Source organism: Geotrypetes seraphini, chromosome 3 (genome assembly GCF_902459505.1).
Source record: "Geotrypetes seraphini chromosome 3, aGeoSer1.1, whole genome shotgun sequence".
Lineage (NCBI taxonomy): Eukaryota > Metazoa > Chordata > Amphibia > Gymnophiona > Dermophiidae > Geotrypetes > Geotrypetes seraphini.
The window spans coordinates 152,412,840-152,516,530 of record NC_047086.1 but is presented as its reverse complement, the minus strand read 5'-3'; the positions used below and the strand labels follow the sequence as shown (position 1 = coordinate 152,516,530).

General features: G+C 42.9%; 2 protein-coding genes and 1 non-coding gene across 3 annotated transcripts; 2 read left to right on the top strand and 1 right to left on the bottom strand.

Moving 5' to 3' along the window:
* The first annotated feature begins 21,313 nt into the window (after positions 1 to 21,313).
* LOC117357202 (nephrocan-like) lies at positions 21,314 to 60,670 on the top strand. Its single transcript, XM_033937574.1, has 5 exons — positions 21,314 to 21,325; positions 22,081 to 22,148; positions 30,599 to 30,737; positions 50,198 to 51,099; positions 59,673 to 60,670. The coding sequence occupies exons 1-5, from the start codon at positions 21,314 to 21,316 to the stop codon at positions 60,118 to 60,120; spliced, it is 1,569 nt and encodes a 522-aa protein (XP_033793465.1). The 3' UTR covers positions 60,121 to 60,670.
* TRNAC-GCA lies at positions 28,373 to 28,444 on the bottom strand. The gene has a single exon. It is a non-coding gene; the product is annotated as a tRNA-Cys (tRNA).
* A 10,031-nt stretch (positions 60,671 to 70,701) lies between the features above and the next one.
* NUS1 (NUS1 dehydrodolichyl diphosphate synthase subunit) lies at positions 70,702 to 101,261 on the top strand. Its single transcript, XM_033937670.1, has 5 exons — positions 70,702 to 71,316; positions 77,239 to 77,355; positions 85,725 to 85,877; positions 93,035 to 93,134; positions 100,677 to 101,261. The coding sequence occupies exons 1-5, from the start codon at positions 70,911 to 70,913 to the stop codon at positions 100,765 to 100,767; spliced, it is 867 nt and encodes a 288-aa protein (XP_033793561.1). The 5' UTR covers positions 70,702 to 70,910; the 3' UTR covers positions 100,768 to 101,261.
* Positions 101,262 to 103,691: the final 2,430 nt, after the last annotated feature.

Sequence of the window (103,691 nt, the reverse complement as noted above, 5' to 3'; positions counted from 1 at the left end):
GTGGATGATGTTGAGAGCATTTCAGCTTTCTGAACCACGGGATGATTTTCCAAGGGCTCCTGAGCAGGGATGGTGTGCATTGTGACCAGGCGCAGCCAAGCTGGGCTCAGCAAGTGCACACAAACCTCGGATGAGCTGTTTGTGAGGTTGTTTTGGTAGCTTGGTGAGGCTCAAAATAAAAAGAGTACAATTTTCTTGGGTACTGTTTATTGTTTCACCAGCATAAACAAATGTCAAATAAACTCAGGTTTGTATCACTTTGTGCTTGAGTCCAGCATTCACAAAACAAAACAATTGCTGTCCAAAAATATGCCAAAATATAAAAGCCTTATTCCAACAAAATAAAAGCTTTTCTTCTGCCAGGCAAAACTCCCTTGGGGTTAGGCTTAAAGCCCCAAGGGTTGGATCCTCTCCAAATAATTTTTCCTCAATAGATCAGCTTGGAACGGTCTCCTCCCCAGATCCCAACAAAATGGCTGCCTGTGGCTTGTATTTAAAGTTCAAACTTCAACATTTTCAATGAACCAAGTCTCCAACCTATTGACAACAACCCCAGACTAGCCAGCTACTATAGCTGGGTCACGGTGTATATGAAGAAACTCCATCTTAGATCAGTGGGTAGTAAAACTAAAAACAGCAACCCAGTGGCGTACCTAGGGTATGTGGCACCCGGGGCCCATCATTTTTTGACACCCCCCCCCCCCCCCCCCCCCCCATGTAAAAAATTTTTTTTTTTTTTTTTTGCAATAACCATGAAATGGAATAAATGGTCAGAATAGAAACAGGCAGTGAAAATTTTCTTTTATTGAACCTCATATATGTAACCATTATTCCAAACATAACAAAACATAAATTATGTCTAAATTGTCATGACATTAGAAGTACATATGGAGTAGTTGCAGGCAGTGGCGTACTTAGGGTATGTGGCACCCAGGGCCCATCATTTTTTGACACCCCCCCCATCTATATGAAAAATATGATTTTTAGTACCAATCTACATATCGCACCACAAGAGTGTACCTAGGAAAAGGCTGCATCTTAAACACTGCAGTGAGCACTAGAACACCAACACATACATTGTAAAACTAAACAAGCCAGATCCCGCACAGTCAATTGGTCCTGTAGTCAATGCCAACTGAAAACTATGTCTTTTTCATACACACAGAACAGAGATACACCCTCGCCCAAAATGGAATAATCACAAACTAAAAATAGAAATATGTAGACAAAAGTTAAACTGATCCGCCAAGAAACCAGACCCTGGATACAATGCAACACCACAAAAAACAGTAACACATGTCCTCTAATACAGTGCAAAATATAAAGACAGTAGATGTAAATTTGAAAAAACTGATACATAACAATCACCACTTTATAAATTAACAAATAAAAATAAAACAAATAATGAGATATAAAAAAATACAATTTTATTGGACTAATCCCCGTAAGCTCGGTCCCCATCCCCGCAAACCACCTGATTCCATCCACACAAGCCTTGAATTGTTTATATTAAAGTATAAAAAGAAACAATATTCTGTACAATTGTCAATTTATAAATCAGCGTCTTCTCCCCACTCTCTTCCCCATTTCCCTTCAGCATCCTCAGCCCACTCTCTCTCCACTTTCCTTCAGCGCACGCACATAAAAACAAGCAAGTAATTTTATATCATTTTCATTCTATTCATTCATAGAAATTAAAGTCTAGATAATGCCAGTCACATAACAAAACATGATTTTACAAAAATAATTCCCTGCAGTCAAGCCTGCAAGGATTATTAGATGTCTTTCAGCAGTTCCCCTCCCTCCCTCCCCCTTACCTTTGTGGCCAAGTCAAAATGATCTACCAACAATAAAATTTTAAAAACACAAAGCACGCTGTACGCAGAGAAAATGTTAATTATCATTTATATTCCGCGGGTTTTCAAAGAGGTCAAGGCAGATGACTTTATGCAATGTCACCTCAGTAACAACTATACAAAAATAGACAAATATTCCCCCTCCCTTTTTACTAAACTGCGATAGCGGTTTTTAGCGTAGGGAGCTGCGCTGAATGCCCCACGCTGCTCTCGACGCTCATAGGCTCCCTGCGCTAAAAAACTCTATTGCGGTTTAGTAAAAGGGGGCCATAGTGCAAAATATAGACAGCAGATATAAATTTTCAAAACGGACACATTTTGATCACTAAGTTGAAAATAAAATCATTTTTCCTACTTTTTTGTCTGGTGATTTCATGAGTCTCTGGTCCTTCTTCTGATCCTTCTTCTTTCTCTCTCCCCCTGGCTCCCCTCTTTATTTCTGCCTTTCTTTCTCTCTCCTCCTGGCCCCCCTCTTTCTTTCTGCCTTTCTTTCTCTCCCCCTTGACCCCCCTCTTTATTTCTGCCTTTCTTTCTCTCCCCTTGGTCCCCCTCTTTCATTCTGCCTTTCTTTCTCTCTCCCCCTGGCCCTCCTCTTTCTTTCTGCCTTTCTTTCTCTCCCCCTTGACCCCCTCTTTATTTCTGCCTTTCTTTCTCTCCCCCTTGACCCCCTCTTTATTTCTGCCTTTCTTTCTCTCCCCTTGGTCCCCCTCTTTATTTCTGCCTTTCTTTCTCTCCCCTTGGTCCCCCTCTTTCTTTCTGCCTTTCTTTCTCTCTCCCCCTGGCCCCCCCTCTTTATTTTTTCCTTTCTTTCTCTCTCCCCCTAGCCTGCACAAAGCCATCGTGCCGATTTCTCCACTTCCACGATTCTTTCCCTACCCTCACCCCCAAGCCAGCAGCCGATTTCTCCCTGCTCCTTCCCCGATGTCCTGAACTTCATCGGGCAGCAGCAGCATTCACAATTCACTGATGTTGCCCGCTTCAGGCCTTCCTCTCTGTCGGGTCCTGTCTTCATGAAAACTGGAAGTAGGCAGGACCCGGCAGAGAACAAGGCCTGAAGCCGGCAACAGCAGCGAATTGTAAACGCTGCTGCTGCCCGAAGAAGGTAATGGAGCACCGAGGCAGTCCGCTTCTCCCCCCTCCCAGCCGAACCCCCGCTGACCCTCCTATCTCCCCCCCCCGTGAACCTTTCCGACCTTCCCAGCGAGAGCAGCAAACCTCCTTCGCGGCTTTCTCCTCCCTCTGCCGCGTTACTGATGACGTCATCAGTGATGCGGCAGAGGGAGGATAAAGCCGACGCTACTGGAGGGAGGTTTGCTGCTTTCGCTGGGAGGGTCAGAAAGGTTCACTTGGGGGGGGGGAGAGAGATAGGATGGTCAGCGGGGTTTCGGCTGGGAGGGGGGAGAAGCGGTCTGCCTTGGTGCTCCAAGGCCTGGCGCCATTACCTTTTTCGATAATGGCGCCGATGCTGCTTTCGCTGGGAGGGTAGGAGCGCGATAGGGACCGGGCCAGCTGTGCACCCCCCCCCTAAGGCGGCACCCGGGATGGACCTCCCCCTCGCCCCCCTTGGTACGCTACTGCCCTGGGGAAACAGCCTGCAACAAGATCGCGCGATGCCAGAGATTTTTGCCTGCTTCGGCTGTTTCCTCCGCCGCGGTCCCGCCCCTCCTCTGACATCAGAGGAGGGGCAGGACCGTGGCGGAGGAAACAGTCGAAGCAGGCAAAGATCTCTGGCATCGCGATCTTGCTGCAGGCTGTTTCCAGACGCGACACCCGGCGCAGGGGGGGGGAACTGGACCGGACCGGGAGCACCCCCTCAGGGCTTGGTACCCGGGGCGGACCGCCCCCCCCGCCCCCCCTTAGTACGCCACTGCAGCAACCTGAGACTCTATATTATTGCTCTGAGATATCACAGTACTGTATGCAGGCCTGTTCTTTGTATCTGTCTTGTACCAGTCACGGCCAGGGGGCAACAGGATGCTGCTGTTAGCTAGCTTTGATGTATAGACTATAGGATGGATTTATGGCTTTGTTTTTCTCTCTGCTCTTACCTTTTTGGCCAGAGCTGGTTATACTAGTTTGGACTGGATAGGACCCTATATAACCTTTGTGTCCGAGACTCTCGGGGTCCTCTGTTTTATACAGCTAGTTCTGTTCAGAGGTCCAGCATATATGCTTATAATAAAAGCCTTTTTTTTTTTTACATCTCCTCAGTCTCTGGCTCAAGTCTCTGTACTACTGACGAAGGGCCTTATCCTAAAAGGCACCTTCATTTGGCGCCCGAACAGGGACTTGATCTACAGACTTGAGCCTGTTTGGCACGATCGTCTCCCTCGGAGGATTTCAAACCTTGCCTCCTACGAGACCCATAATAGCCGGCATTAGCCTGATGGTTGATCAGGAATGGTTTCTCGTCGAAGACAACGGATTGCACCTTGAGAAGGAATGAATCGGTGGAGATTTCTGGCTCCTGGTTTTGTTGTGCCGGTACCGGACCTGTCTTGGTAAGTGAGAAGTTGATTCCTTCTCTATCCTGTCTCTACCTCTTCTGTCTAGTAACTTCTTAATCCGTTGTAAAGCGCAGAGAGGTATATAGGATTCTGGTTTCTGGAAATTGGAACTTTTGTTGGGTGCATATATAGATTGTATAATATGGGTCAGAGCACCACCGAGCCCCTTCAGATCATGCTTAAACTACTAGTCCCACTGAGGGACATCCTGATCAGTTCCCTTATATAGATAGTTGGTTGGATATGGTCCGACTAAAACCTTCCTGGCTTAAACCCCAATTGGACAAAGCTACCCTAGTGCATGTAATGGCCCTCAAGCGGAAGGTCCAGGAAAACTGCCCTGTTTTATCCGAGCCTATAGATAATGGACCAGATCCATTGGAACCCTCAGCGCCCCCACCTTCGTACACCCCTCGACCCGATTTGAACGTTCCTGTCGGTCTTGATGACCATGATATTCAGGATAAAACAGTGGTATACATTATTTTAAACAGAATGGGTCTAGAGATAATAAGGAAAGTGTTTTCTTTCTTTTATTTTATTTTTTTTGTTGTTGTTGTTGACTGACCCTCTTTTTCTTCTTACAAGAGAGGGGAATACATAGCGTACATAGTCCTGCTTTTCATCATGAGATGTAACATCTCAACCCTGCCAGTTATGGCAGGCTTGCAGAAGATGATATAATACAATGCAATTTTTATTTGGGTAATTATGGAGAATCAATGTTAACTGAGTTTGATTACTAATAAAACAAAACACTTAGTTAGCTAGACCTAGTCATGCTTGGACTGGATTAACTCTCCTAATCTTATGGTTTAGCACCACTTAGATAAATTCAAAGCAACAAAACAAACACCCAAACATTTTCCCTTTGCCCTATTGCTTTTCTTCCATCTATGTCCTCTTTCCTTTCCTCCTTGAAGTTCTTTTTTTTTTTTCCTTGTTTCTTATATGTTTAATTCTGGATTTGTAGAGGTTTTTTTGTAATTTTTATTGTTTTCTTCACCCTTATTTTTATTGTTATCAGAGGCTTAGTATTTGGAATTTAATCAACTTTTTGCCATACTTGTCAAATTGATAAAACAAAATCTCTGGGGACACCTGACAAGACACAGAGAACGAGAAATTGGTGATGTTGAGAAATTACCCGGGGAGATGGAAATAGCATTTAGGTTGGAAACCTGGGAAAGGTTAGTAAAGCAAGCCAGCATGATTGTTTTGCCGAAAGTTGCAGACAGGATAGTGTAAGTTGCTTAACAGGGTAAAATGCATGTGGCTAAGAATGTGAGTTCGCACTGATGAACGAGAATAAGGACTGTGATTTTAGATATATGTTGCGTGCAGTGGATTTGTTACAGACAGTGAGTAATTTAAAGAAAGTTGAGCCAGATAGTTTACGTGTTCTCGCAGTTGTCAAAGTGTGTCTGCTGGTAATAAAAAAGAAAAAAAAAGCGACCGTTTGTCAGACATGTGGGGTTTGTGTTGGGCACATCCCTGCCTTTGTATCCCAGTGTTGGGGGATTTAAAGTACAAGACTAACAATGATAGAGGTTAAGTATCCATATTTTTCTGAAAATTGAAATATTTGCTAAACATGGGCTTGATAATTCAAGTTCAAGTTTTATTATTATTTGATGAATCGCCTATACACACATTCTAAGCGCTGAACAATTTAAAAAAACAAAAAACACATTTTAGAGGACAAACAATTTTAAGACACAAGTACAAAGTTAAATAACAAAGTTTTTAAGAGTTTTTTAAAAGAGATAAGATCTTTTTCTTTTCTGATGTAAAGTGGCAGTGCATTCCACGTTTGTGGCGCTGTAACAGAAAACATGTCATTTCTTCTTGTACCCACAATTTTTAAGGAAGGGACAGTTAATAAGTCTTGTGATGATGATCGTAGAGAACGAGGGGCATAATAAGGAATGAGCATTCTAGACATGACTTGAGGCTCATTGAAAGCTAGAACTTTAAAAACCAAGAATAATATCTTAAAAGTAATTCGGTAGCTAATAGGTAGCCAATGGGACTTAATCAATAGCGGTGTAACGTGGTCAACTTTTTTTTTTTCCTTTATGAATGAGTTTTATTGATAACGGATGGATTGAGATTACTTCTTTTGTGCTAACAGTCTCCCTTGCTTTCCCGTATTGTGTCTTTATCCTGGTGTTCTTTATGAATTCTTTCTTCCCATGCACGTTTGTATAAAGTGTTATTATCAATCAGATTCTAAATACAATTGGAAACAGAAATACCTTTAAAATAAACTTGGTAGTTCAAACTCCAGAGGAAGGGGGTCCTTATTATGTACGGACAGTGCAGACTAAAGTAGCTACATCTACTCTGCAGCAGTGCCCACTTCTCAGAGTGTAGAGGGTCCCAGATGGCAGACAAGAGTTCCAGGTCTGCCTGCAGGGAACATGGCTAAGTGACCTCAGGGGTGGTGTCAAGTTAAAATGTCTCTTCTTTGTCTTCGCAGTCATACATACAGAGCTGTTCTGGACCTGTTACAATGAGCCTTTTTCTACCCAGAGAAGGAGGACAATATTCTGCTTTCAGTAACCTTGAAATGACCTTGCACTTAACATTTAACATGTTTCTTTTTTTTCCCTTTGAATTGACATTGCCATACTTCAGAATACCTCTATATTTAACATTGTACACTGTATCTTACTTTACCTAGTAAGTTTTGCTTATTTTTCAAGATTGAAGCACACCCTAGCAGTTGCGTCCCTGTCTGCCTTATGAATGTAATTGGCAGGGCACCAAGCCAGAGTGATCACATTCTTACGTTTTCTCTTTCGGACGTTCCAGTAACCATTTAGATGCCTTTTATGATTATGTGATTATTATGCCATGTGTTATATTGCACTTTACTTTGCCACTGTGTGCACCCAATTATGATTCGTGCTATGATGGACGTTTGTTTTTGTATAACTGTGCATTTCTCTGTAGATCTAAGTTCAGCTCTGAATCCTTGCCAGCTGGAAGAAAAGTTCCACGCCTTTTGTGTTTTCTATGTTTGTTTATGCCCTGTAATCTCTGTGTTGTCTATCTGTTTGGTTTGTGGGGTACCCCAGGGAAACCAACTATACCATTGGCCATTTTTGGAGATTTTTCTCTCCCTTTTTGCATTTTTGTTTTTTTCCTATCTAAATTGTCTTTCTAGCTGTTCACGCCCACGCTGCCCTCTGGCGCCAGCGCTCCTTCCTCACCTCCTCTGGATCCCCTATCCAACACCACCAACTCATCCTGGACCTTTTGGATGCTATCCTGCTACCCTCCAAAGTTTCTATCATGCACTGCCGGGCCCACCGTCGCCTCCGTGATTTCATCAGCCGCGGTAATGCCTTGGCTGACCGCTTGGCTCGCCAGGCGGCCCTCCAAGGTCCGCCCACACCCCCTCTTCTGTTATCCCTTTCCTCCCCCCAACCTTTCCTTCATTCCCTTTCCCCCCCAGTACACTGACCCCGAGCGCAAGTGGGCCGCACAGCAACCTGGCCATTGCACCCTCCCATCCGGATGGATTACTATACCTTCCTCCCACACATCCACCCCCCTCCTGTACGTCCCTCAACTCCTGGCCCTCCCTGTTGTCCAACACGCACACGATTTTTCTCATGCCGGTAACCCAGCCCTCCGAACTCTTCTCCGACATAATTTCTATATCCCGAATCTCTCTCAACTCATTTCTCATGTTCTGCACCGCTGTGTCATTTGCCTCCACCACAACCCCTCTTCTGTCAGACCTCCCATCCCTGGCCACCAGCCTATCGGTTCACACCCCCTGCAAGTCCTCTCTACAGATTTTACCCACTTGCCCCCCTCCCATGGGTTCCGTTACCTCCTGGTTTTCATTGATTCCCACACTGGGTGGCCAGAGGCCTACCCAGTGCGCACAGAGAAAAGTAGGGAAATAGTAAAGGCTTTACTCCATGACATCATCCCTCGCTATGGCCTGCCCCTAGTGATTGGCAGCGATAATGGCCCCGCATACATATCACAAGTCACATAAGCAGTCTCTCGGGCCCTGCAAATCACCTGGAAATTACATGCGGCCTATCACCCCCAGAGCTCTGGCCAAGTTGAACGCATCAATAGAACTATTAAAACCCTCCTCAGCAAAGCGGCAGAGGAAAGCCGCCTGCCATGGCCCAAACTGATCCCTTCTGTTCTATTTCGCATCCGCTGTACCCCAGGTAAATGCAATCACTTGTCCCCATTTGAGCTCATGTATGGCCGACCCCCGCCGATAGTCAGTCTAGACCCCGAGTCTCTTGAACAGATAGGGAACGCTATCACAGACGCAGAGATAAAGCAGATAGGAAAGACAATTATGAAATTACAGAACTGGGTCATTTCTAGAGCCCCGCTACCAATTGCAACCCCTGTTCACCTCTACAAACCTGGGGATCAAGTGTGGCTAAAAGTATGGAAGAAAGAACCGCTGAAACCCCTTTGGACAGGGCCTTTCACTGTCTTACTTGCTTCCCCCACAGCTGTCAAATTGTCCCGCCACGAGTCTTGGATTCACTATAGCCGTGTGAAGCCCGCTGCTGAGTATATTTGTGAAAAAGGGCCCACTGACCTTCAACTGAAAATCACGCGGCTGCCCCACACTCTGGAAGAGTAATCACGCACGTCTGATCAGGAGATCTGACAAGATATTTAACATGAACTCTGTTGTATATTTACTGCTTGTGATTTACGTCTTGCCAACATTGTCCATGTCCCCTACCCCTCCCACGTCTGGGTGTGCCCCTTGTGTGGCACTAGTAGACAATGGGGGCAAAACAGAAAATGTTATTAGATTTCAAACTAATTATGAGTGTAAGGGTCAACTAGTGACCCCTGTATGTATATATAACAAGGTTGAATATTCTATATGTAATAATGGAGATTCACAGATCTGTTTCGACCCCAGAGCAACTAATAGGGATACTTGGATAGAGGTCAGGTCAGTCTGGGATCAGGGCCCCCTGATTCAACAAATCCTGGTCACTAATCCCCATGTCCCGGCCTCAGTCCTCTTTGATGCTTGCCCTGCCATGGACCAGAACCCCACCTTCCTTGGACGTTGTGGTACCCTAGCATGGAGGAGGGAATATATGCACAACGATAAATACATGTGCCTGGCGGGACAGAAGCCGTCCCACTGTGAAGGGTCTTCCGAGCACTACTACTGTAACTATTGAAAATGTGTATCCTGGGCTACTTGGGGTATGACCCGACTGCCCACCACCCGAGCCATATTATCCAAAGGGGTGACTACCTCTGACTGTGGCCTCCAGAACTGTAACCCACTTAACTTCACTATTCTACAGCCGTTTACATGGAACCTCGATGATAGCCTCCGGAAAGCTCGCTATCTTGTGGGCCTACAGATATATGGTAAAGGCACGGACCCTGGTACTGTCTTGCACATCAAACTCGTTGAGAGACACCGAATCCCTGAACAACACAGCATTGTGTTCCCAGACTTTTATGAACATATGAAACTTGACCAACAAGACTTTGTGCCCTCTGCCACCACCCGCAACCTTTTCATACAGTTCGCTGAAGCCATAGGAGCCACCTTAAATATGACAAACTGTTATGTCTGCAGGGGCACCCAGCTGGTCTCTGAAAAACTCCATTCTTGCAAAACACTGCATACAGCGCCTCGGACCATCCTTTACCACTCGTGTTGGACACCTGCAGTGCCAATCCTTATGGACTAAAAACAGCACCTCTCAGCCCGATTGGACTTATTGGACCGGGGATCCTAAGTTAAATCTACCCAGACGATGGAATACTACTAGCAATGCTACCACATTAAATGTCTACCTCAACCTGCCTGCTTCTGCCCCTTGGGCTGCACCGGAAGGATACTACTGGATCTGTGGGAAAACGGCGTACCCCACTCTACCCTCAAATTGGACTGGCACTTGTGTTCTGGGCACTATCAAACCAGCCTTCTTCCTCCTCCCGTTATCCGAAGGAGAACATCTGGCTGTCCCAGTATTCGATCAATGGGCCCGTTCTGAAAGAAGCCTGGAGATTGGTAAATGGGGAGACACTTGGCCCCCGGAGCGCATCATTGCTGTCTACGGTCCTGCTACTTGGGCTGATGATGGTATGTTTGGGTACCGGACCCCAATCTACATGCTTAACCGCCTCATACGACTGCAGGCGGTCTTAGAAGTTATCACCAATGAAACAGCTAGGGCCCTGGGAGCCCTGGCCAAAGCGAACATTATGAAGCGTACTGCCATCTATCAGAACCGACTGGCCTTAGACTAGAGAGTTGCGCGGGGACAGAAATCCCACCCGTCCCCACCCGTCCCCGCCAAAGTCCCACCCGTCCCCACCCGTCCCCGTGAGGAATCCCACCCGTCCCCACCCGTCCCCGTGAAGAATCCCTCCGTCCCCACCCGTCCCCGTGAGGAATCCCCTCCGTCCCCACCCGTCCCCGCGAGGCATCCCCTCCGTCCCCGCCCGTCCCTATAAACTTCAGAAATAGTTATTTCATTTAATTATGCTACTGAATTAAAGGCTCTGGAAGAAACCCATTTACAAATAAGCAAAAAGACTTTATTAATTTGAAAATATTAATTGGGAAGAATACATACTTTGCAAATGGGTTTCTACCAGAGCCTCTAATGTTTATAAATTTTTATCAACACAACTAATATACTACTTTATCCTGAAGCAAAAAAAAAAAAAGAAATATAATTCTTTTCCTACCTTTGTTGCCTGGTTTCTGCTTTCCTCATGTTCTCATTCAATTCCTTCCATCCACTGTCTCTCTTCCTTCTGCATCTTCCATTTGCTCTGTTACTGTGCCTCTCCCTTTCTTCCCCCTTCCAAATTGGTCTGGCACCCATCTTCTTCTCTCCGCTCCCCCCATAGTCTGGCATCTGTCTTCTTCCCTGCCAGCGTCTTCTCCCTACTCTCTCTTCCCCATTTCCTTTCAGCGTCCTTCTCCCCCCATCTTCCCCATGTCCTGTCAGCGTCCTTCTCCCCCCTCTGCTTCCCCATGTCCTTTCAGCGTCCTTCTCCCTCTCTGTCTTCCCCATGGCCTTTCAGCGTCCTTCTCCACCCCCCCCCGTCTTCCCCATGTCCTTTCAGCGTCCTTCTCCACCTCTTTGTCTTCCCCATGTGCTTTCAGCATCCTTCTCCCCCTTCTGCCTTCCACAAGCTTTCAGAGTCCTTCCCCCCCCCGCCCTTCCCATGGCCTTTCAGCGTCCTTCTCCACCCCTTTGTATTCCCCATGTGCTTTCAGCGTCCTTCTCCCTCCTCTGTCTTCAAGTGCTTTCAGAGTCCTTCCTCCCCCCTCCCGTCTTCCCCATGGCCTTTCAGCGTCCTTCTCCCCACTCCTTCTCTACCGCCCCGGGTGCAGCACAGCCGGCCAGGTCCCCTTACTTTTGTGGCACTTCCCCGACCGACTGACAACAGCCCCGGTCCGACAAACCTCCCTGCCCTTAACTGCGAATCTAAATTACCTTATTACAGCTGCTGTAAGAAGATAATTTAGATTCACGGCTACAGGGCAGGGAGGATTGTCGGACCGGGGCTGTTGTCGGTCGGTCGGGGAAGTGCCACAAAAGTAAGGGGACCTGGCCGGCTGTGCTGCAACCGGGGCGGGGTGTGGCGGGGCGGACCGCCCCCTCCCTTGGTAGCCACTCGAACCGCGAGGCTACTCTCCTCCTTACCTGCACTGCCTGCAGCACAGAGCCAAACGGAAGTCTTCCCGACGTCAGCGCTGACGTCGGAAGGAGGGAGGGCTTTGTTTAAGCCCTCCCTCCCCTCCGACGTCAGCGCTGACGTCGGGAAGACTTCCGTTCGGCTCTGTGCTGCAAGCAGAGAAGGTAGGGAGAAGAGCCGCGCGACTGAGTACATCCAGCCCCGCAGGAACCCCGCGACCCTCGGAGGCGTCCCCACGGGATCCCCGCGACCCTAGGGGGCGTCCCCACGGGATCCCCGCGACCCTAGGGGCGTCCCCACGGGATCCCCGTGACCCAAAGGGGGAACCCGCGGGATGCCCGCGGGTCCCGCGGGATTCCCGTCGTCCCCGTTCCCGTGCAGCTCTCTACCTTAGACTATCTATTGGCCGCTGAAGGAGGGGTATGTGGAAAATTTAATCTCTCCAACTGCTATCTACAACTGGATGATGAAGGGTTTGTGGTTGAAGAGGTCATAGACAAGATTACCAGATTAGCTCACGTTCCTGCCCAGACCTGGAAGGGTTTTTCTGCTGATATGTTTGGACTCAACTCGCTGACTGATTGGGCCTCCAAACCGGGACTCTTTAAAGCCCTCACCATAATTTTCCTGGTATCCTCTGTCATATTTTGTGTCCTTCCTTGCCTGTTACCTTGTTTATTGAAAATCCTTAACCGTACTATTAGGACTATGATTTATAAAAGTACCACCGCCCTAGTCCTGGCCCTCTCCTCCTATCACCCTGTCCCTACCTCTGATACAGATGGCCCTGACCTCCCGTGACCCAGCTAGTCAGCTGGCCTACAGAAGAAAAGTTGGGAATGAAGGATCCCTAGCCAGCTACTATAGCTGGGTCACGGTGTATATGAAGAAACTCCATCTTAGATCAGTGGGTAGTAAAACTAAAAACAGCAACCTGAGACTCCATATTATTGCTCTGAGATATCACAGTACTGTATGCAGGCATGTTCTTTGTATCTGTCTTGTACCAGTCACAGCCAGGGGGCAACAGGATGCTGCTGTTAGCTAGCTTTGATGTATAGACTAAAGGATGGATTTATGGCTTTGTTTTTCTCTCTGCTCTTACCTTTTTGGCCAGAGCTGGTTATACTAGTTTGGACTGGATAGGACCCTATATAACCTTTGTGTCCGAGACTCTTGGGGTCCTCTGTTTTATACAGCTAGTTCTGTTCAGAGGTCCAGCATATATGCTTATAATAAAAGCCTTTTTTTTTTTACATCTCCTCAGTCTCTGGCTCAAGTCTCTGTACTACTGACGGAGGGCCTTATCCTAAAAGGCACCTTCACAGACTACAAGATGTTCAGAAAGGAAATAAAAACTATACTCTTCAAGAAATCCCTTAATAAAGCTTAATACCATGATAAAGTTTAACCCCCCTCTTACCATCCCCTCCCTAACCCCAGATCCTACTTTTCCCTCTCTTGGAAACCTTCTCTGATCTAACGTTGTAACCCTTCTTCCATAACTCTTTTTGTAATCCGCTTTGAACCGAAAGGTAATGGTGGAATAGAAATATGTAATGTAACTTGGATAGACTTTACTTTTCCTTCCAGCTCCCTTATTAGCAATGGCTCTCAGCCTATGACCATACCTTCAGAGCTGGGAAAATCAGAACATTCTATTTCCATATCATAGGTAATGTCATTATCCGCCATTTCACTATCCTGCACAAACCCAGAGTCAACCTTATCATTAGCCTCTTCATCACCAACCTCTGCCTGAGTTTGTTGCCATGAGATGGACAGTTGCTTTCTGGTTCTCTGTGGCTGTAGTCTGCTGCATTCTCTTTTCAGTGTGGCTCTGGCTTGCTGGTTCTGGAGCAGGTGTGCACTCTGAGAGTGGCCCTCGAACTGTCTCCTCTCCTGTGGGAAAGCTACTCCCTTTTCTTTCACTACAGGGAGCTGATTAGTCCTCCCAGCAGGTGTGTTAGGGTAGCTTGCGCTCAGATAACTTCGCATCTGGCCTAAACCAGTTTGAGCCTGTTTGGGTGTGGCCAGCATTCCATTCCCGCCCTTTCCTTTCCCTGGCCCTATGGCTGCTGGGAGCTGTAGTCTTTCTATCTGTTTTCTCCCAACTGGCTTAGAGAAAGCTAAACCAGATTTGCCTGCTTTAAGCAGGGCTTGAGGAGGTTTCCGTGTTAGAAGACTTGGCTTGTGAGCATTCCTAGGGGCTGCTTTGGGACTCTCCTTAGCAGGCCTAGGAATTCTTTCAAGGATTTTAACCTCATTTCCTTCTTCCAGCAAGGCTTCTTCGCAAGGAACAGGGTCTGCCCTGTGACAGTATCTATCAAAGATGGGAAGAAGTGTTTTCAGCAGCAGACTGATCAAAGCCCCCAGTTGAGTATAAGCCCTGAGGTAAGTGGATCACTAATTACCTCTTCACAAATAGGAAAAGGGGCAATGTCTGGAGTGCAGTATATACTAATACTTGAAGTACAGGAAACAAGATTCTGGATCTAGAAGCAGTAATGGAAGAGGCTGAGTTGTATTTAGTGGTGATCATGGAGACATAGTTCATTCATGGAGAACCATGATTGGGATATAGTTATACCAGGCTATAATCTGTTTAGAAAAAATAGCAAAGAAGAACAGGAGAAGTGGCATTATATGTTAAAGATCATATTAAATAAACACACCAAAGTTCATAAGGATAATCAAAATCTAAATATACAACTCCCTTATGTCAAGATAACACACTCCTTAGACAACAAAATTAATTAGAGCACCATTATCAAATGTTACTTACTCATGTAACAAATCATTGTACCAGTCTGGCAGTGCAAATGCTTAAAGATATGTTAGAGGCCCAGGAGGAAGGAAAAAGCCTCAGAACCCCTCCCACACTTAGTTGAGAGAAGTGTGAGAATTTCCTGGTTTGAAATGCTCACACTTTTCTCAACTAAGGTTAGTGTGGGAGGGGTTCTGAGGCTTTTTCCTTCCTCCAGGGCCTTTAACACATCTTTAAGCATTTGCACTGCCAGAGACCGGTACAATGATTTGTTACATGAGTAACATTTGATAATGGTGCTCTAGTTAATTTCATTCTCTAAGAAGTGTGTTATCTTGACATAAGGGAGTTGTATATAAAGATCATATTAAAGCCACAAATTGCAGGTTCTGCAGGGTAAGAAAGAAACACTGTGGGACAATCTGGAAAGAGGGAATGGAAAATGTATTTACATTGGTGTAATGTACAGGCCTTCACAGACAGAACTGGCAGAGATTTAATAGACATTCAGAATATAGCTGTAAAAAGAGAAGTATTATTAATAGTGATTTTAACTTGCCAGATGTTGATTGGGGTTTTCTAGAAGTAGGGAGATCTTGAATTCTCTACAAGGAGAACTGTTCCAGCAGTTGGTAATGAAACCCTTGTGGGATGGGGCCATACTGGACTTAGTACTTACAAATGGGGATATTTTCTGATATTAAAATGAGTGATCTTCTGGTATCAAGTGATCACCACATGGTGTGATTTAATATCAAGACAGGTATAGACAGGGCTCATTCAAATGTAAAGGTTCTAGACTTTAAAAAAAAAAGCTAACTTTGTTCATATGGAGGATTACATCAAGGAATTGTTTTCTGGATGGGAACATCTGGAAGAAGTAGGAAGGCAGTGGGCAAAACTGAAAGGAGTTATTGTAAGGGCAACAAACCATTTTGTAAGGAAAGTAAGAAAAAGAAGGCCACTTTGGTTCTCAAAAGTAGTAGCTGAAATGCTAAGGGAAAAGAGGTTAGCGTTCATAACTACAAAAGATCGCAGAAAGAGGAAGACAGGCTAAAATACTGTATCTGGAAAAGTTAAGAGAGGCTGGTTGAGTAGTCAGAAAAGCAAAGATGCAAATGGAAGAAAAATAGCAGGCATGGTAAAACGGGCAAGCAAGACATTTTTAGGTATATTAGTGATAGGAAGCAGTGCAAAAGTGGCCTTGTGAGACTCAAAAGTAAAGGGGAGAAGCTGATAAAGATAAGACTGAATTGCTTAACAAATATTTCTGTTCTGTGTTCACAGCTGAAGGCCAGAAGCGAACCCACAGAAAATAAATGCAAGTAGGGATGGAGGTGTAGTAGACCCTGATTAATTTTCAGAGAATTGTGTTCATGAGGAGCTAGCTAAATTAAAGGTGGACAAAGTGATGGGACCAGATGGTGTACATTCGAGGGTACTGAAAGAACTTAGGCTTAGAATATTTTTAAAAATGCATTAAAAACTGACGGGTTGCTATCGCAGCCATTCTGGTAGCGAATTTAAAAACGAGTCATTCTCCAAAAAATGCTCATGTAAATGAGGTTGGCAGAGAGTAGCGACGATTCGCTAAATTTGCATGTGCCCATTGCTGGTGATAGTGATGGGCACATGTGCTGGTTATGCCTTTTTCTATACAGCCCAGCATCGTTCTGGCTACAGCCACCACCTTGTCACACTGTTTTGTTGCCTTCAGATCCAAACATTGTCTGCACCATTCCTGCATTCTCCACAGCTGCTTCTGCCTTTTGCCCCTGCTGACCACCAGGTCCCAGTGTCCTGCCATACTAAGGAGCCAGGCTTAGCCAATCAGATGGCAGGGAATTGAACAAAGCTGGGTTGCTGTGCATTTGATCCAGATTGACATCCAGAGCCTGAGAAGGGAAAGTGAAAGCCTGTCCCAGGCCACAGAGATTGAGATTTGCAGTTCTATTGCTGCAACCGACTTGGTCTGGCTGGCACATGTGGTCTTCCACCAGTACCAGGGAGTTGCCCCAATGAGGTGTGGGAGAGTCTCATTGGGCCTCCTGGCAAGGGCTCCCAATGAGGCTTCTGTATGCCTGTCCCCTTGCTGCCACCCAGGTGTTTATGCAACCATGGGAGTAGGCAGTCTTGGGCAATTGCTAGATTGGGGCAGAGCAGGGCCTGTTAGAGGGAATGCCTTTCACAGCTTGAAACACTCCTACTGGTGAGCTTGCAAAGGAGCTCTCAGGCATGAGGATGAGAGTAAAGTGGAGGAGGATTAGATAGGGAGAGGATGGGTGAAGAAGAGATTGGGTGTTCCCACTGGGGACAGGAGGGGACCCTGAACCTGAGATAGCACATGGAACTAGGGAAACTGACCAGATCTGCCTAATTCCATTGTGACTAAAATAATCTATAATTGGCTCACTATTTTAATCCTTGGGGATAGTGTTAAGCCTTGTGGGAATAAAACCCTATTCCAAATGCTGTAAATAAATGGACATCAGTATGAGCTCTCAGAATGTAAATGTGGGATTTATGAGCTCAGGTAGCAACTCATAGGTGACCTGCACCAGAAAAGTCTAAATGAGCGCTGCCTCATACCTGATTTAGTCCTAAATGCGCAAACCGTGCAAGTTAAATACTAATAAGATCAAGGTTATACAATTGCTCCGGTGAGAAAAAAATATTTAAATTATGTTCTATAGACTCCCTGGAATCTACCCTGTCTATTCTCTATAACTGTTACCAATCTAAAGTGCAAGTGCTAAGAATAAAATTATTATTATTATTGTTATAAACTAATACAGTTGATTAAAAATACACAATAATATGAAAGAACCCCTCAAAATGCCCTTAAGGTTATATAATATCGCAAAAAACTGACTATGAGGTGCCTAAAAAAGATTACAAGTTCATAAAGATCATAGGCTAATAAATATCAATATTAACATGGACAAGCATGGAAAAGTGCATAATGCATGAAGGAAGCATTCATGAAAAGGACCCCCAGATATTCAATTTATCAAAAGTTCATGAAAGCACCTATAGATAAATAAATAATTCATGAAAACACATATAAATAGATATTCAAAAAACACACATTACATCAAGCTGAAAATAGTGCCAATAATTAATAAATAAATGAATAGAGAGAAAATAAAAGGCCTATAGAGAATTCATATTTCTTCCAAACAAGTTCATGTAGCTTCCTAACAGTTCATGTAATAATCATAACAATTCATCACATTACGTTTAACTACAAACAATTTATAATGCCACTTTATTCGTGAGACATTTGTGTTGAGATTATACTGCACCGAGGAGTACTTCGCTTGATATTTTAGAAAAAAGTACTACCCCTCAAAACTGTGCTATACTGAGGAGTACTTAGTTCGGTAAAGTTAGAAAGAAGTACAGGCACTCAAAGAGATGCCACTCAACAGAGCTCCGTTTCATCGTCTTTGTCAGGAGCGGGAAATACTTGGATTTAATTGACTCGGCGACAGAAAACTTTTCAAATCTGTCGGCTCTCTTCCTAAGCGTGAAAAAATCAAGCAATTGCTGTGACTATACAGTAAGAAGGAACAGAATGGAGGTGAGCCACCTGGTTTCTCCCCTTTTTAACCCCTACCTGAACCCTCATATCCTGGCCAACCAAGATCTGCCTTTGACCAGCACCAGCCAATTGTCTGCATAAAATGGTTGCCATTCTCACCCTCACAAGTCAAAAGGGGGAAGAAAGTAGGATAGATACACCTTTTCCCCCTCTCAAGGGAGGGGCAACAGCACCAGATTACCCTTGCTTACCTGTGCACTCCAGTTTAAGGGCTACTAGTACCTCCAGCTTCATCTGTCTTAAATCAAGTTTATTCAGGCTTGATATACCGCTTGAAAATATCCTAAGCGGTTTACATAATACAAAGCTAAAAACAATTTAAAACAGGGAGGTTAGACAAAAACAATTACAATATGATACATAAAATGAGGGAGACTGCTTAGGATACAAAAGGAAGATGGTCAGGGTTTACATTGTTTCATAAAATAAAAAATTGAAGGACTATACCCCATAGGCATCTTTAAAAAAGAAATGTTTTAAGGTTTGATTTGAATTTAGCAGTGTTAGATTCTTGTCTCATAATAAATGGGAGTGAGTTCCACAATGTTGGGGCTACAACTGAAAAGATTGCTCTATGGGTTGTATCGTAGAACAACTGATGAATATTGGGAATTGTGAGGAGATTTTGTTGTGATGATCAGAGCGCTCTGAAAGTTGTGTACAGAACTATTAGTCTATCAATGAATGCAGGTGCATGAACAGTTTTTATCTTAAAGGTAAGAAAAAATAATTTGAAGGTAATCCAGTGGGAAATAGGTAACCAGTGTGCGTTTTTTTTAGGAGAGGAGTGATGTGTTCATATTTTTTTGCACTGCATTGCAATGTTTTTTTTTAAATTCTTTATTTATAATTTTGACAATTATTATCAAACTAGTCTTATAGCCCGTTACATTAACGGGTGCTAGAATATATGTGTGTCTGTCTTTATTTCTTTCTCTCTCTCTCTCCTTAGCTGCTTTCTGTATTTCTGTCTGTCTTTCTTTTTCCTTAGCTGTCCACCACCACCCCTTGGCTGCTTCCCCTGTCCATTCTCCCTTCCTTTTACCTCCCCTGTGTCCACCACCACCCCTTCACTGCTCTCCTTATCCAGCAGCAGCCCTTCTCCCTTTGTTTTACTTACCCCCTGTCCAGCAGCACCTCTTTCCTTCTTCCCCTGTCCAGCAGTAGGCCTCCCTTCCTTTTTCTTCCCCCTCCCTGTCCATCAGCACCTTTTTCCTGCTCCCCCTCGGGTGCTAGAATATGTCTGTCTGTCTTTCTTTCTTTGTTTCTGTGTCTCGCCCTGCCCCTGTCTCTTTCTTCCATTTCACATATTATACAGTCCAAAATAAAGTCAGAGCACCTCTTGGCCACCTCTGCCCATCTTAATTATTTATTTAATTTCACTACCAAAATATTTAAACTGCTTAAAATCTGTCTCCCCCCCAAAGCAAACTCCCCTGCCCCCCAGCACACCCCTCCCCCCCAAGCAAAGCAAGTTCACTCCCTGACCCCCTATCCCTCTCCCCCCCTTCCCTGTGCAGCAGCAGCATTCCCTCCCCCTCCACTTCCCTGTGCAGTACGCGGGGCCAGTTCTGAACGTCGGGTGCCATGGGCGGTGCTTGGGGCTTTCCTCTTTGTTGGCTTGCTGGTCCTCGGAGTGGCATGCAGGGCTACTGGCGTAGCGGGGGATCCCCCGTTTTTGCAGCGTCAGATCCGGTGCTTCAGACAGCCGTCTAAGCCCTGTGTGCATCATCGGCCTGGAGGAGCCGATCGGGGTGGTGCTCCCGTGCGCGATTCCAAGGTCAGCTGCATGGGAGTTTAGAGGTATGTGTGAGCAGCGGGCGTAGGGCTTCGGGTGGAGAAGGTCTGGTCTCTGATCCAGCAGTAGTCGGGTCGCTGATGCTGGCCTCCTTTCCGCCGTCTATGCGTGCCGTGCGTTAGGCCGCCAGTCCCACCTCCTTTTTCTGCAGTTTGTATCTCCCTCTTCCGCTTCTCCAACCCCCTGCCAGTCCAGTGCGTCTCTCCCTGTCTCCTCCCTGTGCGCGCACGGTCGCTCTCAGGCCTCCCCACCCCACCATCCTAATATGAAACTCATACCTGAGGCTGGCCACCACCACCACTTCCGCAGCTCGCTCGCGCTTCGATACCCCATCCCCTCTGACGCGCCAGGGGCGCACATGCGCACTCTCATGTCCACGACGGATCAGGGAACACGACTTTTGAGTGCGCATGCGCGGCCTAGCATTTTATTATATTAGATAAGGAAAAAATACGGTGTAATCACAATAAAACATACAATTCTCTTTCAGGAAATAAACCACATATTACAAAGTAAAGTTGGTCCACCATCTGTATGAGAGAGGAGCTAACAATATGCTGAATAATTATTTAACTAAATGAGAAAAAGGAAAAACCAGAAAGTGGTCTGCTGCTCTTGAACATATTCTTTCTGAGCTATCTAAGAGCTAACAAAATTCACACTGAATCAACAATTACTCTTAGCAGAAATAAATTTAGTCAGCTGCTGTGGCTCATAAAATATATACCTGTTTTCTTTATATACACAAACACATTTACAGGGATATCATAGAGCAAAGGTTGCCCCCAACCTGTGGTCTCAAAATAAGAAACTGTTTACGTCTCTTCTGGGTAGGACGAGACACATCGGGAAACATTCTGATAGTATTAGTCAAAAATGGAACATCTTTATATTTGAAAACCAATTTTAACATCCATTCCCTATCAGAATCAATAGCAAACTATACTAACAATGTAGCAGAAACCTGATCCTCAGTTTCTGACCTCTAGAGGTAATTAGATAAATCCAAACTATCAGCAGATGAATTCTGCTGGTTTGGATTTTGAGACCAAACTCTCTTAGGAAGATAATAAATTTTTGAGAGAGGCGGATATGAAGTTTCAGGTACTTTCAGAATTTTGTTCATATATCTTTTAAACAGCTAGAGCAGTAATAGGAAAAATTTTGGAAAATTAATAATCCTTAGATTACACCTCCTTATGGAGTTTTCCATCATTTTTTGTTTGAAATGTAAACTAGCACTGTCCTTAACCCAGGTTAAAGCTTGTACTTCCAGAGTTTTTGTCATCTGATTTGTTTTCCAGGGTAGTTACTTTGTTTTTAAGTTCCAAATTTTCTGAAAGTACCTTAGTGTACTGTAAGGAAAGTTGCTGCATTTGGTTCCCCATTGAGACTTGAAAGTTAGAAATAGCATTCAAAATTGATTCTAAATTGAAAACCTCAGGTCTCTGTAGGGGAGAAGACTCAGTTCCCGAATTCCCTGTAGCAAAAAAAAGTACCTGTAGCCACAGTAGTTGCCAAGCACCGATTGCTGAGCTTGTGAGTTGAAAGACTCCTGCCTCCATCCAGAATCGGTCCTCCTGTTCTGCTGGGCTGGCAAAAGAATGTCCCGGGCTGGCCCCTCTCCCATCAACTCTGCTGTTGCCTCAGGGCGAATTGGTGGGCTGCACTCTTCCGGGGATAGAGTGGCATCCTTGAAGCAGAACCCCCTGCACCTCAGCCTGTGCACGCTCTCCAGCCGAGGATTCCTCCAGTCGTTTTGTTTGCGAGCTACGGTCCACAAAGACGTCCATCGGATTGGTCTGCAACATAGATTAATCCGGGATCCCCTGGATCTTTGATTTTCTTTTTACCATCAGGTAAATGGGAAAATTTCTCAAATTGCCCACAACAGCGTCTCCCTGAAGACCTCAGACTACCATCTTAGGTAAGCTCCTCCCTCGCAATGTCTTTTGTTCAACTATATTGTAAGGGACCATCATTTTGGTGCTTATACAGTGCTATGTGTACCTTCTAATACAATAGTATTCATAGTAATGGTGAAGCTCTTTCTTTTCTGTTAATATCTTCCAGCTTCAGATGCTTCCAAGCCCAAACAACAATTTTGGTGATAAGTCAATATAAACAGTACCCCTACAGCAGCTTGGGGGTATGGTTGCTAACTAGCTCTAGATTCACCCAACAAGATTTATCTAGTAATTTTCCCCATTGCATGTAAGGGTCTGTAGCTTTGGCTTTCATAGGGAAATCAGAGCTCCAAGTTCCAGCATGCCCCCAGTATTACATTACATTACATTACATTACATTAGGGATTTCTATTCCGCCATTACCTTGCGGTTCAAGGCGGATTACAAAAGGTTAATTTAAAAAACAGAGTTACAATGATTAGCTAGAGAGGTAAGTAGTAGATCTTAAGAGCATTTAGAGGTCGTGTTGTTATTGCTGCTTCAGGAATTTCTTGAAAAGTGTGGTTTTTATTTCTTTTCTGAACGTCCTATAGTCTGGGGTGGTCATCAGAAGGTTGGAGATCTGGTTGTCCAGCCTTGCGGCTTGAGTGGCTAGGAGGCCGTCGTGTAGTTTTGTTCTTTTTACTTCCTTGATTGGGGGGGGTATGAATGGGGAGTGCGTTTTTCTGTGTCTGGTACTGGGTGCTTGGATGAGGCGATTGTTCAGGTATGATGGGCTGTCTCCGTGTAGGGTTTTAAATAATATGCAGTAGAATTTGAATTGGATTCTTTCTTGGATTGGGAGCCAGTGTGAGTTGATGAAGGCTTCAGTGATGTGGTCATGTTTTTTCAATGAGTAGATGAGTCTCAAAGCTGTATTTTGGATTGTTTGGAGTTGTCTTATCGTAGTTGCAGTACATGGAAGGAAGAGTATGTTACAGTAGTCCAATATACCTAGTATTAGGGATTGTACTATAAGTTGGAATTGTGTTCTTTCAAAGTATTTTCGGACTTGTCTCAGATTTCTCATGATTGCGAATGATTTTTGAATTGTTTTATTTATTTGCGGTTGCATAGTGCAGCATCTGTCTATGGTCATGCCTAGTAGTTTTATGGTGGTTTGGATGGGATATTTGATTGCGTTTATGTCTAGGTTGGTTGTGGTTTGGATCTTGTCATTTTCTAGGAGGATGAATTTGGTTTTGTCTTGGTTGAGTTTAAGTTTGTGATTTTTCATCCAGGTTGTGACTGTTTCATTGCACCAGATTAACTTTGTTGGTTGAATCTGAAAACAGCTGGCAACCTCACTTGTGGGTAGATTCTGCAGCAAAGTTTCTATCGTTCTGAGGCAATTTATGTTTGCAAAAATTTGAGTCATTTGACATAATAAATGATGTACCTGTATATTTATTTTGCATAATAAAAATGAAATAATTTTCAAAATTTGCTTCGTGTCTGCATTATTTATTTTGTTCTTTGTTTGGGAGTTCTGAGGTACGAATAAGGGCTTCCACTGTCCAATTATTAAATATTTTGGGTCCATTAGTATGCACATAAAGATTTTTCTTTGTTTAGTATTGATTTCCTTTTGATATATTTGGGTTATAATAGTGAAAACCCTATAATGCAAAGCATCGATCTGACCCCAGGCAAAGGAGGAGGCATCATCTGTACTGTCCTCCTTTGGCATCAAGGGAGTGATTTTTAAATATGTGGACTGGACAGTCTGTTCACATTATCTTCTTGACTTGTCTTGGCCTCCAAAGTCCTGCAACTGTTCTGTGGGAACTGACCAACTCCACTGAAAGAGACAAATTTTAAGTCCTTCCTGAGAATTGAAATCACAGACCAGGGGTCCTGACTATACTGTATATCATACCTTAACACAGATGTTCTGGAAAGTGTCTGTCATCAGAATTGTAAGTGATACCTTGAGCAGGTTTCAGTGAGAGAACTGCAGTGCAAGAAAAGGATTCAAAGGGGGACAGGAGGTTAAGAAGCCACAGGAGTATGAATGTGCTCTCCTCCTATATCGATACCTTCCTGTTCCAGGCACACTTGACATGACTGACGGCTGGATAGGAGGCGACAATGTAGGATAATAACAGGGAGATGAAGGGTGAGAGAGAGGAAATGGGATGTGAAAATAGTGAAAAATGAATATTGGAAGTGTGTTGGCATAGCAGAATGGTCAATAGAGATGAGGGAGAAATAGGGAGATGATGTGAGAGATGAAAAACATAGTTAGAGATGGTGAAGAAGTAGGTACAGAGTAAAGAGATGGGCCTAAGCAGGTTGCTTGTGTAAGTGCAGAGCAAGGTCTTAGTTAGGGTTACCATATGGCTCCAGAAAAAGGACCAAAGCTCCTATAGTCGAACCCACCACCCAATCACTGTGTATAGAATAGTGGAAAAGTGTAAATAAAAGTGCTTAATTCTTACTCTGGGTTCCTTGAAAAAGATATTCGAAACATGTCGGGACCTGCAGGAAAACTCTAAAAGATAAGTGAGATTATTTTTTGCCATTGAAAATACTGATTCTAATTTTTAAATAGCACTTTTATTTACACTTTTCCACTATTTCATACACAGTGATTGGGTGGTGGGTTCGACTATAGGAGCTTCGGCTCTTGATCGAATTACACAATTCTGAGTGTATGTGAAGGAGATCACATTATAAATTTAAACGTTTATGAGACAATCATTAGAAAATACATGTTTAGGAGTCTTATTTTTGCATTGTCATATTTAGTCAATTTGACTTCTTTTTTGTTCAATATTTTTGAAACAAGCTCCCCTACCCCACTATTGTGACTAAGTCCAGAAAAAGGACAATAAATTGAGACATCTGGGTTTGCTGGCAGCTTGTGTAGACTATCCCACCAATAGTCAATGGAGATAAATCTCATGCAAACTGGAAGAGCCAATCCCACTCATAGGCATCAACATTTCAAAATAATTGGGGATGCTAAGCACAATAAAATTGCCCTTCCATTGATTCAATGAAGGTATTTGCTCCATATTAGGGGTGCTTAGCACCCACAGAGCTGGATCTTATGTCCCACCAGTCGTCAGAGTGAAGGTGTCATCCTAGCAGGGCCTGCGCAGGGGTGGCCACAGAGGGCTCTGCACTTCTAAGTGTGCTATAGTTGATTCTAAGTGTGCTATAGTTAACTGAGTCAGCTTACTACTTGCAGCTTTTTTCCCCTTTCCATCTATAATCTAAGCTAATCTTCTATTTGTGTGTTGCACATATCTATTCTGGCTCCTTTTGCTACTGCACTGCCCCTAGGGTCCAGTGTATCACAAGCTTGTAAAGCACTAAGATTACAATAGTAGTTGGAAATTAAATAATTCTGTTAAAATAAATAAATAAATCCCTGACACCTCTTTTGAAATCTTAAGTCCTGGGCAGAGGCACCAGACTGGTCTACAAAGGGCCCTGTAATTGCTAAGGCCAGCCTTGCAATCCAGTGCAGCTGGTGGATTGCAACACCACCAAAGAAAGAAGTGCATTAGGGCAGCCTGAGCCTTTCTTGCTAGCTGTTGAAGAGTGAAAGAGAAGGTCTCTCTAGAAGGTAGTTTAGTTATTACATTTGATTGACTGCCTTTTGAATCATATATTTATTTACATTATTTATATACCACCTAAGTGGTCTACATTCAGGTACTGAGGGCTAGATGCACTAAACACAGTTGCTAAGACCATGCGAATCGCTGTTGGTCGATTTTTTGGCCAATTGTGGAACAGCGATCAATGTTCCAACAAGTTTCTATGCTTATGATTTGCATGGAAGTTTGCCATAATCCCCTCCCACAAGTTGGTTTGAGAGTGACTTCCACACATTTGCAGAGCCGGTTTGGGGAAGTCTGAACAGTTGAGCAGCAGTTGAAGCCCCAAAGCAGCCCCCTGCAACTCGGCTGTTGAGACTTTTTTTCTTTTTTTTTATGGCACAGATATTGTGCATATGTTACACACACACAATATCTTAGGCATCTGAGCCAATTGGGCCTTAGGCTCCTCCCTCTGTATCCCAAGGAAATAGAGGGAGGAGCCTAAGGCCCTGATTGATTTGAATGAGCAAGGGGAAAGATTTTACGCATCTGAGCCAACTGGGCCTTAGGCTTCTCCCCAGGGTTACAGAGGGAGGCGCCTAATGCCCCTCCTCATGAGAGGGGACTTAGGCGTCTGAGCCAGTCAGGGCCTTAGGCCCCTCCCCGTGTATCACAAGATGCATCAGGGAGGGGAAGGCCCACCATTTTGGACTGATAGGGGATGGTTCGGAAGGTGCCTGGAGCAGGGGGGGCCTCCGTTGGCAGGATAGAGTGGGCATCCCTCCTGCCAATTTATTTTTCACTGGAGAGTGGCATGGCAGGAGTGAATGATAATGCCTCCCAGTCACGTAGTGGAGGTGAGCAGCGCCTGGAACGGTGGCATCCTTCTCACGCCCTCTTCCCTACCCCCCTCTGCTGTGTGCATGTACCTTCCTAGGTGTGGGTCCCAGAAGTGACGTTAGAAAGAGCACCAAAGCTGATGTGAGCAGCAAATTTGTGTCTGCTCACACCGAAGTAAAAAATGTACAGGAGGAAGGGAAGGGGTACTGCAGGGGGAGGAATGGGTAGGGAGGGGACAGAGAGCAGGGGGTGCCAATGCCCCGAGGAAGAGGAAGACTGCACCCGGGTGGACTGCCCCCACCCCCCACCCATACCCCTCTTACTATGCCACTGATCCACTGATGCCTCCTGCTGATTTTTGCTGACACAGGAGGGAGGGTTGGGCCTCAGTGCTGGTTCAGGGGGATGTTGGGGAAGGCCATCATTGGAGGGGGGTGACTTTTTTCTTTTTTTTTTTTTATGAGACAAATATTGTGTGTGTAACACATGCACAACATCTGTGTTCATAAAAGAAAAAAAAAAGGTTTCCTGTCCTGAACAGCTGAGTGGCAGGAGGCTGCTTCGGGGCCGGCTCTGCGGATATGTGAGAATCGCTCTCACAGCAATTCATCTGCGGGATCAGATGGGGATTACGATGAGCCTCCACTCAAATCATTTGCATGCAAACGTTTTTGTGCATCAATAGCTCTTTTGGAATTGGCCAAAAATTGGATCAGAGCCGACCCATGTGGTCTTACTGACCCTGTTTAGGGCATCTAGCTCTGTCAGCTTATTGTTTACTAAGAACAATTTCACATGGGTTGCTGTTTGGAGTGCTGTTAGGGCTACGCGTGTGGTGAAGGGTCAAGATTAAGGGCCTCTTCTATTAAACTGTTCTAGCAGTTTCTAGCGCGGGGAGCCGTGCTGAATGGCCCACGCTGCTCCCGACGCTCATAGAGTTCCTAATTACTTAAATGGTGCGTAACTATCAATAATAGACCTTAGTTATCACTTACTATCACTGACAAATGAAATATTTTATTTCTCAAAAGGGAAGGTGAATAGGAGTGCCCCAGCTGGAAGAATTCAGCTGATGATGTCATAATAGATCATGCAGGCTATAAATGTTTAAATAAATACATGAAAATGGTTTGTTGGTTGCCTGTATATTCCATACAAATCAGGTCTATACAACATTTACCATGTCCAAAATGTAAGAACACAAGATGTGCCATGATGAGTGTCATGATACCAGTTTTCAGTCATCCAGTCCCTAAGTACCCAGAAAATTTCAAAAAGTAGATTTTTTTAAACATGTGAAACATTTCTTAATAGCTGTAGTTATTAATTTTATACTAAGCACCATTATTTACCTTTTGTATCTTTTGGAAATATTTTAGATAGACTTTTCACAGTCTGACCTGTACCTGTGTGGCAAAATATTGCTGAGGTGAAGGTTTTTGACTGATATTTATTTATGTGGACATGTCTTGTTATGAGTTATGCACTCCTTTGTATTTGTTTGACTGTGCATGCCCTCCAGTAATTTATTCGTGAGTGCACCTGCTTTTATTTGTTTAGGCTGGTTGCTCGTCCATCCATAAACCCCAAATGGCTTTAGACAATCCTGAAAGGTACCTATTGCATTCCTTAAATATTAACCAGCCAAAGATATCCTCTGCATTCCTTAAGCACTAATCAGCTTTGTGCATTGCACATGCAGCCCATCTGACAGAGCAATCACTTTTACAGACGCATGAAATAAAAATTTATATTGTCTAATATTGTATCTTACATTGTTATGAAAAAAGCAGGAGATAAAAAAAAAAAAGAGGGGGCACCCGGATTTGAACCGGGGACCTCTTGATCTGCAGTCAAATGCTCTGCCACTGAGCTATACCCCCATACGCTTTACGTGTGTTGCAAGAAGCTTATTTAGCTCACTAGCACCACCCAGCCGACAAATTAATTCCCTAAATGCTCTGTATAATGCAATATAGTATGTTCTTATGTGTAGTTTCCTGTTTTACTGCATTAACTGTGGTTCCATGCTTACATTTGCACCACTCTTCCTTGAATCTCACACAAAGCTAACATCCACAGGATATAGCAATTAATTCCGTATGTAAAACCTGACCGCCAGTCTTCCTCAAGTAGAAGAATTAACGAACTCTGCCACCACTCATTTTACAGAGTTTTAACAATGTAACCATGAGTTTATCTAGATTTGGGAAGGAGAACAAAAAATGTTGCTTGAAAATATAACTGGATAATACAGAATAGTAATAATCACGTGGCTTTAGTAAAAGGATGTCCTGCTCCAGTACGGGGATCACCGGATTTGACCTTTTCGGAGTCTGAGGGCCGAATAATAAATATCTGGATGCGTACCAAGATCCAGCTTACCCAATATTCGTCCTCTCCAGGTTTTCCAAAGTGAAAATATACGTGTTAAGTGCAAAACTGAAGATCTGTCTCCACTCGTAATTTTTAAATTACTAATTTGTATTCTACTTTTTTATTTTTTCAAAAGCAAAGTAGTCACATGGTCGATTCTACTTTTTTTTTTTTTTTAAATTGCTGGAGAGCTTATTTCCTTCCAGAAAATGCAGCAGATTAGATCATTAAAAATGCCGTCTTAAAATTCCAGGGAAACGAACTAGTCATCACTTTTTTAAAAATCGTATTTATGCTTCAGGTTAGTAGGCTAGTCAGGTTAGTAGGCTAGTAGTAAACAATTTTACATCTCCCCCCCCCAAAAAAAAAAAAAAAAAAATATATATATACAGTATATATATATATATTTATTTATATACCGCAAAATATACCTGTATATTAGCAGGTTATTACTTGTGCACGTTTTAAAAATAGACCAGAAAGCAAGTCCTGGATTTTAGAAGCATATATATTACATTAGTGACTTCTATTCCGCCCTTACCTTGCAGTTCTAGGCGGATTACAAAAAGAAACTAACTGGACATTTCCAGGAAAATTACAATGTAGGATTTAGGATTACAAAAAAGATAACTGGACATTTCCAGAAGATTTACAATTTAGGGAGCTGTTTACATGGTTGAGACTTTGAAGAGAAAAATTGCAAGAGAGGAAGAGTCTTTGAGGGGGGATTTACAAGGGAGGGGAAGGACAAGGGGAAGAGTTAAGATATCTGGATAAATTTTTTGAATAGCAGGGTTTTGATTTCTTTTCGAAATGATTTGAAGTCGCTCGTTGTTGTCAGCAAGTTGGAGATGGAGTGGTCAAGTTTCGCTGCTTGCGTCGCTGGTAGGTTGTCAAACATCTTGCGCTGAGTACCTTTGAATGGGGGGGTGGGTAAATGGGGTCGAGTTCTCCTTACGAAACTCTAAATTCCAGGACTTGCTATATAAGCAGTATATCAATATCAAACCGCCTTTTAGAGTTTCCTATATATATATTTTAAAAGTACAAGCATGAGAATTGCCTGAGATTATAAAGGAATTCCATTATTTAGGCAGCGTGACTAAAATAAACCCCTACATCTTCTGTGCACGACTTTAAAAAAAATAAAGTCAAACATTGTTTTGATATAGGGTCACCGACCATCCACAAGGTTTATAGCCCTCCGTAAAATAATTCTTTTATCTGTAGTTTTTTTTTCCAATAGCTCTCAGGTGTCACATGGAAAGGAACTATAGATAATATGGATGTTTGCTGATTAGGTGTCAGGCAATAAATGACTGCCAGCTTCCTACATGCTCAGATACCGAGAGAATTTATCTTTGTTTGAGCTTTTCCTTCTTTGTAATGGCCACTAACATTTAACCCGGGCAAATGAAGGCATTGTTTTGCTCACCTTTTCACACTGACCAAAACATACACTTACCTTATCCTTTTATCAGGGTTTCCCATTATAAAAAGGGCTTGACAGCTTCTTTTAATCTAAAGTACTGCGTTCATATTGATCTCGCCAGCGTGTCAGGACTTCCAAATCTTTTCCCCCACACACACTTGTTAGGCTTGCTTTTATTATTAAGGATGTTTGGGTTTTATTTTTGGTGCCTTCTCTTTCATCTGCACAGTTGCTTAGGAGTTTGCCCCAGACGGTGCAGCTGTAATGCAGCCAGGTCAGTGCAATGCTATAGGATTACAGCGGTTCCTGCTGGCATCCCCGCTGCTACCAGGCTTTACATCAGCCACAGTAAGATCAAACGCCTCCAGGTAAGAAAAGCTGGAAACCTAATTATTCTTTATAGGAGAAACCAACTTTTGCTTCAAAAGGTGTTTTCCCTAGCAGATTGAAAGGCTTTATTTGGTGGCTGCCTGCCCTCTTCTGGGTTTTTCTTTTCCTCCATTCAAAAACACTAACACAACCACCACGTCACTTTATCCCAGATGACTCCGTGCCACAAGCTCAGCTAGCCCTGCATTTGTACTGTTGCATCAAGGGCCATCTAATTCTGATTTCTCTTCTTAGAAATACAACTAGGCAGTGTCTTGGTACACACAGGTCAAAAAGCACTGCATCAAGGGCTGTGACTGCACAGGATGCAAACATTTCTTAGATCATCCACTCACCTTTTCTTGTCTATTGCTTTCCCTTGAAGACTTATCCTTGGGTGCCTCTTCTTTTTTGCATCTAATATAGTTTTCTTATTTATTATAAAATTTGGTCCTCTGTCTTGTTGGTTCACTAATGTGATTTTACTTCAGGAGGGATGGTTAATTTTCCAGCATTCTTAAATCTGCAGTCAGACTCCCCTCCCTCATTATGCCTTTTACTATCCTCCCAACCCTGTTCTCACTGCTGTCCTCCATATCACCCCCAAAGCATGGTTAAATTCTTTCATGGTACTGACCTAAAGCCAGCTTTACTAGTGAGCTATCCTTGACATGGAGCACACTTTCATTTAGGAAACATTTTCACACAGTATGTTACCATTTCCTAAAAGAGGTCTCCCCCCCAAAAAAAAAAAAAAAAAAATCTGGAAATGCTCATACAAAGAAGATTCAAAATATTCCAGGACTAGCTCAGTTTGTCCTTCCTCACACAGAGTGATTGACAACCCTCCTTTTATCATAATAGGTAATTACTTTTCCAGTGTCTTATTTCTGGTTCCCTAGTTCTTATTAGTAATTTCCCAACTAAAATAAAACAGGTATCCTGCTATGTACAGTAATGGCCTCTATCTCAGACCCAGCTACAATGGGGAAAAGGTGACCTGATAGAAAAATCACCACTAAAAGAAGGAGAGGGCCAGGAGGATAATGATATCACTGGAACCACACTCAGTTCCAGTAACATCAGTCATCCCAAACTCAAACCCTTTGCAGGGCCACATTTTGGATTTGTAGGTACTTGGAGGGCCTCAGAAAAAAAAAATAGTTAATATCTTATTAAAGAAATGACATGAGGTAAAAAAACCTCTTTATAGTATATAAATCTTTCCTTTTGACTAAGTCTTAATAATAATATTGTCATTTATAGCTAAAGAGACATATGATCAAGAAACTGCTTTATTTTATTTTTGTGATTATGATAAACATACCGAGGGCCTCAAAATAGTACCTGGTGGTCCACATGTGGTCCCCGGGCTGCGAGTTTGAGGCCACAGAGTAACATCATTATCACCCTGGACATCTTCACCTTTTACTGCTAGTGTTCTCTGTGGGACATTTTTGTTTTCCTGTTTCTCTTCTAAAAAAAAATGACTGCTCCAAGCTCCAAGTGAGTTGACCCTGGGCAACTCACTTTATCCTCACCCCCCCCCCCCCCCCATTGCCCCAGGTACATTAGATAGATTGTGAGCCCACCAGGACATACAGGGAAAAATGCTTGAGTATCTGAATAAATTCATGTAAACCGTTCTGAGCCCATCTGGAAGAACGGTATAGAAAACTGAATAAATAAAATTCCTGCGACTGGTTCAGTATCAGACATGCAGCATGGTCATTAATTTCTTTTGAGAAGAGTAAGGAAGGGGTGAAGAATGTGAAAAGTGAGCTCACTTGAAATGGTATTTGCAGTTAGACATAACACTTTTGGGAAACAGAACATAAAAATAATCACAGGAAACCAAGATTTTAAAATATTTGCACACATTAATGTCTATTTGTGTTGGACTCTGAAGTAAGCATTGCACTAGTGTAATTAATACAGCAATTGCAAGATTTTATTCTGCAATAAGGATTGCTTTCTGTAAGTATATGAAGCATAGGGGAATGAGGTGACCTTCTCATATTTATTCTGTGCCGGAAATAAAAGGATAAGCAAATGGACTGGTGCCAAAAGAGGCACGAGTAATAAATGAGATTAAAGGCAGAAAGAAGGATCACATATTACAGACTGCATGTTATTTTAGACAGTATGAGAAAATTGCAGTTCACTGAGAAGCTGCAGTAACATTGTGTTGGAATTGTAGCCCAGTTTCCTCACAGGTTTTCTTCATTTACATATTCTAAACATGTTTAAAAACCTCACCCCCACAAGCACCTTCCTTGCTCTCAAACCTTCTAGATAAAAGTGCTGGCAGAGAACAGTGCCATTTGTCTTAAAAGGGGAAAAGTTACTTAAAAGAGCAACATTTACTAAATGTCGTTTAGGGTGGGGGTAGGGTAGAACTTAAGATTTCAGCTCTCATAGGTAAGACCATACAGCAGATCCTAGAGAACAGAGCAGGAGTCAGCAACCTTTTTAAAGCAAAGAGCCATTTTATCCTAAATGTTTGACCCAAGATTTGCAAAGAGACACAATGGGTAGAGAAGGGGGCTTGAGATATGATTTTTAATGCAATATGGATATATATGCATTTAACATAAAAGCAAAAAACAAAAGGAATTGACCCCATAATATCCACAAAGCAAGTATTTACAGAAAATAAATAAAAACAATTTATTGATGTCAGTTTCCCTAAAGATCCCAAAATTGCTGCAGAGATATCTTCACCTTGAGTTTGTCCTTTAAGAGGTATCAAGCCAGTAATTATTAATGGAGACCTTTATCGGAAACATACCATTTCAGAAGACTAATTGGTGTGATTTCCTTCACATCACCATATCTCCTTCCCCTCCACCTTTTGTCCATTTTTCTCTCTCTCTTCCTATGCACTTTCTCTCCCATCCACCCCTATGTCCATATTTCCCTCTCTCCCCATGCACCATCTCTCTTTCTCCTCCACTCTTATGTCCATTTCTACTTCTCTCACCACTCTCATTCCTCCTGCTACATATTTCCTTCCTTCAACCCCACTCACATATATGCTCTTCTTGCTTCAGTGGGTCAGTGGCGATTCCTACAACTGCCTGCTGCTAACCTGGAAGCCTCTCCTGTCGCATCCCGCCCAGGCAGAAACAGGAAGTTCTGACAGAGGGTGGGACGGGGCAGAGGAGAGGCCTCTGGGTTAGTGGCAGGTAGCTGTAGGAATCGCTGCTGCTAATCCATTGAAGCAAGAGAAGTGTGGGAGATATAGCGACCATGGGAGCTCAACGCAGGAGGTAAAATAATTGGCAGAGGAGACAGCGATGGTGGCTCCATGAACAAATTGAATGTGTCTATCATTCTGAGAAGAGCCACAGCCTTGTGGTCAAAGAGTCACATGTGGCTTGTGAGCCATGGGTTGCCGAGCCCTTGAATAGAGGATGAATAGAGGATGGAAGAAGAGCTCAAAGATTAGAGGGTCAGGAGAGGAGGAGAGGAGCAGAGGAAGGCAACAGTGGTATTCCTTGAAAGCAACGCATGTGAATAGCCCTACAGGAAACAGGAGCAGGATCGTTTTTGGCCCAGGGATTTGGTGCCTCCAAAATCTGGCTACCTACATTGTTGCCTATGCCAAAATTTGGACTTGGTTGCTCCTGGTATTCAGTTTTCCTATGATCAAGAATAATAAACAGAATTTGTGCCATAAACATAGCATTTCATTTTCTAGTAAAATGTAAATTTCTTCCCCCCCCCATGTGTCTGAGATTAATGAGCTAGCTGCTAGCTCAAAGAAACTGAATAATTCACATCAGATCTGCACAGAACAGATTTCAGTGAATACATAGATTCATGCAAATCCACATCAGATTTCTGATGGAGAAGATTCAGGGGTGTAGTTTAACCCTTTATTTGGCATTGTTGCTCAGAAGCAACATGTGCTTTCTATGGCTCTTATGGAAGATCTTCATCTCCAGATGCCTATTTACTTGGCACTGTTGCTCTCATTCAACATCAAGTTATGTAAAGCAGCTGTTTCACCAATTAAAGGGTTAAGGACCTGACAACATTCTTGTGGATTTTTCAAATTAACTTGGGAGATATATATATTTTTTTTTAAAGAAAATTTGCATCTCCTCTTGTATTTGCCACCCAATAGTTTGGCTTCCTATAGTTGAGGGACTGATGCAGAAAGACACATGGTAGAGCTGGCTGTGTATTGGTTCTACTAAAAAATACAGCCCCAAAATATCACAGCATGTTATAATCAATGAGCATGCATATTATTACATTAAAAACACGTGGTCAGCGAGGACCAGATTCTGTAATGGGCACCTAAAGTTAGGCGCCTATCGCATGTCAATCACACTTACAGAATTGCACTTAGTGGTGCCTAACTTAAAACTTAGGCACCTGTAATGTAGGCCAGGGTTTTAAAGGCAAATCAAAAATTAAAGGCAATTGTTAAATTGCATGATAATCATAACAAAGCTAGCGAAATTGTACTTGTACATTGCATGTTGGATAGCTCGTCCATGCACAGTGCAGAACTTGACCTTTAGTCGTGTGGCAGCCACATAAGAATTGCTGCTGCTGGGTCAGACCAGTGGTCCATCATGCCCAGCAGTCTGCTCACACGGCGGCCCTTAGGTTATAGACCAACTCCCTGAGTCTAGCCTCACCTGTGTACGTTCTTGCTCAGCAGGAACTTGTCTAACTTTGTCTTGAATCCTTGGAGCGTGTTTTCCCCTATAACAGCCTCCGGAAGAGCATTCCAGTTTTCTACCACTCTCTGGTTGAAGAAAAACTTCCTTACATTTGTACGGAATCGATCCCCTTTCAATTTTAGAGAGTGCCCTCTCGTTCTCCCTACCTTGGAGAAGGTGAACAACCTGTCTTTATCTACAAAGACTATTCCCTTCAGTACCTTGAAACATGGACACTCCTTTGCAAGATTGCCCCATCGAAGAACAACGTGCAGTAGTGCGCTTTCTTTGAGTAGAGGGATTGAAACCTGTGGAAATTCACCTTCGGATATTGACTCAGTATGGACATAGTACCATGCATCAACGAAAGATTTATGAGTGGGTAAAAAGGTTTAAAGCGGGAAGAACAGGTGTACCCATAACAAAATATAAGGCCTTGCAGATATTAATGAACTCGGCTGCCAGACTGATTACTGGGGTTTCAATAAGAACTGACATTACGCCTGTTTTGAAGCAACTCCATTAGTTGCCACTGAAGCTAAGGGTGCATTATAAAGTAGTATCTATAACGCACCAAGCTTTGTATAGTTTGGTCCCTTTATGTTTGAAATCGATGTGGGAGGCCTATCAGCCAAGTAGATCCTTAAGGTCAGAGAGAGAAATGAGGTTAATAGCAACTAGGGAACTTGAAGTACATTATCCCCCTCTTCTACGAAACCGTGCTAACGGTTTTTAGTGCAGAGAGCCGCACTGAATGGCCCACGCTGCTCCCGATGCTCTTTGAGTTCCTATGAGCATCGGGAACCATGCGGGCCATTCAGTGCAGCTCCCTGTGCTAGAAACTGCTAGCGCGGTTTCATAGAAGAGGAGGTATGTGTCAACAAAAACAAAAATGCTCTCAATTGCCGGGGTTAAGCTGTGGAATGCCCTGTCAGGGCACCTAAGATTATGCCAGAACCATGGAATTTTAAAGAAATTATTAAAAACTCATTTATTCGTTGTTGCCTTTTTATAACTTACGGCATGCAAATACTGTAATTGGATGCTGGATTGGAGGTTTTATGAACTGTCATTTATATCTAGGCAAATCATGCAGTGTGTACTATACCAGTGGTTCCCAACCCTGTCCTGGAGGATCACCAGCCAGTCGGGTTTTTAGGATAACCCTAATGAATATGCATGAGAGAGATTTGCATATAATGAAGGTCACAGGCATGCAAATCTGCCCCATGCATATTCATTAGGGCTATCCTGAAAACCTGACTGGCTGGTGGTCCTCCAGGACAGGGTTGGGAACCACTGTACTATACAACATGCTGAGGGGGACTAGAAAAACATGTCTATGTATTTTATGTTGGTTTGTTTTATATTAATTATGCTGCCCTGTGAATTGCTTAGATTTAGGCGGTATATAAATTTTTAAATAAATAATTAACGAAGGTCATTCTGGTTGCCCATCAAGGGGACAAATCCTTCTTTAGGTATATCAGTGATAGGAAAAGGAACACAGATGGTATAGTACGCTTTAGACAACCGGACAGAAACTACGCGGTGGCGGATTCAGAAAAAGCAGAACTACTAAATGAATATTTCTGCTCAGTCTTCACCTGCGAAGCACCGGGACACGGACCACAGTTGAAGGTAAAACAAGACGTGGATGACCCGTTTCAGAATTTTGAGTTCACACCTGGGGACGTCTACAACGAACTGGCAAGGCTAAAGGTAAACAAGGCCATGGGACCGGACAATTTACACCCATGAGTGATCAGAGAATTGAGAGATGTTCTGGCGGAACCGTTGGCAGTGCTCTTCAATCTCTCACTAAGTACGGGGAAAGTTCCGTTGGACTGGAAAACAGCCAACGTCGTTCCTCTACATAAAAAGGGTTGTAAGGCTGAGGCTGCGAACTATAGACCAGTAAGCCTCACCTCAATAGTGTGTAAACTCATGGAAACACTAATTAAGTATAAATTAGATACGATCCTGAACGAGGGAAATCTTCGGGATCCCAGTCAACATGGATTCACCAAGGGTAGGTCATGCCAGTCCAATCTTATCAGCTTCTTTGACTGGGTAACAAGAAGACTGGACTCAGGAGAGTCCTTGGACGTCGTATACCTGGACTTCAGCAAAGCGTTTGACAGCGTCCCACACCGCAGGCTGCTGAACAAGATGAAATCGATGGGATTAGGAGAGACTCTAACTGCATGGGTTAAAGATTGGCTTAGTGGCAGACTTCAGAGGGTGGTGGTTAACGGTACCCTCTCTAAAATGTCGGAGGTGACTAGCGGAGTGCCACAGGGTTCAGTCCTGGGCCCACTCCTCTTCAACATATTCATAGGGGATCTGACTCAAGGGCTTCAAGGCAAGGTAACCTTATTCGCTGATGACGCCAAACTATGCAATATAATAAACGGCTACAATCTACAGGATGCTATGGAGCAAGACCTGCATACTTTAGAAAGTTGGTCCTCGATCTGGCAGCTGGGCTTCAACGCCAAGAAATGTAAGGTCATGCATCTCGGTAACGGAAATCCTTGCAGAACTTACACCCTGAATAGAGAAACTTTAACCAGGACTACGGCAGAACGAGACTTAGGAGTAATCATCAGTGCTGACATGAAAGCAGCCACTCAAGTGGAGAAGGCTTCATCTAAAGCTCGGCAGATGATAGGTTGTATCAAGAGAAGCTTCGTCAACAGGAAGCCTGAAGTCATGATGCCATTGTACAGAGCCATGGTGAGACCTCATCTGGAATACTGTGTGCAATTCTGGAGGCCACATTACCGTAAGGATGTGCTCAGAATTGAATCGGTTCAGCGGATGGCCACCAGGATGGTCTCGGGGCTAAAGGGTCTCCCGTACGAAGAAAGACTGAGCAAATTGCAGCTCTACACTCTCGAAGAGCGTAGGGAGAGGGGAGACAAGATTGAGACATTTAAGTACATCACAGGACGGGTCGAGGTGGAAGATGATATCTTTCTTCTCAAGGGACCCTCGACCACAAGAGGACATCCGCTCAAACTCAGGGGAGGGAAGTTTCGTGGAGACGCCAGGAAGTACTTCTTCACGGAGAGAGTGATTGAGCATTGGAACAAGCTTCCAGTGCAGGTGGTCGAGGCACGCAGAATCCCAGACTTCAAGAACAAATGGGATACCTATGTGGGATCCCTACGAGGGTCATGCCAAGGGATAGGGTCACTAGGGTATGGACTTAAATAAGCAGGTCAGTAGTGTGACAGTATAATTACAATTATACTTAGGGGGTCAGTAGACTTAAGAGGGTGGGTAAATAGTGTGGGCAGACTTGATGGGCTGTAGCCCTTATCTGCCGTCATCTTTCTATGTTTCTATGTTTCTATGGCGCACACAAGAGCACACTATTTGGAGACTTAGGGCTTGCCCCATCTCTCTTCAGATTTCTAGTATGAAAGAAGAGCTCTGTAATCTGAAGCAGCAATAGGATGCAATTAAAGCAGCTTCCATCACTCCACAGAGTCAAATCAAATTACCACCACTGCCTCAAAGAGTAATGCAATCAAGGAATAAATGGATCACAGTACGGTAGACTGCGACATATGACACAGAAATATCCCCCCTAAATGTCCTGTTTCAATAGTATCCTTCAAGGATATTCCATATTGAACCATCTGCTCTGGGCAATTGTTGGCTTCCCCCCTCCCCATCTTAGTTTACAAGCTGCTCTATCTCCTTTTAAAATATTAGTGCCAGCAGCTTGGTTCCATCCCAGTCAATGTGAAGTCCATCCTTTGGGAATAAGGTTCCCCTTTCCCAGAAGGTTGCCCGGTTCCTATCAAATCTAAATCACGCATCCCTGCACCTTTGTCTCAACCATACATTGAGACTTCAGAGCTCTGCCTGCCTCTTGTGTCCTGCATGTGGAATGGAGGAGCATTTCTGAAAATGCTACCCTGGAGGATTTGGATTTCAGCTTCCTACCTAAGAGTATAAATTTGGCTTTCAGAACCTCCTTCCCATATTTTCCTTTGTCATTGGTGCCTACATGTTCCAAGACAGCTGTCTCCTCCCCAGCACTATCTAGGTGATGCATGAGGTCCACCACCTTCACACCTGGCAAGGAAGTAACCAGGTGATCCTCATGTCCACCAGCTACCCAGCTATCTATATGCCTAATGATCGAATCACCAACTACAACAGCTGTCCTAAACTTTCCCTCCTGGGCAGAAGCCCTTGGAGACACATACTTAGCTGGTACCTTTTATAGAATCATGCTAAGTGCCCTTATGACCAGCACCAATTTTTTAGGTGGTTATTTTGTACACAGTTTCTTTGATGAATTGTTTATATCAGGATTTTAGCAGATATGCAGACTGCAATTTTGTACAAATGAAAGGGTCAATTTAACCAGGCAGGTGAGGCTCCAGCCCAGTGAAAGCCAGCTGAGCAAGCCAATCCCAGATATTTAGCGCCACTTAACTAGAAAGATTAGGGGCAGGCCAGAGCATGGGTGAAGCATCTTCTTAGCTGGTTAACGATGATATTCAGTCTGCTAACTGGCTAAATAACCTCATTAACCAGGAATCAGCCTGAATAACAGCTCGGGCCCAGTTAACTTCCAAGTCAGTGGACATACCTGGATATGCTGAATACATACATTGTGATCTGGGGAACTGGGCTTGATGTGATGTATGCTTGATTGTGATGTATGCTGAATACATACATTGTGATCTGGGGAACTGGGCTTGATTCCCACTGCAGCTTCTTGTGACCCTGGCAAGTCACTTAACCATCCATTGCCCCAGGTACAAAATAAGTATCCATATATGATATGTAAACTGCTTTGGTTGTATTCACAGAAAGTGATACAAAGTGCCATCTCCTTTCCTTTCCCTTCCCCTATCCCCTTTATGTAAGGAGCCAAATGCCCCTGCACTGAATATCCAGGGTTGGCTCAGCTCGCAACTGGAAAAAGCTTGCATGTCTTTTACCACTGTGGGCTAAATATTACCCCCCAAATAAATAAATATGGGCTGAATATTACCCCTCCCCCCCAAAAAAATCTCACATGGTCTTGGTTTCAAATACAGATAATGGATAGGGTTACCATATGGCTCCAGAAAAAGGAGGATGGATTGAGACATCCAGGTTTTACTTCTATTGAAAGCAATGGAAGTAAGGAGGACAGACAGAGACAGCTGGGCTTTATTTCCATTGAAAACAATGGAAGTAAAACCTGGATGTCTCAATCCGTCCTCCTTTTTCTAGAGCCATATGGTAACCTTGTAAAGTGGCATCATCCCAGACTAGTTCAATGGCACAATCTTATTAGCAGAATCTTGGCTTGTTGAAGTGAATGGTGACCAATTCAGAGGATGCTCTTTTATAGCCTCAGAGTCTAGTGCAGGGGTGGGCAACTCCAGTCCTCGAGGGCCGGAATCCAGTTGGGGTTTCAGGATTTCCCCAATGAATATGCATGAGCTCTATTTGCATGCACTGCTTTCAATGCATATTCAATGGGGAAATCCTGAAAACCCGACTGGATTCCGGCCCTCAAGGACCTGAATTGCCCACTCCTGGTCTAGTGTGTATTTGTGGGGGCATTTCATGGAGAAAAGTTCTTGTCCTGCACAATATACACATCCTGTCTCCTTTTTTGTTTGCAGCAGTATTTTGAGTATCACCCTACAGTTTCTGAACTCTTCAGAAACTTTCAGCAGCCTTCAATAATACAGATATTATAACACAGAAACCTTCCACACCTTTTCATATCATGTCCTGTCGTGTACAATAAACAAGGAAGCAAACCAGTTTGGCAAGAATGAACTAATACTGAGCACGCAGACAACAGTGAATACAGGGGAGGAAGTTACTGTCCTCGGAGAGACAGGAGAGAAGTGTTTCTGTCTGCTCCAATTCTGGGGCAGCTGTGTATTGCTTGGTGCCAACACCATCATTAAAATGCTGCGTGAGAGTGGAGGAGGAGAACAAAGGGTAGACAACAAACTGCATTATTGGGGTATTCCTGTGCATCCTTATGCCGATGGCAACACTTATAGGAAGATGGAAGACTCTAATGATTCACAGACATTGGGAGGGCTAGGTATGAACTATTGATGTTCACAACAAAAACACTGGAATAGAGAAGCCAGGCTGCCATGGCCCTTCCCAAAAAGCTGACAAACACAGTCTTGAGGGGAGGGAACACATTGACATCAAATACATCATGTTCATCTTCTGTGACTTTGGCCCTTTTACCCCCCTCACTTCTAAAAATGTTCCAGTGCCCTTGGTTCAGTTTATTCCATGGAAGTACTGTATAATTGGGGGAGAATTCTAAAAATGGTATCGAAAAAATTTAATGCTAAGTGTTATTCTATAAAGGGCCCATGCCTTATATAGAATAGTGTCTAACGCGGATCCCGTACCTAATGGGTGCCAGGCTTATGCCTGCTAAAACCTGGTGTAAATGTCAGAGAATGTGGTGAAATCAGTTAGCTTAGTAGGGTTTAAAAAGGTTTGAATAATTTCCTAAAAGAGAAGTCCATAGGCCATTATTGAGATGGATTAGGGAAATCCATTGCATATTCCTAGGATAAGCAGCATAAAATCAATTTTATTACTTGAGATCTAGCTAGGTCAACCCTGCACAACATATGACCTGCAGGCTGCATGCGGCTTGATACGGCTCTCATTGTGGCCTGCGCAAATTGTGAACTTGTACTGTCCACCCACCCGCTTCCTGGTGTTTAAAAAAAAAAAAAATCTTTATTCATTTTTAAAACTTTCAACAAGTGTAACATAAGATACAGTCATTTTGAAATTTAACATCACTTAATATACCATCAAAGTTTAACTCACATCAAATATCCCCCCCTTATACCCATCAATTGTACTTAAGCATAATAAATCATAAAATATTCCCTCCCCCCCTCCCCACCCTGGACGTGTATGAACAAAGGGAGAAAATAATATTCATTCTGTACAATATTTTGTTAATGGTTCCCAAACATCCCTAAATTTCTTAAAATGCCCCTGCTTTATAGTTATTACCCGTTCCATTTTAAATATTTGGCATAACGAATTCCACCAAAAATTATAATTCAGCCGATCCCAATTTTTCCAATTCTTCATAATTTGCTGTATGGCAACCCCTGTCATGATGAGCAAAAGTTTATTATTATTAGAAGAGATTTGACTCTTGGCTCTCATGGAAATACCAAATAACATAGTGTCATAAGATAATGCCACCGGATTTTCCAGTAGATTATTCACTTGGCCCCAAATGAATTTCTAAAAACTAAGTATCAATGGACAATAGAATAGTAAATGATCTAACGTCCCAGCTTCAAGATGACAGTGCCAGCATCTATTAGACTTAGAGCTATCTAATTTCTGTAAATGAACTGGGTTCCAAACTGCTCTATGTAACAAAAAAAACCAAGTTTGTCTCATAGATGCTGTCGCCGTACATCTCATCCTCCAAGCTCAAATTCATGGCCATTGAGATGCAGTAATTTGATGCTTTATCTCAATGCTCCAGATGTCACGCAGACCAGTCTTTGGTTTCTTATTCAAAAATCCAGATATTAATTTATACCATTGAGTGGCCTGGTGTCCCAGGAAGTCCACCTGAAAACATAAGACCGGCAAACTATGCTGATTAGTTAGATTTTTCCATTCAGGGAGCCCCTCCTGAATGGCCTGCTTCAACTGCAACCATCTATAATTTTGTGATTTGTTAAGACCAAATTTGTATTGCAATCATGAAAAGTCAAGCAGCTTACCATCTGACATAACATCATCCAAAGTACGTATACCTACCTTCATCCACTGTTTCCAGATGACCTTAAACCCGTCAATTTGAATCTTGGAGTTCAGCCAGAGGGTCTGACACATGGATTTATGGATTGGAATAGGTGTTAAATTATTGATATATTTTAAAGTTTGCCACGTGTCTAATAAAATTCTATTGTCCTTATACAGTCTAGGTAACTTGATACTTAGAACGTGACCTAAACGCAGTGGAGACATGAGTTGCCATTCCAACCATAACCAGCCTGGGAGATTTTCCATGAGCTTAGTGAGGATCCAGTACATACCCTGATGCATAATATAGGCTTGATGGTACCTATAAAAATTTGGGAAATATACCCCACCCTCCACAATTGGCTTTTTTAAAGATACTAAGGCAATTCTTGCTGCTTTCCCCAGCCAAATAAATTTTGTCAGAATACTATTAAATTTTTTGTAAAAAGACCCCTGAAAATAAACCGGCAATATACCCATTTGACTCACACATTTCCGTGACCTTCAGCAATAAAGGTTTTTCATTTACTTTCATAGTTTCTTCCAGTGTACTTTTTATCCAAATACCTAAATATTTTATACCCTCTTCCTTCCAAAGAAAGGGGAATGCATCAAATAATCCTTTTGTACAATATACATTTAGTGGAAGAACCTCTGATTTGCTCCAGTTTATTTTGTAACCAGAGAATTTTCCAAATCTATCAATCAAATCCAGTAAATGCGGAATGGTGGTTTCAGAATTCCTCAAATGAAGCAATATGTCATCTGCATAAGCAGAGACCTTGTATTCCCGACTTGTATAAGGAATACCCTGTATCTCCTCTGCCTGCTGAATAGCCAATAACAAAGGTTCCAATACAATGTCTAAAAGCAAAGGAGATAACGGACACCCTTACTCCCCTTCTAAGACCAAAATGTTCAGAAAAATTATTATTAATGTATAATCTTGCATAAGGGGAACTATACAAGGTTTGAATCATTTGTATAAATCCTGAACCAATATCAAACCAATCCATTGCTTGATACATAAAGGTCCATTGTACCCGATCAAAGGCCTTCTCTGCATCCAAGGATACAGAGAAGGCTGGATCATCTATGGCTTTTGTTAAATTTAACATGTGAAAAGCCAACCTGGTGTTGTTTGATGAATGTCTCTGAGCAACGAAACCCGCTTGGTGCATACCGATAATATAAGGGAGAGCCTTGGCCAAGCGCAAAGCCAATAACTTAGCCAGAAGTTTTCTATCTACATGCTTGGGAATTTTAGGCCCCTTAATTAACTTCAAGAGCTCTAAACCCTCTATTTGAATAAAGCTCAGGAGAATATAAAGCTTTATATTTCAAAAATTGTTTTAAGATATTTCCAATTTGAGAATGAGTTTCCCCACTCTCATTAGTGATAGCCACAATTTTTACTCTCCTTTTTTAGCTTTAAGGTAATTAGCTAACATTCTCCCTGCTTTTTTCGAGTTTCCATAATACAGAGCCTGTTGAGAAAACAATTCCTTCCTAGCCATTTGAGAGGAAATCTCATTATATCTGTATTTACCTTTTAAGAGGGCCTGCAAAGTATTTTGTTCCCATTTCAAGGCCAATTGTGACTCTAGGTACTTAATATTTTGTTCCAAATTAGAGAATTCCAATTTAAGTTGTTTCCTTACATGCGCCGAATATGAGATAATTTGTCCTCTCATGGTAGCTTTAAAAGCATCCTATAATGTTTCTAAGGAGATTTTTAATTGAAATTCTTCAATAAAGTTAGAATCTGCAAGCAATGTATTATTGAACCGCCACATAGGTCTATTACAATCTTGTTCCTCAAATTTTAATTCAATCCAAACTCCAGCATGATCTGATAAAATAATTGAATCCATGCCAGTTTTGGTTACCTGTTGAACTAATTGATCTGATACAAATATATAATCTATTCTTGAAAATGATTTATGAACCTGGGAGCAAAAGGAAAACTCCAGATCATTAAAATGGAGAATTCGCCAAATATCTTTTAACCCACAGGATTGAACTAAATTATCCAATCCCATTGATTTCAAAATCCTACTGGGTTGTTTATCCAACAATGAATCCATAACTGCACTGAAGTCCCCAGCTACCACTAGATTAGAGGCAGCCAGTGACAGAAGTACCTGTTGAAGAGTTTTAAAAAATTCTGCTTGATTTGAATTTGGGGCATAGACACAAAACAGCATCGGAGCATGTTTCCCCAAGGTCATCTTCACTTTAACCCGCCTTCCTGAAGGATCTGCAGAAATAAAATGAAATACAGCTGAACATTTCTTATGGACTAAAATAGCCACTCCAGCTTTCTTTCCCACAGCCTGCGCGAAAAAAACACTGCTTGACCCACCCTCCTTCTAGTTTCATAGATTCCCCTGCAGTCAAATGAGTTTTCTGTATCATACATACAAACTCGCCTTGCTGCTTTAAAAAAATTAAGGGTTTTCTTCCTCTTAACAGGATGATTGGGGCCATTAACATTTAAAGAAAACAATTTAAAATTCATTGCAAAATTTTAAAGAAGAGAACTCATAATAGTATACCAAACACCCAACACAAATACTCCCTTTGTTCAATACACGTCCTAAACCTCTTAAAAACCCCTCCTTCCCCCCCCAATTCCCAACTCCCCTTATCATACGATTGATTGAAGACATATCCCTCCCCCAGGCAACCTAATTCATTACTTTCCCTTATGTAATTACAATTAATCAAACCCTATATACTAAAAATTTCATGGATACCGAAATAAATAAATAAATATTTTCTATGAAGTAGACAAATAATTAATAGAATATAACCACCAAATAAAGTTAATCCCCTATCTATGTGGAAATTCATTATTAAAATTAAGCTTTGTTTGCGATCATGTCCTGAACAGTCAAAGTAATAGCAGGCACCTGTTGACACTAGCAGAGATCTGAAGAGCAGACGTGGCTAAGGGCTTCATCTCTTTGTCACTGTGAAGGAGCAGAATGTGGGGATCTCCCGAACATATGGAGCGCTGGAGTCTGAACACCGCCATCTCTTCAAAGGAACCATAGGTGCGCCTGGCAAGAAGCTGAGGTCCATCGACTCCTCTCTCCGGTGTCGCCCTGTAGTCTATACCGCAGTACTATCACCCTGCCAGGCTGCAGCTGCATGTCCTGCCCTGAGGCAACTCTACTGGGCTACATTAGATCAGTCCTTGTGATCCACGCCAGTGGTCCACTGCGCCCTAGTGGCTGGAACTTCCTTCTTATACAGAATTTTCCTATTAGAAGGCTCATTTAAATGAGAAGGAAAAATCAAAACAAACAAGTCTATAGTTCAATGACAGTTAGAAGTCCAAAGACAGTTGATACGTCCATTCCATATAATTAAATAAATATTTGAAAAACATTAAACATCAAATTCTTCATTAGATCTCCAATGTCCAGAGAAAATTAGTTAATAAAAATTCAATTACAGCTAACATGATTATCCATTTAGTCAATTGATGTTTCTTGTTGGGATAAAAACTTTTAGCTTTTCAGGGTCTTCAAATTGATAAAATTTATCTTTATGAGTTACCCTCATTATAGCAGGGTAATAAATCCCGTATTGTGCCCCTATATCCTTCAGTTGTTGTCTCAATTGGAGAAATTTTTTACGAAGCTGCACTGTTTCATGTACAAAGTCTGGGACAAACTGGATGTTGGAATCCTTATAAGATAATTTTTTTTTCTTTTGCCACCCTTAAAATTTCTGGGACATGCTGGAAATGCAGCAGACGCAAAATTACTGGTCTGGGTCTCACCTGGTCATGAGGTCTCCTCCCCAGGATCCTATGAGCCCTTTCTATTTCCAGTGGCACTTTCAGATTAAGGGGGAGTATTTTTGGAATCATGTCCTCTAGGAAAGATACCATATTTTTTCCTTCTGCCCCTTCTTTTAAACCCAGGACTCTTACATTATTCCTCCTCACCCGGTTCTCATAATCAGTCATCCGTTTTCCCATCTCTTGAATGATCTTGTGGTCTTTTTTGCAGTACTGCTGCTCCTGCTCCATTTTCTCCACCCGGGACTCCATTTGATTCATTCTGGTACTAAATACATCCAGTTGGCTTCCCAGATTTGCCACCTGTTCTGTGACTTCTTTTAAAGCCACTCTAATATTTCATAACTCCTCTAGCAACTCAATAATGTCCAAGGCATCCACAGGCAGAAGAGTCTTAACAGGGGTAGGAGGATCTTATTTTAGCCTTTTAGTCTTCCCTCCTAATTTTGGAGCCGTCTCAGGCTTAGATTGTTTGTTTGAAGCCATTTGTTGTTGAAGAAATTCCAAATTTTTGCCTTATAGCTGAAAACAATCCAAGGTTGCCCAGGGACATGAGCTCAACAGCTAAACAGCCATTTTCTATGTCTCCAAGTTCCGGAATCCTCTCTGAAAGCTAATTGAAAAATGTAGTAGTCCAATAAAATGGTATTATTTTATTTCTATTTTTTAAATTTGTAAAGTGGTGATTGTTTGTCAATTTTTTCTAATTTACACCTGCTATCTTTACTGTTTATTTATATTTTATACAGTATTAGGAGACGTGTTTTGCTGTTTCTGTTTTGCATTGTATGCAGAGTCTGGCTTTAACTTTTGTCTACACATTTCTGCTTTTAGTTTGTGATTACTTATACCCTTGCCTAGTATGGAATGTGCGTTTTCTCTTAGCATTGACTGTGCAAGATTGATCTGTATTAATCTGGCATGTTTAGTTTTACAATCAGTGGCGTAGCGAGGGTAAGAGGCACCTGGGATGGTGGTACCCCCCTGCGTCTTCTTCTCCGCCTCCCCTGTGCCAACCTCCTCTGCTCCTTCCACGCCTGCACCCTCCCTTCCCACCCTGTACCTCTTTAAAACTTCACCAGCGTGAGCAGCTGCTACGACTTGCTGCTAGCACTGCTGTTGGCTTCTCTCTGATGTCATTTCCTGGCCCTGTAACCCAGAAATGATTTCAGAGGGAGCAGCAGGCTAGAGTAGTTGCTTATGCTGGTGAAGATTTTAAAGAGGTACGGGGGTGGGTAAGGGAGGGCATTAGTGTGGCATGGGGGGCGGTGAGGTGCCGGCGCCCCCACCAAGACAGTGTCCAGGGTAGTCTGCCCCCCTCCTTGCTCACCTTACTATGTGTTTATAGGTGTTTTACAATGGGTTCTAGCACTCACTGCAGTGTTTAAGATGCTGTGTTTTCCTATGCACAGTCTTGTTGTGTGACTTGTGGATTATTACTAAAAATAATTTTTTTCATACAGAGGAGGGGGTGTTAAAAAAATGATTATCCCCGGGTGTTAAATATACAGTACTAGATACTTCACCGGAAGCTGCTGCTGCTGTTGTCTGAGGATGGACAGCACTACCTGAGAGTTATTTGGAAGATTTATCAAGTATCCTTTCCCAAGAGAGAGATATAGATCTGTCCTATGACCCACTTTCCTGTCTAAGGCATTCTCCTCTTGTTTTGTGCTGGTCAGGCTTATCTTTCTAATGCATTATAGGGATGGGTTGTTCTATGTCACTGCATGTCATTACTAAAAGAAAATGAATAGGAAAAACATGACATTTTGAACTCAGTTTTTTAAATGGCAACTTGGGTACTAAAAAAAGCATATTAAGCACTATTCTATAGTTGGTGCTTAAAGTCAGGTACTGTTTGTAGACAGCAATGGGATCTGTGACCAATTATGGGTGTGAGGATTTACGCCAACTGAACCCTGATGTATAATCCCCATGCCTGTATCCTCCAAATTCAATAACACTACGTGCAAATCATAGAAATACCCCTGACCTGCCCATGTCCGTCCAATGGCCATACCCCCTTTTTTGATCCATGCAGAGAAAATTGTGCACATGAGTGAACTTGTGTGCCTATGCAAATCTATGTACCCTCTTTCTGAAATAGTACACCTATTACAGCAAAATAATAACAAATAAAAGAGAAATTTCAAAAGACAACATTGGAAATGACATAAATCAAAAAGCTTCTTGTTGATCTGATGCAATAACTTGACTATGCACATTTATAAGCCATGAGACACTCATGCTTGATCATATGCCTTATAATGTGTGGGTTGCCATATTAGGTTTGGCATCTGTGGTGTTTATTTCTAATAGAAGTGCTACTGCTGCTATTGCTTATCATTCATCATTCATATAATATAATGTATTTGGGAGTAGGTTCAACCTAAACAAAAATCTCTTACTAGTAGCTCTGGGAACAACTGAGTTCAGTTTCCAGAGTCTAAATCTGGACTAGAGAATGACATGAGGACAAATTTGGCCCTGCCACCACAGGAACTCAATTTCTCCGTCCTATCCCTGTGAGTTTTGTCGCTGTCCCTGGCCTATTCCTGTAAGCTCTGCCTTAACAGCACAATTCTCAAACACTTATGATTTTAAAGTGTTTGAGGCTTGTGCAGATGAGGATGGAGCTTGCAAGAATGGAGCAGGGATAGGAAAAAAAACTCACGGGGACGGAATGGGAAAATGAGTTCCCATGGGGATGGGGAAAAATTTATCCTCGTATCATTCTCTAATCTGGACAAATGACTCCCGTATTAAGAAATCCCTATATATGAAAGTGGGTGGAAGACACTGGTTTCCTAGTCAGAGCAGCACAGAAGCTAAAATGCTGTACAGTATATTGATACAGGTAAAAACCAGCACAGCATCTTTTCCATGGCTTTTTAAACTAGTTCTCAAGACCTAGAAGTGATGGCAGAATTCTGTGACTACATCTTTTCTCATTTTTTTTTCCACCCTCTTATACCCTAACTGTTTGTTCCCTCACCCCTTCTTGTTATATGCATGAATTTCCAGTTTCTCCCCTTCTGTCCTATTCAGAAATTGTAAACCGCTTAGTTCTGTTTGTCAGTTTAAGTGGTATAGTAAAAATGAGTAAAGAATCTCTCTGTATTGCTGTGATCCATGAGTAGTTTGGTTTTGTATTCATTTCCTGATCCTTTTCCAGATATCAGATGTCAGTGGAATAGCAGGCCTCGAAGAGCTCATTCTTTTCTCCAGTGGAATCGAAGTGATAGAAAACGGCACCTTCCGAGCGCTGAACACCCTGAAGTCTCTGGAACTTCAGAAGAACAAGTTAACACAGATCCCAGGGTCACTTCCCTCCAACTTGGAAGTGCTAAAACTCAGTGATAACACAATACGTTCAATTTACCAGTCTGATTTTAAAGGTTTGCAGAAGCTACGTGTGCTTGAAATTCAGAACAACTTGATCACTGCTCTACCCTATAACATTTTTTCCCCATTATTCAACTTACAAAGTCTAAACCTGGATAGTAATAGTTTAGAGTCTGTCTCTGGACCACTTCAACTTCCAAACCTGAAGCATTTGAGCCTGGAAAATAACAGACTGCATGTTTTCCCAGGCAGCTATTTTGCACCTCTTCAGCATTTACAGTTTCTTAGCTTAATGGGCAATCTATTGAACAAGGTACCCCAAGAGTTGCCCAGGTCCTTGCTCTCCTTAAACCTAGAGAGAAACCATATAAAAAATCTGAGATTTGAAGACATGAGACATCTGGAGAACCTAACAGAACTTTTTCTCTCTGCCAATCAGCTCTCCTCCATGGATGGTGCCCAGGTTCTCTCTAACATAACTATATTGGAGGTGGCCAAAAACCGCCTTAAAGCCATACCACTCAGATTGCCAAGCAAGCTTCAGAAGTTGGACTGTAGCAATAACTTGATTCCAAAAGCAACAGAGCTGGATTTTCAAGGTCTGCTTGACTTGAAGCATTTATTTCTTGATAACAATGTTCTCAGCTTTTTTGAAGATGGGGCACTCCAGAAGTGTTTGCAACTGTCTAACCTAGCCCTGGAACAGAATCTGCTGACTGCCATTCCCCTGAGGTAGGAGTCTAAAGCTATGCATTAGTAATAAACACTCACACATGCATATTTTGGGGTAGGTATTTAGTTATATAAATGTACAACACCCACCACATGATTAACGTGTTTATGAATACATATTTCTTGCTGGTTGCTATGTATACTGCCAACTACTGATGAACAAACTGGAACACTATGAAGTCCAAAGCACCTTTAATCTATATATATAAAATCGGAGGTATGTATGTGTGTATGTGTGTGTGTATGTGTGTATGTGCCGCGATCACGCAAAAACGGCTTGACCGATTTGAACGAAACTTGGTATGCAGATCCCTCACTACCTGGGGTGATATGTTCTGGGGGTCTCGCGGCCCACCTGCACACGTGGGCGGAGCTACAAACAGTAAATCAGATTTCACCCATTCATGTCAATGGAAAAAATGTAAAAAGCTGCCATTCTCACAGTAATTCAAAAACGGCTTGACCGATTTGAACGAAACTTGGTATGCAGATCCCTCACTACCTGGGGTGCTATGTTCTGGGGGTCTCGCGGTCCTCCTGCACACGTGGCCGGAGCTACAAACAGAAAATCAGATTTCACCCATTCATGTCAATGGAAAAAATGTAAGAAGCTGCCATTCTCACTGTAATTCAAAATCGGCTTGACCGATTTGGACAAAACTTGGTATGCAGATCCCTCACTACCTGGGGTGATATGTTCTGGGGGTCTCGCGGCCCACCTGCACATGTGGGCGGAGCTACAAACTGAAAATCAGATTTCACCCATTCATGTCAATGGAACAAATGTAAAAAGCTGCCATTCTCACAGTAATTCACAAACGGCTTGACCGATTTGAACGAAACTTGGTATGCAGATCCCTCACTACCTGGGGTGATATGTTCTGGGGGTCTCGCGGCCCACCTGCACACGTGGGCGGAGCTACAAACAGAACATCAGATTTCACCCATTCATGTCAATGGAAAAAATGTAAAACGCTGCCATTCTCACAGTAATTCAAAAACGGCTTGACCGATTTGAACGAAACTTGGTATGCAGATCCCTCACTACCTGGGGTGATATGTTCTGGGGGTCTCGCGGCCCACCTGCACACGTGGGCGGAGCTACAAACTTAAAATCAGATTTCACCCTTTCATGTCAATGGAAAAAATGTAAAAAGCTGCCATTCTCACTGTAAGTCAAAAACGGCTTGACCGATTTGAACGAAACTTGGTATGCAGATCCCTCACTACCTGGGGTGATATGTTCTGGGGGTCTCGCGGCCCACCTGCACACGTGGGCGGAGCTACAAACAGAACATCAGATTTCACCCATTCATGTCAATGGAAAAAATGTAAAACGCTGCCATTCTCACAGTAATTCAAAAACGGCTTGACCGATTTGAACGAAACTTGGTATGCAGATCCCTCACTACCTGGGGAGATATGTTCTTGGGGACTCGCGGCCCACAACTCTATGTTGCTTGCTCAAGGGTGGGTTCACCCAAGAATTTATATGTTCTTGCTCCTGGAGGTGAAACTAAAATTGTTGTTTATAATCAAGTTTTGTGTTAGTTGTATTGTATTCATTTTGTCAAATATTTCACATTATAATTTGAATATATGTGTGTGTGTGTGTGTGTGTGTGTATGTATGTATGTTCCAGCATAACTCTTCAATGCATGGAGAGATTTCAACCAAACTTGACATACACATTACTTACTATCTGAGGACAAACACTGTGGGGGTGGGAAGGGGGGGATATGTAAAAATGATTGAAAATGACAGATTTTAGTATCTACCCCATAGTGTTTTCGGGCTCACACATGAATACTCAGCATAACTCTGAAACGCATGGAGAGATTTCAACCAAACTTGGTACACATATGACTTACTATCTGGGGAAAAATATTGTGCAGGTGGGACGGGGTAAAATACTGTGGGGGTGGGAAGGGGGTGATATGTTAAAATTATCAAAAGCGACAGATATTAATGTCCAACCTATAGTTTTCGGGCTCGCAGAGATGAATACCGACACTCCCGATGCCGTTTAAGTCTAAGTTCAGTCCCATAGAGAGGGACATTCCTTTGGGACATGTGGAGGGTAGGGGGTTGGGACATGGGGGTGGGGCATATGGGACATGTGGGGGGGGGGTAACGTGGAGGGTGGGACATGTGGGACATAGGGGGGTGGGACATGTAGGGGGTTGGACATTTTGGGATAAATAAATATCCGGGCAACGCCGGGTAATCAGCTAGTAAAGCATATAATAGTCCAAATAAGAAGTTGCTTTCTGGGAGAACAGACTCAATTCAAAGCAGTTACTTTCTCTCAATTTCAAGCAGCCTCTTTCCCTCGACGAGGATATGTTTCAGCTGGTGTGTTTTCATCAGGAGAAGTAAAACACACCTTACAAACTCACTGGTTGAGATGATACCAAACGATGTTTTGAACACAGTTCAAAAAGAAAACTCATCACAGAAAATGAGCTGTAGCGAGTAAAACAATCAAATACTGAAATGCTGAAAGCCAACTGCTGTCAGATGAAAGACACACACAGAACAGCACAGATACACACACATGCAGAGAGGCTGGAAAGAATTCCATAAGCCACGCTTTCCCCACTTATTCTTTCCAATTCAAAAATGTTGGAAAATAATTGAAAGGCTCATTTTCAAAGCACCTAAGGCTTAGAAAGCTGCATACAGTGTATTACTGTGCAACTTTGAACGTCTATGTGCTTTCAAAATGAACACCTATGTATAAGAGGCCAAGAATATCTGTCCTGTCTAGAGCACATTAACACTCTGAAAATTTAACAAAATGAACCCAAAATTTGGCATCGGGAAAACTGGTGAAAAAGCACACCAAGGGAGTCTTTTACTAAGGTGCGCTAGCCGATTTAGCGCACGCTAAATGCTAATGCATCCATAGAATATAATGGGTGTGTTAGCATTTAGCGCGCATTAAATCAGCTAGCGTGTCTTAGTAAAAGACCCCCCCAAGTTTGAAAGGGGCCAGATAAACACACAAGTGAAATAAAGTTCACTACAAATGTTCTAAAATGTTTTCTTTTTAAATTTTCCTTTTTGTTAAATTTTCCTAAAATATGCATTTATCATGTAAGAATAGAGAGAAAAAAACAAAAAACACATCAATCCATCCCTTTCCTTCCTGAAATCAGACTGCAAAGTAAAAGGGAAGGACAACACAACTCGTATAAGGAAAATCCTGAGTAAAATCCTTGAACATAGGAAAATTGGAGGTCCCTACTGTACAGATGAAATATTTTTAACAGCAGCCTGAACTACTAATATCCTCTACCACAGGGAAAGCAGCATCAGCTGGCATAATGATTATCTTGTTACTCAGGAAGGAAGCAAGCTGTAAAATCAGGTAAAACGTGTATTTGACAGATTGATATTTTTAAATAACATACTTGCAAAGGAAATTTAGCCAAACAAATCTCTCAATTGTAGGACCTGTGGTCTCATTAATAGGAACTTATTCTGCTTTTTTAATGTGGCCACATCAGAGTAGGCCCTAATTTTACTATTACAGAGCAAAACTTCCCTATCAGGATCTAGGACAATGCATTTCTATGGGAGAAGTGATCCATGCCAGTGCTGCCTGATTCATGATTCAAATCGATTCACCGATTCATTTCAGGTGAATTGATTTGAATCAATTCAAAACAAAAAAAAAATCAGCCTCCTAATTCACTGTCTGACCCTATCTCCTTGCCCCCTAAAGCAGGATCGGCAGCGCTGCCTCTTGCTGGCCGGCGCTGCCGCTCCTGCTTTAGAGGGCAAGGGGGGGAGGGTCAGTCGGGAAGTGCTGCAGTGTCTGGCTTCACCCCTGGCCTCCCGCACCTCCCTTTACCTGATTGCAGCAGAGAGCAGCCTGCAGAAAGGATCACGGGTACTTTAGCGATCCTTGCAGGTTGCCTAAGGCCTCTGGAGCTATCATCCCTCTGCCGCGATCCTGCCTCTGATGTCAGAGGAGGGGCGGGACCGCAGCAGAAGGATGACAGCTCCTGAGGCCTATGGTAACCTGCAAGGATCACTAAATTACCTGCGATCCTTTCTGCAGGCTACTCTCTGCTGCAATCAGGTAAAGGGAGGCACGGGAGGCCAGAGGGGTACACACAGGCCTTCCGTAGGGGGAGGACGACAGTCCTTCGGAGGGAGGTACAGTCCTTCGGGGGGGGGGGGAGACAGGCCTTCAGGGGAGAGAGTCCTGGTGTAGAAGTACACGGAGGGAAGGGGCGGTTTAAAGATACGTGCATATGCTGGACTTTGGGGGGGAAGAAATAATGGGTCTAAAAAAAGAGGAGTGGGAGAGAGATGGTGGATAATGGGATTTAGGGACCAGAATAGAAAGGGAGAGAAGTTGGACACAAGGGATGTTGTGGAGGAGGGATAGAGATACTGGATAGGAGGGTAGTTGGGAACAGAAAGGAAGAGATGGTGGACCCTGGGGTGGTGGAGTAGTTGAGAAAAGGTGGATCTGTGGATGGTGATGAAAAAATTGAAAGATGCCAGATCTCCAGGGGAGGGAAGGGAAACGGAAGGGGAGGACAGAGATAGAAGATTGATGGTTAGCACGGAGAAAGAAGAAAAGAAGGCGATCCTGGCAAACAAGTTATCAGAAGACAACCAGAGCCTAGGACCAACAAGATTTGAATATTGACCAGACAACAAAAGGTAGAAAAAATAATTGTATTTTCTGTTTTGTAATTACAATATGTCAGATTTGAAAAGTGTATCCTGCCAGAGTTTTTGTTAGACTGGAAAAGTGAGCTAGGATTTAACATACAGAGGAAAAGTCTTTTTTGTTTGTTTATTTTGTTTACACCACTGCGCCACTCCTCCCCCCCCCCACCTATCCACAACTAGCCCCTTTCTCTCCGGTCCTCTCCTGGCCCCCCCGGAGACTCCCCACCTTGTGCCAGCCCTTCGCTATTCGCTCCGGGCTTCTTCCTTATTTTATTTTTCCTTATTTCTCATTCAATCTGCCTGCCCATACACTGGAGTTGGTTTTAAAAGTATTTGCAGAACTCCAGTTCATCTGCATTTTATGCATAATATTCCATCTTGCACTCACATTAAGGAAATAAAAGGACCAGGTTAACTACAACACCAGCTCTCAAGCATTTTCATTTGGGGCCCACTTTCATAAAAGACCTGAGTAGAGAGGCACCTATGAGTCAGATCTTTCCTATAGCTTTAGAGGGCACATTTTGTGGTCCTGCCAGATTTATAACAAGGGTCTGTTCATTTATATACTACAAGCTTTTGGGTTGGTGTCAATCATATTTCTAAGAGCTGATGGCTTGAATCGGGCTTAAATTAGGATCACTCAAATGCAGGAAGTGGCTCTCTATCCTTTATGGCCTGTATTTTTTTTCTTGGTTTTTCCTCCTGTTTAGGTTGGTGCGTCTTATGGTCAGGTGCGTCTTATAGAGTGAAAAATACAGTTTCTTTAATGCCCAAAAATTTGACTACATTACCCCACTTCTGAAAAAGGCACATTGGTTACCTATATCCCACTGGATCACTTTCAAAATACTTTTTCTCACCTTTAAGGTACAATCTAACCATTTACCCGTGTTTACTGATAAACTTCTGATACAATATATAACTTCTAGAACACTTTGATCATCCCAGCAATATCTTCTTGCGATTCCTTCTATTTGACAGTTATTTTATGATACAACCCGCAAAACAATTTTTTCAGTGGTAGCTCCCACATTATGGAACTCAATCCTATCAACATTGAGGCAAGTATCTAATTCCCCCATGACCCTGAACATCTGCTATATTATCTATTCCTTCCAATAAGAACTGAGGGTAAGTGTCATCATCCAACAAGGGAATCGACCTAATCTGGTATGAACAGCGCATAAAATGAAGGACGCTGCAGCTGCTACTTTCAGTCCTAACGCTAAGGCCTCAAATTGGCTTTCCAGGACTGAATCCCATCTACCATTCTGCACATCCTTGAATATCACTCCTCCCTTACCGGGCAGAGTCCATTTAGTAGCCTGTGCTACCAAGGAGACCACCTTGGGTGCCATCGGATACATTTTGGACATGGCCCTAGTCACTCCCAAGGGCTCCTCAGGATCCTCCTACTGCTCCTTGAGAAGCAGTGTGACATTAGGATGTAAAGCAGTGGTAGCCTGTACTAGTACTGTCTGTAGTAGTGCTGCCCGCTTTTTGCAACATCCTCCAGCTTCCCCCCTGGCCTCCCACTCTTACCTTCAGATAATTACCGCAGCCTGCAGAGAGGATTGCCAGTGCTGTAGCAATCCTTGCAGGCTGCTGTTGTACTCAGCAGCATGTTCCCTCTGCCGCGATCCTGCCCCTGACGTCAGAGGAGGGGCGGGACCATGGCAGAGGGAATGTGCTGTGGAGGCCGATGACGATCCTCTCTGCAGGCTATGGTAATTAACTGAAACTAAGACCGGGAGGCCAGGGGGGAAGCTGGAGGATGCTGCAAAGAAGGGGGGAATATGCAGGCCTTTGGAGGGGGGGTGAAGACTTATAAACTACAAAGAGTTTTACCTCATGCAAAATTGTCATTTCTTTAATAAGACATTAACTATTTTTCTGCGGCCCTCCAAGTACCTACAAATCCAAAATGTGGCCCAAAGGGTTTCAGTTTGAGACCATTGATGTAAAGGAAGCATGTGGTCTGAGCTTTAGAACAACTCATCACTGAAGATTGAGCAGCAGCAGATTGCGGAGGCTCTTTAACGCCTGCAAAGCCCTTGTAACAATGTCTACCAGACCCGCTGGCTTAAACAACCTGTGCAATATTGATCATCTCTCTGATCCAGAGCATTCACTGCCTGCTGATCTTGAGATTCTGAGCCTCCAAACATGGATGGCTTACTCTGGAAGAGAAGAAGCATGGAATCTGAGTCTGATTCATTCCAGTTTCATTCTGATTGGACTTCCGAGTCTGTGGCTGCACTCTGCCTACCAGACCCTGAGCTCCTGGAGGGCACCTAGAGGTGGGAGTTCCCCAATCTGATCCCAGAAAACCTCAAAATCACAATTTAGAGACACCCCACCACAGATTTTCCCCATAGGCTATAATAGCTTGTACTCACATGTGCCTGCTTGTGCTGGGAATTGCTGCAGCTGCCCAAGCAGCTGAGGAAAGAAGATTTCTACTTTAAACAAGCCTGAAACACCAGAGGCTTGTATCTTCGGGCTGCCAGCTGACCCAAAATAGGTAGTCTGAGAACTCCACCCCTTCATGGTTCCACACGCGACAATGGGTGGAAGACACCTCGGGGCCCCACAGCCTGCGCTCAAGCTCCTGTCAAAATCAGGGGTGAGCTTTGCTTCTAAGGGAATGGTCCCTGAGCATCCACGACTGTTAGAGCAGGCTGACTAAGCAGATACTTCAAGGGAATCCTGCCAGGTACAGAACTCTGCACCAAAGTACTGTGTCTCTCAAGCAGCAGAGCTATCCTATGAACCCTGGGAACTTCTGCAGCACTGAAAAGCCTGAAAATAACAAAAGGAAGTCAGATCAGATCAGATCAGAAAAACACCTTCTCAGCTTGTTTGCAGAAGGAAAAACTGAGTGACTACAGCACAGCCACTGGGAAAGGAGATGAAGCCAAAGAAAATGATTGATGCCTTTTGCAAACAAACTCGCTGTTTGAGGGTGAATACCCAATGGTTCATGCACTAGAACCACACCTACTTTTCAGGTAGGCATTGGAGGGTGCCTCGAGTTAGGCGTCACTAGGCACTGTTCTGAGTTCCATGTAAAACTCTTAATTGTTAATTTTTTTTAAAAAATTATCAATTAACTTTAATGGTGCAGTCAATTGCCACACCATTGAAGATAATTAGCATAATTTAAGCTGCACACAGATTTTAGTTAGACATCGCTAGACATCTAAAATTAGGGTGCATAGTGGTGTCGAACATAGTCACACTTTATAGAATCTGACTTTCACAGAATAAGTCCAGAGACACAGCCCAAAACGTAAGCACTACAGCTCACAACATCACAATGCCACCACAAGTCATCCCAATAGCAGCATGGATGTATGCAGCATGTAGCAGGATGGCACATACCTCCTCTCTAAAGTAAAATGTTAAGGTCCTGAATCTCAATATACTGTATATATATCTACATTGGAAGAAAGGCAGGGGAAGGGAGATATGATAAAGATGTTTCTGTCTCTGTTGCAAAGTACACAGGAGATGAGTCTCTTTCAATTGAAATAAAACTCTGGAATGTGGGGAGTAGGATGAAGGTTAATGGGCAAAGACTCAGGAGTAATCTAAAGTAATACTTCTTCAAGGAAAGGATAGTGAATGCAAGCGGCATGCCGGTGCAGGCAGTGGAGACAGCTGTATCTGAATTTGAACAATTAATAGGATCTCTAAGGGAGAAGAAAGGATGGTAGATGCAATGGATGGGGAGACTGGATAGGCTAAATGGTTTTTACTTGCCTTCATTTTTCTGTTTCTATGAATCCAGAAACATACTAAGATAGTGAGGATCATGAAAGAATCATTACAATAAATAAATAAAGTAATGTATTTACCTCATTTTTTTTCAGGCTTCCAGACACTCTTGCAAGGCTGGATCTGAAAGGGAACAGCATAGAGGATATCAGAGAACAAGAACTGAAGGGCTTGAACCTGTTACAGGTTTTAAACCTTCGGAACAACAGGATTTCTGCGCTAGATGGCAAGGTGTTAGAGTGCTTGCCTCGTCTTCGGCATCTGTACTTAGATGGGAACCCTTGGAACTGCACCTGTGACCTTCTGAGGGTGAAAAAACTACTAAAGGAGAAAGGCACTGACGTTCGGAGTGGGCAGTGTGCAGAGCCAGCAGAAAGCCAAGGAGAAAGCTGGATGTCTTCCAGAAAGATCCTGCAACATTGCAAGGACAGCCCATATTCCACTGATAATGGGAAGGAAGTTAGCCAGAGTACCAAACTGAATGAGAAGGCCGGAACCAAAATCCATATGGATGATGATGACTATGACTATGAAATAGATTAATCACATATCTTTTGTATGCTTCTGTAGTGCCCTTCTATGTTTACTCGCCAGTGTTGCCTTTATATTGCGTGTTTGTGTATGGGTGTATGTGTGTAGAGAGGGACTGCTTAGGAAAATCTGTGGTATAGAGGAAGAGAAGTTGAAAGTAGGCTTAAATTGCTTTTTATTTTCACCACACTGCATACAGAAAAGGGGTCCCAAGTAGGCCAGACTGCGAGGGGCCTAGGGATAGGAAGTTTAATAGCAGTAGAAAGGGTTGATTAATTATTCCTAATTACTTTCTGCAACAGGAGTGAATGGAATCATAGTATAATTGAACTTTGTTAATGGGGGATTAAATGAGGAAATAATGTAGTTTAATGGCTAGCAGAATGGAGTGTTAGGCTGCCTAGTGATAGCTGTGGTTCGACTGCTTTATCATTTGGCTCTCTCCATGGCTATGAATAGACAGTCTGTTGTGTTAGTGCTCTGGTTGGGATGAACTGGAAAAAAAATTGTAGTGTAAGCAGGTCAACTGGTGGTGGGTCTCTCTCAGTATTGCAGCCAATTGGGGAAGGGGCATATTTACATTAATTTGACAATTCTGTCACATTTACACATTGAATTATGTACATTTTTGTTTGCTTTGTTAAAATAAAGTCTTTTTTTTACATTTCCAAGTGTCCAGTTAATTTATTTAAGACAGAAAGATCTCAGGGAAAAAGGAAAGGGTACGTGCAAGGAAAACTGCAAGCAGAAAGGAAGAGATACGAGAGACAGACAGAGGTTAGAGTGGAATTAGAAAAGGTTCAAAGAAGAGCAACCAAAATGATAAAGGGGATGGAATTCCTCTTTTATGAGGAAAAGCTAAAGAAACTAGAGTTCTTCCATTTAGATTAGAGATGGCTGAGGGGAGACATGAGTGAATCAATTTTTTACTCCATCAAAAATTACAGACTAAGGGGAAACTCAATGAAGATACAGGGAAATACTTGTAAAACCAATAGGAGGAAATATTTTTCGCTCAAAGAATAGTTAAGCTTTGGAACTCATTGCCAGAGGATGTGGAAACAGTGGTTAATGTATCTGGGTTTGAAAAAGGCTTGGACAAGTTCCAGGAGGAACAGTCCATAGTCTGCTATTTAGACAGATATAGGGGAAACCACTGCTTGCCCTGGAATTGGTAGCATAGAATATTGCTACTTGGGTTAGTGCCAGCAGTGGTGTAGTGAGGTTAAGTGGCGCCAGGGCAGTGTCACCCCCTCTCCCAACTTCTTCTCCGCCCCCTGGCTCCTTCCCAACCCCCCCTGCCGCGCATGCGCCCCCATTCCGTTCCCCCATACCTTTTTAATTTTCCAGGCAAGAGCAACAGCACAAACTTGCTATAACTCAGACATCACTTCCTAGGTGCAGGGCCCGGAAGTGATGTCAGAGAGAGGTGACACCGATGCGAGCAGCAAGTTTATAATGCTGCTCATTTGAGGAAAAATTAAAGAGGTACGAAGGAAGGGAAGGGGCACACATGCAACGGGGGGGGGGGGGGAGAAAGAGGTGGAGTGGAAAGAAGGATGGGTGCCTGCACACTTTACAAAGTCCGCACCAGGGTGGACCACCCCCCCTTACTAAGCCAGTGCTACCAGGTACTTGTGACCTGGATTGGCCACTTTGGAAACAGGGTACTGGGCTAGATGGACCATTGGTCTCACTCAGTATGTCTAATCTTATGTTAGACTGTAGAGAAGAGGAAGGGATATGAGAGAAAGTAAATAATAGTACCTATGAAAGTGCTGATATTCTGTACATTTAGGCATGTAAGTGGCACATAAATGCGAATGCTCCGTTTAAAAATTCCCCTTAATATGCTCAAGTGTACTTCAAATATCATTCAAGCCACAGAGCTCTGCATGATTTGGAAAGAGGGAGGGCTTGGCAGGAAGACCCAAACAGATTTCACAAGCATAGTCAACTGCAATTTACAAAATGATCATCAATCCAAGATGATACCTAATACATTTTTATCTTAATCAGTAAACAAAAATCCTCAATCATTACAAACTCAGAAACAGTTTAGATCACAGATCACAATTCTCCAATAATATTTCAGACTTATGTAAATTTAGGTAGGGCCCCTTACGCTGTGGTAGCTAGTCTGCTGTGGCAAATGCACCGAAGCCCATAGGAACTAAATGGGTTTTGGTGCATTTACCGCAGCAGACTTGTTACTGTGGCTTTGTAAAATGGTCCCTATATAGTTTAATAGTTTAAAATACTTAATATACTACCCTTCAGAATGGTGTACAATTCATAAATTATATAATAAAAATAAATAAAAGATAACAATAGAACACTATTAAAAATAGGAAAGATTCAATGTACATTCCAAGACTCACACATAACAACCTCCAATACAGTACAGATAAAAATGAAAGTTCCTCTTCAATGTGATCCTCCAAACACTTTCTGAAAACAATAGCTTTATTTTCTCTTAGCTACTGAGAAATGACTGAAATACAGTCCTTGACTGCAGTTAAAGACATAGATGAGTTACTAGAAACAGGCATGAAGTCAAAAGCTTGCACAATGGACCAAATAAATGTTAAATAATAAAGTACACAAAAACGAACTTAGAGGGAGAACCATAGTTAATTGCATCCAACTTGAAAAAGTCTTATTAAACTATATTGCGCTTGTTGGGTGTCAGCATAGCTATTGCTAGCAATCAGCATTTTCAGTTGGCATAACTAATGTCAGCAAAGGCCTATGGGAAATTATATCAATCTGACTCTGGAATGTTGATGCAGAATTCTGTGCTCCTGCACAGAATTCACATACATTAATCATTCAGCCAGACTGGATTGTTTATCAAGAAGATAGGCTGCTTGAATGGGACAAAGAAGCCAGAGACTAATCCCATCTACCATGCCTGCAAGTATCACACCCTCCTTATCAATTAAATTAACCATTGTTTCAAACAGTTTACAAATTCTAAATAGAAAGATACTGGGAAATACAATAGTTTCTATATTCAGAATAAGATTCCAAGCTATAAAAGCCTCCTCTCTGCAACACACATGGATCTATCTCTTTCTCTGTCTATCTCTCTGACTATCCTTCTCTTTATCTATGGAACCCGAAGCTTAGACCATCACCCCATCCCCCTTTCTCAATCTCTCTCTGGATCTCCCTGGAACTTCACGCTTCTATGTCTCTCTTTTCCTCTGAACTCTGTAAGGCAGGGAAACTGCTTTGCTCTCTCGTTAATTGTAATGCTTAATTGTAATGCTTATGAATATTGCTTTTCTGTAAGCCTACTTCTGTAATATATTCTTTATGCAATCACCTCTGGCTGTGTTTCTTATTTGATTCTACTCCTGGTGAATCTTCTGTGAGGGAACTGAACCTGGGACCTGTGTAAAGGGCGCCTCTCACGTAACCCCTACAACCTCACCTTGAGGGGAACCTGACCTTCAAACCGGTACTTTGGCTCAATGGCAGGAAAACCAGGAAACATTATTTCCCATATTAAAATCCCACAGACAGACAAGCAAAATACCATGAGACAAAGTAATGCAAGGTTCATACTATATTTTAGCTTCCTTTCCCAAGTCAGCTTTCTAGTTATCAAAAAGTATACTGTAATTTAACAATTAAAATTGATGATACTTTTACTTTGTAATTTTTATTTCTATTTTTAAGGTAAATGAAGATGAGAGATGCATGTATGTTGTTTCCCCCTGCTGGTGAGTCCAGCATGCAGGTCCTGCAGGCACATCTTTTGTGACTAAAGAGGGATGGCTCTACTTCTCAGGAACTGTGTTTACTCTCTCTTTAATTAAAAGACAGGCTTCCAGAGACACACCGGTCACAACAGTCATTAGTACTTTTGTTTGTATTTTTAAATCTGGAAAATAAGCAGGACATGTTAAGTTCCTATACAAAATATTGCAGCTTTCCTTAAAATTCCTTTCAAAGACAAAAAGCTCATTCTCTTTAGCACCTTTCTATACCAGGATAGCATCCATGTCGGACAGCCTTTTTTCTCAGTGGCTATTCTCAGTTGTCTTTACCTGACAAGTCAATTTCTTCCTTTCTCACCAACCTTGATGCCTGGCTTTCCTTCTTTCTTGAACCTTCATCTCCATCCCTCACCCTTAGTTACTTTAACATTCATACCAAAGACCCCTCTGACTCCTAGACTTAGCATCTTCATTCAATCTTTAGCTGTGCTCTACCACTCCCACCAAAATGGCCTTGATCTTGTCTTCTTCTCCAACTCAAAAAAAGATATAGCTCCTTTAGTAATTTCTGCTCCTTTACTAATTTTTCCACCACAGACCTTCCCCTTTCTGACCATCAAAATAACATAGTAAATGATGGTTGAATGGTCCATCTAGTCTGCCCTGAAATCACATGCATTACAATTTCATGATTAAATTAAAATATCTTTTTTCTTTGTTATTTATGGGCCATAGACCTTAGAAGTCTACCCGGTACTGTCCTTAGGTTCCACTTCCAACTACTAGAGTTGCCATTGAAGCTCACTCCAGCCCATCCAAATCATCTCCTTTGCTGGATCAGACTGTGAAAGTTTGCTCATTTATATTCTAATTAGCGGTCTTCTGTGTTCATCCCACACTTTTTTAAAATTCCATCACAGTTTTCCTCTCCACCACCCCCACGCCCCAGACCTGGCCAATCTCCTTCAAGAAATTTAGGAATCTGCAGGCCATTGACTCCAGCACCCTCTCCACTATAGTATTATCCCTCCTCTCAACCACTATGCTACACAAGTCAGTCAATGACGCTGTCTCCTCCTATGCTTCTCCTCCTGACCCTTCTCTCCTCTGCTCTAGATACCCTCGCTCCCCCTACTCCACGTTCTGAATTTACCTGGATTTTGATGGGTTGAATTTTCAGGCAGCCTATATTAGCCTCTGGGATAGCCTTCTGTTGGGATAGCCTTCAAATCTTCCTCTTCTTCCTCTTTAGGCTGCAACAGGCATATTGAACATTGCAAACTCCCTTGATCCCAACTGAAACTAGCCTTGGTCATGCTGAGGAAATCTCTGCCTAAAAGATTTACAGGCAGCTGGGAGCTGATTAGGAAAAGGAGGCAGTATGAATGTCCCTGCAGGCCAAGAGCCAGCAGTGGTGATGTAAAATGAGGGACTTCAGTACCTTCTATGCCCTCACACTGACACATCCATGCTGGGGTATCCTGAAGTCTGAGTGCAGAATGAGTGGCTCCTGAGTCCAAAATAAATCTGCAGGGTCTGCCTTCCACTGTCCCTTCTATTTCAGCTCCCTCAGTATAGGGCAGCTGCAGGACCATCAGAACTGGAGCTTGTGTTTGGGTGGGCGGGGGATGCTGGTTCTCGGGGAGGGGGGGAGGAAGCACACCAGTAGCCTTGGGGGTAGGGTGAGGTGGAGCAGTGCCAGTGGCCTCAGGGGGTGAGGAACGAATCAAGCGAGTTTCCCTTACTCCCTTTGATACATGAGCAATTTGGTTTACGAGCATACTTTGTAAACCAAGGTTCCACTATATATATATATATATATATATATATATATATATGAAGATATGCCTGCTCACCAAAGAGAAAGAGGAACGTCTCCAATGTGAAGATTTCTTTCTTGGACAGTGAGCCAGCCTCTTCTGTTCTGCAGGGTGTTAGACTGTTTACGACCTGTCTCAGGGCTCTATTCTGGAAAGGATACAAGCAGGCACTGACAGCTGTGAGTCCTTTGATGACTAGAGGTGCAGTCACTCCGGCAGGGAAGAATCTCAGACTGGGTCTCTCTTCAGTGCAGGGAGACACAAGGAAACTGGTTCCAGTAACTTGATTCAGGACAGCCTGAGTATGCACCTGAGCTGTGCATAGTACTGCTGCTCGATTTCCGATTCGAATCGATTCACCAATTCACTTTGGGTAAATCGAATAGAATCAATTTGTTTTTTTAAATTGGCCTCCCAATTCGGTGACTGACCCTTCCCCCTCGCCCTCTAAAGCAGGAGTGGCAATGCTGCCTCTTGCTGGCTGGCCACTCCTGCTTTAGGGGGCGAGGGGGAGGGTCAGTCGGGAAGTGCTGCAGTCAGTGTCCTCTAACTTCCCCCTGGCCTCCCACTCTTACATTTACCTAATTACTGCAGCGGAGCAGCCTGCAGAGAGGATTGCCGGTACTGTAGTGATCCTTGCAGGTTGCCATCGGCCTCCGGATCTGTCGTTCCCTCCGCTGCGATCCTGCCCCTGACGTCAGAGAAGGGGCAGGACCGCGGCAGAGGGAACGACAGCTGCGGAAGCTGATGGCAGCCTGTAAGGATCGCTACAGTACCGGCGATCCACTCTGCAGGCTGCTCTGCTGCTGTAATTAAGTAAAAGTAAGACTGGGAGGCCAGGAGGGAATATACAGGCCTTCGGGGGGGGGGGGTGTGCAGGCCTTCAGGGGGATGCAGGCCTTTGGGGGATGGGGTCCCTGGTGTAGAAGTACGCGGAGGGAGGGAAGGGGGGTTCCATGACATGCATATGCCGGATTCTGGGGGGAAGAAATAATGGGTTTAAAAACAGAGGAGAGGGATAAAGATGGTGGACAATTGGATTTAGGGAGGGAAGGAACAGAAAGGGAGAGAAGTTGGACAAAAGGGATGATGTGGAGGGGGGTGTGGGGATAAAGATACTGGATAGGAGAGTAGTTGGGAAGAGAAAGGGAGAACTCATAGATCCTGGGGTGGTGAGGAAGGAGGGAGAGATGCTGGATGAAAGGGTAGTTGAGAAAAGGAGAGATGGTGGATCTGGGGATGGTGGGGTCCATCTCTGCAGCTGCGGGGATGGGGATGAAAAAAAGGAAAGATGCCACACCTCCAGGGGAGGGAAGGGAAACGCAAGGGAGGACAGAGATGGAAGATGGATGGTTAGCATTGAAAAAAAAGAAAGGAGATCCTGGTGAGTTATCAGAAGACAACCAGAGCCTGGGACCAACATGATTTCAATAATAACCAGACAACAAAAGATAGAAAAAATAATTTTATTTTCTGTTTTGTGATTACAATATGTCAGATTTGAAATTTGCATCCTGCCAGAGCTGGTGTTAGACTGCGAACGTGTGCTAGAATTTAACAGAGAGGAAAAGTATTTTTTGCTTGTTTATTTTGTTTACACCACAGCGCCAGTAGGAGAGGACAAAGGGGGTGAAGAGACTATAAAAGAAGTGAAGAGGCTATAAAATAAACTCACCAGGATGTTTGAAAAAAAACACCCAATTGGGCAGGAAAATTGAATTGAATAGAAAAATCGATTCAATAGTCTGAATCAAATCAAATTTATTTTTCCTGAATTGGGCAGTACTGGTGCATAGGATCAGGTCCAGGCTGTCTTAGTCTCTTCACATCAACACCCCCATCTCCTCTCCTGCACACACTTGATGTTACCTTCTCGACCTCTCACGACCAACTCCCCATCTGCCCAAGGTCCAGTGACCTCATAAATTGTCCTGGAGATAAGATTGCCAGGCTTTGACGACCACCGGTTCATTCTGGATCCTCCTTATCAAATTCCTCAGGCGGTGGGCCTCCTTGGCTAACAGACAAGCAGCTGGAAATTCCAAGATGCTGACAGAAAGGAAAATGATTTTTCCAACTAGGCCAAAAGCCTAAAAATAGTGATACAGGCATAGGCCTATAGATCGAACTGCTTCTATGTGAAAGCATGAAAGAGTGCTGCAGTCATGTGAGGAAGATTCAGGATGGATCTCCAATGGTAGGAGCCTGCTTTTGGTATGAAAAAGGATATACAGTATCTGCCTGAACCCGAGTGTTCGGGCTACACTGGCTCAATGGACAGAATATCAAGCAGCCTTCCCACAGTGGCCAGTACCCTGGATACCTACTCCAGGTGCTCTGCTGGAGAGTCCACCAACCAATCCGCCAGAGGTCAGGCAAATTCCAGCTTGTATCTGGACTAAATAATATACAGAACCCACCAGTCAGACAAAATCTGAATCCAGGCCTTCAGGAATGCACAGAGTCTGCCCCCAATATGTAAAAGGGGACCTCCTGGCTTGGCGTTATTGAGACTTCTTAGTAGATAGAGGAGCTTGGGAAGCGTACTTGTCATGTCTGGATCTCGAGAACCTCTGCCTGCATCCCTGGTAGAATCTCTGTGATGTGGAACTGGAATACATGTGAGAATGCCAGGAGCCACAAAAAATAAGAGTGCCCCAGCCTCTAAAGCAGGGGTGTCAAAGTCCCTCCTCAAGGGCCGCAATCCAGTCCGGTTTTCAGGATTTCCCCAATGAATATATATGAGATCTATTTGCATTCACTGCTTTCATTGTATGCTAATAGATTTCATGCATATTCATTGGGGAAATCCTGAAAACCCAACTGGATTTTGGCCCTCGAAGACAGACTTTGACACCCCTGCTCTAAAGGTTCTGGGTCTGGGTCTACTATCAGGAAGGGTCTTGGTCAACGGTCCACTACAGAATTCATGAATTAGCCAGATCTTTAGCAAATAATAACTTCCATTTAAAAAGTAGTCTGGCAAGAATAGCTTTAGAGTTGGAATCGCTAGCCTTTTGTCTGATCCATAGCATTCTACAAACAGAAATGGAATAGGACATGAAGAATGTCACACAGGGCGCCAGCCACATAGACCACCCCTGATAACAGAAGCTGAGGGGGAGGCTTGACACCTTCACTCACCAAAGTGCACAGACTGGAAAGACCAGCACACATGACAAAGGATGCCGTCAAGGCAGTTTTGACTCCCCAAAGCTACTGCCTCAAAAAGTCTCTTTGAGAACTATATCCACACAGTGGTCCTGCATGTCCTTGAGCACCACACTGCCTATACTCGGAAGGGAGGCATGCTTAGTGACCTGAGCCACCAAGAATTCACTCTAGGCTGACTAAAGAGTTGCTGATACTCCTGTGCCATAGGACACAGACAAGACATGGATCTCGCTACTTTGAGAATCCCATTGCTCCGAGATCAGGATGTTAATATCAGGATGCCAGAGAAAGGCAGACGATGGAGGTCTTACTCCATACATAAGAGGAGGTAGAAAGAGCTGGCCAAGTGACCAGAATCAATTCATGCAGAGACTCCAAAATAAGGTCCGGAAGGCAGCTTAAGTAAGCACAGAACCATGGGATCGTCTCCTGACTGTAAAGCCAAAGCTGGGTCTCCAGCCACAGGAAGAGCGTCCCCTGACAATAAGGGATTTGTACAGTGGTCATCATCATCAGTGTCTCCTGTGAAGAAGTGCCATGTGTGTCAATGTCACGAGGAGACAAATCAGAGGTGCAGTGAGACTGTGAAGGAGTTGCATGGCTCTCGTGAAAGGACTTCCACAAAAATTTCAGAAAATCTGAAAAGTCCTCTGGACCTTGGCACATGGAGTCACCCTTGGATGACTTTAGCTTGCGCTTCTTGGGCTGGGGGTTTGACTGCATCCTGTCGAACTGAACTATCTGGATTTTCAGGCCCCCAAAATAGAGGCCGTCCCAATGGGCTGGCTGCCCTTTTAGACACCTGTCTATGTAGAGGAGAGGTTAAGGTGCCCGTTCCCACTTTTCCAGACTGTGCTATGCAAGAACGCTCTTGAGGTGCCAAAATGTTGCAATCCTTGCATGAATTTGGGGTAGAAGAGCTCAAGGACCCCAGCTCAACCAGTTTTCAGGCAAAAATTGTAGTTTTGGAAGTGCAGGGAACTTTGAAAAAAAGATAGCTAAAAATCCAAGATGGCTGCTGCTATGCAATTCGTGCCTTAAAAACACTAATAAAACACTTCTGAAATGTGCAGAAATGGCAAAATTAGGATTTCTCAGGTGATGGGAACACAGAAGAACATGCAGAAACACCTCAAACCCTGAAATTCAGACCTCCCCCTTTTCACCTCACAGCCTGAAACGGCACAGTGATTTGTGCTGAACATGTGCTGCAGCCTGCCTCAGCCATTTACAGCAGCTGGAAAGAAGAATCACTTCCTCAAGCTGGGAATGCCTCTTCAGCGTTGATCTTCAGGCTGCCAGTCAGACACGGAGCCTGGCCGCACCCCCAACCCTACAGACCGATAGACGTTTACAGAAGGGGGGAAGGAGAAAAATGCAGCCAGACACCTTACCCACTGCTGAGCCTCTTAAGGGTGCCCGACTGCTGCTTGAAACCCTGCAAGACAGTAGGTGAGACATAAACACAGAGACAGCCCCAAGCTCTATAAAATATGTGTGCAGGCAGGCTAAGAGGTACCATGAGGCACCCCCTGAACGTGGTACCTTGCTGTTAGCTTTCAAGGACCAATCACGTCAAAGAACGATGCTTGTCTGGGCAGTAGTATCCTTACGCACACAGACGCTCATAAGATAGACAAGACTCTTGGGACATACTATTTTAGTGCATACTTATGAAGGGAATTTATAAAGTACAATTCTGGAATCGGGACACACCATTGATAAACACTGGCCTAAGCACTATTGGAGAGCTAGTGGGCGTGTCCAGAGACAACTCCCCCTTCCTACTAAGAAAGAAACCCCAGCGGAAATGACGCATTATTCAGCACTGACCTATCCTGACCTTCCATATACGCGTCTTCTGGGTGAGAGTTGAAAATGTTGTTAGAAAATGGCGGCCTGCCGACTGTGGTGTTGGCAGTAAGGTGTTGGAGCGTTGCATTACTTCCTCCGCGGAGGGAGGAGGAAGCGGAGGTGGGCTTTGGCATGCCGAGCGCGGCGACCTGCAGTTAAGCTTTTCTCTCACCTTGTCCTCCGCCGGGACGCGCGCTGTTGTGTCTCAGCTCGCTCTTCTCTCGCCATGCCGGCGCTCTACGAGCTGGCCTGGCGTTTCCTGCACACGTTGCTCTGCTTGCAGCGGACTCTACTGCTGTGGTTTCGCACGCGCCTCTGGAACTGGGGTTGGGTTTACCGCCTGGGACGCTTGGCGACCGCTGTTCTCGTGCCCACCGCCTTCGGCTTCCAAAAACGGGCGGCAGGGCGCGGCGAAGGGAAGGGGCGGCTGCACGGCGGCGGCGCGAGGTGGAGGGTTCGCTGGCGCACGGATGCCCGGTCTCTGCGAAAGGTGCCAGTGCACGTGGGGTTGTTGGTGGCCGACGAAGAGGAGGAGCAGCAGCAGCGTGAACCTGGCTATGTGGAGGTTGCCAATCTGGTGGTGTGGTGTATGGCGGTGGGCATCTCGTACGTCAGCGTTTACGACAGCCAAGGTAAGGACGGTGGGGCCCGGGTAGGGAATGAATGGGTCCACCTTTCTGCCCCGCAGTCTCGCACTCGTCTAGTAATTCATTTTACTTGCTAAGTTCCTCCATAAGGTGTCATCCCCTCCCCCCATCACAATAAACAAGACCTGCACGCAGATTATATGAATGTGGAATAAAACATGCATAATTGTGCCTGATCAGTCTTGAGAAAAAGTAAGACACATCAAACCAAACTGTGCTTTATTTTTCTAAGTTTGACAATCCTATGAGTCCAGGGTGATAATATTGGGGTCCTAACAAGGATCCAGGTTTCGGCAGTGTAAAACTGCCTTCAGGAGTCAGAAACAACTATTGGAAATAAAAATATACAGTAAAAATAACTTAAATAAAAAGTATAAACCATATGAAGCAAAAATTTGATTAAAACATAATAAAAGTCCAAAGGAACAGGACTAAAACATACCTATAAATCAGACACATTTTAAAACCATTAAAATTAGGCATAAAATGACATTGAGAAACTGATGCAAAAAGCAAATGTGCACAATGGCATATTTAAAAAAAGAAAAACATGTTTGGATCAACTATATGATAAAATTTGGATATAGAAATAAACATGAATAAGATAAAAGTAATTTCAAGGCAAAAGGAGAGCCGTAATGGCAGAACACTGAAGAAACATCTTGTACTGTGAAATCAAGTGAAAACTTATTCAAGGTGCAATTGCGAAGGGAAATGGCGCATTGAAAGCAGAAGGAGACACCAAAGTGTGAGTGAGTCGCAGGTAGAGCTACTAGGTGAACTTTAACAGCATAGACTGAAATAATGTGGCATTCATGTTAAAAACATATAGTAAGCATACCTGTAAAGTGCACAGAAGTGGAATGTGTGCCAGCAAAAAAGACTTGAACAATAAAAGCTATAAGAGAATGTGGCCAGACAGAAGTTCAGGAAAGTACTAGAAACACATCCATACAAATAACTAACTTAAAAAATGATACTGATAAAAAATTTTATGCTTCGTAGTCTCGATGAAGCTAATACTTGTGAAACTAGAAAAAGTGCCATGCATGCGGTTTAGATGACTTAGTCTGTGTCGGCATGCATAAAGGATTTAAAGGGGCATGAACAAATGGAAAAGGTTAGTTCATTCTGTCACCTAAGTTATTCTTAGAAATATTGAAATTGACCATACAGATTGATCGTGGAGATTATTTAGATTAAAGAGACAATTATTGGGAGAGCTCTAAGGCAGACAAAAACCAAATTGAATGTACATTGTTACTAATGTATTTAAAAGTATGCATATGTTGTACTGAACTGCACTAAGAGATTCAAAAGCTTTCTGTGCTCCTGCCGTGCTGTTAAACTGATTGCTGCCATGAGTTCTGGTTTCAGCTATACCAAGCAAGAGAGTGCTTTGGTGCTGCTGCTTGGAGCTGAGTGGCTTCCTGAACGGCTCCCGCAAATTCTCGTGAGACTCGCCACAGCCATTCAGGAAGCCGCTCATTGCTTCTGCTCGGTACAGCTGAAGCCAGAACTCACGGCAGCAATCGGTTTAGCTGTGGGTCAGGAGTGCGGAAAGCTCACTCTTGCCTGCTACACCTCTGGACCACCAGGGATTCCAGAGAGAATATACAATGGAAAGGGCAGGGAGGGGGGACAGGGTGCAGGGCCTGGTGCAGGCCTGTGACAAGTCCGGGAAGGGGTGGGTGTTGGCGCTGGCCTGAATATAAAGAGACCCCCGTTGTTTGAACCTTTCTGTCATTTGTAATGCATTAATTTTATAGTCGTCTTAGTTTGTAGTGGGGATGGGCAGTGGGGAAGGAGGGGGGTGTGAGAGTGTAGAGTGGGATTGGGTGCAGTGGTCAGGGTGCCTGGCGAGAGAATATACTTCTCCTTCCATATTCGCGGTTTTGATTATTCAGTTTTTAGCTTGCTGGCTCCTCCTCCAAATTACATCAGCTTGCGTAGAGAAATAGCTGATTTCAAGGATTTACAGAAAAAATCGCTGATTCCCAGTACTTTCTTCACCTTGTTTTGCCTCTCCTTCAGGAACAGACCAGGTCTCCCACCATGTTATTCACTGTTTCAACATATTCATGATGGTTTTTAATAGAAAACAGCAAATAACATATGAAAGAGTTATTCACGGTTTTTCTATATTTGCGGTTCGGTTAATCCCCTATCACAGCGAATATGGAGGGAGAAGTGTGGTTAAGGTGCAGCTACCTTGGGAACAATGGGAGAAATGGGGGGGGAGAGGTAGCCAGGCTGCATCTAGCTGGGAGGCTAAGCCTCTCCAGTGTTCCACTCATGTTCTGGAGGGTCTGAACCCCCAGATCTGAGAGGCACTGAAGTGAGCTGGCCCCCATCCGGATGAACTCGACCACCATCTGAACCTCAACCGCTGTTCCTGGTATGGGCAGAGGCTGTTCCTGGTATGGGCAGAGGCATGGGAGAAGTGGCACGGTCCACAAGGATGGGTGCTGCGAACGGGGAGGTTGCAGAGACAAGAAGGCTAGAGGTGGGGAGAGGTGAGGTGAATTGGGAAACAAGGGATGGATTCTGGAGTGAGGTGGGGTGTGGGACCAACCTGGAGGGGACTAGGGGGTCAGGAAGAAGGCCCGGGTAGGGGAAGGGTCCAGGATGATGTGGTGGTAGGGAGGCAGGTGGGAAGTGGTACACTTGTGTGTGATAGAAAAAGGGGGATTGTTGGCGGGAGCTGCCTCCAAGCTCACATCAGAAGAGAAAACATAAAGGATTAAGACAGGCAGGAAATATTGTATGACACCAAAGCCATAGCTCCCCCGCCCCCCCCCCCCCACCCACACACACCAACGAATAACACTGTAATCATCTGGCCTGCAACCCAACCAACATGGTTTCTGGACTGTACCTGGGGTGTTGTCCAGATTTTCACGATCTGTGCACACCCAGTCTGCATAGTTCAGGCGGAGGTCCTGCGCCTTTTTTTTAATTTTTAGTTCTCCCTGGGTGCATGGTGCCACAGCTACCTTAAGACATAGCCACAGTCCCATACTTGGGACAGAGACATGGATTGAAGTTGCGGGTCAGGAAATAGATTTGCCTTGCTATGGGGATAAATTTGTACCCGTGATGATAATACTTAAGGGAAGCACATAGGTAAAAAAAGATGGGGGGGAGAGAAAGGAAGAGAGACGATATGTGCCCCTGTTTATCCACCCTCCCAAACTGACAAAAAGCACTATAAACACCACTATTATGGCCTGAGGGGAGGAAACGGAGCAACTTCAGAAAAAGGAAGTCGAAGAAGTGGTTGTCAGAAAGACCAGAAAAGCATTGCCGTCTGTCTATAGGCCTAACTCAGAAAACACGCATATCAGCGTGTGAAAAACAAGCATTTCATGAGCGTCTATAACAAACGCACAATATGTTGCGCTTGAAAATGTTACTTATGATTGTGGCATTGAGGCCCCCTTGTTGAATAGCTCAATTCAATTCAATTTTCCTGCCCAATTGGGTGTTTTTTTTTTTCAAACATCCTGGTGGGTTTATTTTATAGCCTCTTCACTCCTTTTATGGTCTCTTCACCCCCTTTGTCCTCTCCTACTGTCACTGTGGTGTAAACAAAATAAACAAGCAAAAAAGACTTTTCCTCTCTGTTAAATTCTAGCACACGTTTGCAGTCTAACACCAGCTCTGGCAGGATACAAATTTCAAATCTGACATATTGTAATCACAAAACAGAAAATAAAATTATTTTTTCTATCTTTTGTTGTCTGGTTATTATTGAAATCATGTTGGTCCCAGGCTCTGGTTGTTTTCTGATAACTTGCCAGGGTCTCCGTCTTTCTTCTTTTTCAGTGCTAACCATCCATCTTCCATCTCTGTCCTCCCCTTCCGTTTCCCTTCCCTCCCCTGGAGGTCTGGCATCTTTCCTTTTTTTCATCCCCTCCCAGCAGCTGCAGTGATGGACTCCACCATCCCCAGATCCACCATCTCTTCTTTTCTCAACTACCCTTTTATCCAGCATCTCTCCCTCCTTCCCCACCACTCCAGGATCTATGAGTTCTCCCTTTCTCTTTCCAACTACTCTACTATCCAGTATCTTTATCCCCACACCTCCCTCCACATCATCCCTTTTGTCCAACTTCTCCCTTTCTGTTCCTTCCCTGCCTCCCTAAATCCCATTGTCCACCATCTCTCTCCCTCTCCTCTGTTTTTAAACCCATTATTTCTTCCCCCCCAGTCCGGCATATGCATGTCTCTTTGAACCCCTCTTCTCTCTCTCCCTCCCTCCGTGTTCTTCTACACCAGGGACCCCATCTCCCGAAGACCTGTCCTCCCCCCCCCGCCACTGAAGGCCTGCATATTCCCCCCTGGCGTCCTGGTCTTACTTTTACTTAATTACAGCAGTGGAGCAGCCTGCAGAGTGGATCGCCGGTACTGTAGTGATCCTTGCAGGCTGCCATCGGCCTCTGCAGCTGTTGTTCCCTCTGCTGCGGTCCCGCTCCTTCTCTGATGTCAGGGGCAGGATCGCAGCAGAAGGAATGACAGATCCGGAGACTGATGGCAGCCTGCAAGGATCACTACAGTACCGGCAATCCTCTCTGCAAGTTGCTCCGCTGCAGTAATTAAGTAAATGTAAGAGTGGGAGGCCAGGGGGGAAGTCAGAGGACACTGACTCAGCCCTTCCCAACAAACCCTCCCCCTCGCCCCCTAAAGCAAGAGTGCCGCTCCTGCTTTAGGGGGCGAGGGGGGAGGGTCAGTCACTGAATTGGGAGGTCGATTTAAAAAAAAGAAATTGATTCTAATCGATTTACCCGAAGTGAATTGGTGAATCGATTTGAATCGGAAATCGGGCAGCACTACTATGCACAGCTCAGGTGCATACTCAGGCTGTCCTGAATCAAGTTACTGAAACCAGTTTCCTTGTGTCTCCCTGCACTGACGAGAAACCCAGTCTGAGATTCTTCCCTGCTGGAGTGACTGCACCTCTAGTCATCAAAGGACTCGCAGCTGTCAGTATCTGCTTGTATCCTTTCCAGAATAGAGCCCTGAGATAGGTCGTAAACAGTCTGACACCCTGCAGAACAGAAGAGGCTAGCTCATTGTTCACTAGGTTTCTAGATGAACATAGCAGGAAGGGTAGGGGGAGTGTGGATATGGCAGCTTGGCTTGGCTCCCATCCTTCAACACTAAGGAAAAACACAGATTAAAATGTAATTGTCTGTCTAGTAAGGCCACACTGCATTTCTCAGATGTAAAATTTAGCCTGCTCGTAGGGCATTAGTGCTTTGATTCTGTGTTTGTTTTCTTCCTCATTTCTCTCTCATCCTGGTACAGGCTTTCATTGGGGAGCAAACTGAGGTAACCCATCTGTGTGACAAGAGAGCCAACCTGATCAGGAGACTCCAGGGAGGTCAAAATAAATGACAAAAAATAACCAGTGTGATGTGTTTATCTTTGCCAATACTCATACATTATTTCCAACACAGCCTTGTTCTAGTGAGTGTCTGCATCAGGAATGCATTATCCTGGGTAGTTGAAGCAGGCTAAAATATGGCTACGCTAATAAACTGGAGGTTCAGTCATTTGGCCTCCGTGATGTCTCCTGACCAGGTTAGATTTCTACTGTCCCCCCTATAGGCTTTTATCATTCATTGTGTCTGCTAACTATGCCAGAAAGGGGTTAGCATTTCAATAGTCTCCTTCCCACACTGCTGTTGCCAGCTTCTTTTGTCTTTTAATGTGTTCATTTCTTAGATTTCAGTACATCACTTCAGGGTTACCATGTAGCCAGATATGACTAGTGTATAGTGGTGTGTGTGAGTTTTCCTGTCCTTGAGCATGTCCTCTTCCTGTGTTTGCTAGTAAACATGCACTGTTGTGGAAAATAGATTAGAATTAACAGTGGGATCTTTTTTTTTTTCTACTTTACAGGCATCTTTAAAAGGAATAATGCAAGACTAATGGAAGAAATCTTAAAACAGCAGCAAGAACTGTTAGGCCTCGATTGTTCAAAGTATTCAGAGTTGTCAATGGACAAAACAGAGCCAGGTAAGGCCATATTAGGCAGAAGCAAAAAAAAAAAAATAAAAAATTGGAAGAGTTTTAAAAATATCAATCCTTGTATTCCAGGACAGCAAAAGGAAAAGACTTAAAATACTAGTACGACCTAGTTAAAGGATAAAATAGCATGGTTGCCCTGTTAGTAACAATAACACAGTAAATGATCGCAGAAAGACCCTCATGTTCCATCTAGTCTGCCCAACAAGGTGACCAGAGCCTTGCCTACCACTCTATGTAGGCTCAGGTCACCCATGTTTAAATGCTGGTTGTGAAGTCACCACCATACCAGACATGATGGTGTCGGTATGTGGTATATTGCTCACAGGATTAAACCTACCAGTCAAGTGCCTTCTCCTCCCTCAAAAACTGCACAGTTCCCCCCACTCGCAGTATATGACAATAAAATGATCAACCCACTGGAGTTATCAAACCTTCACCTGTCTCTCACCACATTCAGGACGTAGACTGTACAAGTCTGTCCGGCATCAGGCTCAGCTCCCACTATTCTCACTCAAGGTAACACCTCAATGGTCATGTTTCAATCTTTTTATTTAAGCATCCTCCGTGTCTATCCCATGCATTTTTTAATTTGTTCACAGTTCCAAACTCCAACCCACCTTTTTAAGCACCAATATCCGTCTTCCGTGCTGTCTGTAATTCCCCCACTTGAACATAGTGTATTAATGTACCTTGTCCAGTTTGTCTTTCTTGATTAGATTGTAAGCTTTTAAGCAGGGACTGTCTCTTCTGTGTTTTGATGTACAGCATTGCGTATGTTTAGTAGCGCTATAGAAATGTTTAGTAGTACTAATAGTTTTGGACTCTACCACCTCTCTTAGAAGGGTGTTCCAAGCATCCACTTGCCTCTCTATGAAAAAGTATTTTCTGACATTACATTGGAGTCTACTTCCCTGCAACCTCCAGTGTTTCTCAACTTCTTCAAGCCAAGTACACCCTAAGCCTAACAAATATCAACCGAGTACCCCCAGCCAAGCTCCGCCCAGACCTGCCCAAACATCGCCCCTGGCTCCACCCCCATAATAATAGTACTAATGGTAATTTTAATTTCTTCCATCCATTTTTCATATACACAATTATTTTAAAATTTAAAAAACACAAAGTACACTGTATGCAGAGAAAATATTAATTATCATTTATATTTATATAAATGGGGGGGGGGGGGTTTCCAAAGAAGTCAAGGCAGATGACTTTAAAATATGCAATGTCACCTCAGGAACAACTATAGAAAAATAGACAAATATAATGCAAAATATAGACAGCAGATATAAATTCTCAAAACGGACACATTTCAATATCTTGTTTGTCCAGGATCTTTGTTTTTTTTTTGTTTTTTTAATTTATTGAAAATTTCCAATTATATTATATTCAAGAAACAAAGTAATACATATAGTTAGGAAAAAAGAACAGAAAAAAGGAAATAAACCTTCAATTTTACATATTGATGCATATAGCCCACGTAATTGGACTGGAGACAAAATTTAATCTATATCAAAGAAATAAAAGGCAGCACTGTTTGTTTTTTTCCTTGTGAAACTTGTTACAGACATTTCTGATCCTGGTGTAATCTCACTAACACAAAATAAGCCTTCTCAGTACCAGGCATATTGTGCTATATAACTTCACATTTACCATGCTGCAGTAACTTCTAGCTATGAAAAAGCAGTGTGTTAAATATTACAGTGGCCCTAAAACATCAATATATATATTTTATTTGGGAAAACAAGCCAAACTAATACAAATTGTTACATAGAAAATTCAGGTAAATAGAATACCTAGCCTTGGTCACACACATAGAAACAAATACCAAGTACAGAATAAGTGGCCACAAACTAGAAACACAAATAAGTAGACAGAAATTTAAACTGAAATCTCAAGAAGTAGGACCTTGTTTGTGGATCACCACCAGAGAAATAGAAAGAGATGCATTTTCCCCTAAATTGTGCAAATATAATACCAGATATTGGGGATATTTGTTGGGAGCAGGGTGCAATTGTCCGTGACTCCTTGGCCAGAATCTGGGAGTCCAAAGCTTGCCTGAACCTGATACCAAATACTGCCGCCTCCAACTTCTCACTAATTCCAAACACCCCGGTACCTTGGTCTGACCATTTTCTGCTCATTGTTTCCTATCACTGGTCACCTAGCGCTTCTTCTCAGAGCCCCAAACAAATAAGTTTTCGAGACTACTCAAAGTTAGATGCCCCAGCCATCTCTTCTGACTTTACTTTCTGTAGCGATTCCACCCCGGATGCTAATATTGAAGATCTTCTTTCAACATGGAATGATTTCACTATCACTTTTTTAGATAAATTTTCCCCTCTTCAAACCCAATTCATTTCTTATTGTCGACATAAGAACCTGTGGTTCTCTCCAGAACTACAACTGATTAAAAAACAACTTCATTCTTTGGAGAGGAAGTGGAGGCATAATAAATCCCCTATCGACCTGCTCAACTACAAAGATTATGCAGCATACTACAAATCAAAAATAGTTAAAGCTAAATTACTTTATTATTCTAAACAGATCACTAATACCAAAAACATGTCAACACTATACAGGATTGTCCGTTCACTGACCACAGATTATCTAAACCGTTTAGAAACCTTGAAACTACCTTCTGCTCAATCTCTGGCAGATTACTTTACAAACAAAATTCAAAAAATTTGATCTTCATTCCATTCTTCTGCTCAGTCTTCCTCTTCTACCTGAGCTTCTTTCCATTCTTCCGCTCAACCTACTTCTTGTACCCATATTCCCTCGGATTCACAATCTTCTTGCCTTTTCCTCTCAAAATGTTCCCATTTTAAAATTCCATCACTCCCTGAGATCCAATGAATTAACTCTATGAACGCCAAAGGCTCCAGTACAGACGCCATTCCCCCATTTATTCTTAAATTATATTTTGCCATCTTTGGACCACATATTCTGAACTTAATTACCACTAGTCTTACCACAAGCACTATCCCAAAACCCTGGAAACAAGCCATTGTTCACCTAACCATTAAGGATTTCAAAGTCAGCGCTGCTGAAACTGCAAATTATCGTCCCATTTCTAATATCCCCTTCCTTGCCAAAATCACAGAAAAAGTGGTCTTCAATCAAATCAAACGGGATTCAGAAAACATCACTCCACTGAACTCTCTTATAGGTCTTCTAACTAACATCATTTACCACTTGGACCACCATAACTGTTATACTCATCGCTTTTGATACAGTTGGTCACCACTTACTCATCCATAGATTACAAGAAATAGGTATATCAGATCAAGTACTAAGCTGGTTCACCTCATACTTCAAAGAATGTACATCTAAAAAGTCTCATTTAATGGCTCTTTATCTACTACTTTTTCTAATGATTTCAGCATCCCACAAGGCTCATTATTGTCTCCACTACTCTTTAATATTTTTCTGGCCCCTCTGATCACACTAGGACAGTCTATTGGCTTTACTGTTTATGCCTAAGCTGACGATATTCAGCTAATCCACCCTATCAGTTTGGATAATTCCGAAGACATCACCACTATTAACAAAAAATTGGAGAAAATAGGCGACTGGCTGAATTCTAATATTTTGCTACTCAATGTTAGTAAAACCAAAGCAATGATTTTTCCAACCACGAAAGATACTTCTCTACTCTCCCCCATTGAATTCAAATCAATCCCAGTTCAGTCAGTCAAAACATTCAAACTTTTAGGAATTATGTTTGAGAATCTTACTTTTCACGATCATAAGTACAGTTGTCCGTAAATGTTTTCATCGCTTACGCATGATCCGTTTGTTAGCCAACCTTCACACTGCCCTTAATATTCTCATTCACTCTCTGTCATCTCTTGCCTGGATTATGGTAATGCATTATATCATGGAATAACCAAAAAAGAGATCAGACGTCTTCAGATAATCCAGAACATTGCCGTAAGGTCATCTTCAAGGCCAAGAAAATTGACCACGTCACCCTTCTCTTAGAGCTCATTGGCTACCTATTGATTATCACATTACTTATAAAACATTATTGTTGACATTTAAAACAAAGAAAACAGGACAGCCGGAATTCATCAACAGACTTCTGATTCCATACTCTTCCCCACGTATCCTTCGAACATCTGACCAAAATTTGTTAGCCATCCCGTCACTGAGACACATTAATACCAGGAAAAATTCTATATTTTCCATAGTTGCTGCATCCCTCTGGAATTTGATTCTATACTCATTAAGAGAACCAACATCCTTAGATAAATTCAAATCCACTCTGAAAACGTTCCTTTTTAAAGATGCATTCCAAGTCTAAACTGTACTTGTAAGGACTTTTTAAATTTTATATATACTCCATTACCTAGAACTAACACGTTGTCTCCTCTTCCTTTTGGGTTTTCCCTCTACCTTCTCTTTTCTTAATTATATTATAGTTCTCCCCTCTCCCCCTTGTACCAGTTTGTTTATTTTTTTGTTATTGTCTGTCTCGTTGTCTTGAACTGATGTTTTGTTAGTTTAGCCTATTTTGGCCTACTATTTGTTTCCCTTTTATATTGTACACCACCTTGAATTGTATGAAAAGGTGGTATAACAAATTTTTAATAAATTTGGAAGAAGGCACAACCTGCTTAGTCATGTCTGGCTTTGGCAGTTATATGTTCCAAAAACTGACATTTTCTAATCTCTACTGCAGTGTATCTCAAACTGTGTGCCTCCTTAGATTTCAGGTGTGCCGCGGTACACTGGGGAGGAAGAGAGGCGCCGGTGCCAGCTGACTGCCTACAGGACATGCCTCTCTGGCCCTCTTTCCTTCTGGCACCCCCCCCCCCCACACACACACACACACACTGTCGTCTTAGGGCCCACCTGAAGGGCCTTCACACACACACGGAATGCATATGCGTGATGTCATCATGGCGATATCTGCACACTTCTAGGTGCCTCGAGCCACGGCCACTACCTCTAGTGTGCCATGGCTCGAGAAAATTTGCGGGACACTGCTCTGCAGAAATAAAATTATTTTCTACCTTTCTAATGTCTAGTCATTTTTTATTTTTATTTTTTCCTAATGTTATTGGTCCCATCTCTGTTTTCTACTTTTCTCTCTTAATTTTCTTGCCAGGGTCTTTTGTCCATATGATATATCTATTATCCATCTTCACTCTGTGTTCCTGTCCCTTTGCTGCCCCACCTGTGTCCAACTAGAGAGTGTATGGAAATCAAACCCATCCTCCTTAAGACCCATTCCATCCCCTCTCATCCTCGCAAGTACTCTCTTCCATCTCGACCCATAAACTTTAGAAGTGGTTACTTAATTTAACTACAGTATGCTACTGAAGTACATTAGAGCAGGGATGCCCACACTTTTTGGGCTTGCGAGCTGCTTTTAAAATGACCATGTCAAAATAATCTACCAACAATAAAATTAAAAAAAAAAAAAATACAAAGCACATTGAAAGGCAGAGAAAACGTTAATTATCATTCATATTCCAGGGTTTTTTCAAAGAGGTCAAGGCAGATGACTCTATGCAATGTCACCTCAGTAACAACCATACAAAAATAGACAAATATACCCCCTCCCTTTTTACTAAACCACGATATCAGTTTTTAGCACAGGAAGCTGCGCTGAATGCCCCACGCTGCTCTCGACGCTCATAGGCTCCTTGCGCTAAAGACCACTATTGCGGTTTAGTAAAAGGGAGCCATAGTGCAAAATATAGACAGCAGATATAAATACTCAAAACAGACACATTTTGATCACTAAATTGAAAATGAAATCGTTTTTCCTACCTTTGTTGTCTGGTGATTTCATGGGTCTCTGGTTGCACTTTCTTCTTCTGACTGTGCATCCAATATTTATTCCCTTCTTTCAGCCTCCTGTATGCTTCCTCTCCTCCAGATCTCATTCTCTCCCCCAACTTTTTCTTTCTTTCTCCCTGCCCCTTTCTTTCTGTCTTCTTGCCTCCCTTTCTTTCTTTCTCTCTCTCCATGCCCCCTTACTTTCTTTCTCTCTCTCCATGCCCCCTTTCTTTCTGTCTCCTGTTTCCCTTCTTTCTTTGTTTCCATGTCCTCCCCCAAGCCACTAGGTTTGCCGCTGCTGCAGCCATCAGGAAACAGGCCCCCAAGCCACTGCCACCCCAAACTCCCTGCAGAAGCATTGCGCTGACCAGCATTCCGTTCCCTGACATCAATTTTGATGTCGGAGAGGAAGTTCTGGGCCAGCCAGGCAGCGATTGGCTGGCCCAGAACTTCCTCTCTGATGTCAGAATTGACGTCGGGGAGAGGGATGCTGGTTGGTTCGACGCTTCTGCAGGGAGAGCTTGGGGCGGCGGTGGGGGACGTCAGTGAGAGGAAGGCTGATTGACCCCGGTAGATCGGGACGGCAACACAAGCCTATCACGGACCCCGAGATGGGCTCCACGATCGACTCACGTTGCCTTCCCGATCTACCGGTCGATTGCGATCGACATATTGGGCACCCCTGCAATAGAGGCTTTGGTAGAGATCCATTTACAAATGGTAGTCTTCCCAATTAACATTTCCAAATAAGCAAAAGTACTTTATTAATTTTGGCTTGGGAAGAATACATACTTTGTAAATGGGTCTCTTCAGAGCCTCTAATGTAAATATAAATTATAAATACTCTAGCTAACGAGGATCCCCCAAGCTCTTTCAGCTGAAGACTTTGTCTGAAGGTGGAAAAAAAACATCCCAAGCTTGTCAGGCAGCAGCAACATTCCTGAGTCACAAATGCTGACACCTCAGTGGCTTAAGGATGCTTGGTAGAAGGGAGTTATGGCCACCTTTTGGGTGAGGTCCTCGCTGGCAGTGCTTGGGGGATCCCCACCAGCTACAGCAATAAAGTTCAATAAATAAATTCAAAATAAAATAGTTGTAGTTTATTTTTTACCTTTTATTGTCTGGACATTTATTTTTCTATCAAGTTGGTTCCAGGTTGTTGGTTGTTTTTTTGCTTTCCTGTCTTCCATAAATTCTTCAAGTGGCTATTGTCCATTTGACTTTTCTCCTGTCTTGTTCCATTTCTTCACTACAACTGCCTCTGAAGTATTGGCCTTTTCTGTTTAGCTCTATTGTACCTCAGTCCACTCAAATTTCTCCCTTCTCCTCTTTACTTTTCAGATACCTATCCAATTTTTATCTTCCCTCACCCATTCTTCCGATTCCTCCCTTTTCAGTCTATTTGCCATTACCATATTTTACCTGCTTTAATCACTATCCACTTGTTTATTTCAGCCTTTCTCATAGGGTGCCACCATTCTTAGCTTCACCCTCCTTTCACTTTCTTCCCTCCCAACCCTTGAAGTGTGAAATCTCCCTGACCCCCTCCCCCCAGCCACCTCCTGTCCCTTTTATTCTTTCTTCCTTCCTGTCCCTCATACCATGGTCTAGCATTTCTCTCTCATCTCCCATTGTACAACATCATCATGCCCTTCCGGCCAGGGTCCAAAATCCACCTATTTCTCCCCTTCAGCAAATCATTTCTTCTCTCTCCTTCATCCCCCCCCCCCCCCCCATGTCCAATATGTCTCACGCGCTCTCCCTCCCTTGCTGCACAGGGAATGGGAAAAGAGGGAGATATTGGATCCAAGGTGCATCTCTCCTACCCTTCTCTACTGACCTCTGCACTCAATTACAACAAAATTGTGGAGAAAGAGGCCTCAAATGTTTCACCCCTTATTTTCAGTACAATATGTCCTGCATAGGGGTTAGCACAGTCATTAGTTTCTGAAAAAACTTCACAAAAAACTTCTTAACGTTGCAGTTCTCTATAAAATAATTACAAATTCTTTCATAGCTGTGCAGTAAGGTACTTATCTTCATAGTTGCCTGGATGGTTCCACAGCCAATAAATTGCCAATATCTTGTACGGCTGATTTCCCCAGTCACAGAAACTTGTTAGTGAGAAAAAATATACTTCTGCCAGATCCGACAGCAGCCCTGATTTGCATCCAGCTAATTCAAGGGCACTGGCTACAATGTCTCGCAAGCATAGTGACAATTGGATGTATCCTTTTTGGAGGGTAACAGTAGTGGTTATTTTCTGCAAGAAAAGCTATGTTTTGATGGGAAGGAGGGAGTAAGTTGAAGCAAAGCATGCCTCCCTGAAATACCTTTAATATGCTCTTTTGCACTTGTTTTAGAAAAGTTTTTATAAAAGTTCCAGTAGTGGCGGCATGCATTTAACATGTAGCTCCAGTGATAGGTATTGCTGGACACTTATCTGCTTATTTATTTATTTTTGGTTATTTGATGTTCATTGTCTTTGCAGAGTGCACCGTAGGCCCAGCTTTCTTAAATAATCCTTGTGTATTCCTCTAAGTAATTCAGAGCATTGAATTTTGCAGCTATGACTTGCCAGACAGCAGTAAGAGTACTGTCCCCAGAGGATGGCAAAGAAGACATTGCACGAGCAGCACATGAATTCTGTCAGTTGGTGGCACAGCGACAAAGGCAACCAAGTGACTTAAGCGTGAAAGTCTTTGACAGCTTACTAAGAAGTAAGTAGTACATTGAGGAACATCTATTAGTAGAAGTGCCAAAAGTCATTCGGCGCTGTAGCTGAAGTTCTAGAGATCTATGACAATAATGGAAAATTAAATCCATTGTTAAAGAAGAATCTTATCTGGCACCCATGGGGATTGGTGGATACCGGATAACTGTTTGTTTCTCTGGTTGATTGAGAGTGTGTTAAAACCTAGTCTCAAACACTCTATTCTCCCGCCCCGAAGCACCAGCATGGCAGCGGTCCTGAGCTTACTCCACTGGGGAAAGGATGCAGTTCCCCGTGGGTGGACTGGTACTCCTAGGCCAATCTCTTTGGAGTATCTGTGGAACCAGCCAGCTTAGTGTTTCTTAGGAGCTCAGGGTCCATTCACCTAGGAGCTGCTCACCTGCTGATTTAGTTGGAGGCTTGATTGCAGGCTGTGGGGCCCCTGAGTAAGAGCCCTCTGGGTATGGAGCCAGATGCATAGTTTCTTCCTTGTTGCTTCGTGAGGAATTTTGGGGGTGGGAGTCTGTGGTGAAGGTCAGTTCGACTGGCAGCCTGAAGATTTCTGTCGAAGTTCGAGTTCCTGATGACCTCTGAGGCAGAAATCCTTTCCCTGCAGGCAAGTTGCTACTTGCTGACAGCCACCAGAAGTCACAGTGAGTACTCTCCATTATTCCTTATGGCAGTGTAATTCAAACTGTGCCATGGCACAATGGTGTGCCCTAAAGAGATTCCGGGTGTGCCATGAGAGATTCCAGAATTTTACTTTATTTTTAAAGATTCCCTTCAGTATACACTAGAATAGATGACATGTACATCATGTACACAAGTCTGTCAATGTTATGAGCGTCTGCGTGCATAAGGATACAACTGCCTAGACAAGCATCATTCTATGATGTGATTTGTCCTTGAAAACTAATGGCAGGTAATTTTATTTTTATCTGTTGTGCAGTAGTTATCCTAACTAGAGCAACAAAGCAATTAAAGCTTTACCACTGAATATTCGGTTCATAGTCAGTGACGCGTAAGACACCAGCACACCGACAATTCAGCGCAAGACAGAAGCGCACCGCCGAAAAACTTATTTTTTAAGAGCTCCGGAGGGGGGGAACACTCCCACTTTAATGCATAATGTTCGCGCTGCCGTTGGGGGTTGCAACCCCCCCCACATTATAGAGAAAACGGAACAGTTTCCGATTTTTTCAGGAAAAGTTCTATTTTGTCTATAATGTGGGGTGTTGCACCCCCCCCCAATGGCAGCATGACCCCCCCTGTTGGTGCTTTTAAAAAAAGTTTTTCAGCGGCGCGCTTCTGTCTTGCGCTGAATTGTCAGCGCTGGATTGTCGGCGCGATGGTGTCTCACGTGCGATTATCCCGTTACCGAATATTCTTATCAGCTCTGACAGAAATTAAATTTTAAAAAAAGAGAGCTACCTGTTTGCTTGTCGACTATTGAGCCATGTTTTGAGTTAATAATTTGCACTCAGAAACAAGCTCATCCATTGCATCAATCAGCAATTCTATCTACTTTAGTTTCACCATGGTTACAATTACCCATACATAGCTTAAAGAACTTTAAATAACTAATTTTTTGTTGGCTTTGCAATTTTATAATTTCAATTATAATGTGCAGCGAAAAACATTTGCTCCATTTGGTGTGATGGAGCACACTATGGGGGGGGGGGGGTTCCTGAATATTTCAGTTTTAAGGGTTTATGAGGTTAGGATTAGGTTCCCCATCCTCCAAACCCCTAAAATTGCTATTTTTAATTTTTTTTTCATTTCAGCTCCAGCAGCCTGTGTTTGAAGTAAATTTTCTGAAAGTGGCCATTTTGGATTTTTTAGTGATTTTTTTTTTTTTAACTTCCTTTTTTCTGCCTCAAAACCACTTGTTTTGCCTAGTGATCATTTTTCATGGATACACCAGGCCTTTCTAGCCCTGGATCTGTGCAGATTTACTGGTTGAGGAGCGGCCATGTTCCACATGCCGCGGGATGTGAGAGGAAGGGTCAGGAGCTTTGGGCTTTGCCCCTATTCAGTCCTCAAAGGGCTTGGAACAAAAAATCCTGGAAGATCTGGTCTAAGGGGAAGAGCTCCTGCTCAGAAGGTCTGAGCAGCAAAGGAGCAAAACATGTGTGTGGTGGCGGACGAAACTGCTATTCCCCAGTTCAGAGTCGTATAAGGAGCCTCAGGACCTCCGATGCAGTGCTTTTCCAATTGTCAGCCTTTTATAGAAAGCTTACTTAACAGGATCAGGAAGCGCTGCTTAGCCTATGGACATGCTGGCTCCGCCTCGGGGGGGATTCTTCTCCCAAGCAGGCATCTTCACCAGCTCCTAGTGTCGGTGACCCTTCAAAGCAAAACTGGGATTATTGGATGACCCGTTCCATACCTTTGTCACATGGCTCTTCAAGTCTATGGATGATTAGGGATCCTTGACGGGGTCCAGGAGGCGGGAGTGTAAACGGATCTCTGTGATGATCCCTCAGTGCATTGCTTTTTCAAATTGGTTTCCTTTTCCCATGTCATTTCTGATACCCTCTGTATATTGAAGCTCTATGCTCAGCAACCCTCCACGTCACAGTCCTCCATTATGTGTGGTACTGATACACAGACAACATTTTTCCTGCTCATCCAGACATTTCCTCTATAGTCACTGACCAATGGGAGTCACCTGAAGGTTCTTTAACGGTGGCCAAAACTATGTCTAGGTTCTATCCTATGTCTCCATATTTCCAACAGCTGTTTACACAGCCTAGGGTGGACACTGCAGTAGTGCAAGTGACCAAACACACCTCCCTTCCTAGTGAGGGTGGAGTGATGCTAAAGGATGCACAGGACCGTAAGGTGAATGTGCTGCTTAAGAGACAGTTTGAAGCGCTGGCTTTGGGTAACAAAGCTGTTTCAGCTGCCTTCTCCATGGCACAAGCCTGTCGTACCAGATTGTGGACTAGTTCCTCAGAGCTTGGGAACGCCTATCCCCACATGTGTGAGGGAGTGGATTATGTGGCGGATGCTCTTAATAACATCAGAGTCCCGAGTAAAGTTGCGGCTTACTCCATTTCTGCCTGCCGAATGCTCTGGATCAGGCAAGGGGGGGAGGAGGGGAAACCCCTTCAAAGCCAAGGCATAGGTCTTGACCTTCACAGTCTTCTACGCTGCCTGCTTCTCCACATCGAGGCAAGTCACTTAATCCCCCCATTGCCCCAGGTACATTAGATAGATTGTGAGCCCACCAGGACAGATGGGGAATAATGCTTGATTACCTGAATAAATTCATGTAAACCATTATGAGCTCCCCTGGGAGAATGGTATAGAAAATTGAATGAATAAATAAATATCTGTATGTGCTGCAAGTGTTCTTTAGGCACGCTGATGCATCATTTTCTGGAGTGCCTCTCGTTGAAAACATTTTGGTCAAGTATGTTCTCAATGTTGGACAAGGGAATAGATACAGAGTAGAACATAGAAACATGATGGCAGATAAAGGCCAAATGGCCCATCCACAATAATCATTATCTCTTTCGCTCTCCGTAAGATTCCACATGCCTATCCCAGGCCCTTTTGAATTCAGACACAGTCTGTCTCCACTACCTCATCTGGAAGACTGTTCCACGCATCTACCACCCTTTCTGTAAAAAAAGTATTTCCTTAGATTACTCCGGAGCCTATCACCTCTTAACTTCATCCTATGCCTTCTCATTGCAGTTTCCTTTCAAATGAAAGAGACTCGACTCATGCGCATTTACATTACGTAGGTATTTAAATATCTCTATCATATCTCCCCTCTCCTGCCTTTCCTCTAAAGTATACAGATTGATATCTTTAAGTCTGTCCCCATATGCCTTATGATGAAGACCACATACCATTTTAGTAGCCTTCCTCTGGACTGACTCAATCCTTTTGATATCTTTTTGAAGATGCGGCCTCCAGAATTGTACACAATATTCTAAATGAGGTCCTCTGATTACAAAAGATGATTTACTGAGGCGCCTGCAGCAGGAGAGAGTAACGCCGGGGAATCGCCCGCTGGAGGTCCCGGCAGTGAGTGAAGCCGTTGTGAACCTCCCTGGGCTAGACGCAACTCTGAGCCTTGACACAAGGACCCCGCCTCCACAGCCGCAGGGAGCCAGCTCACCTAGAGAGGACAGTTTGTCCGAGGAGGTAGACTTATTCTCTCAGGAGGCTTTGATGAGCCAGGCACTAGGAGTCATCGAGTCTGCGGCAGGAACAGCTTTGGAGCAGTTAGGACATGGTGGAGTAGTGAGGAATCTGGAGTCTGAGACAATTCAGCCAATACATCCAGGTACTTTTTCCTTTGCAAAATCCAGCAATGTTACCTTGGATTCCTTATGGGACTTAGTCATTAGTTTGGGGCAATCATTGTCTCCACAAATAAAGGATTAAAAAAGAGTATTGGAACAAAAAGAAGAACTTAAAAACTTTAAACAAGACTGCTATAATGGGAAATAAGATGGAAAATATTGAGAAAGATTTGTTAGGAGTGAAGCAAATACAGACTATCCTTATTAGGGATAATACCAATTTGAGAAGGAAAATTGAAAACTTGGAAAATAATTCCTGTTCTGGTAATCTTAGATTATTAAATTTTCCAAAAACCTCAATGATTTCCACAAAAGAAATGTTGAAAAAAATATCTTATGGAAAATTTGAATATTTTGGAAGATAGCTCCCTCCTTTTATACACGTTTCTTATTTACCAGTGAAAGAACAAAATCTTTCTTCTCTTCTAAACAGGATTTACAAATAGATGTTACTGCAATCCTGGAAGCATCATTGAAGGATATAGTAAAACCTTCTACGCTAATACTAACAGTGGCATTATTGCCTGAGAGAGATTGGCTACTAAAGATGTTCTTTAAAAATAGACATAAAGAATTTTTGAGACTAAGATACAGATACAGATGTTCCTGGATGTGACTAAAGATACCCAAAAACGTAGACGACGATTCTTGCTTCTTAAACCAGGGGTACCAATGTTGGGAGGTGTTTTTCTATTACGATTTCCCTGTAAATGTATTGTTTAAATATAGATCCAATACATATGTATTCTTTTGATCCTTCTCAATTAACATGGTTCCTCTCTATGAAACGCCTGGAAGGGGTAAATGAAACAGCAGCAATATTGTAAAGTAGTTAGAAGACTCCTACTACCGCAGTCAGATGTTTCGCTTTTCTTGTTAACAATATGATTTAATTTCATTAGCACTAACTTGAATTCATTATTATGTGATTAATAGTATTGATTAAGAATTGTATTGCCTAATTGATATTTTGTTTTGCTTAAATACCTTATCTGTCTTATTTTCAATATTCTGTACAAGAGGTTTCTTGGAAAATTTAAAAAGTAATAAAGTAAAAAAAAAAAATAATATTCTAAATGAGGTCTCACCAAAGTCTAATACAGGGGCATCAATACCTCCTTTTTCCTACTGGCCATACCTCTCCCTATGTAACCTACCATCCTTCTAGCTTTCGCCGTCACCTTTTCATCCTGTTAAGCCACCTTAAGATCATCACATACAATCACGCCCAAGTCCCGGGACTCGATTCAGATCTCTGGAACCAGGGGGTAGAGGAACACTTCCAAAAACTTGTCCTCCTTGCTTTGATGTTAGCGGAAAAATTATTCTACAGCATTGGATTAACGAAGCTCCTCCCTCGGTGGCAAAATTTAGAAAACTTATGCTGCAAATGGCTGATTGGGAATATAAAAGACTACAATATTCAATGCAGAACTCTAATAAACTTTATAGCTTTCTGTAGGAAGGACTGTCAGCATGGTTTTGATTCCCCCAAAACCCCAAATCCTGCCATGAGTTCTTTTGTTTTTGGTGCTGTTCTGCATTGGTTTTGCTGATTTTTCTGAGAGGGGTCAGGAAGGTCTTGAAGGAGTGGAGAATTTGATGTGTGTGGGTAGAGGATTTCATTACAGTTTAGGGAGAAAAAAAGAAAAATAGAGTTTTTTGTGCCCTCTTGAAACTGATGTTGTGATCCCCAGTGTTCAAAGCTGCCAAAAACCTAACTAAGGAAACCACTGGATAAAGGCTTTAGAAGATGGGACTTACAGAAGTGTAATATTGTTAAAGGTAAAGTATAAAAAATATTATTTGACATGAGTCATAACTCTGAGTGACCTTTGGAAAACAAACAGGTCCATACTGTTCTGTGGAAAAGACGAGTTGGTCCCCTGCAATTACAATCTAATAAATGAACTGCTACTATAAATATATCAATCATCAACTAACAGTATTGTAATATAAGGCAGCTATGACAAAAGGACCTCTGTGCTCAAGTTGCAACAAAATTGTGGAGAAAGAGGCCTCATAAAATTTTCACCTCTTATATTCAGTACAATATGTCCTGCATAGGGGCTAGCACAGTCATTGTTCTCTGAAAAAACTTCTTAGCATTGCAATTCTTAACTATAAATTATCATTATAAATTCTGTCATAGCTATACAGTAAGGTACAGTACTTCAGAGTTGCCTGGGATGTAAGTTGCCAAATGTCTTCTACTGCTGAATTTCCCAGTCACAGAAACTTGTTAATGAGAAAAAAATACATTTCTGCCAGTCCAGTCAGCGGCCCTATTGCATCCAGCTATATCAAGGGCACTGGCTAAAACTTCTCACAAGCATAGCGACAATCAGCTCAAAAATAAAAAGTATCCCATTAAAGATACAAACATAGCAACAATCGGATCAAAGAGCAAAAGTATGTCCCATTGAAGACTCACTAACACCAATTATGACAGATGAGAAGGTGTGTGTATGTGTAGTACAGTGCTCCCAAAAACTTCATGGAAGTACACTGGGGAAATCTTCCTATGTGGGCTTCATCAGATGATACACAAGAGTAAAAATATGTATTCTGCTGTTCTTTGGAAAGCACCTGCTACAGATAAGTAACTGTAATTACCTGTCAACCACAGAGTCAAACAGGCAGTAGGTATTTACATGTGCCTTTCTCTTTTATCAGCCCAAATATCCAGAAATCAGAGTGAGTGAGTTTTAAACTAATTTTTTTCAAATTATCTGGTTTTAATAACATTAGAAACATCTGCTACTCCAGGTTGTCTGACACTTCTAAGAGAAAAGATTTAAAAAAATTTTTTTTTTACCTCTAAACTTTTTTTTCTTTTCAGGTAGTAAAGACTTTCCTGAACCAGATCTAGTGCTGAAGTTTGGTCCTATGGATAGCACACTGGGTTTCCTGCCATGGCACTTAAGGTTGACAGAGATAATGTAAGTCTCTTTATTTTTATTTTTTTGTTTTTATTCATTTATCAAATCATTCTAAATTACAAACATTCATTACAGAAATACAGCGCCATCAATCAAAAGAAAAAAATAAAATTAGAATATATAATATTGGATTTAGTCTCTTCCTTAGACCACTATAATAAGTAGGATGAAGGAGATAGATTATTGGGAGACGATATATGTAATACAATTCAAAGAAATGAGGCTTAAACGGCTAAATCTTCATTTTTAACTTCATCCTGTTGCACTGGCTCACTTTTTGAGGTCCAAAAAGGATCTTACATGTTCAGGGAGGAAAAACACACATCTTGGTTCCAAATATCTAACCACACATTTACAGAGGTATGCTGCTAATAAAAAAAAGTAGCTCCTAATTTTCTTATTTCTTCTCTCCTGAGTTGATTTTGTCAAATCCAGATATATCCATATTCTTTGACCACAAAGGGGAGTTACACTTTTTTTTAAAGTAAATTCTCATAACAGAGGCGAGGTATTGTTCAAACACAAAATTCACTATCAAAGTAGCTCGCTCCTTAACTTCAACAAGAGAATCTTCAAATATTGCTGTAAGATCCTGCAAATTTTGGTTGGTAATCCCACTTCCAATTACAGGTGTATGTTCCAGAAATTTGTTTTTATCTTTAGTAACTGGTAGATAATATGCTTTATTTATAGGTGGAATATTTTCCTGTGGATAATTCAAATTTTCTAGTAGAAATTTCTTAAATACTTTGATTGGAGACATAGTAACAATTTTGAAACAGTTTAACACCCTAAACGTCTATTGAAATTCTCTTTGTTCAATCTTCCAAGAGATAAAATTATGTTCTTTAATAACTGCTGAAATAGTCTTTCAAGGTATTAGTTTGTCTGAATCTTTTCCATACAGTCTTGTAACTTCAACATTTAAGGAGAAAGCATCAACTTTGGCTACCAATACCTCCATATTCTGTGCCGTTTTCCCCACCATTGTATCCTGCTTTCTTATGGCCAGAAAAAGTGTCTCCAGGGTAACTGTTGGTGCAACGGTCTTTTCTCCAACCCCTCCTTCATTCTTCCAACCTTGCCGTTCCATCACAGGGGAAACTCCTCCCAGGGCTCGACTGGACATGCCTCTTCTGGATATGGAGGCGAGGCATGGAGATTATCGGGGGGGGGGGGGGTGAACAGATGTTCTGTTCCAAAGAGTTGATTGCTGCAACGCTCGGCTCTGCCGTGGAGTCTAGCCCCCGATTTCCTGGCCAAGTGTTGGCGGTGATCTGCCACTTGAAAATCTGAGGGAGCATGGACTGGATTGGGGGGATGAGAGAGCTGGACACATCATGGCCCTCATCACTCCCTTCCTCTTAGTATGCAGCATTGCCAAGAACGATTAACAATCCGAAGTTTGCAGCAAGTATAATCTCAAGCGTTCAGAACGCCATCAGCAGCCATCCGCCATCTTGTCTCCTCCCTGAGATAATGTAAGTCTTATTAATCAGGGCATGATACCTGGTGAATTATGGTGAGCTGAGAGGTTCAAGGATTTAGCAAAAAATCTTGATTTATTATTTTGTGATATCAGCTTGCGCCTGGTACAAATACCCAGGTTCAATTGATAACTTCATTAGTAAGTGTGTTTTTTCCCTCAGGCTGTGTCTTATTTCCATGTGATAAATTAAAGTGCTCTAAGGATTGTGCTGCTAGTAAGTTGACAGTTTAAACACTTCCATTCTCTGGATGAGGTTTAGTTTAACAGTTACAGGAAAATCTTTTTACTTCTACAGAGCACTACAATCTGAATAAAAACAGAGAAACATGATGGCAGATAATGGCCAAATGGCCAATCCAGTCTGCCCATCTGCAGCATCCACTATCTCCTCCTCTTCCTAAGAGATCCCACGTGCTTGTCCCATGCTTTCTTGAACTCGGACACAGTCTGTCTCCACCACCTCTACTGTGAGACTTCCATACATCTGCCCCCCCCCCTTTTGTAAAAAAGTATTTCCTTAGATTACTCCTGAGCCTGTTACCTTTAAACTTCATCCTATTCCATCTCATTCTAGAGCTTCCTTTCAAATGAAAGAGATTTGCCTCATGCGCATTTGTGCCATGTAGGTATTTAAATGTCTTTCATATCTCCCCTCTCCCGCCTTTCTTCCAAGGTATACATATTGAGATCTTTAAGTCTGTCCTCTTACATCTTATGACAGAGATCACCAAACATTTAGTAGTCTTCCTCTGGACCAACTCCAACCTGTTTATCTTTTTTTAAGGTGTCTCCATAATTCCTCACAATATTCTAAATGAGGTCTCGCCAGAGTTTTATACAGGGGCATCAATACCTCCTTTTTTTCTACTAGTCATAACTCTCCCTAAGCACCCTAGCATCCTTCTAGCTTTCACAGTCACCTTTTAAACCTGTTTGGCCACCTTTAATATCATCACATACTATCACAACCATCCCACTCCTCTTTTGCGCTGTACCATTCCCTCAGGTTTTTGTAGCTTAGCATTTTAATCTTAGCTGCCAAATTTCAGACCGTTCTTCCTCATGTTGTGGACACCATCAGGGGTCTCTACGGTATTACAAATTTTGGTATCATCCGCAAAAAGGCAAATCTTACCTGACAGCCCTTCAGCAATATCACTTGCAAAAATGTTAAAAAGAACAGGCCCAAGAACTGAACCTCTGTCACCTTCCACTCAACTAGTTCCTGACCTAGTACATCAGTTTGAAGCTCATACCAAGGACACTCAGTTTATTTTATTAGACGCCTTCTTGAAACACAGTCAAAGGCTTTGCTAAAATCTAAAACACACTCCCTCTATCCCATTCAAAATCAGATTTGTCCAACAAGACCTGCCTCTAGTGAATCCATGTTGCTTCAGTTCTTGTAATCCACTGGATTCTAGAAACGTCACTATTCTGTTTTAAAAAAAACATTTCTATTAATTTACTTGCCACAGAAGTCAGCCTGTAGTTTCCTACTTTACTTCTTCCTTACTTCCACTTTTGTGTATAGGGAACACATCTGACCTCTGGTACAACTCCTGAGATGCATTGAAAAGATCAGCCGGCAGAGTTGTCAGAACTTCCCCAAGTTCCTTCAATACGCTCAGATGTACACCATCTGGCTCCATCGCTTTGTCCACCTTGTTTAGCTAGCTCCTCATGAACACAATCCTCTGAAAATTGATCAGGGTCTACCACACCTACCTATTTGCAATGCTTCAGCTGTGAGCACAGAATAGAAATTTCTAGATCAATGTGTCTAGTGGTTCCGAGCCTACAAATTGCTTGCAGAAAACTTGTCAATCATCTTTTTCAACTCTACCTCCTTTCTAGAGAGCTACTCCTGCCCCCTCAGTTTGTTTTCTGAAACAAGTTGCTCAGAAGTGTTTCTGCTCTGCGGTTTTATTGTGGGTATTTTTCTAAGTGTTTGGTGGCTTGGTACCCAGAGGTTCTCACTTATTGGAATCTCTGCCTGGGAGAAGAAACAGATTTGCACGGCTGAAGTCTGCTGCTAGGAGGAACACCTAGCTAGCCAGCTTGCTTTTTATTTTTTGAAGCTCAGGGTCCATTCCCTCTGTGGCTGCCCGCTTTTCAGCTTGGCTGGAATTAATAGTGGGCTGGCTGTGTGGTCCTTCCACCCTCTATCGTGAAGAGGTTTTCCTTCAGCTCTGTCTGACTTTGGTCAGACTGGCATCCCACAGACCAGGTTTATCCAGAAAATCTGTGAGGCAGATTTCTTATTTGTTCAGCTGTATTCCTGTGCTGAAACGAGCACTACATGGCACAATGAGTAAGGCTGTTGCCTTTGGGGAAAATGGGGGGGGGGGGGGGTCTTCTAAAGTCAAATTGAAAGCTTCTGCAGCCAGAGCCTAGGTCCCCCTCCTCTAAAACCCCTTTCACTGTATTTTGTCCTTCAGGGTGCAATTTTGCTGGCAGTGGCCATCTTGGATTTTAAACTCTCTTTTTTTTTTTTGTTTAAACCTGCATCTGCCTAGGAACCTCTCAATTTTTGCTTAAAATAGGCAGGGATGAACCCCTCATGCCTTTCTTATCCCTGTATCATGCCAGGGTTGTGCTGGATGTTCAGCCGAGGAGCATCTGTCCTACATGTGCCTAAGTGTATGAGATCCTTAGGCTTAGCCTTCTCCAAGTCTTCCAGGGCTCTGTATCTGCAAGAGGGGCATTCTCGGGGTACAAAACCCTTTCCAGAGCCCTCCGAAGGTACATTGGCCAAGCACAGATGCATGGGGGCCGTGGAACCAGCCAGGGATCTTGAGACCCCCAGTACAAGGCTTCACTAATTTTGTGAGCCTCTTGTGGAACACCTATTTGAACTGCCGAGGGTCCTCAATGTCTGCTTGCAGTGCACCAGAAGCGATGGCGCAGGGAAGCTCTCTTTTGGTTTCGTCTGTGTCTTAGCATATGCATGAACAGTTGTGTTTTTGCTTTACTTTGAGTAGACATGCTACTGGTTTTTCATATCGTCGTTTTAGCTTTTACTTTATATTCAAGTATTACCCTTCTGTTTGAATATGCATACGACGAGTAATCAATTTACTGTGGTCATTTTTACTTGATGAGTCATTTGTTGTTTATGCTGATATTAAATTTCACTTATTTTACTCTAGTTTTAGCTGATGTGATTTCAGCCATCAATTTAATTTATTTTATTTTCATCATGTACATGATTTAGAATACTCATGCTTAGCAATTTCAAATGGGGACCTTTATGTTCTTTATTGTTTTTATTGCTTTTATGTTTTTGAATCTGACCTACATATATTTCATGATTCACTAAAACTGTTCAAGTTCAAAAAATCTTATGTCAATTTTCTAATTGATGTGTATGTACAGTACCGCATAATTTTTAAATTAATGTTTGGACCCGCTTAGCCCTCGATGTGTAACTAGCCAATTATGTATTGCCATTGTTTTTCACGGTGCCTCACCACTTTTGAATTGTGTACATTGTATGCCATTACCCTGTATTTGATTTGATCATATCTATTTGTATGTTTCTAGCTTGCCTCATATTCATATATTCTTTTGCTTTGCCTTTATTTTGTTTTTATTATGCATATCACCGCTATTAACTTGTCTCTTTTTTAAAAAATGTAACTCTTATTTTAATCTGTTTGTACGAGGTTTCAAATGGTTTTTATTATATTTGTTTTTTAATCACATTGTTTTTTTTTATTATGTTGTATTTTTGTTTTTACATGGTCCTTTAGACTCTTGATAAAGGCACATATGCAGAAACACTGCCAGTGTTTAGCATATTTATCAATAAAGTGACTCTAGAACAAATACACCCGTGGCTGATTACTTGACATCTTATCCTCACAACTCCATTGTTGTGTGTGCTTGCCTCGTCGTTGAAGCCTCCCTTTGGCTTCTTCAGTGTCTCCACAACTCAAGACTCCAAAATCCTGGACTGAGGATATAAAAATGCAGCACATCACTTTGTAAATATTGTATCTGTATATTAAAGTTTCCAAGTTTTTTTTTTTATAGGATTTACTATTCGCTTATCAAAAATATATAAGGGGCTTACGCTATTGCACCATGTATTCATCCCCATTTTGTTTGGCTGCCTATACGGTTGACATGGTGGTGACTTCACAACCAGCATTTAAACATGTGTGACCTGGGCCTATAGAGAGTGGTGGGTGAGGCTCTGGCCACTTTGTTGGGAAGACTGGATAAACTGTGAGGGTCTTTTCCTGCTGTTTACTGTGTATTAGAGAATGAAATGGTTCAGAATTAATCACCGTTCTCGTCCCTACAAATAACTGCCAGAAACCATCCCGTGCCATTCATTAGTGTCTATCTCCAGTTATTCTACACCAGCATTCTTTAATGCAAGGCTTGAGCATCATTGGCTGTGCCCATTCATACTCTGATTATTCCAAATCTCCTTAAAGAATGGCATGGGGATGGTTTCCCACGGTTATCTGCGGGGATGGGAACAAAGGGTCAGGTGCATAGAATTGAGACTACCAATAGTGGGGAAAGGAGGACGGAACTATAAAATCCGATAGGAGGGGAAGTACAAAAGGGGTAAACTGAGCATCCAGGCAGCTCACATGATCTATGCCAAGACAGAAGAGTTGTTGGTCAAAAGCATCCAAGAAAAGTTTTTTTTTTAAAAATTCTGCTTTGCTAGGGATGTCTGAAGCCTAAGATGATGTGGGACCATGTTTCATAGCTTGGGGGCCTGTACAGAGCATGGTGGTGGCAGCATGATATTGGGAGGATGCTTTGCAGTAGCAAGGAATGGGAGATTTTTTTATAAAGATTAAGGAAAGATGGATGATGCTAAAAACAGGCAGGAAACTTTATTCTGCCATAACCTGCAACTGGAGTGGCCCAGATCTGAATCCAACAGCAGATCTGTGGTAAGACTTCAAAACTGTGCACAAACTAGGCTTAAGCAACTTGAGAAAACTCAAGTTATACCATCTTGTTCTACAAGTAAATATTTCATGGCTGTTATTGCAAAATGGGTGTCCACAAAGTATTGAATTTAGGGTTGTGAATACTTATGCATTCAGTATTTTGGTTTCTTCTTAATTTTGAATTTCATGTTAGTGTAGAGTATATTTAGTGTCATAGAGTAGGAGATGCCCAGAGCGCTTCCCCACTCTCCTCTTTGCACCCGGTACCTCTTTAAATCTTCACCAGCGCAAGCAGCTTCTCCTGCCTGCTGCTTGTGCTGGCGTTGGCTTTCTCTGTGATGTCACTTCTTGGCCCCAAGACCTAGAAGTGATTTCAGAGGGGGGACTAGTGTGACTTTGTGTGGGAGAAGATTTAAAGATGTACTGTGGGGGGAGGGGTGCGAGCATGACATGGGGAGGCAGAGAGGTGCTAGTGCCCAGGGCAGTTTTCCCCCCCCCCTTACTATGCTACTGAATATGTTATATAGAATTCCTCCTTTAAAGCATTTTGAACTTTTTTACATGCTTTCAAAAATGAGTGTGAAGATTTTAACTGGTACAGCAAATTAGTGACTGCAAAATATGGAAGGTGAAACTTGGTGAGAATGGACCAAGTTGAATATTTTTCCATGGTTAAGTTAAAAAGAAATGGATTGAAGAATGTGTGTGTTGCAGGGATGGGGGAGGGGAGCAAAGCTATATCTGTTTTTTGAAGCCTTCAAAATTGGCAGGGAGATAAAGTAGGGTACAGTAGCAACAGGATTGGAGCATACCAAATTTAGTGCATTGTCAAAAGACCTGAAGGAAGAATTAGTATGGCTTAAAGAATAGGCTTCTTTATTACTATTGGTGTGTAATTATATTTACAATAAGTAGTTTACTTCTGATATATTAATGTGGGTTATTTGCAAGCCTCATAAATCACATCTGATGTGCAATAAAACATGTAGGACTCGATTCTGGGCCTTTCTCTGGTGCAGGGTACCAGATGTTGTACATCTGTCTCTAAAAAATGAAAATACAAGTAAAATAAGATGATATATGTATTTGTTCCTTTTTAAATTGGCTGTTTTCTGCTTTCTTCCCTTACAGATCACTGCCTTCATACCTGAGCATCAGCTACAGTGACTTTTTCTCTGCTCTCTATCGGTATGCATCCTGTGAGCAGCGCCTAGGGAAGTGATGCTATACTTGTTCAGTTGTAGCAGCTTGAATTGGCTTCTGAGGAAGGGACACACTGTCATGATGTTTAAACATTGGTGCCCCCCTGCAAGAGCAATTGAGACCTCTTCTTTCCAACCATCCTTTCTCCAGAAACTCAATAAAATATCTTACCTTCCTACATAAAGATTCTCAGTGTCTGTCAGTCTACTTCATGGAAAATACGGAGACAGGATGTGGACAATCCTTCTGCCTTCAGCACACACTTCTTAAAATGTGCACAGGGCAAGCCAAAACTATCATCATTCCTTTTAAATCCTACTGTTTTGATGCACAGAATATTACTAAAGTAGTGTGTTTATTTTTGTTCTGAATGGAGTGATTCAGAATTTGATGAGTAATTTACTAAACTGTACTTTAAGGTCTGATTGTATTTGGAGCAGGAATATTGTTTGCCATCAGATGTTTGTCCAATAGTTCTGTCTTTCTAGCACTTTTTTTAAAGTGTTGATCCTGTTTCTGTCTTAATATATTTATACTACAGTGGAATCAGATGAAAGGTAGCCAGGAAACTATGGATGCATGTTATATAGAATCTGTACTTCAATTTCTCTAACTAGGATCTTCTGCACATGAATGTAAGAAGACATTTTTGGCTATGAAACATGACACCTTGGGCCAGCTGGCCTGGCTCAGTAATGGTGCTATGTGCTACTGTGCAAGACACCTATATTTGATTAGCAAGTTGTCTTTTACTCTCTGGATCAGTTGTGCTTGGGGATATTATAGAAGCAGCACTTGGATGACAGGGGCTTCCTTCTCAATGAGTTTTAGGGTCCATGATTGCAGTTGTCTAGGATGAGCCAGAGGCCCACTGCTATAAAGACTCTGCTAGATACATTAGAAGTATATAAATGGAGTTGGGGTCAGGGTGGGAATGCCTCTAAGTAAATGGGAAGGTACTGTGCCTGACTTGAGCTAGAATTACAAAGGACATGAAGGAACTTCTGCCCCTTTCACAGACTAGGGGAGGTTCAGAAGTGAAAGTTGAGAACTTAATGAGGGGCAGATTCTCAAAACTAAAATCTGCCTTTAATGTGCTCACTTAAACTGTTTCCAGCCAGTTTAGTGTGCATGTATTTTAGTGGTGGATTATCAAAATGGCTTACCGAGATCTTTTCCGAGTTGTCTAGCAGTTTCCGAAACTGCCATGCAAATGTAGTACAATGAGGTCATTAGTATTAAAATGAGCACTCCGAGTGACTCTAACGTAGTGCCACATTTGCTACCAAAATTTACCAACAGGTGTGAGCTGTTGTTGCCTTACTTTCTGATCAGTGCCTGGGTGCTGATTTGGCTCAGGCACTGACAGGAAAGTAAGGTTTAACTGCTCAGAACCCCCGCCCCCTCCCCCCAAACACACAAGCAAATTAAAATAAAAAAAACAAACCCCATGCCTACTCTTTGCTGCCATGTTGCACAGTCACCTGACCCTCCCCGGCAGCGGGAGAGATGCCGACTCTCGCCACTAAACACCCCCCAACCCAGGGCAAGAAAGATGTTCATTCCTTCACGCTGCCACACAACCTCCCACCCCCTCATCTTATGATGGCTGGCCGGAGGGATGCCTACTCCCTTCGGCCAGCAGGCCTGTCTCTTCAAAATGGTGGGCCTTCCCCTCCCTGGTGCATCCTGGCTTGTTTAAGGGTCCTAAGGCTCTGATTGGCCCAGATGCCTAAGGCCCCTCCCATAGGAGGGGCCTTAAACAATCTGGAACAATCAGAGCTAAGCATCCCAGGATGCACTGGGAATGGGAAGGCTTGCCAATTTGAAGAGGCGAACCTGCTGGCCGTAGGGAGTAAGCATCCCTCTAGCCAGTCATCGTAAACAAGGTAAGTTGGAGGAGCGTTGTCGGAGGCACGGGGTGGGGGTGGCAGAAGGGAGTGGGCATCTCCTGTTGCATGGATAGGCATGTCAGGTGGGAGGGGGGGTTGCTTGACATTGGTGGCGAGAGAGAGTGGGCATCTCTTCCACTGCTGGGGAGGGGAGGTTTGCAGTGTTGGGTGATTGTGTGACATGGTTGGATAGAGTGGGCTTCTCTCCTGCTGCTTGGGGGGGGGGTTGCTTGACTTGGGTGTGCTGCTCGAGTTATTTGGGTTTTTTTTTGGGGGGGGTTGCATTTATTCTGTGCATGTGCCCATTGTTATCACTAGCGATGGGCAAATGCAAATTTAGCAAATCTTCGGTACTCTCCACCATCCTTATTTGCATGAGCATTTTTTTTTGGAGACTGACTCACTTTTTAAAAATCTTTATAATAACAGCTGTGACAGTGGCCCATCAGTTTTTAATGCAAATTTTTGAGAATCTAGCCCTGAGTCTAGTTCAAGCCCATCAAGTATTGCCTTCATTTGTTCTGGTTTTGAGATATATATGTCTTGTCTCAGCAGGAGACATGGTAATCTTAAGATTTTAATGAATCCATTGCAAGCTAAGGTGAAAAAAGGGCACCTCAGAACAGATATTTAGAATAGTAATACAGCAGGTGGTGTGTATCTTTGCCAGTAGGCACTGATACTGCATGTTTCTGGAGTGGGCAATTCTACTGCACTACTTTTGTCTGTTTGTTTTTTTAATCAAGTAATTTTAGTCTCTTTTTCTTGATGTAGATGTTTTGTCCCCTTCCCATTTTGCTTATTTTGTAATTGAATCGGAAAAAATGCTTTGCCCTATATTTGTCAATGAATTTATATGGAATTTTATTTTGGTTCATGCCATTGGTTTTGAGGGAGAGGGATCAGAGCATACTGTTTGGAGATGTGTACATAGTGAGGGGGGGGATAGCATATTTGTGAGTGCATCTTCAACCTTTCCTGGCTTCCGAAACTGTTTTTTTCTGGAGCTGGAAAGTTTGGCAGCACCTCTGTAAGCCGGATCCCTTGTCTC

Excerpts from the sequence above, each read along its gene's own strand:
- LOC117357202 (XM_033937574.1), top strand. Across the intron at positions 30,738-50,197 it reads GTAAGATCAAACGCCTCCAG|ATATCAGATGTCAGTGGAAT; the intron begins GTAAGAAAAGCT and ends ATCCTTTTCCAG. Across the intron at positions 51,100-59,672 it reads CTGACTGCCATTCCCCTGAG|GCTTCCAGACACTCTTGCAA; the intron begins GTAGGAGTCTAA and ends ATTTTTTTTCAG.
- NUS1 (XM_033937670.1), top strand. The coding sequence starts at position 70,911 with ATGCCGGCGCTCTACGAGCTGGCCTGGCGTTTCCTGCACACGTTGCTC. Across the intron at positions 77,356-85,724 it reads AATGGACAAAACAGAGCCAG|CTATGACTTGCCAGACAGCA; the intron begins GTAAGGCCATAT and ends TGAATTTTGCAG. Across the intron at positions 93,135-100,676 it reads TTAAGGTTGACAGAGATAAT|ATCACTGCCTTCATACCTGA; the intron begins GTAAGTCTCTTT and ends CTTCCCTTACAG.